General features: G+C 36.2%; 2 protein-coding genes, 1 long non-coding RNA gene and 1 pseudogene across 3 annotated transcripts; 1 reads left to right on the forward strand and 3 right to left on the reverse strand.

Moving 5' to 3' along the window:
* The window catches only part of LOC134368147 (gamma-aminobutyric acid receptor subunit alpha-2-like), a 5343-nt pseudogene extending 4002 nt beyond the window's left edge, over positions 1 to 1341 (reverse strand).
* Positions 1342 to 8929: 7588 nt separating this feature from the next.
* LOC134367271 (uncharacterized) lies at positions 8930 to 76972 on the reverse strand. Its single transcript, XR_010022394.1, has 3 exons — positions 76133 to 76972; positions 73677 to 73764; positions 8930 to 9768 (listed from the first exon to the last, which is right to left on the reverse strand). It is a non-coding gene; the product is annotated as an uncharacterized LOC134367271 (long non-coding RNA).
* A 2538-nt stretch (positions 76973 to 79510) lies between these two features.
* Positions 79511 to 81076, reverse strand: NAP1L3 (nucleosome assembly protein 1 like 3). Its single transcript, XM_063084316.1, has one exon. It carries the CDS (start codon positions 81074 to 81076, stop codon positions 79637 to 79639), a length of 1440 nt encoding a protein of 479 aa, XP_062940386.1. The 3' UTR covers positions 79511 to 79636.
* A 41096-nt stretch (positions 81077 to 122172) lies between these two features.
* On the forward strand, positions 122173 to 123082 carry FAM133A (family with sequence similarity 133 member A). Its single transcript, XM_063084691.1, has one exon. It carries the CDS (start codon positions 122175 to 122177, stop codon positions 122919 to 122921), a length of 747 nt encoding a protein of 248 aa, XP_062940761.1. The 5' UTR covers positions 122173 to 122174; the 3' UTR covers positions 122922 to 123082.
* The last annotated feature ends 21097 nt before the right edge of the window (positions 123083 to 144179 follow it).

The raw sequence follows: 144179 nt of genomic DNA on the forward strand, positions 1-144179 counted from the left end.
ATCTCGCAAAGACCAGGAGACAGAGATCGCTGCAATCAAGCAAGAGGATTTTTATTTCCAGCATGCTGGGGTCACTCCATCTTCAGGACAGAAATGGCCCCGAGCTCTTAATACGAGCACATTTTATACAGTTTGGTAGGCAGACTTTGGCAACAGCATGAGTTGTATGAAGCTTATTGGTCACTTGAGGTGACTTTTAAATTCATTGGTGGCTTTCAGCGGGGTGGTATAGAGATGAGGAACTGGGGAATTGCCCAATAGCCCACCCCTTGTGTGGTTAGGCCCTTCCTGGAACTGGGTGAACTTTGGGCGTTTTGGGAAAGTCACACCCACAGGGGCTTGTAAAACCTTGCGCAAGCTAATTACAGAAGCAGAAAAGCTAGTCAGTTAATATTCAAGGGTGGGGGAAGGGGGTTTAGGTCCACATTCCCCCCTTTTTCTTGTGGGTATTTCAATCATGAAATACTGATTCCTGTTGGTTTAATTCCTGATATTGTTGCCTTAACATCATAATTTGAACAGTACTAACACATTCTCTAACAAAAGCTAGCAAGCAATTTAAAATGCAGGGACCGAAAGTTAGAAGCAATATTAAAATAATTAGTGGTCCTAACAGGGTTGACACGAGGGTCATGAGCCAGGGGGAGGAATTGAACCATGACTCAAACCAGCCCTGAATTTTTTTTTTTTTTTTGGCTAGGCCTTCCCTGATTTTGGCCATGGAGTTTTTAATTACCCCTGAGTGATCAATGTAAAAATAACATTTTTCTTTTAGTGCAGCGCAGGGTCCCCCTTCCAGCGGGGTTCCAGAGATTGGGAGCGGTGTTGCCTTACATAGACTGTGTCCCCAACCTGGAACTGGTAAGAAACTTCGGGGGTCCCAGGTTCACAGGTGGCCGCCAGCTGTGTCCAGACTTCCTTCTGCACCACTTGCAGTCCTTTTAACCTGGCATATAAATCACTGTTACTGTGGCAAGTGGGTTCAAAGGCATCCCCCAGTAAAGTCAAGGGGGCAGGGGTACCATAGAGAATTTCAAAAGGGGTCAGGTTGAACCGGGAGGGGATGATCCTAGCTCTAAACAGGGTCAAGGGAACGAGCACCATCCAGTCCACACCAGTCTCCATGGTTAATTTAGTCAGGGTCTCTTTTAGAGTTCTGTTCATCCTTTCTACCTGTCCTGAACTCTGGGGTCTGTAGATACAATGTAATTTCCAATCAACCCCTAGGTATCTGGCCACTCCCTGGCTTACCTTGGCAATGAAGGTGGGCCCATTGTCGGACCCAATTACCTTGGGTACCCCGAAGCGTGGGAAGATTTCTTCCAGGATTTTCTTGACCATGATGGTGGCTGTTTCATGCTTTGTTGGGAATGCTTCTACACATCCAGAGAGGGTGTCTACAAAAACTAGGAGATACTTGTAACCATATTTACCTGGCTTGATCTCTGGAAATTCTACTTCTCAATATACTCCAGGTCTGTCTCCCCTAAGTCTCCTGCCAGGTCCCGCTGTATTTTTGCAGACATTTACTTTTTTGACAAGGTACACAGCTTTTAACTATCTGCTCTACTAATTGTTTTACCCTATGATATGATATTTTGTTCTTAGGGCAGTTTGGACCAATTTGTTTACTCCCAGATGAGTCCATTGGTGCATTTGTTTGATCATGGCGCATGCTTGTTCTTGTGGCAAGATAGGCTTGCCTGATGCTGCATGCCATCCCCCTTTTTCCTGATTATAATAGTTATTAGAGTCCCTTGAGATCACTGCTACGTCCTCAGCAGAGTATTTAAACTTGGGCTTTTCTAGCTCAGGGATGTTAACTAATAGAATAGACGTGGACCAGTGGGCTGCCACCTTTGCCTCAGAATTGGCCAAGTTGTTTCCCCCGGCGATGGGGGAATCCCCTTTCTGGTGGCCTGGGCAGTGTATTATACTCACTTTTAGCAGTCAGTGAAGGGCCTCTACCAGGGCTACAATCTCTGTCTTGTTTTTTATTTCTTTTCCTCCAGAGGTCAGCAGACCCCGTTGCTGATAGATAGCGCCATGCACATGGGCACTGGCAAAGGCATACCTGCTGTCCATATAGATGTTGATTCTTTTGCCCTCTCCTAGTTCAAGGGCTTTTGTGAGGGTGATGGGTTCTGCCTTTGGGGTAGACATTCCTGCAGGTAAGGCCTGTGCCCATATCAGGTTCTGGCCATCTACTATAGCGGCTCCTGCTTTTCATTCCCCTTCCTCCAGGAAACTGCTGCCGTCAGTGAACCAGGTGGTTTCGGCATCCGTCAGAGGCTGATCTGACAAGTCTTTCTGCCATCCATGTGCCTTAGCAAGCACTTGTTGGCAGTCATGGATAGGAGGGTCAAGGTCGGGGTCTGGGAGCAATGTGGCTGGATTTAAGCTCGCCGGGGGAGCAAAAGTAACCTGGTCTGAGTTCAGTAACAGAGTCTGACAGTGAGTCATGCGAGCATTTGTGAGCCAGCGGTCTGGGGGCTGGCGTACAATACTCTCTAAGGCATGAGGTGCCGAAATTACCAAACTCTGTCCCATAGTTAACTTGTCAGCATCTTTTACCAGAACAGCTACTGCCACTATGATCCTTAGACAAGCTGGCCACCCTGAGGCTACTGGGTCTAGTTTTTTTAGACAGATATGCTACAGGCCTTTTCCAGGGCCCCAGTTTTTGAGTTAGGACCCCCTTTGCAACCCACGTATTTTCTGCCACATACAGGTGGAAGGGCTTGGTTACATTGGGGAGCCCCAGAGCCAGTGCGGACATCAAGGCTGTCTTGATGTTGTTAAAATCCTGTTGTTCTTCCTTTCCCCACTTGAAGGGCTAACTGTTCTTAGTGAGGGGATATAACAGGGCTGCTGTCTCAGCAAAACCAGGTATCCATAGGTGGCAGAACCTGGCAGTACCTAAAAATTCCCTGACTTGTCTTGGGTTAGTAGGTGGCGGGATGTGAAACACTGTCTCTTTTCTAGCCTCAGATAACCATCTCTTCCCATTTTTAAGAAGGTACCCCAGGTAAGTGACCTGTCGCTTGCAGATATGAGCCTTTTTTGGCGGAGACTCGATAGCCCAGTTCTCTCAACTCTGTGAGGAGATGCTTTGTTCCTTCCAGACACAGTTCCTCATTGGCCGCTGCCAGGAGGAGGTCATCTCCATACTGCAACAGAGTTACCTGGGGGTTAGAGGTATGGAACATAGCCAAATCTTGGTGGAGGGCCTCATCAAAGATGGTGGGTGAGTTTTTGAATCCTTGAGGCAGGCGGGTCCACGTGAGTTGTCCTGCTAGGCCAGTCTCTGGGTCTTTCCACTCAAAAGCGAAGTACTCTTGACTTTTTACAGCCAGCGGTAGGCAGAAGAATGTGTCCTTGAGGTCTAGTACTGAGTACTAGGTCCTGTCTGGGGGTAGAGAGCTTAAAAGATTATAGGGGTTAGGAGCTGTGGAGTGGAGGTCGGCCACTCGCTTGTTTACCTCTCGGAGGTCCTGGACGGGTCGGTAATCATTAGTCCCAGGTTTTCAGACCAGTAGCAAGGGCGTGTTCCAGGCTGATTGGCACTTCCGTAGGATCTGCAGCTGGAGCAAACGGGCAATGTGGGGTCGGATACCTTTGTGTGCCTCTTGGGACATTGGGTATTGTTGGACAGCTATAGGACTGGCTTGAGCCTTCAGCTCTACATGGACAGAGGGTTAGTTCTTAGCCTTTCCTATCCCTGCAGTTTCTGCCCACACCTGGGGGTAGTTTTTTAACCACCAGTCCATCTGTCCAGTCTCCCGCCCTTGTTTTTCAAACAATTGGTATTCATCTTCCAGCCTGAGAGTTAATACCTGGAGAGGCTTTCCTTGTTGGTTTACAACCCGAGGTCCCTCAGGGTCAAAATGAATTTGAGCACCCATTTTGGTGAGGAGGTCTCTTCCCAGTAGTGCGTAGGGGCACTCAGGAATGACAATGAATGAGTGGGATACCCGGCCCACGCCTAGGTCCACTGTTCTTTGGGTAGTCCATGAGTACTGTCTGTTCCCTAGTTTCCCTAACTACAGTGGCCAGAATTTTATGAAGATTTCTTTTTATTTGTTGCTTTTCTCTTTTTATTTTTTTAGCCTCCTGCTCTTTCTGCTTTTTCTCTTCTTTTTTCTCTTCTGACTCTCTATTATGATAAACCTTTTCAGCCACCTGCACTAACTCCCTCAATGACTTATCTTGTAACCCTTCAAGCTTCTGCAGTTTCTTCCTGATGTCCCTACTAGACTGGTCAATAAAAGCAACTGTCACTGTAGCTTTGTGCTTTTCACTATTAGGGTCATATGGGATAAACTGACAGAATGCCTCCATGAGTTTCTCCAGAAATGCTGACGGAGACTCATTGGGCCCCTGGATTACCTCTCTTACCTTGGTTAAATTGGTGGGGCGTTTAGCTGCCCCTTGGAGACCTGCCATTAGAGCCTGGCGAAAGACCTTCAGGTGCTCCCTACCTTCTGCTGAGTTAAAATCCCAGTTAGGTCTGGTCAATGGGAATTCTGCATCTATGACATCAGGGAGGAGGGTAGGTCGCCCATCGTCTCCTGGAACATTCTTTCGAGCCTCCAGGAGGATCTGTTGTTTCTCCTCGGTGGTGAACAGGACCTGGAGGAGCTGCTGACAGTCATCCCAGGTGTGCTGATGAGTATAAAAGACAGACTCCAAGAGAGAAATTAGGCCTTGTGGCTCATTGAAGCACTTGTTATAAAGGGAACATAGACCATAAAGGGTTCTTGGGCACTGGGGCCTGGTGTAAGAGCAAAGGGGGGGATCAGGAGACATGAGCTACAAGGGGTCCGTGTTTGTGAGTCAGGTACAAGGTCTTGCCAAGGCCTCATCTGGTTTCTGTTTTCATCTTTGCTGTTATCTCAGGACCCTGCAAGATTTTGATTTGTGCCAGTGTACTTGGCTAGTGCCCAAGGTCAGCTTCCAGTCGTTTGGCCTTGATCATTTCTCAAAATTCTACAAGACTCAAAGAAAGAACTGTTAGCTTTGCAAAGAACTAATTAGCTTCTCAGCCTTGTTTTTTTACTTGGTAAGTGGGATAAGAAAGTCAGGGGATGGGAAGCAAGAGTAGAGAGGAAAAAAACCTGTCCTTTAAAAAATCCTCCCTGCCCCCATAGCCCAGGCTGCTTTAGGTCCCAAAATGGCTTCAGTCCTGCCCACTCCAACAATTCCCCATTGTCAATAGTTCTTTCCACTTTTATGGAATGAGCCGCCAACTCATCTGACTGCTTCAAGCGGTTTTCAGGGCACAGTAGGGGTTAATGTGCAATGGAACTATTTGACATGATGGAGGACATAGCTCTTGTTACCCAGCTGGAGTGGTGCAGAGGATCAAGGGAATTTGTTTATCTATTGTCTTAACAGTTGATTCACAACAGGTGGCTTACTCAGAGTTAGCAAGCTATACATTAATTGGTACATCAAGAATTTTAAGAACTTACATGAATCCTTTGTTTAGGAACAGGATGTCTCATCCAAGTCATGAGTCTCTTCCTTCAAGTTTATGAAACTTTAGAGAACTGCTTGTGTAGACAAGACATCATTTCCCCTTTTTCGATCAAAACATTCCTCATGGAAGCATTGAAGATCAATTTTCTGATTGAAAAGGTTTATTTTTCTTTGTATGGATGCCTCAGTGCTGGGAAGACTTATTCCCAGGCAGACATGTTATTTTATAATTAACCTTTTTAATTGTATACTGTTATATAAAGAGAGCAAATTTTTATTATATTTATTTAAATAACCATATTACCATGAAAATCAGAAGGATACTCACAAATAGTTTTCAAATTTTGGAGGAATCAAAGAGGAAAAAGGCAAATATTTTTATCTTTGTTTTTAAAGTACATTTTACCAAATTGCTGTAAGTTATAGATAGCTTAGAGAAAAAGTTTCCTTAAAACAAAACATTTAAGTAAAGAACAAATAATGCAAGTTACAAAACATTTTTATCAGTTACTTAACTTTGTATACTTAATTTTTGCTTTACTTGATCTTAATTAGTAGTTCTATAAACTCATCAGATTTCTTCCTAGAGTTTTGAAAACCTTTTATTTTGTCCATTCTCAAAGTTATTTGACACATGTGTTTAAGAGTACTTATTAGAGTCTTTTGCAATTTTACTAAGCATCTGGTCAATATTTTAAGAAAATCTTGTTCTAACATGGGAGAAATTTAGTTCTATATCAGTGTTTTCTTAATATTAAGTTTAATCTTTAGAAAAACTTAGCTAATTGACTTTTAATTATAGTCATTTTAATCATACACAAAATTCTTTCATAAATTCGCTGTTCACAAACCATTATTACCACTTACTCGGACCTTCGATGACATGCTTTAGATTTTTCATTTGTCCTATACTTCCCACTTCCTAAATAACCAGTCATTTTGCTCTAGGACAAAAGTTCACTACACAAGATGCTTTTACACAATGAAGTATCTTCTTTTCTTTTCAGCCTTCCTAACCACAACTACATCTCTATGTCCACAGCTTTCTTTATATCGCCTCTTTTCCTGCATACTGATTTCCTTTTTCACCAACAATACTAAATTAGCCTCATTTATCTAAAAATCCCATGATCAAAGATCATTCTGTTTTAGGCTGGGCTTATAACTTTAACTTTAAAACCTCTAGCAAAGACAAATGTAATCCTGTTTGACCAGTAAACCCAAGCAGATAATTCTGAAAACATTTCTCATAGCAGTGTGATTTTCAAAAAGCCTTTTAATGCCTTTATTTCTTTAGTTTTAGTTTAATGTTTACATTTAGCTAGAACTGGCTGAGTTGCATAAGAAAAACAGAATCTCCAAGTGGCCTTGATTCTTCTAACAGGTTTCTCTTTATCTTGGCTGAAATGTCATAGACAGTGAGTTTTTCTTATAACACTTGCAGAACTCTATGCACAGATAGACAAATTTTGTCCAGAGACTTAGCTAATTACAGTGTTCGGTTTTTCAAGCTTGCCAGGAGAAACTGAGAAAAAATAATTTCTTTCAGTCATCAGGTATTTAATGACCAAAAGGCACAAACTTAGTTACTCAAACACAAACAGACAAATTATTAGCCCTGGACTTCACATCAGTCCAGTATTTCAGAGTCAGATTTAAAGGGGTAGAGACAGTCTGCCCCATGTCGCCCCAGAAAGTCATCAGTCCCAACACATGCAACCAGACAAACAAAAACCAAAACACTGATGCGCCCCTGCCACAGGCACCACAACCTGATTATCAGAGAACTCGGGAGGGGTCTCCTTCCTAGAGATCTCCCATGGAGCTGAACCTGTTCATCTCCAACAGAGGATTCTGGAGCGTCCTCCAGGATTCCTGTGGCCATGATGTGCTGGTAAATCTACCCACTGCTATGACCACTACAGACCAGTGACTCCATCCCAGAGCCACCGAGAAGCTGACATCAGACCGATGACTCCATCCCAGAGCCACCAAGAAGCCGACACCAGACCGATGACTCTGTCCTAGAGCCACCGAAAAGCCAAAACCAGATTTCAGTAGACAACAAAGACACAAAGACAGGACAGACAGACAACTGCGGTACCTGCTCGGGCGATCCTCCGTTCTCTAGTCTCTGGTCCAAGAGAGAGAGAGCTGCTTCCTAGCCAATGCACCAAAATGTAAGACTGGCCCGAAAGTGCGAATCTTACTTGTTGGAAAGGCTCATCTCGCAAAGACCAGGAGACAGAGATCGCTGCAATCAAGCAAGAGGTTTTTTATTTCCAGCATGCTGGGGTCACTCCATCTTCAGGACAGAAACGGCCCCGAGCTCTTAACACGAGCACCTTTTATACAGTTTGGTAGGCAGACTTTGGCAACAACATGAGTTGTATGCAGCTTATTGGTCACCTGAGGTGACTTTTAAATTCATTGGTGGCTTTCAGCGGGGTGGTATAGAGATGAGGAACTGGGGAATTGCCCAATAGCCCACCCCTTGTGTGGTTGGGACCTTCCCAGAACTGGGTGAACTTTGGGCGTTTTGGGAAAGTCACACCCACATGGGCTTGTAAAACCTTGCACAAGCTAATTACAGAAGCAGAAAAGCTAGTCAGTTAATATTCAAGGGTGGGGAAAGGGGTTCAGGTCCACAGAAGAATGGCCATTCTTGTTATAAAGTGGCAAAGAATTTGGCTAAATTATTCTGTGTCCTAGGACATTATAGAAGGCAGAATTTAAAAGCAGTGAACTATGATATCTAGCTGTAGAAATCTCTAATCAAAATATTGAGGGGGTTGAGTGGCTTCCCTTAACTGCATATAGTAAATATGAGAAGATAGAAATGATTTAATAACATAATTTATAATTAAAGGAAAGCAGAATGTAAAGATGTAAAAAATTCACAGCCTGGCCATATAAAGAATAAAAAAGCATTTTTAGGAGAAAAAACCAAGGGATTGGCAACTGGCAATTTGATAAGAAGATTAGTATGGATAGAAGAAAGCCAGGTGCTATTTATCAGAACAATGAGAGAATGACCACAAAGGCATTTCAGAGATCTTTGATGCTGCCCCACCCATTACAGGCTCAGAATGCTAGGTCATTGAGGGCAGAAACATTTTGAGTGAGAGGTCCAGGGCACCTGGGGGACCTCAGGGATCACTGTAAATGGCCATTCCAAGTGTCTGCTCCCTGCATTCAAGTGCATTGCTCCTCTGCCACCCCAGCTATAGCTCAAGTGACCTCAGGTGTGGCTCTGGTTGCTGATTCAGAAGGTCCAAGCTATAAACCTTGGCAGCATCCACGTGGTGCACTGGGTGTACAAACTGTGGAGGCATAGCTGCCTTCACCTAGATTATAAATCATACCTCAGAGACCCACTGCAGGAGCTGAGTCACTGCAAAATGTCCTCACTAGGGTAATGCCTGGTTGGGCTATGGGAGTGGGGCCACCTCAGAAACCCCAGAATTGTAGATCCCACCAATATGCAACACTAGTCTGAGAGAGCTGCAGGCATAAGATTCAAACCTGTAAGAGCTGTTGTGTGGGCTGTACCCAGCAAAGCCAAAGGGGTGGGGCTGCCCAAGATATTAGGGGCCAAACCCTGACCTGGTATGTTCGAATGGTGGGACATGGAGTCAAAGAAGATTATTTTCCAGTCTTAGGATTTAGTGTTGTTTTCCCTCTTGGGATTGGACTCACTTAGGACATGTTACCCTTTTTGCCAATTTCTCTCTTTTGGCATAGGAATGTCTACCCTATGCCTATCCCACCATTGTATTTTGGAAGCACATAACTTGTTTTGATTTCACAGGCTCATAGCTAGAAGGTAATTTGCCTCAGGATGAATCATAACTTAAGTCTCATTCATGATGTTTAGATGAGGTGCCTTTTAGACTTCTGAGTTGATGTTGGAACAAGTTAAAACTTGTGGCACTGTCGAGATAGGATGGATGCATTTTGTATGTGAGAGGAACATGAGTTTTGAGGGGCCAGTGGTGGAATGCTATAATTTGAATATTTGTCCCCTACAAAATTCATGTTGAAATTTAATTGCCATTGTAACAGTATTAAGAGGTGGGACCTTTAAGAGGTGATTAGGCTATGAGGGCTCCATCCACATGGGTGGGATTAATACTGTCATAAAAAGACAAGTTTACCCCCTTTTGCCTCTTTGCTCTTCCATCTTCTACCTTGTGAGGATGCAGTGATCCTCCTCTTCAGAGAACACAGCAAGAAGGCCTTCATTAGATGCTGGCACTTTGATGTTGAACTTCTCATCCTCCAGAACTATGAGAAAATAAATTTCTGTTCTTTATAAATTACCCTTTCTCAAGTATTCTGTTATAGCAGCAAAAACAGACTTAAACACATACATTATCTTATTCATCCTCACAACAATCCTTTTAGGTAAGCAGTGAAGAATAATATATTTATTTTTGCCCACTGTCCAGATATATTTATCTACATTCTATGGATTATGCTCAACTAATCAATCTTAAGTAATCTTCCCAGGTTACATGGTTAGTAAGATACACAATTGGGACTATAACTCAGGTCTTCTGAATCTCAAACCGGTTCTCTTTCTGTTACTATGAAAACAACAACAGCCTTAAGATAATAAAACACTGATTATCCAGACCCAACTAATTGTAATCCTTAGTAATCACATTTTCATTTTATTCTATACTGTTTTTAAGAGGAAGAGCCATGTTGATAATTACCACATAAAGATATAAAACATAATAAAATAATTTACTGCAGATGCTGGGATCTAAATGTTATGTATTCACACCAAATCTCTTAAAACAGTCTGATATACAGGTATGGTCTTGTCTACAAATGATTTATGTTAAGAATTATGGCTAAAAAAAAAAGAAAGAATTATGGCCAAAGTCCTTGCAAAATGCTCACTCACTGAAGAAAAAAAAGAATCAATTACCTTCACTAGACTACCATTACTGAGGCAGAAAAGTGGATCAACACAACTAAAATATGTTTAAAATATTTTCAGTAGCAAGAAACAAAACAAAATTGTTACATTTTTAGTACTCATATAGGCAAAAACTCTGTTAACCAGAATGCACTTTTCCCAGCATTTAAGTGTATTGAAATTTTACAATAATACTTTTCATATAGTATCCTAAATCCATCAAAATCTTATTCACAAGGAATAGTAAATGACTGCTGATTTTTTAAAAAACACTACCTCCAAATACAGCCACATTCTGTGGTATGAGGGGTGAGGACTTCAATATATGAATTTGTGGAGGGACACAATTCAACCCATAACAGCTCTCAAATTTTACACAAAATAAAGGTAAGTAATAAGCTTCAAAATATATTTGAATACACTTGGTTTATTATGAACTGAGGTCTAAGGTATTTGCCTTTTAGTTGTAAATTAGCAGCACTAATTAAATATTTAAAACTTTCTATTTCAATTATTTCTGTACCTCCATCAATGCTAAACCTATTTTAACCTTTTAATTTGAAATAAATTTAGATTTATAAAAATGTTGCAAAAATAGTCTGCAGTGTTCCCATATACCGTTCACCCAGCTTCCTCCATTGTTAATATTTTACATAATAATAGTACAATTATCTAAACCATAAAATTAAAGTCCATTCAACACTATTAACTAAACAACACACTTTGTTCAGATTTCACAAGTTTTACCATTAATGCCCTTTCTCTGTTCAAGAATCTTAGTTGTTATGTCTCCTTGATCTCTTCTAACTTGGCACAGTTTCTAAGTCTTTCTTTAACTTTCATGACCTTGACTCTTTGGAAGAGTACTAACCAGTTATTTTGAAGAATGCTTCTCATTTTAGATTTGTCTGCTTTTTCACTATGATTCAATTTAGATTATGAATTTTGTGCAAGAATACAGCAGAAGTGAATCTGTGCCCTATTCAGGGCACCTTACCAGCAGGTATGTGATATCACTATGTCTCATCACTGGTGCTGTTAACTTTGATCTCTTGGTTAAGGGCTTACTACTTGTCAGGCATTGGAATGAGCACATTGAGTTGATTATCTTGTTTAATTCTCACACAACCCCATATATTACATACTATTATTATTATTTAAAGAAACTGAGTCTCCTAGGGGTTCAGTAACCTGCCCAAATACAGTTAGTGAATAGTAGAGGCAGAATTTGAATCTGGTCATTCTAGCTCTTGAGCCTCACTCTTAATCCCTATGCACACTGCTTCCTTACCCTAAAAAGTGAGTTTACCCTTCTTTAAAACTCTTATCACTCAATCCCCACTATTATTTCCTCTCAGTTCATCACTATATAGATCATTGGCAGTCAATCATGAGTTATGGTATCTGAAAATCGTACCTTCTCAATTCAGAGGGGCATAACATGTGAAAATCAGGATTTTAGGCTGTTTCACAATAGATTCTGAGGGAACCCAAACATTCATCTATGTACATTTGTGTACTCCAATCAAAGCATACTTCATTCATACACATATACATATATATATATATTTATATTTATATATTGTGTATGTGAAGATTATATGTGAATATTATATATGAAGATTATGTTAGTATTACATATAGTATATATTTATCTATACAGATACATATACACATATGCATATACATACGTATTTCTACTTAATTCCAAAGATAGATCTGAGAAAACATCAGCTACTATGACTCCAAAATTCATGCTCTTAACCACTGCTTGATGATTAGAAGGTTCACCTAACAGTCTCATAATGTTAAGGCCCCTAACCAGGGTCTATGCTTGAATAGATGGCTGACCTACCCCTCTTTGCAACCGAGTTGAGAAAAAGGTACTTGTGAACTGGAGTAGAGTTTTGGTTTTCTTTTTTTCCTTTTCTTTTTTTTTTTAAGTTATAAGTATCTTCCAAAACAAAGATAAAAGGGCAATCAAAACCCCAGAGTTTTAAACCATAGCAATGGATGCAATGTTTTTGGTTTAGACATTTCACCAAAACAGATGGTTTTAGTCATTCAAGAGAGTTATAGAAAGCAGTGTAAGTCAGAACTCACTGAACCCTTAATTTTAAGCAATGATTACTCATCAAGACTAGTTTCCTATGGCTGTTGTAATAAATTAACACAAACTTAGTGCCTTAAAACAGGACAAATATATTATCTTACAGTTCTGGAGGTCAAAAACCAGACCTGGGTTAAAGTCAAGCCTTTGACAGGGCTGCATTCCTTTCTGGACACTCAAAGGAAGAATGTTTCCACGCCTTTTCTGCTTCTAGAGGCCACCTGTACTCCTTGGCTCTTGGCCTCTTCCACCATCTCCAAAGCTAGTGATTGCATTTGGACCTCTACTTCCACCATCACATCTACTTCTCTGACTCTTCCCCCTGTCTCTTCCATCTTTTAAGATCCCTTATGATTGGATTTATGCCCTGCCCAGATAATCCAGATAATCTTCCCATCTCAAGATCTGTAACCTAAACACATCTGCAAAATCATTGTTGTGAAGTAATGTAACAAATTTACAATTTCTGGGGATTAGAATGTTGACATCTTTGGAGGACTATTCTGCCTTCCAATAAACAATTAACAACTATACAAAACAGTATAAGTTGAGAAAGGAGTGATTGGATTTAGTGAATCCTAAGAGGCTAGTGTTTTTTATGAAGCAAAACAAGATATGTATCAACTTTAGATTTCGTTTCTCTGAACAAAAGCTATGTTAAATTCCGGTAAATTTCTGGAGCCGACTCTAATTTAGTCTGAATTTTTAAAAAGGCCAAGACTCTATTACTAGCTATTTGACATTCTAAGTACATTAAACAACCATCCCAGTTAGAACACCTGAAAGTGATGGGTAATTTATTTATTTTTAATTTTTTTATTAACGAACATAAAGAAAGTAAGGAATATTCAAGCCAAATTCTAAAAACTTCACCACAATTATTAAATAATTACTGTTTGAAGCACCAATAAATATGAACACGACATGAAAAAAAAATTTTAAAAACACAGGTAATAAATTATGAGCAAGATAAGCAGAAAAAATAAAAGTCAAATCAAATCTGCAAAGGATTTAGAAACTGTGAATATAAAATAACCAGGTTAAACATGTTTAATTAAATAAGTGAAAAGGATGAAAAAACTAATAAAGGCCAAGAGACTAGAAAAAATATAGACAAGCATATTTGAAAAAGGATCAAATTTAACTTTGAAAATGAAAAAAAAAATCAGAGAAGGATTTCAAATAACTATAGACCACATAATTTGGTTTAACCTTTTTACTGAAATATACATATTAAATATGCTGGGAAATGATTTTTTAAAAATCCATTTAAAATGGTAGGTGCTAAAGAGATAACGTAGAGACTTCCAGTTCTAGACAAAATAATGTAGAACCACTTATCTTTGCTCATCCTCCTTAAGTACAACTAAAAACTGAACATATACAATAATCAGGAGGATACTGAAAGGTGGCAAAACAAAGAGACACTGGCTAGGGACCTCAGGAATTGAGGAATGACACAGCAGTGAGTTCCCTGGGTTTTCTTTTTATCTTCCATATATCCTCGCTGGGTACTTGAGAATCCTGCAACCTGGAACTCCACCAGGTTTAGACAAAAATAAGTCCCCCCAAAATCCAGCTTTCTCCAGCCAGACTGGGAAAGAGCACAGCAGGACAGAAACCTTTTTGACAATACCTGCCCTACCTCATACAGACACCATGCATGATCGCTCTGCCCCCTCAGGAGGTGGTAGCAGAGTGCCCAGGAAAGTGCTTTCCTCCTACAGTGCTTCACTATACCCCACAGTGAAGACAAAGCAGGGAGTCTAGACTCCTAGCCCCTCACCTGGTGGTAGTACATGACCCACAGTGGTACCTTCCATCTCTGCAACAGCAGTGACAGTGGAGAAGTGGCAAAAGGTAAGGGCAGATTTTTTTCTCCCCTGTCAGTAGTGCTAAGTAGTCTGGGGAGGTGCTTGACTCCCCTACTGGATAAAGTAAGAAGTTTGATATTATGAACTTCATCTGGTAACAATAATAGCAACGGGAGGCGCTTTCCTCTCCCATAGGAGTAACACCTGCAGAGGCAGAGTGGAGAGTCTGCTTTATAGCTATAAAGCAGCAGCAGGGAGCATGGAAAGGTACTTTCCTACCTCACTGGCAGCGTAAGTGAAGGCTGAATGGGGAGACTAGACTCCTGCTCCCCAACCAGCAGTAGCAGTGACCCAGAGCTCTACTTCTATGTGGGCATATTATAACAAGAGAACATATGCAGAGTCTGGATTTGCATCCATCACCCAGTGCTATCAAATGGTATCCACCTCCCTCTCAAACAGAGGGTAAAGGAAGAATATCAGAAAGAAGGGAGGTGGAAAAAAGGATTCTTTATATCTGCATTAAAAAGTTTCCGGAAGACCCCAGAATGACTCAGACCTAAAAGAGACTAGTATCAACAAACAGAAAGGTTTGAGAACTGAAAACCACCCTAGTTTGCCCTCCAAGTGGCACATAACAAAGCAAACCAAAATAGCACTGCAAGGTCTCTGGATACTAAATTGTCATTGGAAACACAGCCTAAAAAAGTAGGCCGGGACTTACTCACTAAAATAAGGTATATCCCTGGTAAAAGAGAAGATTTAAATAGAATCTGCAATTGCATACAGCATACAAAATGTCCAGGATACGATAGAAAATTACCCATTATACCAAAAAACAGGGAAAATCACAACCTGACAAAACAACAAGCAGAGGCCAATATGGGGATGATTCAAATGTTGGAATTATCTGACAAATATTTTAAAGCAGAAATTATATAAAAATGCTTCAGTGACAAATTATAAATACCCTTTGAATAAATGCAAAAATATAAAATCTTGGCAAAGAAATAAGAGATATAAAATAGAGCCAAATATAATTTGTAAAACTGAAAAATAAATGAACTGAAATAACAACTCACTGCATGAGTTCAGATGTAGACTGATAATGAAAGAGAAAAGAATCAGTGAGCTTGAAAAAAGAATAATAGAATTGATCCAATATGAACAACAGACAGAAGATAAACTGAAAAAAAAAAAAATGAACAGTCTTGGGATCCTGTGCAACAATAACACAAGATTCAACTTTCCTATCATCAGAGTCCCAGAACAAGAGCAGAAAGTGAAGTTAAAAGAGCCTTCAAAGAAATAATGGCTGAAAATCTCCCAAATTTGGTGGAATATATAAACCTACATATTCAAGAAGCTCAGTGAATCTCAACACTATAAACTTAAACTATTACAGCATGTTACAGACGTATTACAATAAACTCTCAAAGAGAGGCAGGGCACTGAGGCTTGCAGCAGGAAGCAGAGTTTATTGATGCTGGCAACAGCTCAGTGGACTCATATCACAAAGGCTGAGCCCTAAATGCAGTGGGGCTGCCTCTTTTATATTGTTATACTTCCAGTTTTTTTACATTGGGGTAAAGGGGTGGCCTTATATGGTTATAACTTCCGTTTTGGTGGGAAAAGTTCTGGGCTGTTTAGCTGTTACAGCAGGGTGGGACACAGCTGGGAGCAGGGTGGGGTGCAGTCAGGAGAACACTGAGGAGGACATGGGTGCCTCAAAACGGTTGCCAAGGCATGTCACAATTCAATTTCTAAAAATAAAAGACAAAGAAAAAATCTGGAAAGCAACTAAAGAAAAGCAAAATATTACTTATATATAAGTAATGATTTCAATGACAATGGATTCTCCATCTGAAACCAAGGAGGCCAGAAGGAAGAAGCACATATTTTTCAAATGCTCTAAGGAGAGAACAGTCAACCCAGAATTCGATATCCAATAAAAATATCCTTCAGGAATGGAGAAGGAAAAAAGACTTTCTCACATAAAGAACAACTAAGAGAATTTGTCTTCAGCAGACATACTTAGAAAGAATGGCTAAAGGAAGTTCTCCCTACCTCCACCCCCCAGAAAAAAAAAAAGAAATTATAACAGAAGGAGGCTTGAAACTTCAGAAGTAATATAGAACATCAGAATGGGCAAATACATGTATAATAGATTACCCTTCTCTGCATAAGTTTTTAAAAAAATGGTTGATGATTCATGCAAAAATAATAACACTACCTGATGTGGTACTTAATGTACATCTAGGAAATACTTAAGACAATTATATTTAACAAGCAGGGAGAGTGAAGGGACCTAAATGGAAGTAATATTTCTGTACTTCACTTGAAGTGGTACAGTCACTATGAGTAGACTATGCTAAGTTATATATGTATACTGTAATACCTAGAACAAACCAGGTTTGTCTTCAAACATATAAAGCAATATACTGAAAGGCAGTATAAATAAATCAAGATGAAATTTTTAAAACTGTTCAAATTATCCACAGGAAGGTAAGAAAAGAGAAACCAAAGAATGAGGAACAGAGAAAATAGACATATAACATAATAAAATAGTAAGGGGGGGCGACCTCAGAACTGGCAGAATGAGGATCTTGGTGAACTTGCTCTTCCTCTAAAACAATGTAAATACAGGAAAAACGACTAAAATAAACCCTTTCAGAACTTTAACAATTAACTAAAGCCACAGAACAACCTGTCAAATTGTCTATTTAGGAGAAACTGTTGAACCTCAGTAAGACAGCAGAGTCTGTAACATTTTTACTTGGGGTTATTCCCATCCACCTTCTCTCCTCAGTTCAGTGGTGCACTAGCCAAAATTGAATAGCATTTTAGACAATAGAAATTTCTAACTGCTTTTGAAGCTCTGTTAAAGCATAATCCACAGAGAACAGTCAATATTTTTTCTGAACTTGCAGCTCTCTCAAAAATCTCTGCTCTCACAGTGGGGTGGCCATTTGACTCACAGCTCAGCTTAGTGGGGAAAAACATACTATGCCTAATCCTGGGCATTACCAAAAAAGTAAAAATTAAAAACATAAAGTGCTGGCAACATCTCAGCTCCCTAAGACTGTGATTTTAGTTGGTGCAAATAAGTGCCTGAATGAGAATTCTAAAGTAAATCCTGCAGAACTAGATAACCAAAACAAAAGCTTTGAAATATTTATGGGGATTTAAAAGGCTGCATGTATGTACAACACTATATGTATGCCCAGAAAAGGACAAGGCAAAGTCAGACACCTCTGGTTGACCTTGTCACCATGTATAGCACAAAGTGAAAGCTAAAGCCTTTTTGTAAACTGCCTGAAGTGTGAAGAATGCCTTCTCACAAAGATCCCTTGGCAGAGGGTAGAAGTCATTTGGGAAAGATATTTAAGGAAAACTTCTGACCAATCATTGGCTGACCACTAATTTATAAAGACTCCGGTATGACCACTAGGAAGCCATGCTTAAAATCAAAACAAGAATTTTTTTTTTTAAGCTGGCAGAAATCCAAGAGGCAATACACTGCAGAGAATAGAGAATTAAAGAATTAGTCCTGAGAAGTGCTAAACAAATAAGCATGAACAAAAAACAATAGCACAACAACAACAGCAAAGCCAGCAACAACCACAAATCTTGGGTAGATATGAATATGATGCCAGAGACGATAAAATATATAATTAAAATGACATATGCTCAACTGTTATGAACTGTTATTTACGCCTCCTTTACCTTGTTTTCCATTGGCCATACTTTTGGGAAACAACAGATTCATTGTTAACTCATAACCTATATATTCAAAAATGTGTTGATAAATAATATTTAATGGGAGAAGATGTGCAAGTTTTGCCCTCAATTAAGCTGCAGCCAATTTCATTTTTTATTCTTATTTTTTTATTTTTTTATTTAATTTAATTTTATTTTGTCAATATACAATGTGGTTGATTATTGTGGCCAGTTACTGAAACTTCCCTCCCTCCTTCCTCTCCCTCCTCCCTCCTCCCTCCCAACAATATCCTTTCTGTTTGCTTGTCATATCAACTTCGAGGAATTGTAATTGTTCTGTCTTCCCCCCCCCCCAGGATGTTTGTGTACTTATTTATTCATTTTTAGGCCCCTCAAATAAGTGAGAACATGTGATATTTCTCTTTCTGTGCCTGACTTGTTTCACTTAATATAATTCTCTCTAGGTCCATCCATGTCATTTCAAATGGCAATATTTCATTCTTTTTTATAGCTGAGTAGTATTCTATAGTGTAGATATACCGCATTTTCCATATCCACTCATCTGATGATGGACATTTGGGCTGGTTCAAACTCTTAGCTATTGTAAAGAGTGCTGCAATGAACATCGGAGAACAGATATACCTTCAACTTGATGATTTCCATTCCTCTGGGTATATAATCCCAGCAGTGGGATAGCTGGGTCATATGGTAGATCTATCTGCAATTGTTTGAGGAGCCTCCATACCATGTTCCATAGAGGCTGCACCATTTTGCAGTCCCACCAACAATGTATGAGAGTTCCTTTATCTCCGCAACCTTGCCTGCACTTATCATTCACAGCCTTTTGAATATAAGCCATCCTAACTGGGGTGAGATGGTATCTCAGTGAGGTTTTGATTTGCATTTCATAAATCCTGAGTGACGTTGAGCATTTTTTCATATCTCTGTTGTCCATTCATATTTCTTCCTTTGAAAAATGCCTATTTAGCTCTTTTGCTCATTTTTTAATTGGGTAGCTTGTTTTTTTCTTGTAATGTTTCAGTTCCTTGTATGTTCTGGATATTAATCCTTGGTCAGATGTATATTTTGCAAATATTTTCTCCCACTCTGTTGGTTGTCTTTTAACTCTGTTAATTGTTTCTTTTGCTGTGCAGAAGCTTTTTAGTTTGATATAATCCCATTTATTTTTCCTTTGGTTGCCCATGCTTTTCGGGTCGTATTCATGAACTCTGTGTCCAGTCCTACATCCTGAAGTGTTTCTCCTGTTTTCTTTAAGAAGTTTTATTGTTTCAGGGTGTATATTTAATTCTTTAATCCATTCTGAGTTGATTTTAGTATATGGTGAGAGGTATGGGTCTAGTTTCATTCTCCTGCATATGGATATCTAGTTATCCCAGCACGATTTGCTGAGGAAGCAGTCTCTTCCCCAGTGTATAGGCTTGGTGCCTTTGTCAAAGATCAGATGGCTGTAGATGTGTGGTATGATTTCTGGATTCTCTATTCTATTCCATTGATCAGTGTGTCTGTTTTTATGCCAGTACCATGCTGTTTTGGTTATTATAGCTTTCTCGTATAGTTTAAAGTCAGGTAGTTTTATGCCTCCAGCTTTATTTTTTTTGCTCAGAATTGCTTTGGCTATGCATGGTCTTTTGTTACTCCATATAAATATCTGGACAGATTTTTCCATTTCTGAGAAAAATGTCATTGGAATTTTGATGGGGATTGCATTGAATTTGTAGATCACTTTGGGTAGTGTGGACATTTTCACAATATTGATTCTTCTAATCCAAGAGCGTGGGATATCTTTCCATCTTCTTGTATCCTCTCTAATTTCTCTCAGAGGTGGTTTGTAGTTCTCATTATAGAGATTTTTCACATCCTTGGTTAACTCAATTCCTAAGTATTTTATTTTTTTGGTGGCTATTGTAAATGGGCAAACTTTCTTGATTTCTCTTTCTGCATGTTCACTATGGGAGACTAGAAATGCTACTGACTTTTGTGTGTTCATTTTGTATCCTGCTACTTTGCTGAAATCATTTATCAACTCTAAGAGGTTTTTTTTTTTTTTTTTAGAGGCTTTGGACTGTTAGATATATAAGATCATGTCATCTGCAAAGAGGGCCAGTTTGACTTCATCTTTTCCAATCTAGATGCCCTTTATTTCCTTCTCTTCTCTGATTGCTCTGGATAGTACTTTAACCACTATGTTGAATAGGAGTGGTGAGAGTGGACATCCTTGTCTAGTTCCTGTTCTTTAAGGAAAAACTTTCAGCTTTTCCCCATTCAGGATGATATTGGCAGTGGGTTTATCATATATGGCTTTAATTATGTTGAGATACTTTCCATCTATACCTAACTTATAGAGGGTTTTTTTCATGAATGAATGTTGAATTTTATCAAATGCTTTTTTAGCATCTATAGAGATGATCATATGGTCCTCGTGTTTGATTTTATTAATATCGTGTATCACGTTTATTGATTTGCATATCTTGAACCAGCCTTGCACCCTGGGATGAATCCTACTAGATAGTGTTGTATAATTTTGCATATGGGTTTCTGTGTTCTGTTAGCTAGAATTTTGTTGAGGAATTTTGCATCTATATTCATGAACGATATTAGCCTGCAGTTTTCTTTTTTAGTTGTATCTTTACCTGGTTTTGGTATTAGGGTGATGTTTGCTTCATAAAATGAGTTTGGGAGAATTGCCTCTGTTTCAATCTTGTGGAATAGTTTGTCAAAAATTGGTGTCAATTCCTCTTTGAGTGTTTGGTAAAATTCTGCTGTGAGTCCATCTGGTCCTGGGTTTTTATTTGTTGGGGGCCTTCTGATAACAGCTTCAATCTCTTTTATTGTTATTGGTCTGATCAGATTTTCTACATCTTTTTGGCTCAGTTTTGGTAGCTTGTGTGTGTCCAGAAATTTATCCATTTAATCCAGAGTTTCAAATTTGTTGGCATATAGTTGTTTATAGTAGTCTCGAATGATTCCTTGTATTTCAGATGTATCAGTTGTAATATCACCTTTTTCATTTATAATTTTTGTTATTTGGGTTTTCTCTCTTCTTTTTTTAGTTAGCCAGGAAAATGGTTTGTCAATTTTATTTATCTTTTCAAAAAACCAACTTTTTGATTCATTGATCTTTTGTACTGTATTTTGCTTTTCAATTTCATTAAATTCTTCTCTGATCTTAATGGTATGTTTCTGCCTGCTAACTTTGGGTTTGGATTGTTCTTGTTTTTCTAGTTCTTTAAGGTGAAGTGTTAGGTTGTTCACTTGCCATCTTTCCATTCTTCTGAAGTAAGCATTTGATGTGATAAATTTCCCCCTTAGTACTGCTTTTGCAGTATCCTGCAGGTTTTGGTATTATGTATCATTGTTTTCATTAATTTCAATAAATTTTTTGATTTCCTGCTTGATTTCTTCTTGGACCCATATGTCATTAAGTAGAATGCTGTTTAATTTTCATGTGTTTGTTTAGTTTCCAGAATTTCATTTGTTATTGATTTCTAATTTTAGTCCATTGTGGTCTGAAAAAGTACATGGGATAATTCCAATTTTTTGAATTTGTTCAGACTTGATTTGTGACCTAACATGTGATCTATCCTGGAGAATGATCCATGTGCTGATGAGAAGAATGAATATTCTGAGGTTGTTGGATGGAATGTTCTGTAGATATCTGCCAAGTCCAATTGGTCTAGAATGTTGTTTATATCTTGTGTTTCTCTTCTGATACTTTGCCTAGATGATCTGTCCAATATTGACAGTGGGGAGTTCAGGTCCCCTGCTGTTATGGTATTAGTGTCTATTTCTTTCTTTAGGTCTAATAGAGTTTGCTTTATAAATCTAGCTGCTCCAACATTGGGTGCATATATATTTATGATTGTTATGTCTTCTTGATGGATGAATCCTTTTATCTTTATGTAGTGGCTCTCATTATGTCTTTTTATGGTTTTTATTTTAAAGTCTATGTTATCAGATATAATAATAGCTACTCCAGCTTGTTTTTCATTTCTGTTTGCATGGTAAATCTTTTTCCTTCCTTTCACTCTTAGTCTATGTGAGTCTTTATAGGTGAGGTGGGTCTCTTGAAGGCAGCATATAGTTGGGTCCTCCTTTTTAATCCAGTCACCCAGTCTGTGTCTTTTGATTGGGGAATTTAAGCCTTTTACATTAAGAGTTGTTATTGAAAAGTGTTGATTTACTCAAAGCATTTTACTGATTTTTGTTTGGATGTCTTTACTGTCTTGTTCCTTTCTTTCTGATTTACTGTTTGTTTTCTGTATTTGTTGGTTCCTTGGGTTGTAGATAACCTTTTTGATTGTTCGTTTTCTCTTCATTGTTGCCATTTTTATGTTACTAGTGGGTTTTGATTTTTCTTGGGTTTTTATAGAAGTGGTAGTTGTTTTTCAGGTACCAAACCCAGTACTTCCTTGAGAATTTCTTGTAAGGGTGGTCACGTGGTAGTTTTTATTTGTCTGTGAAATATACTATTTGCCCTTCATTGCAGAAGGATAGCCTTGCAGGGTAGAGTATTCTTGGCTGGCAATCTCTGTCTTTTAGTATTTTGAATATATCATCCCATTCCATTCTGGCTTTTAGGGTTTGTGATGTAATGTTTGATTTCAATCTGATTGAGGCTCCCTTATAGGTGATTTGATTCTTCTCTCTTGCAGCTTTTAAGATTCTGTCTTTGTCTTTGAGTTTTGCCAATTTGACTATAACATGTCTTGGAGAAGACCTTTTTGGGTTGAATACATTTGGGGATCTTTGAGCTTCCTGAATCTCAAGATATGTGTCTTTTTTTATACCTGGGAATTTTTCTGCCACTATTTTGTTGAATACATTTTCAATGCAATTTCCTTTTTCCTCCCCTTCTGGGATACCCACAACTCGGATATTTGAACACTTAAGGTTGTCAGATATCTCACTTAGATTTTCTTCAATGTTTTTAATTCTTTTTTCTTTTCTTTTTTTTTTTATCTGCCTGTGTTATTTCAAACAGCCCATCTTCAAGGTCAGAAGTTCTCTCTTCTGCTTCTGCAAGCCTGCTGGTTAAACTTTCTGTTGTGTTTTTTATTTCATTGGATGAATTCTTCAGCTCGGCAAGCTCTGCTACATTCTTTTTCAGGGCATTGATTTCCTTGTACATTTCTTCTTTCAGGTCCTGTATACTTTTCCTGGTTTCATCATGTTGTCCAGTTGAGTTTTCTTGTATCTCATTTAGTTTCCTTAGAATTATCACTCGAATTTCCTTATCAGACATTTCAAGGGCTTCTTGTTCTATAGGATCTAGAGCTTGAGAGTTATTACCCTTTGGTGGTGTACTTTCTTGATTTTTCATACTTCTGATATCTTTCCTTTCATGTTTTGTCATTGTGGCAGGGGATTTCACGGTCCACTTGTTTGACATTATTGTCTGGCTATGATTCTGCTGGGGCTGCCTATTTGGTATGGCTGCCTCAGTGTCTGCTCGGTTGGCCACTAGTGTATTTGGTGCATGGTTGCCTCGGATCTTGGGCCTCTCTGGGGTGGCACCTCTCTGGTCAACATGCACTCAGCCAGGCTGGGATGGAGTCAGGCAGTGGCAGTGAGGCCTACCTGCTTGGTCACGTGCTGGCACCACAGGGCATGTGGTCTCTGCGGATCTTCCGCTTCTCCAGCTGGATGCTTCCCTGATCCGCATGCACTCGGCCGGGCTGGGGATCCAATTTCGTTTTTTAAAGAACCAATTAAAAAGACATCAGCTTTGTATACCACTTTCCTCCTAAATAGAAAAATGTATTTTTGCTTCTGATTCACATTTTCTCTTGGCCTTTTTGTAGTTTGACTTTTGTAATTATGAAACATCTGTTCAGTGTTTTACTGAGGTAAAAGAAGATAGTGCTCTTTTTTAAAAAATGTGGTATGGACAAAAGAAGCCCAATTCCACATTTTTCCTCAGCTGTGCTAGCACCTGAAAGCTATTACTGAAAGACAGGATATCCCCTCTTAGAGTACAGATTCTAATTCCTGTTTAGAACACTTTAAAAAATTAGGTGTGTTTCTCAGAATCCAAAGTCATCATTACGTATTTAATATTTTTATAGCATATTTTTCCAGATCATGTTACATCTCTGATGGACCTACCAAAATAAAATGATTTGAGTAAAAAAGTTTAAATAAAGTAAAAACAATTTAGAGATAATCAAGCAATGATAATGAGAACTTAATCTTTTTAATCTTAAAGGTCTCAAAATGCCCCAGTAGACTCAATATGGTAAGCTCTATGACATCAGCTTCATGAGATTACTTTCAGTCATGGGGATGGGTAATAATATTATCCCTTTTTCTGATATGGGAAGACCAAGGCAGAGAAAAGCAAAATGAGCTTTATTATAGGTGGTAGTTTGAGAAACTCAGTTTGGGGTGTTCACATTTTGTTTTGCTCTTCTATTATAGATGACCTTCTTTGTGAGATGATTAAAATGTTCTAAAATTCATTCTGGTGATGGTTGCACATATCTGTGAATATACTTAAAACCACTGAGTTGTGCACTTTAAACAGTTAAATTATATGGTATGTGAATTATATCTCAAAAAAATTATGAAGAATAAACCAAAATTTAGGCTGGCTGGTTAGCTCAGCTGAGTTAGCACAGTGTTGTAACACCAGGGTCAAGGGTTCAGATATCCTTACTCGCCAACCAGCCCCCCAAAAAACAAATAAAGAAATATTAAACCAAAATTTAAAAATAGTAACTCTTGATTTGAAAACATTTATGCTAGTTTCCTTTTGCTGCTGTAACAAAATTATACCACAAACTTAGAGCCTTAATACATCACAAATTTATATAGTTCTAGATGTCAAAAGTCAGATTTGTATCTCCTTGAGCTGAAATCAAGGTACTGACAGGGTTCTGTTCCTTTTGAAGTCTCAAGGAGAGAATGTATCTCTTTGCCTATTCCAGTTTCCAGAAGCTGCCTGTATTCTTCTGTTCATGGCCCCTTCCTCCATCTTCAAAGCCAGCAACCCCATTACTCTGACCTCTGCTTTTGACATCACATCTCCTTTTCTGCCTCTTCTGTCTCTCTCTTTCATTTTTTAAGGCATCTTGTGAATAAATACATTATCTTCCTATCCAGATAATACAAAATAACCTCCCAGTTCAACATTCTTAATCTAATCACATATAAACTTACAAAGTCCCTTTTACCATGTAGGATAACATATTCACAGGTTCCAGAGATTAGTATGTGGACATTTTTTTTTTTTTTTGAGTGGCAGTCACTGTTCTGCCTACCACACCCTCTAAATATACCCCTAGTTTATTAAATGTACCAATCTGCCCTATGAAGATTTTAGATACAAGCCAATTAATTCTTAGAGGCCATCTTCAAAAGAAGGAAAGAAGATGGTTTGATTTGTTTGTTTTGGAGCACTCAACATTGAGCCATTCTTTTTGACAACAATTAAACAAAAGGCCCAGTTGTCCATCAAGGCCTGTCCTCATTTTGACAGTAAAACCATGTATTTTTTCCCCTATATTTTAAGAGAACATGCATCCATCTCACTCAAAAGTATTATCAAAATGTTATGATACCATCTGAAAGGAGGGAAACAAGATAGCAAAATAGATAAGTGCCCAGGCTCTATAGTCAGTCTACTTGGATTCAAATTCCAGCCCTACCATTCACTAGCCATGTGACCTCAGGTAAGTTACAAACACTCTAATTCTCAGTTTTCCCCATCAATAAAATGGGGATAGCAATAACCCCAAGCCCATAGGGTTGTTATAAGTATTAAATAGATACAAATCTAAATAAAGCAGTTAGAGAATATCCTGGTACACAGCAAGTACCTAGTAATAATTATCTAAAGTATTATTACTGTCATTATTACTATCTGTAAAGAGATCGTCCCTTAAGTATACACTATTTTTTTTTTCATTATTTATTTCTGGTTAGTAGGATTATATGGGTGATTTTATTTTCTGGTTTTTTTCTTTTATATATATTTCTTCCTAAATTGAGCAAGTATTCCTTATATAATTTCTAATCTAAAGGAAGAGAGAGATAAAGGACAGATCCTACCAACCCCGATTCTCACAGCAGGATTAAAGTGCAGGTTTTATAAGAGAAACAAATAACTAGGTGTCCATATTGATCTTATACAGTTCAGACCATAACCAGTTCCTTTGTCTAGTCAAATAAAAGTTGCAAAGTGTTAAGTGGTCCCTTAATTAGGTGAATGGTAAATAGTGAAATAACTCCAACCGGATACTATGATCTATTAATTTTATTTCCTGGGCGTCTCCTTAAGGCATCCACCTCTGTCCTTCAGCAATGCCATCATCATAATCCAGGTCACAGTCTTCTGTTACCTGAATTATTGAAAAACCTTCTTAATTGGCCCTTCTTTAAAAAAAATAGGCTGAATAGAAAAAGCAATCATTTATGGAGACATTATTATGTGCCAGGAGCTGTAGCAAGTGCTTTGTATTTAGCAGCTCCTATAACCTCCATCACAACCCTATGAGTTAGGTGCTATAACTATCTCCATTTGACTGAAGGGGAATATGAGGATTTGAAAAGAATTTAGTTATTTTCTCTATGTAATTTGTGGAGGAGAAATTGTCCTAGGCCAAAGCCCATGCTGTAAAACTCTGCTACAGCCTCATTCTCCCAACTCCCTCCCTGCCCTCACTCTACTGAGTAATATTTCTAAACCATCAATTTGGCCTTCTTAACTCTTTGCTTAGGTCTTTCAAGTAGTACATCATTGACCTCAGGGTAAAATCCAAAGCCCTTAACACAGCACACAAGACCTAATATCACCTGGCCCCTACCTACATTTCAAGTATCCTGTAATGCCTCTTCCCACATCACATACTCAGGGCTCCTCTTGCAGAATACTTTGGGTTCCCTGAATATGCCTATGCCTTCTTGAAATTCACCTTTGCTCATGTTATTCTTACTGCTGCTTGTAATTCACTCCTCTATTCTGCCCCCTGACAACTCTTCCTTCAAGTCTCAGGTCAAGTTTCAACTGCTTTCCTGGCTATCCAGGCAAAGGTATGCATTTCATTATCCATAATATTTTAGTCAATTCTCTATTCTAGCATGTTCTTTTGGTAGTAGGTTTTATTTGTTAGTCACCTGCATTAGACTAGGAGGACCTGCAGGGCAGAGATGGTTCCATTCACATTTGTATCTACAGTACATTGTATGATACCTGACATATAGTAGGACCTTAAATACGAGTGTTGAATTGAAAATTAACAATTTCTTTTTGTGTAGGCCTACTTAATTACTACTATTTTCAGTGCTCTCTTTCCTGAATATAGCCCCATCCTAATAACTCTTTAAAATATCCACTGTTATTTTCATCATAAAAATATGCACTCTCAAAAAGCATTATCATCTAAGAGTAACTGATACAGGTTACATGGACATCTACAGATACAACCAAGTTCAAAATCTATATAGAATTTTAATAATAACAAACTTTCTAGGAGTGCCACCCTTGTGATCCCTTTGTTTAGGTGTGTGTAAATGTGGTAGGCAGCCTCTATGATGGATCCCAATGTTCTCCACCTCCTGGTAATCTGTCCCTTGTTTCATCATCTCCCCTTGAGTGTGGCCTGTACCTAATGATTTGTTTCTAAGGACAGAGGCAACAGGATGTCATTTCTAGGATTAGGTTATATAAAATTAAAAATCTGTGACTTCCAGCTTAGGTTCTTTTGACCTTCCTGTCTCTGTCTCTTCCTGTCTCCCTGTCTCTCTCTCTCCCGTCTCTCTCTGAATCACGGAGCCATGTTGTGAGCAGCCCAATGGAACTGATATCTCAAGCCAACAGCCACGTAAGTAAACTTGGAAGTAGACAATCTCCCAGTAAAGCCTCGAGGTAACTGTAGCCCTAGCTGGCAGCATGATTGCAGCCTTGTGAGAGACCCTGTGCCAGAACCATTCAGCTAAGCTGCTCCCAAAGTCCTGACCTACAAAAGCTGTTACATAAAAATGTTTGTTGTTGTTTACAGCCACTAAGTTTAGGGGTAACTTGTTATGCAATGTTATAACTAATACAGCAAGTATGAAACCCAAGGACTTAACTCTTACAACCTGTGGGGAGGGGACTGGAGGGAAGGAGAAGAAATGGAGTGGACTGGGCATGAAGGAGAGTAGGAAGGGTAATTTAAAAGTGCCAGGTGGGTTCATTTGCCTTAGAAATCTTCTGAAAAATAATTTATTTTGTGAAAGTTTTAAAATTCTAACAGGTAGAGATTCATTCACTTGATCTCTTTTAAAATGAGAACTTCCTCTGGTGGAGCCATCAGCTACTTAACATCTTGGAAGAGAGTGATCTGATTAAATACTGACTGAAACGAGCTCCAAAATGTTATTCACTATGGAGGTGGGGAGTAGAGGGGTAGAGAGAATTTGGAAGCATAAAGAGATTTGGCTTGGATGAATGCCACCATTGAAAACTTTGGGCAACAAAAAGGGGACTATGTAAATAGGGGATAAAGAAAAAGAGTATTGAGCAATGGAAGAAACTCTCTTTTCACTGTACCCATGCACCAGAGGATGTTTTGATGTGCCTCATTTTCTGATTTCTCCAGAATAAGTTTTCCTTTGATTATGAGTAACATGAGGAAGGGAACTATTTTATGCATCCATGACGTTGTTTTATATGAGACAGTTTTTATAATAAGTTAAAGGAAAGTTAAGGGCTCTTGTCCCACATCCAAAACAATTCCTATTAGTGGCTAGGATTCCCTCCATGACAGTTATTTTCCCTGTGTTGGTGAAAATCCTAAACTCCATACAGCTTACAGTCTGAACCATAGGAGGAAAAAAGTCATATGGTACCAATTTTTGTCTCTCTTTAAAATTGTATATCCAACCTTATTTTTGACTATATATATATATATATATATATATTATGTATGCATGTATATCATCAAAGAATAAATACATATTGGTATGCAAATGAGCACCTTTATTTATGATTATTTTTACTAGTGGGGCACAATTTGCGCCACATCTCTATGAGTGGAAATACTAATTATGTTTGGATTCCCAGCCAGCAACAAAAACTGTGAAATTCTTTCTGTTAAAACTCCTTTAAAGAAACAACAAAATAACTTTAATTAGGAAGAATGCACTCGCCCAGTGAAAGGCTAAATATTTTGAAGCTGATCATGCAGTGTGTTGATGTGGGACTAACAGTTGTGTGATGGATATATTCCTATTGACCTTGTGATGTGACTGTCACTAAGCCCCCAAATGTGAATCTGCTCTTCCTTACTCCTTTTTCTATACAGATAGAAACTAATTTGTCAGCATGCCAGCTTTAACTGGCCGAGATGAAGCTAAGCTAATTTAATAGGAACTGTTCAATAGCTTTGACCAACCTGACACTGTCAGTTAAAGTGACTCTATGCCCCACTGTCTTTCATTATTCCCAATTCTTTCTTCAGAATGGTTGAACACCAAGTCATATAATATGCTTAGTAGTCAATAGGACCGACATTTTTCTCAAGGACATTCTTTAGGTGCCAGAAACTGTCAAGTGGAAAAACATGTACTGTGAAGGTGAGAGGACACTAATTAAATATACACAGCTCTAGCCAGAGAAGCATGAGGCACAGCTTGCTGAATGAAAACTCCATCGCCTGCTTGACTGAGGTCATAGCTGCTGACTTGCATAAGTTCTTAAGTTGCAGTTTCTCTTGGATATGATTTAACATTCCTGTATTTACGTTAGGCACCTCGAGCCATCCTCGAGGAATGCTGTATAGTTCCCTATGCAAATATTCTGGCTCAATTACGCATGCTTCATCATGAAGTAATTGAACTTCTCTACCTCTTTAGCCACATGTACTGTTTTTAAAGTATTAAATGTTATTCTGACCTGTGCTGGACATGTAACATGAGCAAGAATTAAACTTTGTTTGGGTGAGCTAGAGAGGGAAAAAAAAAACAAAAACGGGGGAGTTGCTGTATGGCAATAAAATGTAATGATACTCTGGAGTCAAGCAAACTTCTCTTGAAATGCTTAAGAATATTTTAACCATGGGCATACCTGTGCCTCAGTTTCCCTGACTTTAATGTGCTAATGGTAATAATTTTCTTTTTTTTTTTTTTTACTTTTTAGGATTATCATGAGGAGTACGAGAGAAAATACATGCAAAGTTTTTAGCACAATGCCTGGCACTTAATATGTGCTCCAAAAGCTATGGCTACTAGGTTTGAATTTCACAAACAGCACTTTAAAACAGGACATTGTAGATGGCCCTTTCTCTTTCTCAATTAAATCTACCTTTCTTCTCTGCCTTAAACACTCCACCTTTGGTGTAACTGACTGAAGAACTGTCAGTTTGGTCATCTTTAAGCATCACAAGGTCAGTGGCTTTTTTCAACCTAAAGTATTTCCTAAAATTCGACCATTTTAGAGGTATAGCAATCTGATTTTACAGAGTTGTACTGTGTTACAGGAGAACAGTTTACAGGTGAAAATAAGATATGTAACTCCTTCTATGCTAAACATTTTGATTATATTTATACTCTGACTCTCAATAATAAAACATCTTTATAATAAGCTCTGTATCTAAGAAACAATAAAAAATTATCAAACACAAAATACAGTCGTGTGATCTAGAGGCTAAACATAACCAAACCACTATTGTATAGATTGTTTTTGTCTGTTTCCAATTTAGGGTGAACAGGGTCAACGTTTGGTAAAATAAACCTAACACTTCCCATTTTTCCTCCCCAAACTCCCAGATGCACACTGGCTATTTTCTAGATTATTTGAATAGCATTTAATAAATCCAAACATAAATCCTTTTATTTGTTAGATTAGGATGTATTTTCATGTCATTCACAAATTTGATATCTGGGAAAGAAATTCTGGATGAAGATATATGTTATGAGAATGTGATGCCTTCATTGACAGAAGTAACACATTATTTCTCACAAAGTAGTATTCTGGTGTGATTTGGACAAGCAGTGTACATTTACTCACTTCCCTGATTTGATTAGTCTTTTCTTTTTTCCCAAAGTATCAATAGTTTTATTATTTAATGAGAATGTGGAGTTTTAGCTATATACTCTGAATTTTTAAACAACAAATGTTTAAATTTCAAGAAATAAGAGGAAATAATTTATAATAAACCACTCAGAGATAAAGACTGTTAACCTCTTGGTGACTTACTTTCCAGATTTTTTAAAAGATATATTTACATGTAAAAATACATTCACATATATCTTAAAATAAATTAATTTCATAAATATGTATATTTTAACCTTTTTTCAAATTAACAATAGGCTTTGGACATCTTTGCATGACAGTATGCATAGAACTACATAATCATTTGGAATATTTTCAGCCTTTACTTAAAAAAATATGCGGAATCTAAAAACAGTCAAACTCATGGAAGTAGAGAGTAGAATGGTGGTTACCAGGGACTGAGAGGAAGGGGAAAGCACAGGAAAAGCAGAGACATTGGTCATAAGGTACAAAATTTAAGTTGGACAGGAGAAACAAGTTCTGGTGATCTACCACACACCATAGTGACTACAGTAAATAAGAACGTATTATGCATTCCAAAATTGCTAATAGTCTAGATTTTAAATGTTCTCACCACAAAGAAATAATAAGTATGTGAGGTGATGGAGATGGATATGTTAATTAGCCTGATTTGATCCTTACACAATGAATACATGTATCAAAACATCACATCATATCCCATAAATATTTACAATTATTTGATAATTAAGAACAAAATAGAATATATATACATATATGAAAACATGTAAACAAAGGTATATTATCGGGACTATTATTTTAAAAAATTATTCTCAAAGCTTTCTAATGCAGCTTCTACTTTATGTATTTAGATACTTCCCATCTTCTTTACTTTTATATCCTAACAGTTTCCTTAGGGTTAAATTTTTAAAAATCAAAAATATATAGAAACTTACACTAATTCTAATATCAGTAAACAAAATTAAATGCCCATCTTTCATGTACTAAAAACAGCTAATTAGATCTTACTATGTACCAACTACCATGCCAAAAGGTTTTTCATGGATTAATTCACTTAATTCTCATAACATCATGTAAGGTAAGTTCTATGCTCTTTTAACAGATGAGGAATCAAAGACTTTTAACTTGCCAGCAGTTAGATGGTTAGGAAGTGGTGGAGACAAGATTCAAACCAAGATACTTTGAATTCAGAGCCCACATGCATAACCACTCTACCTTAGTGCAAAAGATATCTGCACAAACACAACACTGTAAATGACTGATATTATATGACCTGCAATATAAGACACTTAAGTGCTATTGTGAAGTCCACTACAATGACATTTCAAGGTAGATTTTGTAAAGTGTAAGAAAGAATAATACAATAATGAATTAGATGTCGGTTTTCTGAAAAAACAATACCAATCTCATTCCTATTTTACCCTCACAATAATGCACAGTTTTTGCTCATGTGTGAGTTTTCCAAGTCACAATTTTTTTGGTCTGTTTGTTTTTTCAAAAACTGCTAATATTTGCCAACTTCCCAAACTGTCACAATGATATCTTTTAGGTATATTGTTTCACAGTAGAAAGATGAAGAAATATGGAGAAAAGGGGCTTATATATTTGTTAATATTATAAATGAAAAGGCTCCCATATACACTATACATAGAAATTCAATTGACATTAATATATTTGTCTCCAAAAGATTGCAGTACATATGCTGTGGATTGAATGTCCCCCCAAAACTCATTGAAGGTTGACCCCACTGTAATGATGCTAAGAGGGCGGGAAATCTGATTATGTTACTTCAAAGGTGGGGCCTTTAAGAGATGATTACATTGTAAAGACTGTGCCCTTGTGAATAGATTGATCCATTTGTGGAATAATGAGTGTGGTTTAATGGCTTTTTAAGAAGGGCAAGTAAGAAGGTTAGCTCTCTCTTGCTCAGGCCATTCTCACTATGTGATACTTTGTGTTGCTGTAGAGAGACACCACCAAGATGAAGTCTCTTACCAGATATGTTCCCTGGACCTTGGATTTCCAAGCTTTGTAGGAGTAAACTGTAAGAAATAAACTTCATTTCTTTATAATTCACCCAGCGTATTAGTCCATTTCTGTTGCTTATAACCTGGAACTGTGTAATTTGTAAGAAGACAAAATTTATTGCTTACACTTTCAGAGGCTGGGAAGTCCAGAGACCAGGGAACACATCTGGTGAAGGTCTTCTCTGGTGGTGGCTTTTCAGCAATGCAGGGATCTCACATGGCAGAAAATGGTGGTGCAGAGAGAGAGTTAGTTCCTCATGCCCTCTCCTTTTAAAGCCCTCACAGCCATGCCCATAACCACCACTTAACCATCACCTTAATCACCTCTTCAAGGCCACAACTTTAAAGTATCATAATAGGATTTCTCACCCCTTAACAGTCACAGTGGGAATCCAGCCTCCAACACATTAAAGTCTGTGGGAGGAGGGGACACAATTCAATCCACTATGCACAGTCTCAGGTGTTCTGTAATAAGCAACAGAAGCAGACTAATACCACACATATAGTATTAATCATCCACTTTCAAATTAACCTACAGTTCTCTTTATTTTACTGTAGCTGAAGTAAAATGCCGTATTGTTTCTCACACTTGGTAGCTGAAGGATAGAGAGACAAGGGGAGGAGGAATTTCAATGAGATTTCAAGAAAATGTATACAAATCATGAGCTATAATATTTGTATTCAATCTTTTAACCCAAGTACAAACTGACCAATTTCTTTCTGGATGAAATCTGATAGCCTCTAGCTATTACTACAACTTAGAAGATGTCAGATGTAGCAAATATATTACTAAGATCCATGAACATCTAAAACAGAATTCAGATATAGAAACATTAATGAAAAAAGCTTCTAGCAAGATTTTCTTCAAAAAGATAGAAGGTATAATTCTATTACAAATGAGAAATGAAACCTGATCACAGTTAAAGATATTAAAAGGATATTGTAAAGAGTTGTCAAAAACATTACATCAGTAAACTTGAAAAGTTAGGTGAAATGAAAATTTTCCTGGAAATATACAAATTACCTAAACCGACTAAAGAAGAAATAAAAAGTGTGAAGATTTCAATAACAATAACAGAAATTTAAAAAGCCATCTAAAAACTTTTTTGCACATCAAACACCAGACCCAGAGTTTTACAAGCAAAACTTTCAAGAAATAGATCCTACCAATATTATTCAAACTCTTCCAAGGAATAGAAAAAGAGGAAAACTAAAACCTATTCTGTGAAGATGGTTTAATTATGACCATAATTTAAACATTCAAACAAAGATAGTAAGGTAAAGGATAATTATAGGTTATTTCCTAAATTAATATGACGCTATAATCCTAAATAAAAGGCTCACTAAATCCTAAAGAGTATGAAAAAGAAAACACACTATGACCAATCTATGTTTATCCCAGGAAGTTAAAGATGGCTTATATTAGAAAATATATACATGCCATTTACCACTTTAAAGGAAAAAAAGGTCTGATCATTTCAATATAGGAAAAGCATTTGGTAGAAATCGACACCCATTCAAAATTGAAAAACAAGAAAATGGACTCAATAAACTAGAAATAGAAGAGAACTTCCTTAAACTTACTAAGAATATCTATAAAAACTACATCATTCTGAATGAGAAAAATTAAAAGTACTTCCTTTCAAATCAAACTAAAGACATGTATGCTCATTATTACCACATAAATTCAACATTGCTCTGTAGGTCCTAACCAGTCAAATTTATAAAAATAATAATAATAATAAAGGCATGAGGATTTGGAAAGAAGAAAATAAAATGACCACTATTTGTAGATGACATAATTTTCTGTATGGATAAGCCAGAAGAATCTACAAACTACTAGAAATAACAGAAGGGTTTAGCAAATTGGTTGGATATATAACATCAATTTACAATTACAACCAATACCACTCATGAACATTCATAAATATACATGAAAAAATTCTCAACAAAATATGAGTAAATTGAATCAAGTGGTATATTTTTAAAAGGTCATGACTAAGTGTGATTTGTCCAAAGAACACTAATATTAAAAAATCAAATAATATAATTCTCAATGTCAACAGACTAAAAAGGGTAAAATATATGACCATCTCAATAGATACAAAAAGACCTTTGCCCAAATTCTATGCCCATTCATACTTTCTAAGAAATCAAAACAAAATAAACAAACGAAAAAACCTCTTTGCAAACTGGAAATATAAGGGACCCCCTTCAATTATGAGAGGCATCAATTAAAAACCTCACACAAACTTAACAGTTAATGGTGAAAAATTGAATGCTTTCTCCTTCAGATCAGAAACAAGGAGAGGATGTCTGCTCTCCACACTCCTATTCAATATTGTACTGAAGGTGATATCCAGTGCAGTAAGACAAGAAATAAAAAGTAAAGAAAATGCATGCAGACTGGAAAGGAAGAAATAAAAATGTATCTATTAACAAACATCTGATTGTTCATGTAAAAAGTTCCAAACAATGCACAGAAAAATCTACTAGAATAAATAGGTGAGCTTAGCAAGATCTTAGGATAAAAGGTCAATACTCACACATACAAAAACCAATTATATTTCTATACACTAATAGTGAACAAATGGGAATTGAAAGAAATAGTAGCTTGGAGCAGCACCAAAAAATATGAAATAGTTAGGTATAAATCTAACAAAATATATGCAAGCTCTGTATGTTGAAAACTGCAAAACACTAAGGAAAGAAATCAAAAAGACCTAAAATAAAGGAAAGATATACTGTGTTCATGGATCAAAACACTCAATATTGTTAAAATGTAAATTCTCCTAAAATTGGCCTATAATCCCAATACAATAAAAATCCCAGGAAAATTTTCCATAGAAATTGACAAGCTGACTCTAAAATTGATATTGAAAAGCAAATGAATTAGAATAGCCAAGGTAATTTTGAAATGGACAAAAGGTGAAAAACTCACGTTATCTAATTTCAAGACTTACTCTAAAACTACAGTAATCAAGATAATGTGGTATTGGCGAAAGGACAAACACGCAGATCAATGAAGCAGAATATAGATTCCAGAAGCATACCCACACATACATATCCAGTTGAATTTTGACCAAGGTGCAACAAATGGTGCTTGAACTAATGGAAGGCCATATCCCCCCAAAATGAACCTTGACTCATATATCCCACCACATACAAAATTTAATTCTAAATGGGTAACAAACCTAAATGTGAAACCAAAAGTATGAAACTCTTGGATGAAAAAGTAGGAGAAAAATCTTTGTAACTTTGAATTAGGTAAAACATTTCTTAGATATGACACCAAAAGCAAAGCCCATAAAAGAAAGAAATGGATACATTAAATGTTATCAAGATGCAAAATGTCTGCTTTGAAAGAGAATGAAAAGATAAAACATGGACTAGGAGAAGAAATTTGAAGAACCAATATCGGATAAATGACTGGTATACAGAATATATTAAGGACTTACAAAATTTAATAATTAGAAAACATAAATCCCAGTGACAAAATGGGCAAAAGATTTGAACAGACACGTTGCCAAAGAAAATAAACAAATATCAAATCAGCACATGAAAAAAAATATGTTCAACATCATTAGTCATTAAGGAAAAGCAAATTAAAACTTAATGAGATGCCAGTATACATTTACTAAAATCAAGTTTAGAAATACAATACCACGTGCTACCGAGGATGCAGAACAACTGTAACTGTCACAAGATAAATAAAGTTAAGATAAAGTTAAAATGGTGAAAATAGATTTTATTCAGCAATTACTGATAGTAGGGAAAAGAGCTGAGCTCCATTCCTCTTTGTGCAGAGGTGGCTTGGTGTTTTAAAGTAAGAATGAGGCAGTAGGGATGGAGAGAAAGCAGAACTAAAGTGAAAAATTCCAAAGGGTTGGTCAGTGTAAATGTGATTAGGCCAGCCATGTCTCTAGCTGGCAACTATGGAAGTAAGGATTCTATCCTGTCACAGAAACAGGGAGAGAGAGGCCCTATCCTTCCTTATTACATTTCATATACATTTATTTCTTTTTTTGAAAGATATTAGTTATTTAATTTGGTTCTTGGTAAGAAATTTAGAACACCAATTTGATACATATACATTTAAAGGGACAGGGGGAGAATTCACAATTGTAAGCCCTTTTTAGTAAACAATCTAAGAAAGGGAGGTCAAGGGCCTATCATCAGGTGTTGGCTGGAATAAACAATAAATTCTCCTGGCAGTGTTGAGCTTTCTTAGGCAGGCATTTTAATGGGGGCTCGGTAATCCTAGGGACACAACCTTATATTGCTAAAAGCCATGCTAGAGAGTTTGTCATCACTTAGTGAAGGGGTTTGAATGGAGTAATGTGCACAGAGTTCTGTAGTTCCCAACTCTCATACATTACTGATGGGAATGCAAGAGTACAGTTTCTTTGGAGAACAGTTTGACAGTTTCTTTTACAAAGTTAAACATACACTAAACCATACAACCCTGCAATCTCACTCCTACATATTTACCAAAGAGATATAAAATTTATTTTCAAAAAAATATCTGCATGTGAATATTTTAATGGCTTTATTTATAATTGTAAAAACCAGAAACAATTGGTAAATGGATGAACAAACTGTGTGGTACATCCAAACAATGGAATACTATGGGACCGTGCCCTTTTTCTAAGCAAAAACAACAGATGGCCTAAATGGATAAAAGGTGGCACCCAATGGAAGTTAAGGAGGAGGACTAAGCATAGAGAGGCAAGGCACGTGCACATTTGACCTTTTCAAGGATTGGCCTAAGCTTGTAAATCCCACCTGTTAAGCATATAAATATGATCTTTTGTGTTACAAAAAACGGAACTGCCTGACAGAACCCCTGCTGCGTGTGTATGTGTTTGTTCCCTATCTGGGAGAGCAGCGGTGTGCTTACCCATCTCTTGGAATCTCTTTTCGCCCCACATCCTGGTGGGGAGAAAAGGGCAATCCCTTTGGCCCCAACCCTCTAGGGAAAGGAAAAACCTGTTGGGGTCCTGTGCAGCCGCCGGAGATGCCTGACAGAATACTACTTGGCAAGTAAAAGGAATGCACTATGGATGTACATGGCAACACAGAGGGATCTCAAATGCATTTTGCTAAGTGAAAAAAGCCTGACCATTTATATCACATTTTCAGAAATGTAAAACTATAAGGAAACATATCAGTGGCTGCCAGAGGCTGGGGTTGGTAGTAGGGGATGACTATAAAGGGGCATGAGGGAATTTTGGAAAGTGATTGAACTCTCTCATATCTTGATTTTGGTAGTGTTTGCCAAAATTCATATACCTGTATAATTTTTTAAAAGGTGGATTTACTCATGTCAATTAGGCCTCAATTACCCTGACTGAAAAAGGGATGAATTTACAAATGCCAATTCTGCATTTTTATACATGCAGAAACAACTAGGAAACAGTTTTTTGTTTTTTTTTTAAGAAAGACAACACTTATAATAGCAAAATAAGCTATAAAGTACTTGCAAATAAATCTCACAAAAGATGTGCACGGCTCAATATGAAAAAAAGTATTGAAAAGCATTGAAATGTATTACAGAAGTCTTAAATAAATGGGGAAATATCACATGTTCATTAATTGGAAGACAACATTGTACATATGTCCATTCTCTCCAAATTGGATTGTAATGCAACTCCATTCAAAACCCTAGCAGGGTTTTTCTGTGAAACTTGACAAGCTACTTCTAAAATTTAAATAGAAATAGGGAGAGTAAAGACAGGGATAATACCATATCTGATAGCAGGTATAATTATGATGCTATAGTAATCAGGACTCTGTGGTATTGTCCTCAGAATCAACAAATTTTCCAATAGAGTATAGTAGAGACCTAGAAACAGACCCATGCATACTTGGAATGTTGATTTATGACAAACATGGTATTTAAAGATAAACCTAGGCCCATTAAATTTCTAAAGAGTTTATTTGAGCAGACAGCAATTCATGAATCAAGCAGTGAAAGACTGCAAGAAGTTGGGACTCCACCGAAAGGGCACAAGGGGAAAACTCGTATAAAGTATTCTAGAAAACCAAAGAAAATATTTGATTGGCTAAAGTAAAACAGTGGCCTAAAGTCTTTGGTTAAAGGTTAGTTGGCAGTTTGTGATTGGTTGAGCTTAAGTTTAATTGTTCTAGGACATAAATGTTTACACTGAGTTGGGTTTCAGTTTGTTTACATAAGAATCCAGGGCACTGGAGCCACCTCAGCTTAGTAGTCTCCCAATTAATTTTTTTTTCTAACATTGGCATAGAAGATTAGTGGGGAAGAAGGAACCATTTAATAAATGGACCTGGAGAAGACTTACCCACATGGAAAAAATGAAATTGTATTGTGGCCTCATCCATAGATGAATATAAATTCCAAATGTATTTTAGATTTATTTGTCAAAAGAAATTTTAAAACTTTTATCAGAAGATATGAGTAAATATATTTGACCTCTATGATCTTTTATACATTGTTGGTGGGAGTATAAATTAGCATACCTATGAAAAAAACTGGCATCACCTTGAAAGTTGAACATTCGCATACCAAACAACAGAGCAATTACACACACACACACACATTATTTAATAGACAACAATAGCATTTCATAACAAGTGATATTCCAGGAGGTCAATTTTAATTATTATTAATTTTTTAAATAAAATATTATTAAAACATCTCCCTTAAAAATGAAACAGTTAAAGCCTCCAAGTCAATATGGAGTGAGCACATGTGGCAGTTAATAGAGATCAGATAAGAATGCTCATGATACCCATGACTCAGACTCTCAATTAATTTACCACATAGCTGAACAATGCTTGCTTTGGTAGTGGTTTTGAATATTATTTTATTTTAAGTATTTTTCATTCTTAGCCACATTATTTTAAAGGTTTTGTAACCATAGTGGGCCATTAGTTAAACACAAGAAGCATAAGAATCAGGAGTGCTGACAGACAAAGAGAATAAGGAACATGATACCGATAATATTTATGCAAACTTGCTTAGGGATTATCTCCACCAGACCCATGCACTGCAATAATCCAACCAAAATTTTCATTCATCATATCTATTAAAATATACCTCTATTTCAAAAACAAGTGTTAAAAATAGAAAATGTAGTGATGATTATATCCTATTTTGCTTTTCATTTATTGGGAACAATAACAATTCATACTTGTAATTTATTATTTTGTAAAAAACTTCCTGCAAAGAATGTCAGCGTCAATTCTGAGTTTAAATTTGTGGGAACTTGGGCAGACTTAACATATTTGTGACTTAGCTTTCTCATTTTGAAAATTGAGATCATAATAGTATCTACTTCAGAGGTTGTTGTGAGGATTAATTGAGTTATTACATGTTTGGAACAATGCCTGGGAATATTACACAGTATATAAATGTTAGCTATTTTATTTTGATATATGAAAGGAAAGATAAAAAATTAAACAGTTAAATTTATACGACCAACATATATAAATTTTATATATCATTTGAAAAATCAGTTCACATACCATGTTTCTTCTCACATAAAAAAAGTAAATTATAGCATGTGCAGGGCTTGTTAAATGAAAGCAAATAAAATTTTTTTGTATGAATTTAATGTGATTAAAAATTGTTTTTAAGTGCATTTTATATAATTAATCATTAACTTATCTAAAATAAAACATTTTAAGTTAAAAGCACTTTTCTATATCATATAAATAACAAAATAATTTATTTAATCCCTAGGCAGATCCAAGAAATTAAATATTAATCATTCATCATTCAGCATGTATTGTGTGCCTCTTATGTCAGGCACCATTCTAGGCGCTGGAAACATGGCAGTGAAAAAACAGAACAAGTCCTTTTTGTGGAGCTTATATTCAAATGAGAATAAGGAATATGTGACAGTAAGAGTCAAGATGAAAAATAAGGCAGGCTAAGGGAATAAACTAGAGAATGACATATACGATGGTCAGGGAAATCCTCCACCTTGAGGTGACATCGAGCAGAGATCTGAATAAAGTGAGGGAATGCGCATGTTCATATCTGGGGTTACAATGTTACAGAGAAAGGGAAGAGCTAGCACAAAAGCTCAAAGGCAGGAGGAGCAGGGTTCATGTACTCAAGGAACAGAATGGTGGCTATAATGGTTTTAGACCATAAAGGTTTGGAAACTCTCTGTGAGTGTTACCTAACAACTGTGAATACTTATAATTAAAAAGAACAGGAGAGTGGAGACTTTAGTACTCAAAAAACAAGCACTACTTGTTAGATGTCCCTTCATAGAACGCCTCTTTCCACTACTAGCCTGTAACCTTTTTAAAAGCAAGAATCATATCTTACTAATTCTCTTCAGTACTTGTCAGATATCAAACACTTCATATACGTTTGATGAACTGAATCACGTGAAGCTCATATCTGCTGCTTCCTATGGCCTTTTAACTTCTAGAGAAAAGCTAATACTAAGTTCAAAGATCACTAACTTAAATTTTGAATATGGTCATCAATATTAGTACTTTAGTGTCACTGAAATTGATGAATATGATTTGGGCTCCATAAAATAAATACGGATTCCAAAATCCGGGGCTAAGATAAAAGGGCTTTTCTCTGCAATACACAACATAAATGTGACATTTGTACTATTGTGAGTATCCTGAAAGAAAATTATCCTTTGTCTGATTTGCACATAAGTTAAATTAAGATTAATCTGTAAATGTTTTACACATTTTAAAAAAATTGAAAATTGAGTCTCTAGATAGAAAGTTATCTTTGAACTCCATTGATGGAGAAGGCTGTTTAATTTGTGGAGCCAATGAAATTTACCTGAGATTTAGAACATGTTTTAGGAGTTTTTGAAGGGTCAAGATGGTAGAGTAGTTGGTTCCTGATGTTGCTCTCTCCCACAGAGCGACCAATTGCAGCTTTTGAGGAGCAGTGATGGAGAACCCGAGGTCTGTGCTGGAATGGACAGCAGCCACCCACCGTGTGACCCCAGTTCGGGTTGCTCACCATTTCCTAAAAAGACTTTGGAGCTTTGGAGCTTTTGGGCCCACACGCCCCGAGCCTGCCCGCCAGAGAAGGCAGGCATGGCCAGGGTGGGACTTCTGGCGCAGGCTGTCCGTCTCCATGAGCAACCTGAGAGGCATGGGCTTCCAAGACCCAAGCCTGACAAGCCAGTGAAGGCAAGAGGGGCAGGACTTCTGGTCCAGGCTAGTTTCTACCGTCCAGAAGCAGCAGACCCTTCAGGATCCAAGCCAGACATCATGGTGAAATGAGTGCTGTGATACCCCCATCCACAATGACAAAACACCAAAGGAAAGAAACCAGAAATATGAAAAATCAAGAAAGTACATTGCCACCAAAGGAAATTAATAACTTACAAGTGCTAGATCCTATAGAACAGGAAGTCTTTCAAATGACAGACAAGGAATTTAGAGTAACTATTCTAAGGAAACTAAATGAGAAACAAGAAAACTCAGTGAAACAACACAAAGAAATGAGAAAAAACATACAGGATCTGAAAGAAGAAATGTACAAGGAAATCAATGCCTTGAAAAAGAAGGTAGCTGAGCTTGTGGAGTTGAAGGATTCTTTCAATGATATTAAAAAATACAACAGAGTGTTTAACTAGTGGACTTGAACAAGTAGAAGAGAGAATTTCTGACCTCAAAGACAGGTTGTTTGAATTATCACAAGCAGACCAAAAAAAAAAAAAAAAAAAATAGAAAGAAAAAGAAAGAAAGAAAGAAAAAAAAAGAATTTTTAAAAATGAAGAAAATTTAAGAGAGACAACTGACAACTTTAAGTGCTCAAATATCTGAATCATGGGTATTCCAGAAGGGAAGGAAAAAGGAAATGGCATGGAAAACATACTCAATGGGATAATAGCAGAAAACTTCCCAGTTATAGGGAAAGTCACAGATCCCCAGATTCAGGAAGCCCAAAGATCACCAAACACATTCAACCCAAAAAGGTCCTCTCCAAGACATATGACAATCAAATTGAGAAAAATCAAAGACAAAGAGAGAATCTTAAAAGCTGCAAGAAAGAAGCAGCAAGTCACTTATAAGGGAGCCCCAATCAGAATAACATCAGAAAATCTAAAAGCCAGAAAAGAATGGGAGGATATAGTCAAAACACTAAAGGACAAAAATTGCTAGCCAAGAATACTTTACCCAGCAAGGCTATCCTTCAGAAATGAAGGACAAATAGTATATTTCTCAGACAAACAAATATTGCGGGAGTTCACTACCACACGACCAGCCCTACAAGAAAGTCTCAAGGAAGTACTGGGTTTGATACCACAAAAACAATCATCACTACCATGAATACACAATTGCTACCAGCAAAACAATAATGCTAACAAAAGAGAGACAAAATATTTTATCTATCACTCCAAGAAACCAACAAATACAGAAGACAAACAGAAAATTGGAAAGAAAGGAACAACAGATACTTAAGACATCTAAACAAATATCAGTATAATGCTCGCAGTAAATCAACATCTTTCAATAATAATTCTGAATGTAAAGGGACTAAATTGCCCATTCAAAAGACACAGACTGACTGACTGAATTAAAAAGATGGACCCAACACTACGTTGTCTTCAAGAGACTCACTTGACCTGTAAAGAGACACATAGACTAAGAGTGAAAGGATGGAAAAAGATATATCATGCAAGTAGAAATGACAAATGAGCTGGAATAGCTATTCTTATACCAGATAACATAGACTTTAGAGCAAAAACCATTAAAAGAGATAAAGATGGCCAATATATAATGATAAAAGGATCTATCCATCAAAAAGACATAACAATCATAAATATATACACACCTAACATCAGAGCAGCCAGATTTACAAAGCAAACACTATTAGATCTTAAGAAAGAAATAGACACTAACACCCTAATAGTTTGGGACCTGAACACCCCACTCTCATCATTGGACAGATCATCTAGGCAAAAAATTAACAGAGAAACAAAAGATATAAACAATATTTTAGACCAATTGGATTTGGCAGATATCTACAGAACATTCCACCCAACATCCTCAGAATATTCATTCTTCTCATCCACATATGGAACACTCTCCAGGATAGACCACACATTAGTTCACAAAGCAAGTCTTAACCAATTCAAAAAAACTGGAATTATTCCATGTATTTTTTTCTGATCACAATGGATTAAAATTAGAAATCAATAATAAACGAAACTCGGAAAACTATACAAACTCATGGAAATTAAACAACATTCTACTTAATGACATGTGGGTCCAAGAAGAAATTAAACAGGAAATCAAAAATTTATTGAAACTAATGAAAATAATGACACATAATACCAAAACCTGTGGGATACTGCAAAAGCAGTTTTAAGGGGGAAATTTATTGCATTAAATGCTTACTTCAGAAGAATGGAAAGATGGCAAATAACCTAACACTTCACCTTAAAGATCTAGAAAAACAAGAACAATCCAAACCTAAAGTTAGTAGATGGAAAGAAATAATTAAGATCAGAGCAGAACTAAATGAAATAGAAACATGAAAAACAATACAAAAGATCAATGAAACAAATGTTGGTTCTTTGAAAAGATTAATAAAATTGACAAACCTTTAGCAAGACTAAGAAAAGAAGAGAGAAAACCCAAATAGCAAAAATTAGAAATAAAAAAAGGTGAAATTACAACTGACACCTCAGAAATACAAGGAATCATTACAGACTAGTATAAACATCTATATGGCAACAAATTTGAAAATCTGGAGGAAATGGATAAATTTCTGGATTCATACAAGCTACCAAAATTGAAGCAAGAAGATATAGATAATCTGAACAGACCAATAACAATAAAATAGATTGAAGCTGTTATCAGAAGGCTCCCAACAAAGAAAAGCCCAGGACAGGACAGGTTCACTGCAGAATTCTACCAAATCTTCAAAGAGGAACTGATACCAATTCTCTACAAACTGTTCCAAAAGACTGAAACAGACACCATTCTCCCAAACTCATTCTATGAGGCAAATATCACCCTGATTCCAAAACCAAAGACACATCAAAAACAGAAAACTACAGGCCAATATCCTTGATGAATATAGATGCAAAAATCCTCAATAAAATACTACCTAACAGAACACAGCAACAAATACAGAAAATTATAAACCATGATCAAGTGAGATTCATCCCAGGGATGCAAGGTTGGTTCAACATATGCAAATCAATAAATGTGATGCACCACATCAATAAAAGCAAAGACAAAAACCATATGATCATCTCTACAGACACTGAAAAAGCATTTGACAAAATTCAACATTTGTTCATGATAAAGACTATCAACAAGTTAGATATAGATGGAAAGCATCCAAACACAATTAAAACTATATAGGATAAGCCCACTGCCAATACCATCCTGAAAAGGAGCTAGACAAGTATGCCCACTCTCACCACTCCTGTTCTACATAGTGTTGGAAGTACTAGCCAGAGCAATCAGAAAACAGAAGTAAATAAAGGGCATCTAGACTGGAAATGATGAAGTCAAATTGTCCATGTTTGCAGATGAAATGATACTATATATTGAACAGCCTAAAGCTTCTATAAAAAAAAACTCCTAGAGTTGATAAACGATTTCAGTAAAGTTGCAGGGTACAAAATCAACACACAAAAATCAGTAGCATTTCTATACTCCACCAATGAACATGCAGAAAAAGAAATCAAGAAAGCTTGCCCATTTACAGTAGCCGCTAAAAAAAAATAAAATATTTAGGAATAAAGCTGACCAAGAATGTGAAAAATCTCTATGAAAAGAACTGCAACCTACTGTTGAGAGAAATTAAAGAGGACACAAGAATATGGAAAGATATTCCATACTCTTGGATTGGAAGAATTAACATTGTGAAAATGTCAATATTGCCCAAAGTGATCTACAAATTCAATGCAATCCCAATCAAAATTCGAATGACATTTTTCTCTGAGATGGAAAAAGCTATCCACACATTTATATGGAACAACAAAAGACCCCACATAGCCAAAGCAATCCTGAGCAAAAAAAATAAAGCTGGTGGCATAACACTACCTGACTTTAAACTATATTACAAAGCTATAATAACCAAAACAGCATTGTACTGGCATAAAAACACACACATGGATCAATGGAACAGAATAGAGAACCCAGAAATTAACCCACACACCTACAGCCATCTGATCTTTGGCAAAGGCAGCAAGTCTACATACTGGGGAAGAGACTGCCTTTTCAACAAACGGTGCTGGGAAAACTGGATAATCATATGTAGGAGAATGAAATTAGACCCATATCTGTCACCATAAACCAAAATCAACTCAAAGTGGATTAAAAATTAAATATACATCCTGAAACAATTAAACTCCTTAATGAAAACATAGGGGAAAAACTCCAGGAAGTAGGAGTGGGTACAGAATTCATGAATAGGACCCAAAAAGCACAGGCAACTAAAGGTAAAATAAGCAAATGGGATTATATCAAACTAAAAAGCCTCTGCACAGCAAAAGAAACAATCAACAGAGTAAAAAAAAACCCAAACAAACAAACAAAAAAAACCAACAGAGTGGGAGAAAATGTTTGCTAAATATACATCTGACAAAGGATTAATATCCAGAAATATACAAGGAACTCAAACAACTTTACAACAAAAAAAATAAATAACCAAATTAAAAAATGGGCAAAGACATTTTTCAAAGGAAGATATACGAATGGCCAACAGACACATGAAAAAGTGCTTAATATCACTCAACATCTGGGAAATGCAAATCAAAACCACACTGAGATACCATCTCACTCCAAAAGACTGAGAATGATAAGTGCTAGAGAGGTTGTGAAGAAAAAGGAACTCTCATCCGCTTTTGGTGGGGCTCCAAAATGGTGCAGCCTTTATGGAAAATGATATGGAGGTTCCTCAAATACTTACAGATAGATCTACCATATGACCCAGTAATCGCACTGCTGAGAACATACCCAGAGGAATGGAAATCATCAAGTCGAAGGTATACCTGTACTCCAATGTTTATTGCAGCTCTATATACAATAGACAAGAGCTGTAACCAGCCCTAATGTCCATCATCCTATGAGTGGAAAAGGAAACTGTGGTATATCTACACAATGGAATACTACGCCGCTATAAAAAAGAATGAAATACTACCATTCACAACAACATGGATGGACTTACAGAAAATTATATTAAGTGAAACAAGTCAGGCACAGAAAGAGAAATACCACATGTTCTCACTTATTTATGGGAGCTAAAAATTAATAAATAAATAAACACACAAGCAAATAAAGGGTGAGGGGAAGAAGATAGAATAACCACAAAAATTCCTTGAACTATTTAAGCCAAGTGCAGAGATACAATGTGGGGGGGGGGGGAGAAGGGAGGGAGAGGAACAGGTAAAGGGGCATGAAAATCAAGTACAATGTATTTTGAGAAGTAAAATAAAAGTAAATTAAATAATCAAAAAAAAAGAACATGTTTTAGGATCTCTGAAGTTAAAAATATTTAAGTTTACATTCTGGATATGTCAAATTCATGTGAGTTTGGTTAGCAATAATTAATTCTCTTGAATCAGGTCAACTCTGAATAAAATAATATACTCAAGTCTCCACAAATACAAAGCTCCAGACAATTGTTGGAAAGAGACAGCAATGAGATTTTTAAACTGTTCTGTATAATACATTAACAGAATTGGAGGTGGATAAGGGAGAGCAGAAGAGTGAGGAAAAGTAAAGGAATTAAAAAGACAAAGCGAAGACCAGACAATATGATAGAAGGTTGGTGCCTGAACTGACAGAACTGACCAAATGACTTTTTAAAAATATAAAAAGATAATACTCAATTTTAAATTATCTGCTATTTAATGCAGTGTAACACTTCTCATTGATAGTACTGAATCTTTTACAAAAGTCCACAACAGAGTTATTTCATGTGTTATCTGAAGGTGGGATGATGACATACCAATATGTCCTACATCCAAGACGATGCCATATGAAATTAAAGGAAGACAATGAATGGAGAAGTTGAAAGTCGGAATCAGAGCTGACTGGGAGAAATATGTCTCCAGGAATTTACAGAAATCTTGGCAAGAGCTCTTAGACTTTCCACAAGATGAGCAAAGGATATTTGAGCTGATCTTATCCAGGTTTAATAAGCAGGGTGATCCTAGCTGACATCTTCCTGACAAATACAGGCATATCCTAGATATATTGCAGGTTTAGTTCCAGACCACCACAATAAAGTGAATATTGCAATAAAGTGAGTTATGCGCATTTTTTGGTTTCCTGTGCATATAAAATTGTGTTTACACTATACTGTAGTCTAATAAGTGTGTAATAACATTATGTCTAAAAAAAAGTATGTACCTTAATTAAAAACCTTTGTTGCTAAAAAAATGCAAATATTGAGCCTTCAGCAAGTCTTAATCTTTTTTGCTAGTGGAGAATCTTGCCTCGATTTTTCTTTTTTTTTTTTTTTTGCAGCTGGCCATGACCTTGGTATTATAACACTGTGCTCTAACCAACTGAGCTAACCAGCCAGCCCAAATACATTTTTTCTTTTTGGGGGGTGTGGCTGGCCAGTGTTATCAGCCCTGCGATCTAACCAAGTGAGCTAATCGGCCAGCCCTTGCCTCAATGTTGACTGATCAGGGTGGTGGTCACTGAAGGTAGGGGTAGCTGTGGCAATTTCTTAAAATAAAACAACAATGAAGTTAGCTACCTCAGTTGACTCTTCTTTCCAAGAAGGATTTCTCTGTAGCATGTGGTGCTATTTGATAGTGTTTTACCTACAGTAGAACTTCTTTCAAAATCAGAGCTAATACTCTTCAACCCTGCCATTGATTTATCAACTAAGTCTATGTAATATCTTAAATCTTTTGTTGTCATGTCAACGATGTTCACAGCATCTTCACCAGAAGTCGATTCCATCTTAAAGACACCACTTTCTTTTCTCATCCATAAAAAGCAACCCCTCATCTGTTCGAGTTTGATCATGAGATTGCAGCAATTCAGTCACATCTTCAGATTGCACTTTTAATTCTAGTTCTCTTGCTATTTTCACCACATCTGCAGTTAATTCCTCCACTGAAGTCTTTCACTCCTGAAAGTCATCCATGAGGGCTGGAATCAACTTCTTTCAAACTCCTGTTAATGTTGATATTTTGACCTCCTCCCATAAATCATGAATGTTCTTAATGGCATCTAGAATGGTGAATGCTTTCTAGAAGATTTTCAATTTACTTTGCCCAGATTCATCAGCAGAATCACTATAGCCTTATGAAATATATTTCTTAAATAATAAAACTTGAAAGTCAAAATTATTCCTTGATGCAGGGGCTGCAGAATGGATGTTGTGTTAACAGGCATGAAAACAACATTAATCTCCTTGTACAACTCCATCAGAACTCTTGGGTGGGTGGCTAGGTATATTGTCAATGAGCAGTAATATTTGAAAGGAATCTTTTTCTGAGCAGTACATCTATTGAGTGGCCTTAAAATATTCAGTCAACCATGCTGTAAACAGATGCGCTATCATCCAGGCTTCATTGTTCCATTTACAGAGCACAGGCAGAGTAGATTTTGCATAATTCTTAAGGACCCAAGGATTTCTGGAATGGCAAATGAGCACTGGCTTCACTTAAAGTTACCAGCTGCATTAGCCCCTAACAAGAGAGTTGGCCTGTCCTTTGAAGCTCTGAAGCCAGATGTTGACTTTTTCTCTCTACCTATGAAAGTCCTAGATGGTATCTTCTTCTTATACAAGGCTGTTTCATTTACATTATTGCTTAGTGTAGCCACCTTCATGAATGATCTTTGGTAGATCTTCTGAATAACTTGTTGCAGCTTCTACACCAGCGCTTGCTGCTTCACCTTGCACTTTTGTGTTATGGAGACAGTTTCTTTCCTTAACCTCATGAACCAACCACTGCTAGCTTCATATTTTTCTTCTGCAGCTTCCTCAGCTTTCTCAGTCTTCATGGAAATGAAGATGGTTAGGGCTTTGCTGTGGATTAGACTTTGGCTTAGGGAAATGTTGTGGCTGATTTAATCTACCCAGACCACTAAAATCTTCTCCATATCAGCAATCAGGCTGTTTGGCTTTCTTATCATTCATGTGTTCACTGGACTAACACTTTTAACTCCCTTCAAGAACTTTTACTTCGCTTTCACAACTCGACTAACTGGTACAAGAGGCCTAGCTTTCAGCCTGTCTCAGCTTTTGACATGCTTTTCACACTAAGCTTAATCATTTCTAGCTTTTGACTTAAAGAGAGACGTGCAACTCTTCCTTTCACTTGAACGCTTAGAGACTATTGTTAAGGTTATTAATTCGCCTAATTTCAATATTGTGTCTCAATGAATAGGGAGGCCTGGGGAAACGAAGAGAGACAAAGAAACAAGCAATGAGAACACAGACAATGTTTATTAAGTTCACTGTCTTATATGGGTGTGGTTCACAGCACCACAAAACAACTACAATAATAATAACAAAGATCACTGATCACAGATCAAGATAACAAATACAATAATAGTGAAAAAGTCTGAAGTATTGAAAGAATTACCAAAATGTGACACAGAGACATGAAGTGAGCACATGCTGTTAGGAAAAGTAGCTCCAAAAGACTTATTCAAGGCAGGGGTGTCAGAGACCTTCAATTTGTAAAAAATGCAGTATCTGTGAAGCACAAGAGAGCAAAGTGCAATAAAACAAATTATGCCTGTATCCAAACAAGCAGTTTTAAGTACAACAAATATTTATTGCATTCAAGTCCCTGTGCTGGAGCCTTATGCTGAGGGAACATAAAAGGCCATGTTTGTATATACTGTTCTTTAGTATTGCACTGGGTTATGATGGGACTTGGCAGGGATGGCACTGAGAGGCTGATTGGGGCCATAAGAAAGAAACGTGTCTTGTTCAAAATCTGAGAGGCAAAATCTAGGGAAGCTAGTCTAAAAACCCAACCTTATTTTAATAGAAATTATCCAAGTATAAACATGTCAGTCACCCAGCACTTGAATCCTACTAGTTATCACTCACTTTCAAATCCAAGTTACAGCAAACCTTACAAACTTCCCTTATATCTGCCTAATACTCTAGCCTCTCTACTTAGGACAAGGTATGATTGTATATTATTTTTAAAAGGAACTACAGTAAACTCTTAATTATCTGGGGTACTACAGAAATTGTATGTTGTGGTTTATCAAATAATCTAAGGAAATGGAATTAATAGATTTAGTGGCATTTACCAGATTCGGTTGGATATATTCATGTAAGGCTCACAACATGAGTTCATCTCTTTTATTGACTCAAATCCGTTAAAGTGTCAGAAAATGTTTTTGTAAAAAAGAATAAATCCCTGAAAGCACTTGACAAAAATAAAAATAGCATCAATCTGGTTAAATCATCTAAAATGATGCCAAGAGGCCACCTCAGCTCAAGCTATAGGCACATTTTAACTAGAATGCTCTGAAACAAGTTTGGCCTAAAGCTGCCTCCATGCATGTTTTGAGTTTGACCTAAAAGCTTCTCCATACATAGCAAAATGTAACCTAACTTGATGTATAAACAGACAGTAACCTAATAGAAGAGTATACCCTTGTAACCAAGCAACTGAGTCTCAGCCAATCTTAGCAACTGGACCTCCAGGCAATCAGAAACTGAATGCTGCCAAAACATGACCATATAAGGCAAATGCCAACTGCAACCAATCACGTTGTTTCTGTATGTCAGTTCCTTTACTCTGGCTTTAAATATGACCTGCCCATGTGGTGAGGTGAAGCATTCTGAACCATTTTGGTCTGGACAATTCTAGAATCATTTACTGAGTTCTCAAATAAGTTTTGTTTTATATCTCAACCAGATGTTTAATTTACTTTGGTTGACACATTGCAAAAACCAGAAAAAAGACATTAAGGTATTAAATGTAGAACTTTCTAGAAAACTAAGAGCACATAGTACCTTATTTATTGAAAAACAGAAGATCAACGGCCCAAAATATGATAAGGAAAAGGTATTTTGAAGGCAAGAAAAACTCCAAACACAATTAGAAGACACAGAAAGTACAGGAGGGTACCGCAGGAAAATTAAAAATTAATTAATTAATAATGGCATGCATAGAGAAGGTTTAAAGGGTAATAAAAATATATACAATTTTATGCCAACTAATTTGAAAGTTTAGATTAAATCAATTGTTTTCTACAGAAATTTCAGAAGTCATTTGAGAAGAGGTAGGCAATTAGAATACAGTAATAAATATAGCAGAAGTGGTCAAAGTATGCTCAATGTACATATCAAAATTACACCAGGACTAGACACCTTTATTCCAGAACACAGAAAAAGATGAGAAGCAACCCAACTTATTTTATGGGGATACCAAAATCATAATGGCAAAATTCAGGGGAACACAGAAAGAAGAGAAGGGAGAAAGATGCAAGTAAAGAAAACCGTAGTTCAATCATTTTTAGAAACATAAATGACAAAAATTTTAAATACATTATGAAAAATACATTATGACTAAATAACTTTATCATATGAACATGAGTGGTTCAACATTAAGAAAATGAATTCAAAGGTTAAAGGAGAAAACTCACACAAACATCTTGTTAAACTGAAGTAAGTTTTGCCTAAAGCTGCCTCCATACATATTTTAACTTTGTCCTAAAGATTTCTCTGTACATAGTCATATGTAACCCAACTTGATGCATAAACAGATTGTAGCTTAACCTGGGAGTATATTCTTGTAACAAGTAGCCAAGTCTCAGCCAATCATAGCAACTGAATCTCCAGCCAATCAGAGACTGAAAGTTGCCAAAACATGACCATATAAGGCAAATGCCCACTGGAGCCAATCAGGTTATTGTATGTCATTTCCTTACCTATGGCTATAAATATAACCTACACATGTGGTGGGATGGAACATTTGGAACCGTTTTTGGTTCAGACTGCTGCCTGATTCTAGAATCACAACTAAAACCAATTAAGATCTACAAAACCAGATTTGCTGTAATTTTGTTTTTTAACAATCTTAATAGGTGCCAAGACATTTAACAAAATTCAGTACTAATTCCTGATTTTAAAAGAACCACATGAAAGAAAAACAAGCAACCCACAAAATATAAGCAAGTAAAAAATAAAGGTACTTCCTAAATCTAATTGATGACATTTAAAAGAAAACTACTACTCATCATATATTAAAAGCATTTCCTGTTACATCATGAGCAACTTTAAAACAAAAAACCAAATAATCCAATTAAAAAATCGGAAAAGGAGCTGAATAGACAGTTCTCAAAGGAAGACATACAAATGACCGACAGGTATATGAAAAAATGCTCAACATCACTAATCATCAGGGAAATGCAAATCAAAAGCACTTTGAGATATCACCTCATCCCAATCAGACTGGTTATTTTTAAAAAGACAGAGAATAACAAAAGCTGACGAGGATGTGAAGAAAGAGGAACCCTCCTGCACTATTGGTGGGCCTGTAAATTAGTGCAGCCATTATGGAGAATAGTATGGAGCTTCCTTAAACAACTACAGATAGAATTTCCATATGATCCAGCAATCCCACTCCTGAGGATATATCCAAAGGATTAGAAAACATCAGGTTGAGGAGGTACTTGCACTCCCATGTTTATTGCAGCTCTATTTACAATAGCTAGGTGTTGGAACCAACCTAAAGGTCCATCAATGGATGACTGAATAAGGAAATTGTGGTATATATACACAATGGAATACTACTCAGCCATAAAAAAAAGAATGAAATTCTACCATTTGCAACAACATGGATGAGCCTGGAGAAAATTATCCTACGTGAAACAACCCAGGTACAGAAAGAGAAATACTGCATGTTCTCATTTATAACTGGGAAGTGAATCCATAAATAAACAAATGAACAATAAAGAGAGACAGAGAGAAAGAAAGAAACAAACAACAATTACAGTAATACATTGAACTTTTAAAAAACTAGAGGTGGAAAAGGGGAGGGGAGGGGCGGGGGAGAAGGAGGGGAACTAATGAGGAATTGGTCAATGGACACAAAGAATCATTGTGTATTGTAATGATGAATAAGCTAGCTATAGTGATCTAATCACCACACGTTGAACACAAGTATTGAAAATCAACATCTTACCCCGCATGTATGTGTAATAAAAATTTTTTTAAATTAAAAAATAAAATAAACAAAAATTGAAGAAAAAAAAGAACAACACAATGTTTCCCATGTCCAATATATTAGACACTGTAGAGGAGGTCATGGTTAATGCAATCAAACAGAACAAAGAGGTTATTAAGAATGAATATTGGAAAGGAAGACACAAAACTGATTATTTGCTGACATTATGATAATCTCAGTGGAAAAACCATTAAAATCAGTTGAAAAGCTGAAGAGCAATTGGAACTATATAAAATATTTCATAAAGTATAAGAAGTCAATAGCTTTCCTATTGCCAACAATAATCAATTTTACGACATCATGAAAAGAGATCCCATTTTCCATAGCAACACATCTACATACAACCAGTAAAATGAATCTTAAAAATAAGCGTGCAATTAAAAATACATAAATAAATGTGTGAGACATACAAGAAGAAAATAATATAATTTTTCTAACAAATGAAAATAACTCCAAAAAACAAAACAAAACAAAAAAAAAAAGAAGAAGAAGAGATAAAGCACATTCCTTGATGGGAAGATTTAGTACTATAAAGAAGCCAAATCTCCCAAATTATTCTACAAATTAAATGCCATTGCAACCAAATATCAATATCAAAACATATTAAGAGACTTTACAGATCTATTCTAAAATTTATCTGGGAAAGATGGTGAATCAAATATATACAAAAAAATTTTGAAGAACAACAGCCCACTTTGCCCTTCTTAGTGTGTTAAATAGTGCCCCCCAAAAGATACATTCTAACCCCCAGAATATATAAATGTTACCTTATGTAGAAAAAAATAATCTTTTCAGATGTAATTAAATTAAGGATCTCAAGATAAGAAGATTATTCAGGATTATCTAGGTGGGCCCTAAATCCAATGACAAGTGTCCTTATAAGAGTGAGGCAGAGGGAGATTACACAAACAAAAGAGGAGAAGGCCATGTGAAAACGGAGACAGAGACTGGAGTGATGTAGCCACAAGCCAAGGGCCACCAGAAGCTGAAAGATTTGAGGAACGAAATCTCCTCTAGAGCCTCTAATAGGACTGCAGCCCTTCTGACACACTGATTGTGGACTTCTGGCCTCCAGAACCGTGAGAGAATAAATTTCTGTTTTGAAGTCACCCAGTTTGTGGTGAAATGTTACAGAAGTCACAGGAAACTAACATACTCTTCCAAAGACCAAAACATACAATAAAGGTATTAGTAAGTAAAATAGTATATATTTTATAAGTAAAATAAAATAGAAAATTTACTTTTATATAAGTAAAATAAAATAGAAAAATAGTTCAATAGAAAATGGATTCATTTTTATATAGGGATTTGGCGTCTGAAAAAAGGGATTATTCATACAAGTAGTAAAATTATAATATATTCAATAAACTACATTGGGGCAGTTGGATAACAATTTTCTAAAAAATCAATCCCAAATTGAAATCAAGCACAAAAATAATTTCCTGGTGGAATTAAAGGTTTAAATGGGTAAAACAAAAAGTATTAGGAGAAAATGCAGAATTTATTTATAATCTTGACATAGGAAAGGGCTTCTTATGCAAGACACAAAACTCAGAAGCTCTAAAGGAGAATGAACAATTTTGTGGCATTTGACACGGTGATCCCAAAAATTATGTGTAAGAGCAAAGGACCAGGAAGACAGTCAACACTTATTCTAAACCACTTTGAAGCACAGTTTGGCATTACCTAGTAAACTGAATATGTGCACACCTTATAATTCAGAATTTCCTCTCCTAGGCATACCTTAAAAACTCTTATACATGTACATAAAAAGAGATATAGAAAAATGTCTATAGATGTACTCACATAATAAATATATGAGACAATCTAAATGTCCAACAGTGAAATACATAAATTGTGGCATATTCAAAAAACTGAGTAAAATAGTGAAAATAAACTACTACTACATGAATTAATATGGATGAATAGCAAAAATATAATATTAGACACCAAAAAAGCAAGCCACAAAGAAATAAATAGATGTGATGTTTAACCTTATGTGTCAACTTGGCTGGGCCACAGAGTGACCAAATATATAGCCAAACATCATTCAGGTGTTTCTAAAAGGGTGTCTTTGGATGAGATTAACATTTAAACTGGAAGACTGAGTGAAGAAGATTGCCCTTCATAATGCAGATGGGCCTCACTCAATAGTTGAAGGCCTGAATAGAACAAAAAGACTGGCTTCCCCAAGCAAGAGAGAATTCTCCAGCAGACTGCATACAGACTTCATCTGCCACATTGGCTCTTTCTGTTTCTATAGCAGATGGCCTTCAGACTTGAACTATAATATCAGTTCTTCTGGGGCTCCAGCCTACTGACTTTTAGACTGAAACTTCAGCATTGTCTCTCCTGGGTCTCCAGCTGCCAACCCAACCTGCAGATTTTGGACTTGCCAGCCTCTATAGTCACATGAGTCAATTCCCTATAATAAATATCTTTCTATATAAATCCGCATCCTATTGGTTCTGTTTCTCTGACGGGCCCTGACTAATGTAATAGGATATGATTCCATTTATACAAAGCCCCCAAATAGGAAAAACAAATAACATGCTATTTTAGGATATATACACAAGTGGTAAAACTATTAAGAAAAGCAAGGGGATAATTAATACACAATTAAGGGCTGTGGTTACCTTCTGGGGGGAATCAGGGAGATATATTGAGACATAGGTCTGCAGGGGCCTTCTGGGGTACTAGTAATGTCCCATTTCTGAACCCAGTTTTCAAGTACCAAGATTTTCTTTTTATTATTATTCTTTAGCCTGAACAGCTATATTTTATACACACTCAGAAACACACATACACATACCCACACACATACACACTTTAAAAAAGCAAATATAAAGAAGCATTAAAAGAAAATGTAGGAAAAGTTTTTTTATAATCCCAGGAAAACTCTGAAATGAAGAAAATTTTGTGAAACTAGACAATAGATCCCAAAAACTATAAAAAGAAAATAATAAAATTTCGACTATATAAAAGTGATGGATTCTTTATGATATGATAAAAGACAGTAAACAAGGTTAAAAGAAAAGTGACTTCCCCCATTTTACCACGCATAGGGCTCTCATATAGTAACGGTGGATATCCCAACTGAAAGAGCTGCAAGACTCAGACTCTATCTAAGGAGGAGTTCTGGGGGAACCCCAAAGATAGTGGGGAAGACCAAAACAAGAACAGTAGAGGAATTTGAAGCCTTTGGCACCTACAGTTACAACAAATGTGAAATACAGCCCAACTCCTAGCCATATTAACATAAGACCTCACACTAAAGGCCGGCTTACCTCAGTTTCTATTACATGATACATCATATCCGGCTTTCACCAAAAAGCATGAGGCATGCTGAAATGCAAGGAGAAAGACAGTCTCAAGAGACAAACCAAGCATCAGACCAGACTCAGATATGACACAGATTCTGAATTTAAAAGACAGGGAATTTAAAATAACTATGATTAAGGGCCGACCCCGTGGCGCACTCGGGAGAGTGCGGCGCTGGGAGCGCAGCGACGCTCCCGCCGCGGGTTCGGATCCTATATAGGAATGGCTGGTGCACTCACTGGCTGAGTACCAATCACGAAAAAGACAAAAAAAAAATAAAATAAAATAAAAATAAAATAAAATAAAATAACTATGATTAATATCTTAACTCTAACGGAAAAGTGTAGACAACATTCAGAAACAGGCGATATAAGCAGAGAAATAGAGACCTAAGAAGGAATCAAAAGGAAAGGCTAGAAATCAAAAACACTGTTAACAGAAATAAAGAATGTCTTTAATAGGCTTATTAGCAGACTAGACATGACCAAAGAAAAAAATCATGAGCTTGAAGACTTGTCAACAGAAACTTCTCAAACTGATATGAAAAAAGAAAAAAAGTAATTAAAAAAAAATGAACAGAACATCCAGGAACTGTGGGAAAACTGTAAAAAAGTTTAACATATGCATAATTGGAATACAAGAAAAAGCAGAGAGAACAGACCAGAAGATATTTGAAGTGATAACGGCTGAACACTTTTACAAAATTAATGACAGATACCAAATCACACATTAGAAGTTCAGAGAACACACCAGCAATACAATGCCAATAAATCTACACCTGCACGTATTATATTCAAACTGAAGAAAAGCAAACACAAAGAGAAAGCCTTGAAAGAAGCTGGGAGGAGGAATCTTAACTACAGAGGAGCAGATAATAATTACAGTGGACTTCTTGCCTGACATCATGTAAGCAAAAAGAGAGTAGAGTGAAATATGTAAAGTGATAGTCTGGGCAAAATCATTTTCAACAAATATATTACAATTAAACCAAAGCTTAATATCCTCAAAAATGAAGTAAGTGTCTACAAATTGATGAGAAAACACAACCGATCAGGGAAAAATAAATGAGCAAACCACATGGACGAGCCTTCTAAGAAGATACACCGTTGGCCACTAAAGTTAAGAAAATATAGTTAATATTACTAGCAATCAAGGGAAATGCAAAACTACAACAATCAGCACATTTTTGTTTTCTTTCCATTTGATTGGCAAAAGTGTAATAGTATCTACAGGTTGACAGATTGTGCAGAAATGGGTATTTTTATATACTACCAGTTGGAGTATGATTTTGGAGGGCAATTTGGCAGTGTCTCTTAAAGTTAAAAGTGAGCATACTCTTAAGCCAAGTAATTTCACTCTTAAGTATTTACCTTATAAAAAAAGTTTGCATTTGTGCCCAAAAAGGCATTTACAAGGAGGCTCATTACAGTATTCTTTGTAAGAAAACATAAGCGAGTGAACAGCAGAAACAGCAAAACCTAAGTGCCTTTCAAAAAGGGAATGATTTAATGAATTGTGGCACATTGATATTACTAACCAACGTGAAGTAATAAGAAAAGACTGTGTTGACATGGAAAAAATTGTTTATGGAAAACCAAGTTGCAGAACACTATGTACAAGATGTCCCATTTGTGGGGGAGATACACAGATATTATTATGTGTGTATATATGTATGTGTGTGTAAGCGTATGTAGATAGATAGATGTACATATTTTATTTGCACATATATGTGTATGTAGTTATATAGGGAACCTTTTGGAAGGACACACACCAAACTTAACAATGGCGACCTCTTAGAAGAAAGCAAGCATTTGAGAAACAGGGACAAGTTAAGTTGGGCAGGTTGTGGGGAAAGATTCTCACATTTTACTCTATAAACTTTTGAATTGTTTGAATATTTTACAGTGAGGATAAGTTAATATAGTACTTGTCTTACAAAAGTTTTAATTAAAATATTAAAAAGGTTATGTCTTTTTTAGGAGATGGAATGGAATCAAAGTGCGGCAAATGTCGCAGGGCTTTAATAGTGTAAAATGACTGTCAATGAACACATTCTAGATGTGATTTAAAATTAAATCAGAATAATCAATCATGCCGTCTCCTATAAGAAATGAAAGCGACAAGATTACATTTTTAAAAGTGGGCTCCACTTTCCTGCCATGATTCTCTAATTTGGCAATCATCTCCTTTTTAGCCAACATTGACATTAATGACCAGACCAATATGCTTGTCAATGAAACCAATTAATCTTAGCTCACACAACATGACTGCCCTTAACAGATTCTTCCTGCATCTGTAACTAAGATGCAGTGCTTTCTTTGTCTCTAACCAACCAACTCTCCAATAAGAAACTGTCTTTATTAACTTCTTGTCTCAGCACCCAAAGTTCAATTTAATAATAGATAGATGAAGTCACATAAGATTAATTCGTATTACCTCAAACATTCATGCGAACCATAAATTCACAGCAAACCTTACTTAAGCAATCCTCAAAAGTAAAAATGTTGGGCCGAGCCTGTGGCGCACTCGGTAGAGTGCTGCGCTCGGAGCGCGGCGACGCTCCCGCTGCGGGTTCGGATCCCACATAGGAATGGCCAGTGCACTCACTGGCTGAGTGCTGGTCACGAAAAAGACAAAAAAGTAAAAATGTTTCTCTTCTAAATTTTTCTGTTCCTACTCTCTGCCAGGACCTGAGTGAGTTGCTGCTGGAGATACAACGATGAGTTAGATGCGGTCCCTAAATATTCTACTGTGTGAAGTGTGCAAGGCTTTTTAAAATACGTTTTTCTTTATTATAAAACTAAAACATGATCATTACCTAAATTTTGAAAACTTGTAAAAAATATAAAAACTAAAATAACATTACACAATATTGCACGATCAGTACATAGTCTTCTGTAACATTCTGATGTATTTTTTTTTCCTGGGCTTCTTTATACAGTTTGGATCATATTAATGATACAATTCTGCATGCAGCTGTTTTGTTGTTTAGCATTATACTATGGGAAATTCTCTCGCTATTACAAATGTTTAACAATCATAACTTTTAATAACTGCATGGTAGTTCATTATAAGTATGACAAGCAGCCAGCAATTGGAGAAGGCTTTCTGGGGAAAGCAATATTTCTGCTGAATCCTAATGGAATATGCTCACGGAACTGGCACAACTGGTGGGATTCCAGAAAAGGAAAAAGAATCTGAAAAGTATTCCATATCTACTAGAAATAAGAGAAACATGGCACTTCCTGAGAAATGAAAAGTAGTTCAGAACTACTGGAGTACAGAGTTCAGGTGAAAGTGATAGAAAATAATGCCAGAGAGATGGACAGGGGCCAGATCATGAAAGGGAAAAATAACCCTTACCATGCTAAGCACTAGGCACAATTTTGCATGTGTTTGAAAGGCTTTATACTCTAAGCTAAAAGTTTGAAATTTACCATTAAATCAATCAGGAATGGAGTGGCCAATGAGAGATTTTAAACTGGGAAGTTACATGATCAATTTGGTAATTTAGAAAAATTGCTCCAAGAATTATTTTTATGAAGATATTTTAAAATATGATATAATGTTAAATAAAATAAGCAGGGCAGTATTGGAACAAGTTGGAGGCTGTTATTCCCCAGACTTGGGTGGGATGCTGGGAGAACTATTTGTTTATACAAAAAACATTAAAACCATGCAAGAGGGACTGCTATGTGTACAGCCTTTGGGCAAAAGTCTATTTGTGAGTTGCTGGATATCAAAGAGGAAGCAGGGAAGGGAAAGCAGTGGAGGGCACTTAGAAGGAAGAGGTCGAAAGAGGAATTTCAAAGGATGTGCAGTGAATTGGACTTTGTAACACTTTTGAGGCACCCCTAGAAAAAATTCCTACAAATATCTACATTTAGAATTGTACTAAGGTTCATTTGCCTATAAACCTGTGATAGAACTTCAAGACCAGCCAGCTTTATGCAGATTAAATTAATATGTGCACATTATGATTAAAAACTAAACAACAACCTACAGAGTGGGAGAAAATTTTGCTAACTATGCATACAAGGGATTAATATCCAGAATATACATAGAACTCAAGCAATTCTACAGTAAAAAAACAAATAACCCAATTAAAAAATGGTCAAAGGAGCTGAATAGACATTTTTCTAAGGAAGACATACAAATGGCCAACAGGTACATGAAAAAATGCTCAATATCACTAGTCATTAGGGAAATGCAAATTAAAACTACATTGAGATACCACCTCAACCCAGTTAGACTGACTATAATCAAAAAGATAGTGAATAACAAATGCTACAAGGGTGTGGAGAGAAGGAAACACTCCTACACTGTCGGTGGGACTGTAAATTAGTACAACCACTATGGAAAACAGTATGGAGGTTTCTAAAACAACTACAGATAGATCTTCAATATGATCCAGCAATTCCACTCCTGGGTATATACCCAGAAGAATGGAAATCATCATGTTGAAGGGATACCTGCACTCCCATGTTCATCACAGCTCTATTTACAATAGCCAAGACATGGAACCAAACTAAATGTCTATTGATGGATGATTGGATAAGGAAACTGTGGTATATATACACCATGGAATACTACTCTGCCATAAAAAAAAAGAATGAAATACTCCCATTTGAAACAACATGGATGAGCACGGAGAAACTATGTGGACTGAAATAAGCAAAGCACAGAAGGATAAATACCATATGATCTCACTCATATGTGGGAGCTAAAAGAGAAAGTAGGAAGTAAAGAAAGACCAGAGTAGTACGTTGGTCTTGCAGAGGGAGAGAACATTCCTTGGGCTACAATGTGGAGTCAGGGAGGGAAGGGGGAGGGGAGGATAATTTGGTGGGGGACACAGGGTACAAAAGTAATTTCTCATAATGGTATGAATCTGGCCCTCACTTTATGCCATGAGGGGTAACAATCAGCTTTGTATCTCATGAATATTCATAATAAAATAAGTAAAAAAATAAAAAGTTAAAAAATTTTAAAAAACTAAAATCATGTAGTAATAAAGAATTTTTAACAGTAAAACACCAAAAAGTAACGGTGGTTATCTTTGGCATATAGGAGTGTTTGCGTTTTCTCTTTTCTACTTTTCTGTATTTTTCAATTTTTTAAAATGAACAAATATTTCTGTAACACTCAAAAACATATCTTCTCTTTGAAGAAGGATCTAGACTTGAGAATCATTAGCATTTAAGTTATAGATTAAGCTGAGTGTGTAGATGAGATAGTCCATTAGAATAAATTAGATGAAAAATGGCTTAATAGTAACCTTGAAGAACATTAATGTCTAGGAACCCAGGAGGAAAGAAAGCACAGCACAAAAAATTCTGATAATAAGCAGTGAGAGAGGTAGAAGTAGGGATGATTCCTTTCATCTAAACCAGAAGACAAGACATTCAAGAAGGGAAGGATTAAGAATGTCAATTTCCATAGACCAGAAGTCAACTAAAATAAGTACAGGAAATTATCTATGGAATTTTGTATTTCTGGGGTCATTGGCAACATTTCCAAGAGCAGCTTTAGTAGACTAATCGTGGAAGAGGCCAGGCTGTCATGGACTGAAGAGTTAATAGGAAGTAAGGTTAAAATAGAAAATGGTTCCTTTTTTAGAAAATGTGGTGTGTTTTCACTAGAAAGAAGTTGTCACTTAGCAGCTATTTAGCTTACCTCCATGGAAAACAACAGGTATAAATTTCCTCCTTTCTCCTTTAAATTTACAATTAATTTTTAGAATAAAAATATAGTTTTGCTCAGCATGGAAATTATTATGAGGATTACAAGGACAGATTGAATAAAACACAAAAGGGCCTCACACAGGGCCTGATACATAGGAGAAACTGAATTAATGTTGGTTTTCAGAAAGAACTGCATCAAAATAACAATGGTTGTGTTGAAGAAATTATAGTAAGATATTTTTCTTTTCTGTCGTGTCCAATTTTTCTAAAATATAATTTGTTACTTTTATATTTTGATGTTTCTATTTCTCAGAAATGTTAACAAAAAATCTTCACTGGATGTGAAAGCTCAGTTTACTAATGTGAAATCAAGAACTGTGAAATAAAAGCACAGTTTAACTCATTAAGTATTGGAAACTGATAACCTATATAGTCAAAGCACAAATACTTAATATAACAGATTTTAGCATTGAAATATATACAAAAATAAATCTAGTAACATGTCTGATACATAAAAAGTGATTCATAAAGAAATGAACAAGTGAATAAATCTGTGAGTAAATGAAAGTGACAGTGGGAAGTTGAATGAATGACATAATTCTTGAATTTGCATAAAAGCATTACCCAGGAGTCTGTTGGTCTAGTTCTAGTCCTGCCATACAATAAATCATTCAATCTCTCTGCCCCTTTAATATCTCATTTATGAAATGGGGATAATAATAAATACACACTCCTCAGCATGATTTTGAAGATAAACTAATTATTTAAAAAGCACTTTACTCCATGCCTGTGGTAGACTCAAACCCTGGGCATTGACTGGAGAGGAAGAGTGAACAACCAATTCAAGACCCTCTGGAAAGAGCTGGAAGGAAAACCCTTATTCCCAAGGCCTCATGGGATCATGGAAAGGAGGAACTTTCCACTCCTTTTCCCGTAGAGAGAAACATATGGAAAATACACTCTACCCCTTCACTCACTCCTCCCCATGAAGATGTGGAGTGATTTCCTGATTGGTGAGTTGAAGAGAAGAAGCTGAGCATGCTTGGCTCTGTGCTTTCTTGGATCTGATTTTCTGTGGAGGTGCTCTCTGGCATTCAATTTGTCCAGTTGTGACAGTGGCTGGGCCTGAAATTTATCTTCCTCAGCAGTAAAATATTTCAAGGTTCACTATGGCTGCGTATAGAAACCATGTCCTGTCCTCCAGCATTTATCATGCATAGACATTTTCCTTATGATTTAAAAAGAAACTTGGCCCCCACTGTGACTGTTAAGAGGGTGGGAAATCCTATTACAGTAATTGAAAGGTGGAGTCTGGAAGAGGTGATTGGATTATAGGACCATGCCATAGCAAATGGATTAAAAATGGTGGCCACGGGCATGATTCTGAGGGCTTTAGAAAAGGAGTGAATGAGGAGGTTACTCTGCGCTCTCTGCTTCAACCATCTTGCAATGTGAGGCAGGATGAAATATATCATGTTTGCCTGTGCAGACTTTCCAAGCCACATCAAAGCATTCTGCACTGTTCTTCTATAATATATTCTGAGAGTCTTTTTATTCAGTACAGAGCCCAGCACAGAATCCTAAGTGATTAATAGGATTCTCAAGTTCTATCTTTGCTCATGTGTGTTCCCATGTACACCTCATGCACACCCGAATTATTGCATCTATCAGATTTTACTATTTGTTTGCTTGTCTTCCTGCCCCACTGAAAGGTTTTCTTAGAGCAAAGGCAGAATCTTTCTCCACTTTCCATCCCCAAAGCCCAGCCCCATCCATGATATTGGAGAAGTGCTCTACAGATGTTTTCTGTATAGACAATAAGTGACTGAAACTCCCTCCTAGGAAATGCACTTATATTATGTGCTAAAAAGCTGAGATTTAACCATAAAGTGCATTTTATATCTCATATTATAATACTGAATTGGAATTTTACATTAGGTTTTGATTAAAATGACAACAACAAACAGTATAGAAACAGTAATAACAACAACAAACAGCATACAATGAAAAGTATCTACCCATAATAAACCCTGCTTCCTCACTCAACTAATTACTGTTAACAGCTTCTTGTGTATCTTTCCAGGCACTTTTGTATTGCTAGTTTACTTTTCATACATATATTGCTACTTAACTTTTCATACATATATGATTTTTTTCCTGCCTCTCCAATTAGATGCTGAGCTCATTAAGTGCAGGGATTGCAGCATATATTTCATCCATATTCCACATAGCATCTAACTCTGTGTTGGACACCTAGTAAGTACACAATAAAAATAATTGCAGCCATGATGGATCTATTGACTTTGTTAAAAAAAAAAAAAAAAAGACAAATTGCAAGCCTTGGAGAATAATATAAACCAGGGCAACATTTAAGGCCAATTAAAATCTTTAATGAAGTGGTTGAGTAATCCTGGGGTCACAGCACTAAATTAAGATAAATTTTTAAAATTTGAGTAGACAGTCACTCATTCATTTAACAAATTTGTGCAGAGTCAGAACCTGACCATATTCTATGGGATATACAGTAGTACTTTGAATAATAACCTTTGAAGTAAACGTTATTACCTCCATTCTATAGTTGAAAAGACTGAGAATTAGAGAGATTAAGTATTTGCCCATGGTTATGCAATTAGTAGGTGGCCAAACTGGAATTCAAATTTAGACAGTCAGACGCTAAAGTCTATGTGCCTTGAAGGAAGGGAATGGACTTAAGAGTTAGTATAAAGGAAATATTAAAACAGGTTTAGCAATTGGTTGACTTGGGATGTATGTGAAAGAGAAGCAGTCAAAATGATCGTGATGTTTCAAGCCTAAATTTCTCAGGAAATAATTTGAGAAAATTTCCCGATCAGTATTCAAAAACATACATCAATACTGTAAGTCCTTCTCATGCAAATATGAAAACAAAAGTGCTACTTTTATGATTAGTGATTACTTAAATTTAAATTTATGAAACATAATAATCACTGACCAAATAATATTACTTTATTTTCCTTATATCATTCTACTACTCATACAAATATACTAGAATATTTTTATACCAATGATAGTAGATGACTATAATATTCTTGGCTAAAATTCATCTCACTAACAGATTTATAAGAAGGAGATTAACAAATGATGATTCCTTCCACTCAGAGGTTAAAATCTTGCCAGGCTCACACAATCATGACAGGACCAAGTGTACGTCAGTCAAGTATTCTTTCCTGTGAATTCCAAGCATTCAAATCCATGTTAATCGGTGAAGTAGAAATAAAACAGCAGAAAACTGCAGCGGGAGTATAGAGAAGAATTGTCTTATACCAATATACTTTCTGGATCAGAGTAGATACTCTTCAGTTCCTCTTCATATTTAGGCATCCTTTATGTTTTATTAGAGGTTATCCAGTGGTTCTTCTAAAAACTGAATATATAGATCCAAAGTCCAACAAAATTAAAAGAAACGTTACTACAGAGAAATTATAAGAATGCTTTGACTTCCATAGAGACTGCAAGTATGGAACACTGTGCCAGAATGCCTATGTAAGTTCTTATAAAAGCACTTGGTTACCTCTGTCCTATGAAAGAAGCCAGAAGCATCTCACTCAATTGGATAATAATTACTTTCTGGAACACTCTTCCCCTCCATAGTAGGTATCTCTTTGAATATTTCCCTCTAAATATCAAATAGTTTTCCCTTTACTGAATGCCTGTCACTTGCAGAGTTGGTTAAAAGGAAAAAAAGACAAAAAACAGCCAAAGTGCTATTTGATGAGACTTGTTTCTCTGAGATGCTTTTATCTGGAAATTTTCAACTTGAACACAAATCTCTATGCAGATTTGCACTGTAGAGACTTTGAGAAAGATCTTAAGTGCCAACTTTTAGGAAAAGATTCATTTTCTCCCAGTACATACCATAAAATGAAACACTTCTGTGACACAGAATATACTCATCATGAATGCATTAGAGGATTTAGAGAAGATATGTTGTTGTTATTATTATACTATATCTACTCAGCAACACATACCAGATAAAGGATAGTAGTAAAATATTCAGTTGTCTTGAATTGTCATGACCTAGCTCAAGCCTGAGGATGACAAGGGTCCACAGATAAAAATCACAGTGCCACCTTACACCCAGTTGTCTTGGTAGGTCACAGAACATAAGACCTAATGACCACATTCTTTAGTCAAAGTTGATAGTACACAGCAGAAAATATATTTCGACAGATAACATATCTCTAGTGAAATATTTCATGAAAATATTATGCTCAACAGGTATGTTATTCGCCTGCAGAAGACTTCTTATCACAAGATTTCTATATTTTCATGTAAGTGGTCAAACTCGTGTGTGGGGGCTGTCAAATTGATTTTTTTTCAAATAACAATTGGAAATATATTTGAACCTCAAAGTCTAGAAATATGTGTGTTACTAATTCCTAATAAATACTCTAGTGATTTATTAATATGTAAATTCCCTGCCTTCTAACAAGTGTCCTACAATAGACTGTTAAATGATAAGAATATTTTCCCTCTATCTATATATTCAAAATTTAACTATGAAAGTAAATAAAGAGGATAAAGAATACAGTCACAGGGGCATGACCCATAACTCTATATATCCCCTAGTTTTAAAAGTGATTGCCTTACTCAAGATGATATAATAACTGGAGAAGCAGTATTTGAATCCCAGGTATGGTCACTCCAAAGCCCATGGGCATCCTAGTACACCAAGTTGTCTTACAGAGGTTAGGAAAAACATACATTTTAATGGGGCAGGGATTAAACATAGAATTTCAATTCTTAGACAAAATTAATTCAGGCACAAATAGCACATCAATCTCCCAGACTTTTGGTCTTTAAAAATAAAGTAATTTTCTAGGCTTGGTTTATTCAGAGCATGGGTCAATTACCACTCAGTATTGCCAAGATAGAACTTGACAGGTTCACTTGGGAACAGAACAACTTGGGATTCTAATTATCATTTGAATTGTTCCATTTCCTGGGATGGATGTGATCTCTACATTTGAATACCCCAAGCCTGTCACATTTGAAAAATGAAAAATTGAAAATAATCAAAATCAAATGAACCAAAGTCACAAAAACTAATTATTCAAAAATGATAAACATTCTTGAATGTGTAGAGTTCAATAACATTTTGCTAAGAATATACGTGTCTAAGAATAGCAATAAATTTTAAAGCTTATCCATGCATGAATTTTGATTTTTATAAAAACATGAGCTATGATCTACTTGAACAGCTGGAATAGAACATCATTAATAATTTTCTCTTTGCTTAGAAACTCCTAAAGGACAGAGACTGTTTCATGATAGTTGCCTACTTTGAAAAATTGCATTTGCAAGTCCCTCATATTTGACCAAAATTTTTGCGTACAATATCTTAGGTATGCACTTCACAATAATTAAGTTTATAGCTTCTTCTATCATCATAAACTCTTTCTGGTGTTTACCTAGATCCATCTCAGGTTTTAAGAGATTAACTTCATTTATTGAAAACTCATGCTAAGTCTTGCTAATCTGTGTGTGTATTCACCATAGACAGAGGGAAACAAAATGAGCTAGATTTTCCAGATAATCACTTCATATACAGGACTAAGAAAATATATCTTAGAGACCAGGCAACAAGCTGGAAAGAACAGGGATAGAATTTCATTGATCTCCTTAGTCTATTGAATAAATAATACTAATATTAGTACTAATAATAGTTAAAGTTTGTTGATCATTTACTATGTGGCAGAGAACCTGTGATAAGTGTTTTACACATTATCTCAGTTATTCCACACAACTTTGTGAGGCAGGTGCCATTATTATTCCCATTTACTGATGAGAAATCTGGCTTTGGAGAAATTAAACTAAGTTACTTCACATATCTTAACCTTGACTTTAGGTCTGTCTGACTCCTAAACCAGTTTTCTCACATATATGTGTAGCAGAGGCATAATCAGAGAATAACATATGGCAATAAAAAAAAAAAAAACTTGTTTATTTATGCTTTCTTCAGTGAGAAAAATTGCCAACTAAATCAAAGAGTTGTTTTCCAAGAAGGATGCTAGAGAATGGGCCAAATTTTGTTAAAGAAATTAGAATTTCCTGAAAAATACAAAATAACCAGTGAGTGGAAGGCTACTCCTTATGTAGTGGTAGAGAAACTGGGGCTTTAACGCACGCACACACACACACACACACACACACACACACACACACACACCCACACACACACGCACATTAAAGCCTTCCTTATAAGGATGGGAGATATTGGGCCTCTAAGAGTCACTGAGGGTAGATTCTCTCAGAAGGGTAGTTTTAGGCTGCAGGTTCTATAAGGATTATGAAAGAGAAAAAGAGTTTTTCCAAGGTGGAGTAGGAGTGGGAGTTTTTCCAAGTTGGAGTAGGGGTTGGAGGAGGAGTTAGTGTGATGAGAAAGTAGGATACTTGTTGTATTAGTCAGGGTTCTCTAGAGAAACAGAACCCATAGAAGATACATAAGAAAGGGAGAAGGAGAGATTTATTATAAGGAGTTGGCTCATCTGATTATGGAGGCTTGCAAGTCCCAAGATCTTCAGTCAGCAAGCTGGAGACCTAGAAGAGCTAAAGGTATAGTTCCAGTCTGCAGGTTGGCAAGCTTGAGACCCAGGAAGAACCAATGATTGAGTTCGAGTCTGAAGGAAGAAAAAAATCAATGTCCCAGCTCAAAGGCAGTCAAGTAGGAAGAGTTCTCTCTTACTTGAGGGAGGGAGGGTCAGCCTTTTTGTTTTATTCAGGCCTTCAAGTGATTGGATGAGGCTCACCCACATAAGGGAAGGCAATTTGCTTTACTTAGCTTACCAATCCAAATGTTAATTTCATCCAAAATCACTCTCAAAGGCAAATCCAGAATAATGTTTGACCAAATACCTGGGCATCTCATGGCTCAGTCAAGTTGACACATAAAATTAATGACTATACTCATTATACTGGTTATACGTCATTAAATTGATGATTGTTAGAACTAATCCTCTTAAGACAACACTCCTGGGGCAGGCAGGAAATGTCTGTGTGGGAAATTTGAAACAGCTGACTAACAGATACATATTCTTACACAAGACTGATAAAATCAACAAAGATTACAGAATAATAAAAGATAGGTAGAAAAACAAAAGATAGACTAAACTAGGAAACCTACACAAAAAGAAGAAAAACCAATTTCAAGAAAAAAGAAAGACTATCAAATACTAAGTTAAACATACTGTCATGTCAAAGGTCACTATTTATCATTATTTTGCAATTCAATAATGAAAAGAGAGTAACAATAAAGCAGCAAATTTTCCATTACTATATTTAAGAAGTGCTCTGTTCCTAGAATTATACCTTTACACTTGCTTTACATCTAAAATTTTAATAAATTGGACAGGTCAATCTGTATCTGTGTTATACAAGTTCACAAAGAAGAATCAGCATTATATAGACGGCAATTTAATGTCAGTGTCCTTTAGTAGAAAAACTAGTTTTAAAATCTTATGAGCTTCACCCAAAGAGAGAAAAGTCTACAGACAACAAAAACAGCAATAAGGAAATAAATAACTTATTTAAAAAATAGAATTGCAATCTGAAAATGAAATTAAGAAAACAATTCAATTTACTACAATAGCATCAAAAAGAATAAAATACTTATGAAAAAACTTAACCAAGGAAGCACAATACATGTATGATGAAACTACAAAACACTGCTTAAAGAAATTAAAGAAATTCTAGATAAATGGAAAGACATCCCACATTTATGGACTGGAAGACTTAATATTGTTACTATGGCAACACTCCTCAAATTCATCTACAGATTCAAAGCAATCCCTATCAAAATCCCAGCTGCCTTTTTTTTTTTTGGCAAAAATTTGACAAACTGATCCTATAATTCATAGAGAAATTCAAAGGAACCAAAATAGCCAAAAGTTGGAGCACTCACATTTTCTGATTTGAAAACAAAGCTACAATAATCAAGACTATGTGGTACTAGCATAGGGAAAGACATACAAATCAATGGAAGAAAATAGAGAATCCAGAAATAAACCCTCAAATTTACACTCAATTGATCTCTGGCAAGGTTGCCAAGACAATTCAATAGAGAAAAATTAGACTTTTCAACAAACTGGATACCCACATGTAAAAGAATCCCTACCTCACACAATACACAAAATTAAACCTACACGAACCATAGCCCTAAATGTAAAATCTGTGACTCTAAAACTCTTAAAAGAAAACATAAGTGTAAATCATCGTGACCTTGGATTAAGCAATCATTTCTTAGCTATGACACCAAATCACAAGCAACAAAAGAAAAAAAATAGTTAACTGTAGTTAGTCAAAACTAAAAACTTTTGTTCCTCAAGGGACACCATCAAGAAAGTGAAAAGACAGCCAATAGAATGGTAGAAAATTTTTGCAACGTATATCAAATAAAGGGACTTGTATCCAGAATATGTGAAGAACTCTTACAACTTACCAGTAAAAAGATAAATAACCCAAATAAAAAGTGGACAAAGAATCTGAATAGACATTTCTTTAAAGAAGATTAAAAAAAATTATCAATAAGCAGGTGAAAAGATACGTAATCTTATTAGTGATGGGGGAAATGTAAATCAAAACCACAATGAGATATCACTTCACATCACTAGGATGACTATAATAAAAAAGACAGAAAATAACAAGTGTTAGGAAGGTCATCAAGAAATTGGAACTCTCAGTGGAAATGTAAAATGATGCAGTGCTTTGGAAAACAGTCTGGCAGTTCCTCAAAAGGTTAAACATAGAGTTATCATATGACCCAGCAATTCTACTCCTAGGTTTATTTATACCCAAGAGAAATGAAAACATATGTCCACATGAATTATTCATAAGAGCCAAAAAGCGAAAACAACCCAGATGTCATCAACTGGTGAATGGATAAACAAAATATGGTATATCAATGCAATGGAATATTACGGGGCCATTTAATAGAGCAAAGTATTAATACATGCCACAATGCAAATGAACCTGGGAAACATGCTAAATTAAAGAAGCCAATCACAAAAGGTCATATTTCATATTATTCCATTTATATGAAATGTCAAGAATAGGATATCTGTAGAAATAGGAAGTAGATTAGTGTTTGCCTAAGACTGAGGGGTAAGTGTGAGAGACTGGGGGGAAATGGGGAGTGACAGCTAATGGGTACAGGTTTTCTTTATGGGGTAATAAAAATGTTGATTTTGGTGATGGTTACACAACTCTGTGAATATGCTAAAAACTATTATACTGTATACCTTAAAGGTAAATTGTAATGTTTGTGAATTATATCTCGATAAAGCTGTCGCTCTTATTTTCAAAATAATAAAAAAGAAAAATAATTGAAAGATCACTTTTGTGGGTAAGAGGAGGAAGAGAAGTTCTTGATTTTTCCTCTATGATCATGTGAAGGGGAGTGAGGGACAGTAGAGAGGAGAAGTGCTGGTTTGTTTTACTTCAGTATTATTTAAAATAGAAAGTCAAACTTGTCTCAGGGATGTAACAACTGTCGAAAACATCCAATTACTGACAAAAGAACTTGAAATCTTAATGTAAAGAATTTTAAAAAGGTATGTTCAACATCAAAATTTATTCTATTTTGATTTCTATGCTTGGAATGTTTGAATTTTTCAAGCATTGTCTTCCAGTGAGGGCGCTGCCGCTAATTTATATTGTATCTTATAAAGACATAGCAATTTCTGTTGGATAATCATTTCCTCAGCTGGGATTTTAGAACCAGATTAATTTGATTTATAAACTTATCTTACCCAATTTAGAAATAAAAATCCTCCCTGTCTAAAACTTCTAATTCATCTCTCCAGATTACAGTACACTTACTTATGCCAAAAGAAAAAAAAATGGTATAGAAAAGCAGTAGCCAAGCCAAAGTTGACTTAACCATCTGTCCAGGAAGTCAAAAGCAAGACAGCATGTGAAAAGAGAAGAGAGAAAAGAATGAAAGTAGACAAAGCTAGAGAGAAAGTAGAACACTAGAGAAAGTGAGAGAAACAAACTAAAATAAACAGACTCGGAGAAACAGAGAGGCAGCTGAAAAGATGGTTTAGGCCCAGCAATTTAAAATCCTTTTGTGGATTAACAGAAGGAAATTCACATACTCCACATATATCTGAATAATCCAGACTGAGAAATGTGTTACTGCAATAGTTATATATGGAACATAGTGGCTAGATCACCACAGAAACCTTCTAACTGGAGGCATGTCACTGAGCATGGTGGCCTGTAACTCATGGTGACATTGTAACTCATAAAGCTTGCAATGCTAAGGGTTGAAGAAGGAGAGAACACCATAAACTGAGGGGAGAAACGGCCTCCAAAAGAAGACATGACAATTTGGAGAGAGAATGATATAAGACAAACCTGAATTGAAGCTTCTGTGATGCACAAGCTCTTTTCCTCCCACCTCTTTACACAGCTCACTTCAGCGAACGGCTGTCCCCATTCAAAGCTGAAAAGAAAAGACATAATGACTAAGCACAGATAATTTAAAAGAAGCAAAATAGCATTAGCCAAAGGCAGACAAGGGGGGAAAACTGAGAAACAGACTTTTCAGAAGTATTCAGAAACTATTTAACAAACTTTAAAACTTTACTGAAGGAGGGCTGACCAATTAGTTCAGTTGGTTACAGCGGGGTGCTGATAACACCAAGGTCAAGGATTTAGATCCCCATGCTGGCGAGCTACCAATAAATAAATAAAACTCTACTGAAGGATATAAAAAAACTTGATTAAATGGAAAGACACACCTTTTCCGTTTGATAAGAAGACTGAATAATATGAAGTTGTTGATTCTCTGTAAACTGATCTATAAATTCAAACAAACCCAATTAAAATAGCAATAGGTTTTGATGGGCAGAGGAAGGATTTGACAAAAAGTGATACTGCAATTCATTTTGGGAAAAAAAAATAGGTGAAAAATCCAAGAAAATCATAAAAAACTAGTTTTATGAGGAACTATTCTTACCAGATATAAAAATGTGTACGAGAAATTTATGTTTTAAATGATTTATACTAGCACAAGACTAATACCTCTGAACAGAAGAGCCCAGGAATAGGCCCCAAAATATAAGGGAATGAATTGGATAATACACTCAGTATTCAATAAACATCATTGAAACAACTAAAAAACATAAATAGCTACCCTGATCTTTACATTAAAATTATTCCAGAAAGATTAAAGCTTTAAATGAAACTATAAGAGTACTAGAAGAAACATGAGCAATTTAAAAATAATGATCTTCGTGTGGAAAGACCTTTCTAACCCAAATACCCAAACTCCATAATTTAAAAAAAAAAAAGAGAGAGAGAAATGTGACTATGTTAAAATTAAAACTCTTCTGCAGGGGGAAAAAACTGAACAAAACAAAAAGGAAAAAATGTCTGCAACATATGAAACATTTTTTTCTTAATTCAAAGACTGTTCTTACAATTAGTAATCAAATAGAAAAAGATGGCTATAGCCTAAATGCCCATCATAAGGACCTGATGAAAACTATATGGTATATCCATTTAATGTATGTTAAAAGGAATGAAAATTTACATGCACTGATATAGAATGGTCTCCAAAATATAATAAATGAAAAATGAAAGGTACAGAATAGCAGTTATGCTAATACACATATAGATACAGATATTTATTTTTCATATAAAGTATGATTATCTTTGAGCATAGAATTATTTAAAATTATTTTTAGACTTTTCAGTATATCTTCCAAACTTTCTACAGTGAACACATTTTACAATCAGAAAATGTAAGAAAATAATGTGATAACTTTCAGTGAAGCATAGTGCAAAGAAAATATATTTGATCATCTTGGTTTATATAACTGAGGAGTAAAAGATGAGAAAAACACTTGCAAACACTAACTTTTACTAACACCACTATGAGAAATAACTTCATTATGATTATTTTTCTTTATAAATCCCTCTGTCATGCAAAGTTCAAAATCAAGAGAATTTATATTAATGTGTTCCTGAAAATTCTTAATTCTATGTTACTTTATCCAAGTGGTAAAATTTTGCAATGTACTATCACATAATAAATAAGTCACATTTTAGAGCAAAATAATGACATATCTGGTGCTAGTTGACTTAACCCCTTCCTGCTTGTAAGCCGGAGGCAAAACAAACTGAATTGGTTCTTCGAGTATATTTTTTTCCCAAGTAAATGCTAGCTCCAGTGAAGAGTCCTGATCATTTTCAGTCACTCTCTAATAGCTGTATGACATAAAGACATCATAAGAACTAAACTACATAGTAATGAATATAAACGCTTTAGAGAACTTGCTGCTGTTCTACATCTCTTGAAGAAATGTATACTTCCAAATGCTATGTTTTAATACATTAACATTCCATTTTTTTGACATTTTAAAACTATACTCTACAAAAACACAAAACATGCAATTTTAAGTAATGCATAATAGTGCTGAAGTTATTATACTGAAGGTTACACGCTCTGCTTCACCAAATCATGTTGTTTTCTGAACTCAGAAGTTCAAAGTATTTTCCAGATCTTTTAAAACTCAGCTTTCTCATCTCAAATACTGTAGTTGGGGTCACGATCTCAGTGGGCGTTTCAGTTTGCTCTCATACTGGGTTTGCACAGACTCTCATGTTTTGGGTAATTCTCATCTTTGAATTAGAAAGGTATGTTAAGTTCCAGCAATTACGAAGTTATAAAAAAATGACTATTTTCCCCCATGGGTTTCACTTTCAAGCACTGTAACATTTCAAGAGAAATAAAGAACTAAAAGAAATAAATGGCTTTGGGAACTTGTTCGGTTTGGGTTAGAGTGTTCCATTTAAAATGCGATTACCTTGGCTTTTGGAGAGGTGTTCTTCATTTCCCTCTGATCTACCTGACATCCTTTGCAAACCTCAATTTTCGAACATTTAAAGAGAAAGGGGTTAAGAAACTTCATTTTAACATTAGCTCCTATCTTCTTTACCACCTTAGTCTTGAAATATTCGTTTTGTTCAAATGACATATAAATGCACAACTTTATGAAGTCAGCATATACTCAGTACTTCAAAGTTGTTTTTTGGGGGGGTGTTTTTTGTTCTTTGGGTTTTTTCTAAATCCTTTTTCTCCTTTTCACTCTTTGCCCCTCTTTTTCTCAACTTTACCAGTCGTCTCAGAATCTGGATCCTCATCACTTTCACGACGTTCAGTTTGTAATCTGTAGGCACAAACCCACGTTGTCCGCATACATGAGCCGCTGGGCTCAAACACCTCATCATTGAGCATTTATGCTTTTTAAAACACAATTCCTGATGAAATTCGGTTTCTATTTAACATCGTCCCTGAAGCTTTTAGAGGACAAATACACCGGTATCGAAAGACGGTGCGCGCAACCTCCAGGACCCTCGCACTCTCGGCGGCAGAGTGAGGTACTTGCATCATTTGACGGTGTTTTCAGTTTCTTCACTCAGCTCAAGTTTCTTGCATTATCTCTTCTTCAGCATCTGCTGCTGCTGCTTACGAGTCCCTTGTTACCTGAGTCTGCCATATTAAACGAAAAGAGCAAACGTTTAGAGTGACTACTAGTCGCCCAACTCAGGACAGGAATGAACTCATTAATTAGGAGGTGGCGGCGACTGCAGAGAAAGAGGAGGCGGCGGCGACCTCTTCGGTTGGGTGGGGAGCAGCCGCGAAAAGGGCAGCCGGCCTTAGTTTTGAGTCACAGAGAAAGGAAAAGCTCATCAGAAGGAATACGCAGAAAACCCTGTTAAGCACTTCTCACGCCCCCCACCCCTTGCCAATTAGCTTCGGTCCTAGCCGGCGTCTCCTTCTGACATCATTCATTGGCTGAGCGGTGTGATGGACAAACATCCAGTCCAATGAATGTGCCAGCACAACGGGTTTCCCGCCTCTACTCACCATTCTCAACCTGAGAGAGGGTTGAAGCATCCAGCAGAGACAGCCTGCATTTCCGGAATCCTAACTTTACTAATGCACAAAGCCTTAGCACCTGTCTCCCTCCCCCGTTCCTAGGCTTAAACTTAAAAGTTAAAAATAGTCGTAGCAGTAAGCTCTTTCCAATTAGCTTCTCTTACACCCGCCCAACTTGAAGTCAACTGGTTTTAGACAAGAATTTATGATAAAACCTTATCAAGAGACGGGCTGGGAGAAAATACACCAATGTAAAAACAGGGCATATCTTAGTGTAGTGTGCCTCTGAGTGACTACTTTTTGTGTTTCTGCTTCTATTTTTCAACTATTCTATAATGGCATGCTTTCCTTTAATATGGAAACTGCAGACAGGGAAGGTGCTAAATACTTTGGTAAGAGTTTTAAGATGCAATAAGGGTATTGGATTCCATGTAGAAGTTTTAAGTGTTCTGCTATTTGTGATGTTTGGCAAGCACAGTATATATTCAATTTGGAGACCTACACAGCCATAAGCCATGTACATCATATCTATTATAGTCTGTTTTGGCTCTGGCATATAAGTAAATCTGCCATATCCATTCTTGATGGATGCAGAAATTTCGGAATTAAAACAGAGGCACTCTCAAAAGTGTAGTGGTATGGCTAAAAGCAATAGTTTGCTTCTTGATGTTGCATAAATCACAGACAACCTAAATATCCAAACACACATGACTGGTTAAATATAGTAAGGTCATGGGTTGTAATAGTTTTACATTTTATATACTTGGGGGGGGGCTATTGTCAAGCAAGATACTAAACTATATATGGTGAGATTTGGGAAGACTATTAGGTAATTTTATGCCTAAGACTCAGAAATTCTCAAAACCTGTATTCATTCTACTACAGTTCCTTCCTGTAAGGTATTAACGGAAAATATATGTGGGCCAGGAAATGGCAAATGTGAAATAAGATAGCACTTTATTATTTGCTGTGCTTGTGCCTTTATGCCAAGTGCAAAGCTCTCTGGTAAACTGAGTTTAAGGGGCCTCTTCTTTACACTAATCTCAGCCCAAACTCTGAGGATCTAATTACCCTGAGACCAGCTGCATGGTGCAGGAGACGTGAGATCATGAAGTCACCTGTAAGAAAAAATGAGCCATGGTAGTGTGACCTCCTCCCAAGCCAAGGTGGAGGGTGAACAGGGGCATGTAAAAACAGCTTATATAGATGGCCTTTCAGGGTGAGGGCATTCCTGCCCTTCTCCCCCACCCCTATCCAGTCCCCCTCTCCCAACCCCTCCCCCTCTCATTCCTTCCATTTCTCACCCTTCTCCCCACCCTCTTCTCCTCCCTCCTCTACTTTGACTTTCCTTCTTTTCCCCTCTTCTCCCTCCCTTGTCCTCTTCCTCCTCCCCTGTCCCATTCCTCTCGAATAACTTACATGTGTAGAAGAGCTAAGATCTGGGAAATATATCAGAATGTTAATAATAGTTATCTTTTTTTGAATTTTCTTTTTTCCCAATATTCTCTACTTTTTTCTAAAACACATTTTTTATAATTAGAAGAAAATGCAAGATTTTTATAGCATGACACACTTTATTTGACATTTATTTATTTTAGGTTGCAGTAAAAGAACATAAAAAAAGTATCAAATGATGTAAAGTGATCACTTTCAGTGAAAGGCAAAGTAGAACATATTACAAAGAAAATGTGGTATCTTCAGTTTACAATTACACACTATAAGGAAACTTTTCTTAAAATACTATGTCATATTAACACCAAAGTGGTAAACAATATTATGACTAAATTTATAGACCACTATGTCACATAAACAAGCTCACAGTTGTATCAAATGTGATCTTGACAGACATTCTTAAATGTATGCTAATCTTTTTTTCAAGCAGTCAAGTTTCAGAATGCACAGTTTTCGTTAGTATAAGTACTGTATTTCTACAGCAAAGTAATCAAGTAATAAAGGCACAGCTAGTGCAAGCAGATTTAAACCCTTAGTCTTCTGGGCTGGAAAAAGAAAAAGAAAAAAAAAAAAAAAAAAAAAACCCACCAAAAAACACTTGCACTGGTACTTCAGGAATTTTGTTTTTTCCAAGCAAATATTTGTCTCAGTTAACAATTCTGACAGTTTTCACAGCTACAATCTAATAGGAACATGACAAAAGGACTTCACAAAAATCAACTCTGTAGCACCAAACTAACATGCTTTAGATAATGGACAGCAGTTTACATATTTTGAAGAATGTTACACTACAACAGGCTAGATAGAATAAACTGATACTCAGACACTTTAAGACAATTTTTTTTAAACAAAGTACCAAAAGAATATGAAAACACAAGACTGTAAGGAATGTTCAGGTTATATGGCAGGTTTTCTTTTTTTTCTTTTTTCAAGGCTATATGAACCTGCTTCACTTCTGCTTGAATTTTTAAGATTCTTAAAAATCTTTCAGACAGCTTCTTTTGTATGTACAGTATTTCCTGTTCCCATAATCTCTGTCATCCTGATAGTAGGTATTGTTGACTTCTCCTGTATAGTAATAGATTGACTTCAGGATGACATTATCATGTAAAATTTGACCAATTTCATAGTCCTCATCAAGGATAGCATCTTCTCGTGGCTCCAGCTTTCCAATCTTAGGAATCTCAGGAGGGCTAAAGAAATTGAAGAATGATGCATTAGGAACTACTCTTGGCTGGATTTCAATTTCTCCAGTAGCAGTTGTGCGGCTCTGGGTGGTTGTCACAGTAACATCCTTTCCCCTTCTCCAATCTATCTTGCAGCCTTTGCAATCTTCAATTTCCCATCCCCAAGAGAAGAAGGGATCGTTGTGATCTGGTTTGGACTTTATTATGTATGTCTTCATCAGCACCTCATTTCTGAAGTATGGATTGGGTAGAAAATGAAATTCAAAGGTGTAACTTATAGGCTGGCCAGGTTTTGAGAACTTCAGGCTGACATCGGACAAGAACTTCAGAATGGGCTCATCATACTTCTGAATCATAGGCCCGAGCTTGTCAACATTCTTTAAAACAATCATCCAATAGTTAGGAATGCCTTTAGGATCTTCTCTTTTAGGCTTTCCCTTCCGAGCTCTTTTAAGATTAACTCTTTCTTTAAGACTTTCCTCAGGAACTCTTTTATGAGCCTCTCTTATTGCAGCCCTTGCCTTAGCCTCTGTTGCTTTAGGCTGTTCTTTACCTTCTGCCTTTCCCTGGGGGACTTCTTTGGGATCTTCTTTTACCTCAGGCGTTACCTCCATCCAATCAATAGAATCAGCATTTTCCCTAGCATTTTCTTGAGGAACCTCCTTTTCTTCAGACTTTACCTCCGGTTTTTCTTTGGGGGCTCTTTCTTCCTCACTCTCTAAGGGAGGCACTTCACTGGGGATGTCATCCTGAACCTTCTCATCATTGCTGAACTCCTCATCCTCTGAATTCCATTCACATTCTTCTTCTGTAGGCTCATATTCTGCATTGATGATTTGAAATCGCTTATCACATAGAGGTTTATTGAGTTCAGCATATTTTCGTTCAAGATCATGAATTGCCTTTAAGAACAGGGCATCTACCTTGTCACATTCATCTTGAATATTTCTGAGCGCCTGCACGCGATTTCTCACTGCCTGAGGCAGCCTATCCACGAAATTTGTACACGACGGAGCCCGCCGCGCCCTTCTGGAAGGCTCAGGCCCCCTCCTCTTTCTATATATGCAGCTGCAACTACTGCTGCTGCCGCTGCTGCTGCAACTAGTGCTGCTGCTAGAGCTACTGCTGTCAGATTCTTCCCCGGAATCACTAGCCGAACTAGCCATCTCCTCTTCAGCCACCCCCTGGGCGGCAGGTTCCAAAACCATTTTAAAATTTGCTTCTGCCATGTGGCAAGCCCGCAAAGCTCTTAAGGTGGTGCCTCCCGCAGAGACCGCGCGCCCGGAGATGGGCAGAAAATGACTCACGGATGCTTGAGTGGCGGCGGCCGAGGTCCAGGCTGCGGAGGTGTCAGTAGCAGCTCAGGGCGGGGCGATGGCAGTGTCAGTAGAGGCCTGACCGAGAGCAGCTGCGATAAGGCCTCTCTCTGCTGCAGCGGCGAAGGACCGAGGCGTGCCGCAGCCGAATGGCGAAGTACGAGACCCCAGTATCTCCTCTCGGTTTAGACCGCGAGCCCCCCTCCCCTTGCAGTCAGACCTCCAGTTAATTTCGTTCCCAGTGTGCCTTTAGTTCGCTCCTCATTTGCTGGACGAACTTGATTGATAAACCCTGCGCCCAATGAATGGCCAAAAGCCACGGGCTCCCCCTGGCTCCGCCCACCTTCCCAGACGCTCCTTGGTGACTGAAGCACGCACCCGTGGAAGGCGATTTTTTTCCCCTCAAAATTTTATCTTTATAGTTTTATAATTCAAAAAAAGCGTATACATGAGGTAAAAATACCAGGCCTAGTTCCTAACAAGGGAAGAAGAGGAAGTGTCTTCCTTCTCCCATTCGCCCATCCTGAATTCACGTTTGGTTTTTCACGGGCCTCTTGACAAAAACCTGTTTTTTAAAAAATTGGATGAAAATGCTCTAAATGGCGTCATTGGGTAGTGTGACTGGATGATTCGGGGGAAAAAAATTTTTTTTCTCTGAATATTCTATGAGCATGTATTTTTTACACTGGGAAGAAAAGGGGAGTCGTTTATTGGCAGAGGGGGGAGGGGCTAGAGAGCAGGCATATTGCATTCCACGTAGCAGATTTAATAAGTGCTGTCTGTGATGTTTGGCAAGCCTGGTTTATATCCATCTACAAGGTTTGCGAACCCATGTTGCCGTGAGTCAGTTACAGCATTTTTATTATGTTTCTCTTTTTAAGCTGGCATATAATATTACCCCAACCTTGCTGCTAACTTGCCACGTAGCCCTTCTCACTTCTTGTAACAACAACCTTTTAGATAAAACAAAGGGGTATTAAAATGTTAGGTAGAATTATTAAAAAGCAGACTGTTTTATATGTTTTATACTTTTGTGCAGCAGGTTTCTATTTCACGAACAGCAGGATGGGAGGGGGGATGTGTGCTAATGAAAGTGCATCCTCTGTCAGTGTATACGATGTCATCTGCCACCAATTTCCTTCTAATTTGTAAAATTCTAGTCATACTAACGTATGATTTACAAGTCCAGTAATATGTGAATAAACTTTTGCAAAATGAAGTTTAAAAACAGGTATTTGCTATTTTTATTTACAGGATCCTTTTCTGCTACAGAACACCTCCCTTGGTACAACCCAAAAGACCAGTGTTTACTTTTCATTGAAAGGTAAGGAACATATTTAGCCCATTTTTATGAATGGCTATAATTACCCATATGTATTTGAATAAAAATTCACAGTATATAGTCTTTTAGAGATTTAATTGGAGGGTATCCTGATATTTCTATGGAAGCAGAAACATCCACAGAAGTGATTTGGCATACTAATGTAGAATATAACTTATTTAACCACATTTACTACCTAAACCTGGTCATAGAATACAAGTAGTAAATTAAAATATAAAGTATGGTAAATTGTTTATTTCAAATGAGGAAAGATATTAAAGTTAGATTTACCTTTATGCTACTTTTTAATTATAGGATTTTTGCTTTGTCATTTAGTCACATATTTTTAAAAGTTAGGAAGCACTTTTCTATTTTGTAAATGAATTTACTTTTATTGTTTATCTCTGATTGCCAAAGTATATGAATGTTGTAAAGATAAAACTCCAGTATAGAAAATTCCATTGATAGTAAAAACACACTATCTTAACAATCAAATAATAATCATTGCTAGCATTTTGATGCATTTCCTTCCAGAAATTTCCTTGTGCCTATATACACCTGCCTATTTATGTATACTGTTTTATCTATGTGACATCATATTTTTGTAATCTGCTCATTTAATTTATCAATTAATTACGACTATTTTTATGGCAAATAATCAACATCTTATTTTTAAATAGATACTAATTTCATGGAAATAATTGCCATAATTTATTTAACCAAATTCCTGTTGCAGGACAGCCATTTCCACACCATCTCTTCCCTTACATACACACTTTTTTCTTGTTATAAAAACATTGGCCCTGCATACCTAGAGTATGTATCTCTATGCACTTGTGAAAATTAGTCATAGGATAAATTCCCAAAATGGGGGTGCTAGGCTAAATTGTATGCTCATTTTATTATTTCATACATATTGCCAAACTCTCTCCAGAAAGGTTATCACAATTTACAGTTCCACCAACAGTGCATAAGAGTTCATTTATTCAGTCATTCAACTAATATATTTTTGTGCCAGTCACGTGTGATAGAGGATGGCAATATAATGATGAATAAAACACTGGGTTTCATAATTTTGGTCAAAACATATACTATAGAAAGAATGATTTAAGTCCCTGGGGTTATACTATAAATATTGTTCTGCAACTTACTATTTTCATTTAAAATAATGAACATATATTTTACAATGAATGCTGTTATATTTTTATAGTAACTTTCATGGTTTCATGTACATGTTAAACTTTGTACCATCAGGAATTAGAATTTTGGAGTCAACAAAGAGTTAGGGATCCAGATTTTTTTTTTTTAAGTTATTTTATTAGCTAGCTAATTCTACTACCATTTATTTGATAATCTTTCTGTCCCATACTTATTTGAAGTGCCACCTTTATCATATTAACTAAATTGCTCAGGTATGTTTCTAAATTCTCTTTTCTGATCCACTGGCCAGACTTTTTCTGCAAACAACTAATGAGGCAGTTTTAAAATAACTTTATATTTTGAGAAAATTATATACGTTCATTGAGAAAAGTCTGACAGTACATTGAAATACAAAGAAGAAACTAAAAGTAACTCAAAATATACTGAGAGGTAATCACTATTCTTATTTTTAATGAACATCTCCAAATTAATTTTTAAGTATTATGTATTTGTATTTCCTAGATTGGTGGTAAGATTGAATGTCTTTTCATATGTTTATTGTTCATTTGAGAATTCTTTCTTTCTTTCTTTCTTTCTTTCTTTCTTTATTTATTTATTTTTTATGAGCATAATGTTTTTATTCAAAGATAAAGTAAAAGTCCATTTCTAGAGGTTTCTTTCTCATATATTCTTCATTTAATAGTAAGCAAAGCCCTGTAAGGGGAGGCTTCGCCTTGTCCTCCGACTCTGATCCATCTTCATCTTGACTAATCTGGAAATAACGAAGTTCGTACGTCTCCTTGTCAGATGCGACAACACGAAGCCAATCACGAAGATTGTTCTTCTTAAGGTATTTCTTGGTAAGGTATTTTAAATACCTTTTAGAGAACTGTTTTTCAGAAACAACTGTGATTTTATTCTTGAAGCGTTCAATGTGAACAACATTCCCAAGATTTCCAGTTTTTCCATTGACTTTAACCTTCTCCCGTAGAAACTGTTCCTATTTTAAAACAAAAAATGCAAAACTAGGGAAGAAAACCCTAGATATTCACTAGGGAAGGTACCAAAATTCCCAGAATCAAAAATTCCATCTTCTACTGGATGAGTAAGGTCCAAATTAAATTTCCAGGTTGACTTCTTAGGCTTCTTGTCTTTCTGATCGCCGCAAAATACTTCCACCAAGACCTTCGTCACCCACCGGCGCCATCTTGAAGGCCGGCGGTGTGATCTGAGAGAACTGTTTATTTATGTCCTTTGCTTGCGTTCCACTGAATTAAGAAAGAAATTAATTGGTGGTGAAATCCTAAAGGTAAAATCATTTTGGCCTTGATTTAAGGCATCTGTGACTCTTTTAGAAAATACCTCTTTCGAATTTATGATATTGGGCAAATGTGACTCGATTAAAGCTTTCATTATAAAATTATGTACTTGAAGGGTTTCTGGATGCTTTGCAAGGATTAGTACTTAATTACTCACACTGATACTGGAAAAGTTTGGAATGGAACATGGCAAAGAAAAAGAAAACAGTTTCTAAAAGCCTCATACAAAAATAGTATGTTAATTAACTTGTGATTTTCAGTTTGCAAGTATTTTTTCCCTAACTATAGACTATAAAAATAGTTGAAAGTAGGTAACTTTTTCCAATCACAATACTCTACTTTTGATGTGTATACACTGCCTTAGGTATCTCGTAACATACTTCTTTTTTTTTTTTTTTTTTAACCTTTTTTTGTCTCTTAGTTTATTTAATTTTATGTAGTAGGTCTCTGAAAGAAAATAAGGTTTTTCTTCATATAATCAATTTAATTTTGCATTATACCAAATATTTTCTACTGTGAATATATTTGTATTAGTTCTAACATGTATACTTATTTTTTCAACAGATTATATATAAATTACTTGCATAGTGATGTGTTCTCTGTTCCATTATTTTATGATATTTTGGGGGGGGGTAAATGTTCATGCTTCTACATGAGATGGTGCTTAAGAAAGAATCTGTTAGTATACTCAGGCTGAACATAGCTCTTTGCCATCTGTTTACACCTTTTCTGATATGAACATATACACAATCCCTTATACCACCCACCTTGCAACACAAACACACGTACAAAGTATACAATGACAGGTGTAGCAGCATTATCTTTTATTACAGATATTTAAGAAGCCAAGCATTCAAAGTTCATTTATTTTTTAACTTTGTTTCTTCTTTGTTTTTGTTGTTTTGTTTATCTAGACAGGTTTTATCTGAATACACAAGTTAATTCTTTTTAAAAAACAATTTCATTGAAGTATAGTAGACACGGTAACTGCACATGAAGTACAGAAGTTTATAAGTTTTGATAAATGTATATACCTGTGAAAGCATCACCACAGTCAAGATAATGGAAATTTTTATCACCCCTGAAGGTTTTCTCATGCTCCTTTGAATCCCTTTCCTTGTCCCTAGGCAATTTCTGATCTATTTTCTGTTCCTGTAGATTAATTTTCATTTTCTGGAATTTTTTTATAAATGGAATCATGCAATATTCCCTTGTTTTCACCTGACTTCTTTCTCTAGCATAATTATTTTGAGATTCATCCATGTTTTGTGTATCAAGGGTTTTTTTTTTTTTTTTTTTTTTTTTTTTGCTATTTGTTTCTGAGTAGTAATCTATTACTTGGAAATTTTACAACTTGTTGATGGTTGTTTGTGGTGTTTTGAGTTTCAGGGTACTGCTAAATAAAGCTACTTATATACAAATGACCATTTGTATACAAGTCTTTGTATGGACATATGTTTTCATTTCTTTTAGAAAAATACCTGAGAGTGGAATGACTAGATCACATGGTAGGTGTATGTTTAACTTTTTAAGAAATTACCTATTTCCCAACGTGGTTGTTTTGCATTTCTACCAACAGTGCCAACACTTGGTATGGTCGAATCTTTTTAAATTTAGCCATTCTAATAGGTATGTAGCGGTATCTCATTGTGGTTTTAATTGGCATTTCCCTAATGACTAATGATGAGCATCTCTTCATGTGCTGATTTGCCATCTACATGTCTTCTTTAGTGAAGTGTCTATTTATATTTTGCCCATTTTTAATTTTATTTTATTATTTTTTCCTTTGTTATAATTTTAATCATTATATAACATTGAACCCAATTCAGTTCCTGCTTCTAGGAACTATTGTTGGGTCAAAATGTGAGCCATATCACTGGAGTGCCCAAATTGAGGTATCAGGTCAATAAGAACACACCTAATCCATACTAACTAAAGATCTACACTGTACTAAGGGCTGTCATGTCAATCCTAAAGAAACTTGCAGTCTAAAACAAATAAACAGAAGTACAAAAATAACTTATTTAGCCCATTTTTTAGAAGTTGGATTGTTAATTGTTTTACTTTTAAGTGTTGACAGTTCTTTATATACTCTGAATACTAGTCCTTTATCAGATATAACCTCTGCAAATATTTCTCCCCCTCTGGATTTTGTTTGCATTCTCTCAACTTTGTCTCTCACTGTTTTCAAAGAACAGAAGTTTATAATCTCGATGAATTCCAATTTATCTTTTTTTCTCCTTTATGGACTATGCTTAGTGTTATCTCTGAGAAATCTTTGCCTAACCTAGGTCACAAAGATTTTCCGTGTTTTTTCTAGAAGTTGTATACTTTTAGGTTTCATATTTAGGTCTGATACATTTTTGTATATGGCGGAAGGTATGGACTGAAACTCATTTTTTGTATATGGATATCCAATTGTTCCAGCAACATTTGTCTAAAAGACTGTCCTTTCTCCACTGAATTCCCTTTGCACATTCATCAAAATTTAGTCATCTATATATGTGTTGGTCTATGTTGGACTCTCTATTCTGTTCCATTGTGTACTAATTTTAATCACCTAATTGGTAGCTATCCATTTTGTTAGATATATTTGGGAGAGAATGAAAACCAAATTGTGGAATAGCAGAATTTCATTACAACGGAGACAGTTACAGCAGCTAGATCTTCATCCTCTGCCTTTTACTTCTGCACCCAAATATCTAAAAGAGAGAGGCAGGTAACTGCAGTAAAAACCTAGAAAAAACGTCAAAACAAGAAACATAAATGTTCTATTTTGTAGAGTTGCCGGTATGTAGTTATCTACAGTCCAGCCACTGGAATGGTAGTTAGCATTATTCAGAACTGCAAATAATGCGTTTGATTTTCTCACATCTGATAAGACAGATCTGTTTGCTAAACTAGAAATAGGAAGCATTTTCAAGCTGTTAATAAATTATAGTTTTAAAAGAATAGTAATAAAACATTGGTTGTTGTTATTTCACACTATGGTTTCAAAGTAAAAAATATTTCATTTTATACTCATTCCTATACTAAGGATCCACTCATATGTACAGAATATGGTTTGTAGCTATTGCTTTTGATTTTTTAAAGGAAATATTTGAGAATTATATTTCTGGCATTATAGCCTTAACTCCATGGAGTTTAAAATGACAGTTACAATTAATGCAGTGGCAGATAAGAAAAATCAATTACTAATTTGTATATTTGATATAACGTTAGTTTTTGACATTTATTAATTGACAAGTAAAAATTATATATATTTATGGTATATAACATGATGTTTTGATATATGTATACATTGTGGAATGGCTAAATCAAATTTTTTAACATATGCTTACCTCACATACTTATTTTTTTGTGGTAAGAACACTTAAAATCTATTCTCTCAGCAATTTTCAAGTATATGATATATTGTTATTAACCATAATCACCATGATGTACAACAGACCTCTTGAACTTATTTCTCCTGTCTAACTGAAAACTTGTGTTCTTTGACCAACATCTCCCATTCCCCTGCCCTCTCCGTTCCCCCCCCCAACCCCTGCCACTCTTGCTTCAGCCTTTGGTAAACACCATTTTACTCTCTGTTTCTATGAGTTCAACTTTTTTACATTCCACAAATAAGTGAGATCATATAGTATTTGTCTTTCTGTGCCTTACTATTACACTTAGCATAAAGTCCTCCAGAGTCATTCACGTTGTCACAAATAACAGGATTCCATTCTTTTTAAAGGCTGAATAGCATTCTATTTTGTATATATATCACATTTTCCTTATCCATTTATCCATTGATGGATGCTTATGTTGATTCCATATCTTGACTATTGTAAATAATGCTGCATTGAACATGCGAGAGCAGATATCTGTTTGACATACTGATTTCCTATCCTTTGAATATATACCCAGTAGTGAGATTGCTGGATCATACGGTAGTTCTATTTTTAATTTTTTGAAGAACCTTCATACTTTTTTCCATAATGGCTGTACTAATTTACATGTCCACCAGCAGTGTACAAGGGTTCCCTTTTCTCCACATCCTCGCCAAAAGTTGTTATCTTTTGTCTTTTTGATATTAGCCATTCTAACAGGTGCGAAGTGATATCACATTGTGGTTTTATTTAGCATTTTTCCTTACGATTAGTGATGTGGAGGACTTTTTCCATCCATATATATACCTGTCTTGATGTGAAAAACGTCTATTCAGGTCTTTTTCCACATTTAAAATACTATTGAGTTGAGTTCCTTATATATTTTGGATATTAACCCCTTATCAGATTTATGGTTTGCAAATTTATTCTCCCATTCCATAGGTTGCCTCTTCACTCTATTGGTTGTTTACTTTGCTGTGCAGGAGTTTTGTAATTTGTTATAATCCTATTTGTCTACTTTGCTTTTGTTGCTAATGCTTGTTTTCAACTTAAAAATAGTATACATGGGTCAAAAGTATAAAACCACATCACAGAGGAACACTTTTTACAAGGGTACGCAAGAATCTTTTGCTTTTAGTACTCATCTGAAGAATTCCTACACTAAAATTCAAATAAAGCAAACATTTTTATTACAAGTTTTGAAGCATTTTATTTAATTCTACTAAAAAGGGAGAACAAGTTTAAAGTTTTTGAATAGTGAGCAATGTTCATGTATATAATACTGTGATAGCTATTTCCAAATTTTGCAATTTATTTGGACAAAGTAGAAGCCCAAATTGACCCTTACTGCCAGTTTTCTTGCAGAATACCTAAATATATATAATTAATTTCATTAGATGCCTAATGTGAGGAAAAATTAATCTTGTGGTACTGCAAGTGTTCCTGATGGTGGGAACAAATACATGTCCCACAATTCTTCAGAGGTGATGGTCATTTTTGTACCAAATGACATATACACACTTCACAAAACCCTTTCTTAGAGTTGAAAAGAAGAGAATCCCCAAAATAGTCGAGTATCAATATTTGATTTCCTTAGTGAGACATTATAATATAATTAATTTTAGCACAGGTTCTTGAGTCAGAATTGCTGGGCTTGAATCTTGGTTTTTCCTCTCATTAGCTCTATTAGATATTGGGCAGTTTATTTCACTTTTACTGCCTCTGTTTCTCCTTTCTAAAATGGAGCTAATAATGGCACAAAACATATATATTCAATATTATTTGTTGTTTTTCATATTGTTTACCAAGATTGTTTGTAAAGAAACCTTTCTTGTTATATAGTCTCAAACTACTCATAGCATGTCCTTCTGCCTATGCTGTGACTTGTTTTAGAAGCAGCTAGGAATCTACAAATAGGTGTCTTCCAACTCTAGTTTGCACAATGGTGGAAATTTCATAACTGTTGGCAACTCCTTGTTATTAATAATAACATTAGGTGCTGATCGTTCTAAGGTCAAATAGCCGCTCATCCTGCTTGGCATTATCTGCCTAAAGAATGTGTCCTGTTACTTCAAAGAAAAAAAAATACATTTTTAAGTAAAATGTCTGAACAGGTATTGTTTTAATATTTTATACCACACACAGCCCCCTTTCTTCATCAAGAACCTTTAAACCTCCTGACAGCCCTAGATTATGCAATCTTTATTACTTAAACCTCAAACTCATTGTACCACATATTTATTTTTGATCCCATTTATTTTTATTCATTTATGAAGCTGCAAAGTGTAACACTTCTATACAATTAACTTATTATATATTAAAATATAATAACCCCAAATTTGTTAAGTAATGATTCCTGTTCTTGATGTCAATAGCCTTTTTTTTTTTTTTTTCTTTTTACTTTTTATGTATGGGTTAAGTTGCATTGTGTACTATGTGTACATTGTGTACATTGTGTACATTGTGTACATTGTGTACTAAGTCACAATGCATAGGGTACTATGCATTGTGACTTAATTTTAAATACTCACCTTATACTTTAGATTTTCTTTTTTCTTTTCCATCACTCAGCGTAATGACCTCAAACTTAACAGCTGTGTGAAAATCTTGTCTTTGTTGGAGGTGGAAGGGATTCAGAGATCATCTAGTCTAATCTCCTTATACACACTGGAGAAAGTAAGACTTTCACTATTCATGGACATGCTGAGTGTTTCCAGGTATTCGTCACTACAAATAATTCTGCACTTACCATACTTTTATATGTATTATTATGTATTAAAAAAGATTTTCATAAATGGTACAGATTTTGGTTTAGGGTCAGATTAAGGAATAAATGAAGATTTTTCAGATCCTCTAATAAGAGATTATTATCCTAATCATTATGTAATAAGTGTTCATAGCTGTCACTGAATAACAACTAAATTTCTTTATCTCTTTCTTTGTAGCACTGAACCAAGTGCTTTGCTTTTACTATTTTATTTTAATGAACCCATTGAGAGGTTCGTTATCGTCCTCATACCATCTTATATAATATTCTCATCATATCATCCTTAGAATCCTTATTGAGGATACCAAGTGAATATCATGCTCACATAGTTTATATTCAGTAGAGCCCAGATGTGAAACCAGATGGCTGACTCCAGATGCTGAGTTCTTAACCACTCTGCTGTATTATCTTTAATGAACAAAAGTGAATGAGCTCCTGGACAGAAGAGCTGGAACTGAAGTTTAGTGACCGTCATGGCCATTCTTCCATTCCTCTGATAATAGTTATATTCTCATAGTATTAAGGGGCACCAGTCCTCAAGTTGCTGTGGCCTACACAAGAGTCTTATCTTGAACTGACAAGGTACGCTAGAACAAACTAATTTAATGAAAAACATGAGTTTCATTAATTCTGATGTGCCTAATGGCTTTATTTGGTTAGCATCCAAACATTGGGAGGTCAGAGCTTAAAGTGAATGCCAGTGTATCCAATTCACAATTGAATGAAAAATATCCTAGGAATTTTTTCATTGAAGTATCCTTCGCAGCAAAGGAACCTGTGCTTTGAGGGACTTGAAAGTATGACCTTAAGCTACCCATTGAAAATATGAAACTCCCTTGAAATCTATACATTTTAGCTATAAATTTCTTTCTACTATTTGAATTGTATTCCATAATTTATTGATATTAGTTTTTATATAGGATAAGATTCTATGTCCCTGAGTAAAATTGACACCCAGGAAGATGCACTATGATGATCCCTATTCCTGTGAGTTTCAGGTGACAGCACAGGCTCTGGGGTGAGACTGCCTGGATTTATCTGCTGCTTATTATCTGTATGACCTTGAACAAGTCACACATCTCTGACCTTCAGTATCCTCATTTACAAAAGGAAGATAACGATAGGAACTGTCCCATAGGATTGTTATAGAAGAATTAAGGTGATTATGTATATTACTTATCAAATGCATAAAGGTTCAATAAATGTTATCTATTATTATTACTATACCTTTCATGGGACCACATAGGGATTCGTATCCCAGTTAAATAAGCATGGTCCCAGGTTAGGGCTAATGAATTTAATCAACTTGAGTCGTGTTTTACATGTGTACTGTTCCTTTCAATTTAGGGAATAAGTTGAATTGGCCTTGTGATCCAAAGTCACATATTGTTATGATAACGACTAATGTCCTTGGTTTAGTGATATTCTGTACTCTGGCAGGCCTTTCTTTTAAATTACTAGCTTAGAATGCTTCAGGAAATCTAGTATTAATACTTTCAAGGTAAAGATAGCTAACACTTCACTGTTCTCTAACTCAGCAATGAGAGAGAAAGAGAGGCAACTGTATCATGACTGACTACAAGCATGTAAATGAACAAGATATCTATTGAACTAATTGTTGCTTTTTGCTTTTACTTATCATCAAAATATCTGCTTAATACAAAGAGAGAAACAAGAAATACAGCCATAAGTTCTCTAGATATATTTCTTTGTTTTAGTGACTCTCTTAAAACAGATGTAAACAAAATAAGAGTATTGAGCAGTTTTGTCTGTCTTCTCTTATAACCAGTGTTTGTCTATCTAAAAAAGCATTCAAGTTTTCTCTCTTTAGAGGTAACTGGATACCCCATTAATACTATTTTATGATTCCACATTATGAGAACATGTCTAACCTTTTCATAAGAGAGGTTAAATATGACATAAAGAGAGAATTACGTAAATGGTTAGACGAATTGACCAATATGCTTGGAGTAGTCATCAAGCTGTTCCCTAGCTTCTCATATATGCTATACATAGTTCTTTGAAAAATCTTTCTGAAAACACTCATCTGCTCTAATCCCAAACTTCTAGTGATACTTCACTTTCTGGAATTAGACCTGTGTATATGCACAAGTCGTGTCTTTTACCAGCTGGTGACCTTGGGCAAGTTTCTCAACTCCCTATACCTCAGTTTCCTCATCTTTAAAATGGGTATAATAATAGTACCCACTTCACAGAGCAATAGTGAGCTTTAAATAACATAATATGTGAAAAACTCTTAGAACATGGTGACTGCTCAATCAGTCCTAACTAAAATTATCTTCTTCAGGAAAGTTTATCCAATGGAATGTAGTTCTTTAACTCTTCCTTTCGTTCAGGAATTATTTACTTGGGCTGCGTTACATTTTTTGTATGTTTTATGATAAATGCTATAACAGAGCCACATAGATCATTTCTTATATGTACACACACACGTTCTTCTCCTAAGCATATTTTAGATTTCCCTAGGACAGGTACCAAGATATTTTCTTATGAAAAATCCTCTCTCCTCACACAAGGTATTGCTCTGCACAAGAACATGCTTAGTACTAATATACTAACTTCTTAAGAAATGAACTAGCTTCCTAACAGCAGGAGAGTCTTAACTTGCTCAAATAAAAGCCATTTTTAGCCTTTGATTACATCCTAATTTTATTTACCAATTGTTCACCAAATATACCAAATTTACTGATATATAACTGCCACGCAACAAATCATATTAGTTTACTAAATTTTCAGGTTTCAAAGAATTAATGTTTTAGCAACCAACATCCAAACAGGAACACCTCACTTACTTTATTAATAGCTAGGAGACCACACAGAGTCTTCAGAAGAAAAATTCTGGACTCTAATGAGGATTAAAATTTAATATTAAATTAAAATGTCTGTTTACTTAACTCTTCTATTTTATTAATATTTTCTTTCTAGAGAAAAAGATTTCTATAGAATAATTATCTGAAAATTACTATACATGTAATAGGCATTTAAAGGAAAATATATATCAAAATACCAAGGCTTCTCTTCTTATTAAATAGTACTCTGAGGCTGGCTGGTTAGCTCACTTGTTTAGAGCATGGTACTGATAAAACCAAGGTCAAGGATTCGGATCCCCATACCAACCAGTGGCCAGCCATCAAAAAATAAAAATAAAAATTGTACTCTGGATATCTCATAAAAATGGCAACTCTAAGGACCAGATTAAATTTTTTTTGTTATCAGAACTTTGTTACTTGAATTAAGCATCATCAACATGCCACACTGAATTTTCCTTTTACATGGGTTATTACAAACAACTTCTACAATTTCTTTATTGTTTAAAACATACTTTTACTTGAGAAGTGAATTTTCTTTTTACACAAAAAACAGTTATTGAAGCATTTAGGTTTTTGGGAAAATGCCAGAAACCAGATCTTGAGAACACATCTGCCTTGGTAATTTAGAACAAAAGAGCTGGTTCTCAATATGTACAAAAGATGTCCATAATAGAGTATCACATGAAAAAGGCAAGTTGCAAAACAATATCTTCAGTGTTATCTATATAAAAGTATAGATGTATATATCATGTGTGCATGTGTGCTTGTTTTCATGTACATGGAAAAACATTGACAATATACATACCAAACTAATATAGTTAGATGGGAGGAAAAGCTTTAACTTTTTATTTTCTATTCTGAAGCATTTATTGAATTTCTAAACAATGAGCATGTGTTATTTTTGTAATTAGAAAACAAAAAATTAGATAACAATTCATAAAATTGTTTGAACAAAATTTGGCTTGTTATTTGGTGGAAGTTTATACAGAGTGCTGAAGTAGTGTCCCAATTGCCACTTTTGCAAAGTAGGAACCATCTTTAACTTGAGTGACACTCATACAGGGTGGTCTCAGGGGTCATCATGCATTGGTACCATGCAAATTGCACCATTTGTCAGCGAGTTCGTGCTTTAATCTGATTGGTATTTAAAGCCTTTATACATAGTAGTTCTTTCCCAAACATGACTACCCTCCTTCTCTCCACTATATTCACAGTCTAAGTACTATAAATTTCTTTAATTGTTTCCTTTCTTCTTATTTCAAAACTCATATCCCTTTTCCTATTGACTTGTACAGCTACTTGTAGTGGAGAAAATGACTCTTGCTTCTAGAGACTTTTGTTTCCTGGAAAATTAAGATCATGAAAGTTTATTTTTACCCCTTGTTGGAAAAACTTGAGCCAATCCCTATAACTGTTTATCTCGATTTTGTGATATTCTTTTTTCCCTATGGTTTTGTGATTTGCACTTTTTCTGCAAATGATGTGTACCTAATTTAGCTGCAAATGATGTATGCATGCTTATTAGTTTATAATATGCTTACTAAGAGATTCTGTTTAATTCAGAAAGACTTATGCTTACTGGACCAAAATTTGGTAGATTATTCTACTAACTGTTCCCTTCTGTCCTCTCTTGCATCCCAACTGTCATTTCACTGTTCAGACTCCTGTTATTCTTCATCTGTATTATTTACCTCATCTTTTTCATTTATCTCCCTACCTCAAGCTCTCTCGCTTCCCCTCCAGCCCGTGTACCTCTGTGAAATTAACCTTTCTAAGATACCATTTTCATATGTCATACCCTTCTTGAAAATCTGTAGTGACTTCTCATTGAAAGGCTGCTTGGTGGAGGGAAAAGAACAACAGTTTTGAGGATTTAAACTAGAGTTTAAATCTAGTCCATGCCACATAGCCTCTGGTAAGTAATTTTATAGAACTTAGATTTTAGAATCAATCATACTGACATTTGCCACTTGCTAGCTGTGTGGCCTTGGGAATATACTTAATATCACTAATCCACAGTCTCCTTATCAGTGAAATATGGAAAATGATAGATAGATAACTATGCCAAGTAGGACTTCTTAGTTGCAAACAACAGAAATAGACTCTGGCTAACTTATGCAAAATTTAATTTCTTGGAAAAATATCAGGGTCTCACAATCTGTGGGAGGCTAGTGAGTCAGGCCTGGAAACAGGAAGAAACTGAAGTAGCTCAGGAGACCAAGGAAACTGTTTAATCATGATGTCAAGGCTAAGATAAACTGGAATTTCAGTCATTTGCAGTGTAATTCCTTGCCACTTAGTTACAGAAGGGTAAGGTATAAGGTAGACTATAACCAGAGGGTTGTAGTCTAACTGGAACAGCCCAATTCTCAAAAGAAAATAAGAGTGCTATGACATAGAGGAAATGGATGCCCAATATCCAGCACACAATATATAACCACCATACATGTGAACCAGCAATCACATAGGTGCTCAGTAAATAGCTCTTTTAACAAGGCTAGACTCCTTTATCAGGCAAAAGTTTTGAGAGAAAGTTAAGCATGGACCCTGAATTCTCATGCTTCTTGATATCTTTTTTGAATTGTAGTCTTGTATTGTCTAACCATTCATGTGCTTTTCTTCTCCCAGCTAGATTATAAACTCCTTGAGAGGAGAGATCATGTATCATTTACTTCTTTGTTTTCTTAATGGCATTTAAGTGTTGTGCACACAGTGGATGCTCATAAGCTTATGATAAATGAACTCAAGAATGTGAATCATTCATTTAAATCAATGCTAATTTAATGCTCACCCACTGTACACCCTGCAATTTAGTGGTTTCTTTGAGGGTGCAGAAAAAAGCAAACTTGAAAGTTGCCTTAGGAGTAGCTCACAATATAATTTAGGAGGGATAGAAAAAAGCATGAAGTATCCTAAGAGCAATTATATAAATAAGTTAAAAATACCATGTGACAATTTTATATATCCATGCTAAGAGTGTAAGAACATGTGAAAAGCAGGACTTAACTAGATGCATGTGAGATACAAGCAGATTTCCTTGACTGGGATAAGGGGTTTAAGTTGGAAAATAATAAAAGATGGTATTGGAGAACATAAGGGTTATGGAAGACTTTAGAAGGGAAAGTTACAAATTTAGATTTATTAAAATAGGGAACATCAATAGTTTTTTTAAAATTTTTAAAATTTTGGTAATACCAATAGTTTGATTAAATAAAATAAAGTACATCTACATAAAGGAACACTAATCTGATATCAACAGTGATAAATATTTATTGACTTAGAACGATGATCATAATATAGTACTCAGTCACACAAGCAGACTACAAAATATTATGTACATGAACTTATTTTTAAAATAAAGGGTATAAATATGTATTAAATTTTTAGAAGTGTAATCAACAAGGTGTTAACTATGCTATGCATGTAGCAGGGTACTCCATGGTTGCATTTTGTTTATCTGTATTAAAAAAAATTTTTAATACAGATATTTTTGGCTGAAAGAAAAAAAAATGTATATGTATATCCAAAGGCACTCTAGGTTTTAAGGACAGTAGTGATGTGAAAAATAGTACTTGAGGTAGATTGTTTAGCATCTGTATCTAAAACCAGCAAGACCTGCCTGATTAGATAATAGAAAAGGCACAGTTAACAGATGCTTTGGAGAAAAATTAGTTTGACTAGGTTTCTAATTTAATCTTGCATTGAGAGACTGATAACAACACTGAGGTATTGAGAAATATAGGAAAGATAGATGCTAATAGTTATGGGAAAATTGAGAAGGAAAGCTTATTGAGGCAAGAGATGGAGAAGTTAACTTTTACAAGGAGTAGTATGAGAGGTAACTGAATATATGAGATTAGAACTGGAAAAAGGCATAGTAGCTGGGAGATAAAGGCTTTATGTAAGGAGTGTTAGTATAAAGAGAGAAATTATGTAAATGGGTGCATACTATGGGTCTAAAGAAAGCCAAGTAGGGACCTTAAAGGAAGTCCACCAAATTTTTCCATTTACTATATCCATATATATTTTTTAAACAGCTTTATTGCAATATAACTCACATACCATAAAATTCACTCATTCATTTTAAGTGTATGTAATTCAGTGCTCTTAGTAAATTCATAGAGTTATGCAACCATCACGATGATTTAGTTTTTGAATTTTTCTGTGTCCTCCAAAAGTTCTCTGGGGCCAGTTAGCAGTTAATCCTTGCTCCCACATCCAGGCTTAAGCAAACATTCTGTTTCCTGTCATTTTAAACTAGCCTTTTCTGTACATTTCATATAAATGGAATCATACAATATGTGGCCCATTATGCCTGGCTTCTTTTACTGAGCATAATGTTGAGCTCCATCCATTGTTGTAGCATGGATCAATAATAGTTTGTTCCTTTTAACTGATGGATAGTATTCCACTATATGGATATATCACATTTTATTCACCCACCTACTAGGTGGTGAACATATGGATTGTTTCCAGTTTGGGGCTATTATTAGTAGTACTTCTATGAATATTTACCTACATGTCTTTGTGTGGGCATATGTTTTCATTTCTCATGGTTATATTCCTAGGCGTAAAATTGCTGCATTGTATGGTAAATTTGTGTTAAATTTGTGTTTAATTTGTTAAGAAACTGCCAAAATATTTTCCAAAGTGGCTGTACCATGTTACATTCCAACCAGCAGTGCAGAAGTGGCCCACATTCTCCACATCCTCATCAACTGTTGGTATCATTTGTGTTTTTCATTATAGCCATTCTGGTGGAAGTTTAGTAGCTTCTTGATTTGCATTTCCCTAATGACTAATGATGCTGGACATCTTTTCATGTCCTTTTAAGCCATTCATGTATCTTCTTTAGTGAAATGTCTATTCAAATCATTTGCCCATTTTTTAAAATTATTTTTTGTTGTCTTATTATTGAATTGTAAGGGTTTTTGTTTTTTTTTTTCCAAATATTCCGGATAAAAGCCCTTAATCAGATCTATGATTTGTGTATATTTTCTCCTAGTCTGTGGCTTGTGTTTTAAATTTTAATGGTGACTTTTAAGGAGCATAAATTGATTAATCTGGGCCGAGCCCGTGGCGCACTTGGTAGAGTGCTGCGCTGGCAGCGCGGCGACGCTCCCGCCGCGGGTTCGGATCCTATATAGGACTGACCGGTGCACTCACTGGCTGAGTGCCGGTCACGAAAAAATGACAAAAAAAAAAGAAAAAAAAAATTGATTAATCTAATTTATCATTTTTTATTCTATGGATCATGCTTTCAATATTGTTTCTAAGAACTCTTTGCCCAACCTGAGGTCATAAAAATTTTCTCCTGTATTTTTTTCTAGAAGTTTGTAATTTTAGCACTTACATTTAGGTCTTCGATCTATTTTTAGTTAACTTTTTGTATATGGTGTGAAGTAAGCGTCTAATTTCTTTTTTTTTTTTTTTCTTTTTCTTTTCTTTTTTAACATGGGTATCCAATTATTCCAGCACCATTTGTTTAAAAGACAATCCTTTTCCCCACTGAATTGCCTTGGTACTTTTGTGGAAAATCAATTGATCATAAATATAAGGATTTATTTCTAAACTCAATTCTGTTCCACATATCTATATGCCTCTCATTGTACCAATACCACATTGTCTTGATTAACTGTGGCGTTATAGTAAGTTTTGAAATCAGAAAGTCGGAGTCCTCCAATTTTGTTCTACTTTTTCAGAATTGTTTCATCTATTTTGGGTCCCTTATATTTCCATATGAATTTTAGGATCTGCTTGTCAAATTCTTCAAAGAAGTCAGCTAGGATTTTGAAAGGGATTTGCATTTAATCTATCAATCAGTTTGAGGACAATTGGAATTTTGACAATATTGAGTCTTCCAACACATGAGCGTGAAATGCCTCTCCATTTATTTGGGTACTCTTTAATTTCTCTCAGCAATGTTTTGTGGTTTTCAGTGGACAAGTCCTGTCAGAACCTCTGAGCCAAATGAGCTTGGAATAGGGAGTATGGGAGCAGCTCTAAGCTACAGATACCCACTGTTTTTACCCTGAGATCAGTGATGTTTCAAGTGTAAATGCTTCTCAGATGAATGTGTATTCTTGGTCAATTTCCAGAATGCTGAAATTGTTGCTTTTGTTAATTTCGTGCAGGTTTGTAGTGCTTTCTGGAGGGAGGATTTCCTGATCTCCTCTCCTAGTCATTTGAAGTTCTATCACTAGTGTATTTTTATGAGAATTTGTGTTCCAAGCACTTCTACTTGCAAAGCACGGTGGCACAGTATCTATTAAGTGATGCCAGTTCAGTCAAAAAAACCCGTTGAACTACCGCTTGTTTTATAAAGATAAAACAATCGTGTTATTGAATTTTTTTTTCTGCATTAAATTGATTGTATATCTAGAGTTGTGATGAAATAGTTACTGAGACTGGCTATATAATTTAATTCAAATTAACAAACAGATATATTGAATACTTCTTATGTGTTTAATACCATGGGAAATAATAGATGAATAAATCATTAATGCTGCCCTAAAGATCCTGTAGACTAGGTAATAGTTATGTGCTGTCATTGAGCTCTATACATTTTATTTATGGCACTATCACAGTTTTAGTTATGTAATTATTTGTGGACTGTTGATTTACTATGAGCATCCATAAAATCTATGAGGTTAGGGACCATCATTGTACTGTTCAATTCTGAATCACCAGCATTTCCTAGCACAGTGCTGGGAACGTAATAAGCACTCAATAAATATTGGTTGGATGAATAAGTGAACAATATGCCAGGGAAATGTAGGGTAGAAATAAATTATTTTCTACTACAGGGGTCTGGAAAATTAGAAGTTAAAGGAAAGGTATTCTAGACAAAGGAAACAATATGCTTGTTCAAATTCAAAGAGTTAGAAAAGATCCTAGAATATTTGAGGAATAGTAAGATATTTTTTGTAGCTATAGCATAGGGGTAAAAGTGATAGGTTGAGGAAGAAAAAAGAATAAGGGGAAGAAAGTAAAAGGGGAGATGAGGTTGGAGAAACAAGTTGAGACTAGGTTCTTTCTGCCAAACTAATTAATTTGAATTTTATTAAATAAGCATTAGGGAGTTACCAAAACAGGGTTTGTGTTTTTCTAAAAAGTAGTTAACTGGAGTTGGCAATGTAGAAGATGGACTGGACAGAAAAAAGAGTAAAGAATAATATATATGCAAGCTGAGCATACCCAGTGCACAGCATTTGCATAGAGATCTGTATTATATATAGGACCCTCCTAAAAACTAACCTCTGTGTGTGTGTGTGTGTGTGCATGTGTATGTGTGTAATGTCACTCAGATATGTATTCTTTAATTTCAAAATTTGCTTTGGAACCTTTGTTAATTAGAGTCATATAGTCTTCCCTTAATGTCCTCACAACATCAAGGTAATTCGTAATATTAACAATTCTAACAATATGAAATTACATCAGTATGACACATTTACATTGTTGAAGTGTGTTCACCTATATGCCATACTTGATTTTCACCAAAAAAAAAAACACATAAAATAGACACAAATTTTCTCATTTTATCAATGTGAAGACTGGATTAATAGAGGCTAAAGGATTAGCCTGTGTTATACAAGTAGTATATGTGAGATACAGCATTAGAACCCTTTTTTTTAAGTCCAAAGCTCTTCTCAATACAGCATACATCCATGCATTTTTTAAATTTTTATTTTTATTGTAACATAGTTGATTGTACATATCTGTGGGGTACAGAGTTGAATATCAATACCTATGTGCAATATGTGATGCTCAAATCAGGATAATTAGTATATTCAACAATATACAATGCTATCATTTTTTGTAGCCCTTTGCCAATTCCCAATTCCTCCCTCCACCACCACCCCCCCACTTTCCCAGCTCTGATAAACTCAGTTTTCCTTTTGAAAGTTCAGCATATTATTGTGATTGTTATATCTTTCTTCCTTTCTTTTTTAATTTATATGTTTATTTTTTAGCTCCCACTTATGAATGAGGACATGTGGTATTTTTCTTTCTGTGCCTGGCTTATTTCATTTAACATGATTTTCTGTAAGTTCATCCATGTTGCTGCAAATGAGAGAATTTCATTCTTTTCTATGGCAGAGTAATATTCCATTTGAAAAAATTCAACGTCCATGCATTTTAATACTAATTTTACTCTTGTTGCTTTTTATACCTAATGCTTTGTATAAAAATCTCATGACAAATTTTATAACTTTTAAGTAACCACAAGGTTAGCATTTGCTTCCTTCAAGTTGCTCTTTTGAAGTATTTCCACGATCCAAAAAGCCTGAACAAAGACTAAACAAAGAATTACCAAGATGAATGGATTATAAATGTATTCTTCATTAAAATCCAAATGTTGATTATTATCTAGTGTAATAAAAACACCCATATTTTAGAACTTTTTAAAAACCTAGGGGTTATTTTTTAAAAGGGAAAGAATGAATGACCACAGAGAAGAATAACATTGGGTTGACAGAACAGGGATCATCTTATGTTAGATTAAGGAAAGATAAAAAAAAAAAAAAACTGGGGTAGAAATGCAAAAAGATGAAAATGCCAATATGACTGAACATCTTTTGGGAAAATTATATGACATGTTTGTTGTTTATAATAATTTTATTTGGAGTGTCTTAACACAGCAAAACATTTTGAAAATATTATCCAATTACTATAAAATAGCACCTACAATGCAAAATTTCTGCCGTGACACTTTTATCATTAGAATATAAATATACATATTATATTTAAGATTCTTTAAAATTTATTGCTTATGTGTTTAAGATTCCAAGTGTCTTGTGAAATCAATACAAAGCGGTAAGAAATTCGAGGTGAAATTAGGAAAATTTAAAATCTCCAGTGAAATAAACTGCCTGCAAAATTAACCTAAGAGACTGCTTATACGTAGATAATTTGATTCAGAAACACCATTTCGGTTGAATCTCAGGGGGACATGAATTAACTATGTTTATAAATTGAAAGGTAAAATCTAATTATTTAACAGGATGCTGAATTATCAGAAAGCAAATTGCTACATTAGGGAAAATCAGAGAGCTGATTTTAGGTTTCCAGCACTGCCTTGGAAAGAGAGTGCCCTGATTAGCAGATTGGAGTACACCATTGAGATGGTGGAGATAAGTACATAGATCAAATTAAACCTTGAGGCAGTAATCATTAAGAACACCTACTGATCTAATGATTCCAAGCTCATCAAGAAAATCTCTGATTATAACATGGTTTTGTATGTGTATTCTCTAATACAGGCAGAATATGCTAGTTATCAAACTGAATGTTTCTTTGTTTACGATATTTCCCATTATAAGCTAATAGATGGGCATTATGATCTATACTTTGATACCTTGTGACTTTAGCTGGTGTGAATTAGCCTTGTTAACCCTGGTACTACTAGCACACTGACAGAAGGGTAGTGTCTATATATAGAAGGAAGCAAATACATCAAACCCTTGAAAACACGGGTTTGAACTGTGTGAGTCCACTTAATACAAGGAATTTTTTTCTATCAATATATTGGAAAACTTTTGGTTAGGAATGTTATGACTGCATGACATACATAACCAAAAAGATAAGTAGCCTACCTAACAGTAGGCTATTAGTGGTTAAGTAGTTAAGTACTAAACTACTACATAAGTAACAATGTGGCACCCACGTCCCTCCCCCTTGGGGCTCGGGTGTGTACTGCTGCACAGCCACAACCCAGGGAAGTCAAAAGTTATAACAGATAATTTTATCTGAACTCATCCATGTTGCTGCAAATGGCAGAATGTCAAATGGTGCTGATTGATGAGGTTAAGATGAAGAACAGTAATTGATTATTAGATTTAATGACATAGAGGTGATTAGTAACCTGGATGAGAAAAGTTCTCATGGAGTGGTTAAGGTGAAAACCCCATTGGTGTGGGTTCAAGAGAGACTGGGTGGAAGGGAGTTGAAAACTGTATAAACAGCTCTTTTCAGGACTTTTGTTAAAAAGAGAAGCAGAGAAATGGAACAATAGATGATAGAGGAAATAGTGTTAAGAGGAGCAGTTTCTGTTCGTCTCTTTTCTTTTCTTTTTTTTTTTGGCGTGGAACTTTTTAAATAATATTTATTATAAGCATATTATTGTTACAAATCGTGATTTTTCTTTATGACCTTTACCCAACCTATCTTTCTCCAAACCATCCCTCCCCACCTCACCCTTATTTCTAGTATTCTGAAAGTTCAAAGAATTGTTTAGGTATTTTCTTTCTTTATTTATTTTTCTCCTTCCTTCCTTCCTTCCTTCCTTCCTTCCTTCCTTCTTTCCTTCCTTTTTCTTTCTTTCTTTCTTTCTTTCTTCTTTGCATCCACTTATAAGTGAGAACATGTAGTATTTCTCTTTCCTTGTCTGGCTTATTTCATTTAACATAATTTTCTCCAGACTCATCCATGTTGCTGCAAATGGCAGAATTTCATTCTTTTTTATGGCTGAGTAGTATTCCATTGTGTATATATACCACATTTTCCTTGTCCACTCGTCCATTAATAGACATTTAGTTTGTTCTATATTCTGGCTATTGTAAATAGAGCTGCAATTAACATGGGAGTGCAAGTATCCCTTCAACATGATGTTTTCCATTCCTTTGGATATATGCCCAGTAGTGGGATTGCTGGATCATATGGTAGTTCCATCTGTAATTGTTTGAGGAACCTCCCTACTGTTTTCCATAATGGTTGTACTAATTTATAGTCCTGCCAACAGTGTAGAAGAGTTCCCCTTTTCTCACATCCTCACCAGCATTTGTTGTTCTTCTTTTTAATAATGTCCTTTCTAACTGGGGTGAGATGATATCTCAGTGTGGTTTTGGTTTGCATTCCTTTGATGACTAGAGATGTTAAACATTTTTTCATATACCAGTAGGACATTTGTATGCCTTCCTTTGAAAAGTGTCTATTCGTTTCCTTTGCCCATTTTTTAATTGGATTATTTGTTTTTTTCACTGTATAGTTGTTTGAGTTCTTTATATATTCTGGATATTGATCCTTGTCAGATGTATAGTTTGCAAATATTTTCTCCCATTCCATAGGTTGTTTTTCTGCCCTGTTGTTTTATTTGCTGTGCAGAAGGTTTTTAATTTGATATAGTCCCATCTGTTTATTTTTTCTTTTGTTGCTTGTGCTTTTGGGGTCTTATTCATAAAGTCTTTGCCCAGTCCCACTTCCTGGAGTATTTCCCCTATGTTTTCCTTAAGTAATTTTATGGTTTTAGGTCTTATATTTATGTCTTTAACCCATTTAGAGTTGATTTTGGTATATGGTGAGAGGTGCAGGTCCAGTTGTTTTTTTAATTAGAGAAATAATTGCATGTTTGTATACTGATATTTTAAGGGAGCTTCAGTGGTGATAATAGTAGACATGGATCTTTTCCTTATAGAACCCATAATCTAGTGGGGGGAAATGGTATTTAACAAATGATTACAGAAATAACTAGATAATTACAATTGTGATGAGTATGAAAAGAAAAAGTACAAGGTCCTATCAGAATATAATTATCAGACCTAACTTTTTCAAGGATATCAAGGAAGACTTCTCTAAATTAATGATATTCAGGTTGCACTCAGAGAGGGAATAGTAACACTCAACGACCCTGGGCAGAGGGAGTATGGCATATCAGGAATATAGAGAGAAACAAGGGCATTGAATTTGAAATTCAGAGAGGGGGAAGGATGAGTGTGGCAGAACTTAAGGTGGAATAGGTGGGCAGTGACCAGATTATTTAGATGGCAGCCCATAGACTCAGTTAAGGTCTTTGGTTTTTATGCCAAGAACAATGGGGATCCGTGACTTTATGTGTTGGGCACAACAGAAGTGAACCAGCCAAAATTGAAAGTTAAGAGATGGAACAGATAGAAAGCAGAATGGAAAGGTGAATTGTATGACCACTGTTTATACTGCTTCAGACATGACTTTAGATCAAATATATTTGTAGCTTCATAGTCAATTATTTTCCAATATACAAAATTTATTCGGTTTACAGCAATTTTGAGAGATTTGTATCAAACTGATCAAATCATACAGTAAACAGGTCCAGTTTGCTTAGATGGCCAAGAACAACAGATTATGTCACTCACTTCTTAATATCCTCCAATGACTCTTTTTTCTCTCTCTTAAAAATTAATATATTTTACAACTTTTTATTATAAAATTTTTAAGTATTTAGAAAACATGAAATACTATTACAGTAAACATCTAGAGTCAAGAGCTTTTACCATTTTTCATATTTTATTTTTTTGCTTTGCTGCACAATTTGAAAGTAAGTCTCAGACCTCATGATGCTTCATATGCAAATATTTCACCATGCCTTGCCTAAAAATAAGGGCATTCTTATAATCTCAATACTATCATGTTTAAGCTACTTAAAACTGATCCTCTGATATCATCGAATACCCAATCAATATTAGATACCTTAGATACCCCCACCCCAATTTTTTAAAAAGCTTTAGGGGGGGTATAATTTTCATGCCATGAAAATTATTCATTTTAAGTGTGCAGTTCAATGATTTACTGCAAATTTACAAAAGTTGGTGGCCATCACCGTAATCTAATTATAGAACATTTCATTATTCTAAAAAGAAACCTCATATACATGTTTTTTACTGAACCATAAAATCAGGGTCACTCATGGCATTTAATTATGTCTCTTTAAATCTTTTTTTCCTAAAAAATCTTCATTCATATTCCATGAAATTGATTTTTGGAAGAGAACAGCGGTTTGTTTTACAGAATCTCCCACATTCTGGATTTGTCTGCTTGTTTCCTCATGTCGTTTAACCTTTTCCTCTATCCACCTCCCCTACCTCTCACCCCCAGTATTTTCTATTATCGTCCTGGTTAGACTCATTCTGATATATTTGGAATAAATGCCAAACTTGCTAATCATCTTGCTCCTCTGAAATGTAAGCTATAAAGCTGTGGACCTTACGTGTCTTAACAGGAGTGTCTGCCTCATAGTAGGATCTCAATAAACATTAGTTGAGTGAATGAATGAACCTACATTCAGATGATATATTTTTGCCATACAAATTCAATCTCAGTTTAAGATATTTGTCCATTATTAGTTATATTATGGTTGAAATAAAGTTATAGGAACATGATTTATTTTCTAAGCCAGTAATTCAGACTGATGAGAAGCAAGTTGTCTTCCATGTTAACATGTCATAAACATTTTAAGTGTTTCTCTCATTTTTTAAAATATCAAATTTGTATTTCATGCTAAAACATTTTGGAACTAGTTACACCAAATAAATTACAAGTTTTTGAGAGTTGCTTATCAGAAGGCTTAAGGAATTGCATAAATAATCTGTATACTCATATTCAGAGCTGTTGAGGGATTTGAGGCTCGGATTAACTTCTTCCATAAAGGAAAACAAAGTTATCTGGAGTTACTGAATTTGGGGTAAATCGAGAAAATGCACTGGGATCTTTAGATTCCTGATTCAGGTAATTATATGGGCAGATTAATTCAGTGTTAGTCAGTGAATGAAGAAGATTTAGAGGAGTCTAGGTGAAAACAGCTGACTTCTTAGTGTGGAATTATCTTATATTCCTGATTACTACATGACAACTGCTGCTGGCAGTGATATAGTAGATAGGTAAAAATAACTGATTAGCTAGGTCTGTATGACACGGTGTTAAATATCATTAGTAAATTCTGTGATTCAGAATATCTGTCAAGGCATGAATGCAGTATGGTAGTCTGGGCAATGCCAGAACCTTTACCCTTTAGATCTTCAGGTATCTGCAATCCAGTGAGGGAAAAGGAAATTACAAATGATAATCAGCAAATATAAATGGCAGAAACATATACCACCTTGTGACGGAACACAGATAGGTAGCAAGTAATCTGAAATATAAAAGGAAGAAACTCTTAGTAGAGTTTATTGGTTATCCAGGTTGATTTGGGTACTTTCCATTTCCTTTTTGCTGATTATAGATAACACTGTTCCCTAAGCATCCCCATACTTAGAGGTGTGAAGAGAGAAGGGGAAACTTGAATCAGGCATTTAAAAAATAAACAGGTTGGGTAAGGAAAAAAGTTGAAGATAATAACTAAAATGGTGTTATTGAGTTTTCTGTACATTTCATTTTCCCAAGTTATCATCATTATTGTAAAAGTTAGTGATATCCAGCCACATGGCAATACAGAAAAATACATTGACTGCTTTAGGCTGGACTCCAATCTCCAACTCCACCCACAACAGATATTTATGCTTCGTATATCTGAAAATGTTAAATTGATTTGACAAGTTAGCAGAATAATTGCTTTAAGTTTTCCCAATTAGAGAAACTGATCTTATCAACCAATTTAAATTTTATTAACATTAGATTTTCTTCTGTCTTTACAGAGGAGCATTTGGCCTATGACCTTCTGAACATGAGGTATAGATGTACAGGTGAAAATAACCACTGCATTTTCATTATAGTCCTCATCTAGAATTCACAGCCACTTTTCCTGTTATAAAGTTTTTTAATAGTGCAGACTTTTGCTGGGGTCTAATCTTGGTTTCAGCATCCACAATCTATGAGACCTTGGACAAATTACTTAGCCTTTCTGAGACTGAGTTTCTCCATTTTTCAAATAGAGAAAATAATAGTACTTACTTCATGGAGCTGTTGTTGACAGTTAAATGAGGTAATCCATTCAGACCCCTTGGAGTGGAACCTGTTCATGGTGAGTGCTGAATAGTTATAATCATTATCATATGATTAATGATAATAGTCTTAGATATATTAACTATTTATATTTATATAGACTTTTATAGTTTTCAAGCTGTGCCCAAAGAGTATTTCATTTGAACTTGGGGTCAGGGGATGGGGTTGTAAAAGAGAATGACCATATATCAACTCCATTTACAGGTGTGAGAATTGAGAGAAAGATTCTATAATTTGCCTAAGAGCGAGTAAATGGGGGAGCTGGGCCTTCAACTCTAATGATAATCAACTCTAATGATGATTTGCTGCCTGGTGAATCTTCCTAAGCTGCTTTCTCTCTCTTCAACCAGCCAACTCTTCCTTAGTGCTCTTCCTAGAATTGGGAACTATTTCTTTTTTCCCCCTGTGGATGCATACTGAGTAATCTCTGCACATGATTTTTCAAATAAGACTAGTCATGGAAATGTAGTCCGCTTTGATTCCAGAGTAATGAGGTACATACTGATTATCCCTTATCCAAAATGCCCGGGACCAGAAGTGTTTCAGATTTTGTTTTTGTTTTTGGTTTGGGGTTTTTTTTTTTTAGATTTTGGAATATTTGCATTAAGCTTATCAATTCATCATCCTTAATAAGGAAGTCCAAAATCCAAAGTGTTTCAATAAGCATTTCCTTTACATCATGTTGGCATTCAAAAACTTTTGTATTTTGGAGCACTTCAGATTTCAGATTTTTGGATTAGGGATGCTCAACCTGTAATGGTAATACAAATTTGCACAGTTTGTGATGTTTCTGAGCATTCTCTACTATTATTTTCAGTAGCCATTTGTAATTTAGTTATTGTAACAAATAATTCTGTATGCTCTGGCCTTTAAATTTTAAGGAAATACACATATTTCAGTCATTTCTTATGTGAGAAGACATGTGACTCATGTAAGTGTACCCAGTTTCAGTAAATAACTGGTGATTTTAGCTATTTCATAGCTAGTGTATTCACATATACATGTCAAATTCTCTGTTTTCAAAAATACATTAAAAAAAATTCAGGTGGGAGTAGTGAGTTGCAGAAGGCAGTGATGCACTGATACATGTAAAACCAAGCAAGGCTATTTAAAGCCATGCGCATGTGTTTTGACCAGTGTTCCCTAGTAAAGAGCTCCTTGGCATTTTGCTTCCTATGAGTAGGACCCTTATCTTTTATAAGTTGTTAGAAGAGATGACAAGTGTATCTTGGCACAACTAGATCCTAGGTAAAAGTTGGCAGATTTTAGACTATAAATCAGTTTAGATGCACAATGCATTGTCTCAAGAGGCATCTCATGGTCCTGTACTATAAAATATATCACTTTAGTTTAACAGTAAAATGTAAATAAAATTATAAAGAATAAATGGAAAGTGCAGTTTGATCTCACTTTGGAAGTTTGGTTAATATTGCATTTGCCTACTGGTCAGATGAGAATGAAATTGACTTTAGATCTTCACTGCCGGACAACACAGACATAAGCTTTGTGATTTGAGGAATCTTGACAAGGATTTCTGTAAAATTTATGTTATGAGACATTTGTTAAATAGAAACTGGGACAATGGGCAGAGATATGGGGCAAACCTTATTTCTTTTGGTTGTATTTTTATGGGATTACTCGTGTCACACAGATGGAAAGAAACTAGTATTCAGTTAACTTTATTTCATGAAAGATGACCCTTAGAAAGAGGGACTGGAATTTTGAGGGCTCTAGGACATTTTGGTTACATCACGTATAGCCAAATGTACTGACAAAATAACTATCTTCTTGGCAAATGCTTAGTTGAATATGGTGCTTATGTATCTAATAGTTTTCCAGAGGATTTCCTAAAACATTGACATTGGCACTGTAGATACTTGTTATTTTATTCACAGCTTCTTGGCTAGGGCAAAGTGCTAAAGGGACAAAGCTTGTGAATTTAATTCTTCTGAGGGCCTTTTTTTTTTTTTTTAAAGACTATACTCTTAGCCTTTCAAACAATTTCAGAAATGTATGCAGGAGATATCCATTCCTATTACTTGAAAAATACCCATACCACAGACTCGGTTGATGATGAATCAGTCATACCAGTCATGTCACCTAGATGTCATGTTATAGTCAATACAGTGTTCTGTATACCGTCTCTAAATAATTCATATCTATAGTCCTGGTGCCAAGTACTTAGTTCAAACCTAATATGTTATTGAATGAACTAAAAGCATTTCATATGTGAGGGTACTTCACAAAGTTCTTGGAAAAATATGATTGAAAAAAGTACTAATCTTTCTATGAACTTTTTGAAGTATGCTCATATTTTCTAGCTCTGTCTGCTGAGATGGCCTAGAAGCAACAATACCCCATTAGCAATGAGCATACCTAGCACCCAGGTCTTGTTTTCTAATAACATTCTATATCAAAAGGAACCAGGGCTCTATAGAAATGATTCTAGGGTTAATGCAGGGAATATACAAAATGATTTCAGAGTGTCTTGTAAGAGCCAGAAAGTAAAGAAGTGCTTAAGAAACAAAATGATGGAGGTATGTTAAAGGGACACAGGAGCCAACTAAAAGAGATTCCACTGGCCAAAGCTGAAATAATTTGAGCAACAAAATAAAGTAGTATTGGAATAATACCCAAAGTATAAAATTGATACTCATGAACCTATACTGATATGAATAAATGATTGACTAAATAAATTAATGGGAATGAATGAATAGACAAACTTCCTGTACAGATTAATTCCAAATAATTTATGTAGATCCCCCCCAATCATAGTAACTCCACATTCCTTAAGTGTGGGCTGCACATAGTGACTTCCTGCCCAAAAATACAATATGAAAAGAGGGGTTCAGTAATCTTACATGGAAAAAACTAACAAATACTACCTCAGTCAGGCAATCAGGGTTAACAACATTAGTGATGTTTAGTAGTAAGTACCCTTGATAAGATATGATCTTTCTCCCAAGAACTTATAATCTAAGTAAGTCTAACTATGAAAAAACATCAGACAAACCCAAATTGAAGAGCATTCTACAAAATAAACACTTGATCATTGCTCCTCAAAATAGTCAAGTTTATCAAAATCAAATTCTGAGAAACTGCCAGTCTAGAGGAGCCCAGGAGACATGATGACTAAATGTAATATGGTATCCTGGATGCATTCCTGGGACAGAAAAAGGACATTAGCTAAAAACTAAGGATCATTGAAGAAAGAATGGATTTTAGTTAATAATAAGGTGTTAGGATTGTTTCCTTTGTTGTGGCAGATGTTCCATATCGATATACGATGTTAACCATAGGGGAAACTGGGTGCAGGGGATACAGAAATCCTCTGGACTATACTTGAAACTTTTCTGTAAGTCTAAAACTATTTTTATTATTGGTTATGAATATTCATGAGATACAAGGCTGACTGTCACCCCTCATGCCCAAGATGTGAAGGCCAGATCCATACTGGCAGTACGCCCATTACCAGAAATTGTGATTGTACCCTGTGTCCCACAGCCAATTCTCGCCAACCTCCCTGCCCATCCCACTTTCCCCCAGTCCAATTTGTATCCCTAGGTATGCTCTCTTCCTCTGAAAATTGAACACACTACTATGGTCTTTATTTCCTTCCTTCTTTCTCTCTTAACTCCCACTTATGATGAGTACATACGGTATTTATCCCTCTATGCTTTGCTTATTTCACTCAGCATGTTTCTCCAAGGTCATTCATGTTGTTGCAAATAGGAGAATTTCATTCTTTTTTATGGCACAGTGGTATTCCCTGGGGAACATATACCACATTTTTCTTATCAAATCATACATTGATGGACATTTAGATTGGTTCCATATCTTGACTATTGTAAACAGAGCTGCAATGAACATATGAGTGCAAGTATTCCTTCCACATGATGATTTTCATTTCTCTAGATATACACCCAGAAATGGGATTGCTGGATTGTATGGAAGATCTATCTGTAGTTGTTTGAGAAGCCTCCATACTGTTTTCCATAGTGGTTGTACTAATTTACAGTCCCACCAAAAGAGTAGGAGTGTTCCCTTCTCTCCACACCTGTGTCAGCATTTATTACTTTCCGTCTTTTTGATTATAGCCAGTCTAACTGGGGTGAGGTGGTATCTCAATGTAGTATTAATTTGCATTTCCCTGATGACTAGTGATGTTGAGCATTTTTTCATGTACCTATTGGCCATTTTTATGCCTTCCTTTGAAAAATGTCTATTCAGCTCCTTTGCCCATTTTATAATTGGGGTATTTCTTTTTTTACTGTTTAATTGCTTGAGTTCCTTGTATATTATGGATATTAATTCCTTGACAGATGCATAGTTAGCAAAAATTTTCTCACACTCTGTAGGTTGTCTTTTAACTCTGTTGATTGTTTTCCTTTGCTGTGCAGAGGCTTTTCAGTTTGATATAGTCCCATTTGTTTATTTTTTCTTTTATTGCTTGCACTTTCAGGCTCATGTTCATAAAGTTTGTGCCCAGATGTAGTTCCTGAAGTGTTTCACCTATATTTTCCCTTACTAATTTTATAGTTTCAGGTCTTATACTTAAGTCTTTAATCCATTTTGAGTTGATTTTGGTATCTGGTGAGAGGTGCATGTCCAGTTTCATTCTTCTGCATATGGATACACAATTTCCCCAGCACAACTTATTGAGGAGGCATTCTTTTCCCAAATGTAGGTTTTTGTTGCCTTTTTCCAATATTAGATGGCTGTAAGCCTGAGGGGTGATTTCTGGTTTCTCTATTCTGTTCCACTGGCCTGAGTGTATTTTTATGCCAGTACCACGCTGTTTTGGTTACTATACCTTTGTAATATAATTTGAAGTCAGGTAGTGTTATGTATCCAGCTTTATTTATTTATTTATTTATTTTTAATTTTTTTGCTCAGGATTGCTTTGGCTATTTGGGGTCTTTTGTTGTTCCATGTGAATGTTAAGATTGTTTTTTCCATTTCTATGAAGAATGTCATTGGCATTTTGATGGGGATTGCATTGAATCTGTAGATCACTTTGGGTAGTATAGACATTTTCACAATGTTAATTCTTCCAATCCAAGAATGTGGAATATCTTTCCATCTTTTTATGTTTTACTTAATTTCTTTCAGTAGCAGTTTGTAGTTCTCATTGTAGACATCTTTCAACTCCTTGGTTTAATTGATCCCTGCTTTTTTTTTTTTCATGACTATTGTAAAAGGTCTTACTTTCTTGATTTCTTTTTCTGTTAGTTCATTATTGGAGAATATAAATGAAACTGATTTAGGGTCATTTATTTTGTATCTTGCAACATTACTGAAATTATTAACCAGCTCTAGGAGTTTTTTGATAGAGTCTTTAGGTTTTTCTATATATGGTATCATGTCATCTGCAAATAGAGAAAGTTTGAATTCATCTTTTCAAGTCTGGATGCTCTTTATTTCTTTCTCTTGCCTTATTGCTCTTGCTAGTACCTCCAGTACTACGTTAAACAGAAGTTGTGAGAGTGTGCATTCTTGTTCCTGTTCTTAAGGGGAAAGCCCTCAGTTTTTCCCCATTCAGAATGATATTGGTGGTGGGCTTGTCATAGATGGTTTTAATTGTGTTGGGATACTTTCCTTGTGTACCTAATTTATTGATAGTCTTTATCACGAAGGGACGGTAATATTTTTCAAATGCTTTTTCAGAATCTATTGAGATAATCATATGGTTTTGTCCTTGAGTTTGTTGATGTGATATATCACATTTATTGACTTTCGTATGTTGAACCATCCTTGCATCCCTGGAATGAGTCGTACTTGATCATGGTGTATAACTTTTTATTGTGTTATTGTATTCTGATTGCTAATATTTTGTTGAGGATTTTTTCATCTATGTTCATCAAGGATGTTTGCCTCTAATTTTCTTTTTCTGTTGTATCTTTATCTGGTTTTGGTATCAGAGTTATGTTGGCCTCATAGAATGAGTTGGGGAGATTGGCTTCTGTTTCAATTCTTTGGAATAGTGTGAGTAGAATTCGTATTAATTCTTCTTTAAACATTGATAGAATTCAGCTGTAAAGCCATCCGGACCTAGACTTTTCTTTGTTGGAAGATTGCTGATTACCACTTCAATCTCATTGCTTGTTATTGGTCTGTTCAGGTTTTCTATCTCTTCTTGGTTCAGTCTGAGTAGTTTGTATGTGTTCAGAAACTTATTCATATCTTCCAGGTTTTCATATTTGTTGTCACACAGTTGTTTAAAGTAGTCTCTAATGATTCTTTGTATTTCTGTGGTATCAGTTGTAATGTCTTCCTTTTCATTTCTGATTTTTGTTATTTGGGTCTTCTCTCCTTTTTTTTTTCTTTTTCTTCTTTTTTTTTTATTTTTGGTAACCTAGCTAACAGTTTGTCCATTTTATTTATCTTCTCCGTAAACCAACTTTTTGTTCTGTTGATCTTTTCTACTGTTTTTTGGGTCTCTATTTCATTTAGTTCTGCTCTGATCTTAATAATTTATTTCCATCTTCTACCTTTAGGATTGGTTTATTGTTATTTTTCTAGCTTTGAGGTGTAGCATTAGGTTGGTTATTTGAAGTCTTTCCATTCTTTTGATATAAGCATTTATTGCAATAAATTTCCCTCTTAACACTGCTTTTGTAGTATCCCACAGGTTTTGGTATGATGTGTCTTTATTTTCATTAGTTTCAAGAAATGTTCTGATTTCCTATTTAATTTCTTCTTGGACCCATAGGTTATCCAAGAGCCTACTGTTTAGTTTCCATGTATTTGTATAGTTTCCAGAGTTTTTCTTGTTATTAATTTCCAGTTTAGTCCATTGTGGCCTGAAAAGTTTCTCAGAATTATTTCAATTTTTATAGATTTGCTGTAACTAGATTTGTGACCTAATGTGTGGTCTATCCTGGAGAATGTTCCATGTGCTGATGAGAAGAAAGTATATTCTTTAGTTGTCAGGTGAACTGTTCTGTATATATCTGCCAGGTCCAGTTCGTCTAAGGTGTATTTTAAATCCTGTGTCTTTGTTGATTTGTTGCCTAGAAGATCTGTCCCATACTGAGAGAGGGGTGTTCAGGTCACCCACTATTAATATATTAGGACCTATGTCTTTCTTTAGGTCTCCATGTTTGCTTTATATATCTGGGTGATCCTGTATTGGGTGCATATATATTTGTGATTGCTATGTCTTCTAGCTGGATAGATCCTTTTGCCATTATATATTGGCCTTCTTTGTCTTTTCTTATGTTTTTTGGTTTAAAGTCTATTTTGTCCAATATAAGAATAGCTACACCTGCTCGTTTTTGGTTTCCATTCACATGGTATATCTTTTTCCATCCCTTCACTTGTGGTCTGTGTGTGTCTCTATGGGTGAGATAGATCTCTTGATGACAGCATCTACTTGTGTCTAGCTTTTTAATCTAATTAGGTAGTCTGGTTCTTTTGAATGAGAAATTTAATCCATTCACATTTGGGGTAGTTGTTGACAGATATTATTTAATTCCTGTCATTTAATTGCTTTTTTAAAAAATGATTTAAATATCTTTTGATCTTTACTTCTCCTTTTATTTCTCTTCTTAAAAGTTAGTTGGAAATTTAAGGTGGCATGATTTATCTTCTTTCTCTTTCTTGCTGTCATTTTTGTTTAACAGTGGGTTTTGCTCTTTCTTGTGTACTTGTGATAGTGGTCATCATTATTCTTATTGCAGATGAAGGACTCCCTTGAGAATTTCTTGCAGGGCTGGTCGTGTGTTTGTGAACTCCCAGAATTTATTTGTCTGGGAAATACACTATTTCTACCTTGTTTCTGAAGGAGAGCCTTGCTGGGTAAAGCATTATTGGGCAGCATTTTTTTTTTCTTTTTGTATTTTGAATATATCATTCCACTTTCTTCTGGCCTGTAGTGTCTCAGTTGAGAAGTCTGCTGTTAGTCTGATGGGGTTCCCTTATAGGTGACTTGATGCTTTTCTCTTGCTGCTTTTAAAATTCTCTTCTTGTTTTTGAGCTTTGCAAGTTTAACTATAGTGGGTCTTGGGGAGGATCTTTTTGAATTGAATCTGTCTGGGGACCTTTGAGCTTCATGGATCTGAAAGTCTGCATCTCTCCCTTCACTTGGGAAGTTTTCTGCTATTATTTCTTTGAATAAGTTTTCAATACCTTTTCCTTTTTCCTCCCCTTCTGGAGTATCCACAGTTTGGATGTTAGAGCACTTGAGGTTGTCTGCTATCACTCTTTGATTTTCATCATTATTTTTAATTCTTTTTTCATTTTATTTTATCTGCCTAGTTATTTCGAAAAGACTATCTTCAAGAACTGAAATTCTTTGTTCTGCTTGCTTTAGCCCATTTCTCAAGCTCTCTATTGTGTTTTATATTTCATTGAGTGAATCTTTCATTTCTAGGAGTTCTGCTACACTCTTTTTTAAGGTATTAATCTTTTCATAAATTTCCTGCTTCATATTCTGGATATTTTTTCTTGTTTCATTGTATTCTCTGGGTCTTCTTTTATCTCTTCAAGTTTTTTTAAGATCATTGCTTGAAATTCCTTTTCAGACATTTCAAGGATTCCCTGTTTTGTGGATTCTGAAATTTGAGCATTACTGTCTTCCTTCTGTGATGTCATATCTTCTTGTTTGTTTGTAGTTCTAGCATTTTTTCATTGATGTTTCATCATCTGGTATAGGATTTTCTTCTTCTATTACTCTGGGGTTTGCTATGAGTATAAAGATTTCTTCTTCTATTGCAGGCTTTACTGGTGACTCTCCTTATATCAGTGTAGTTGAGTGAGCAGCAGGTTGCCTGTAGAGTGGCCCTGGCTGTTACTGTGGTCGTGAATTGTCCTTGCTGTGACAGTAGGTGTTGTAGTGGCTATGTTATGCCACCTTGGATCCTGTTCCAGAATCCGTGGCTGTAGACTGAACCCCCAGTGCCACGTGGGTTGGCTCACCTTGGCACCTGCTGCAATTGAAACTGGAAGATGCCTAAGTAGCATGGCAATGGAGATGAAAAGATCTACCAGGGCTACAGATCCTTCAGCTAAGTAAGCAATCACCTCTCAAAATCATAGGCAGGGAGGTGGCTGCAAATGTGTCCTCTGCTCTGGTCCTTGCCACCACCACTGCCACCACTGCTACCTGTAGACACGCACTAAAACTATTTTAAATACAATTTTTTAAAAGACATTTTGCTTCGTTACCATAAAAGCTAAGCAGTAATGATGATTTGTTTTCCTGAATAAAAAATCCAAAATATATCACTATATTAAGATTAGTAAGGAGAGGAAGTACTCATTTCTTTAAAACAAACACTTGGCTAAAATTTATACTTTGGAACTTTTGTCTCCTCACAGCCACTTTTTCTGTTTTGTCACTTGCATCTGCAATATTGTGTTGCTGCTGTGAGCTTTCTAGTATTATCCTTAAGATGATAGAGCCTGATCCTTTGTCATTTGACAATTCTGTAGAGGAAAGAAAGAGGAAATGGTATTTTAAATTCTACATGTTTTCTCTAGAAAGATGAATGGTTCATGACAAAACTATGCTGGAGGGAATTCACATGAGGAGAATGGTTTCAACACAGTGCAGTTTGCTAGCACATTGATCCCAGTCAAGATATGAGTGATAATTCCTCTATCAGAACAGTTGTGTTAACTAGGATATGTTCATGCTTGAGTTTTTCTTTTTTAGTCTTGTCTTTTATTTTTAATTGAACATATTTGAGAGGTGCAATGCATTATTTCAATATATGCATATACTCTACAAAGATTCACTTAGAGTGGATAGCATATCCATCACCTAAACATATATCTTTTCTGAGTTTTATTTAGTAGAAAGGATATATTACACACTCTTGCCTAATACTAAGATTTCCGGGAAATTTCAAAATATTATTAAATTTCTCCATGGACCTTTTTTATCTGTTATTTGCCCTGTGAAGTCAACTGTGCTGCAGTTGTTCTCTATGTTATCATCCAATGTGAAATGACAAAACATAGTACAGCAATTTAAGGTATTTATGAGTATACATATATGTCCATGTATCGTTTTATAATTTAATAGACTCATTGGTATCTTAAATCCTTCAAGTAGCTTTCTAAGAGACATTTATTTCAGTAGCATGGTACTTAAACTTATATGAGCAAGTGTGAACAAAAAACATTAAGATTTTTTTTAGTAGGAGCCTCATCCAACTGTCCAGACATTTGCAGAAGAGTTGGGTGCTTCAGATAAAGTCTTGGAGAGATTGCCAACAATTGTGAAAAACAATTTCAACTCACATGCATGTGTCTGTGAGAATTCATCCACAATTATACACCACACTGAAAATTCAATGAAATGACTTTTAAAATAGAGAATGTTTCTAACTAGTTTTGATGGTATTTGCAATAGCAACTACACTGTGAAACATTAAAATATGCTTTAATTAACTTAAATTTACATTGACTTTTACCTGAGCATGTTAAATGACAAATGGTATGAATATAATCCCTTTCAAGAAGGAGAAATTGAGATCATGACTAGTTTACAACAGTATAAAAATATGAATATTTTGTATTATATTTGGCTTTTCCTTTTCACCTTAAGGCTTTAGCATCTAATTCCCTTTGTTTAGAACATTCCATCAACTTTGGCTCTTTTATTACTCCCATCCTGTTTAACCCTTAATTTGGCTAACTGTGGTTTACCATCAGTTCTCAGATTATATGTCAGCATCAGACTTGACCTTCCCTTCTGAATTAGGTCCCTTATTATACCTTTCATGGCATCCTGTCTTTTCCTTAATCTTTTCAATCACAATTATAATTATATACTCCTTTGTCTGATATTTGTGGAATGGACTATTACCTTTACTAGATTGTAATTTCCATGGCATATGGCACAATAGATGATCAAAAAGGAATTGTAAGAATCAGTGAACTCAGATTATCATCTTGGCTGTCACAATTTATATCTAATCTTTACATAATTTTAGCATACTTTGTGCACATAAGTAGAGATACAGAGGATCAAGTTTCTCTTTGTCCTATAATAGAAGCAGAGAAGGTAAACCACAATACTGTTAAAACAAAGTGTGTGAGCAACAGACTTTTGTTTTCAGTATTACTTTTCTTTTTTCTCAGTGTGCTTTATCTTCTGAGAAAGGAGCACAGATTCTGTAGTTCCAAAGGCTTCTCACAGCACCCTCACCCATTCCCCTTTGCTGTTACTCCAAATTTTAGTTATTGGTCTCAAAACTCCTATGCCGCCTTCATCTTAGCAAATGAGCTTGGCACCTGCCATTGAGTGAAATTGAAGGATATTATCTGAGAAATACTTCAGCTTTCTCCCTTTCACCTCCCACCACCCTCAAAAAAACAAAAACAAACAAACAAACAAAAAACTGCATCCATACCCTTTCTCTATTCTTTGCCTTTACTCTTGGAAGAAGAAGTGTCTTCTACCTGTGAGTTTAGTTTGATTCCCTTCTGCTTCCTCTACGGTTTTGCCACATTAGTTATTCCCTCTCTTACCTATCTTTTTGGAACTTTTTCTCTTTGTACTTTATCCTTCTAGATGCCCTATGAATGTGTTCAGTTTCTTCCATGCTAAAAACAAACAACAACAAAAGTTTCCTTTAACTCAGCATCCCTCATTATAGTTACCTTCTTATCTCTTTACCTTTCTTCTCAACATAGTCTGTGTAATCCAGGTCTACATTTTCTCACCTCCGATAATCAGGCTGCCTCCTATCTATGCAACTTCACCTCCTACCCCTGCCCTCTTACTCTGTAGGTCCATCAACACTAAATATGCAGAGCTCTTTCAAATCCATGTGTTTTTTCACCTATTGTTTCCTCTGCCTGGAATATCCTTCATTTCCTCATGTCCTGGCTGACTTGTTCATCACTCAAAATCCTGTACAGACATCACCAATTCCAGGAGGCCCCCACTGAATGTTTCTCTCTCCCAGAGTTACTAATTTATCCATCCATTCAGTTGTTTGTTTATTACTGAGCAAATATTTAATGAGTACTTAGTATGGGTCAAATGCTATGTTACTTACTGGGAACACCATGGTGAATAAGACAGGCCAAACATAGCCTTTACACTTCTTGCCTTACATTTAGCAGTGGACACATGCATGCATGCACACATACAACAAAACGAAATAATTACCAATTTAATAAGTACTATTATTAAAAGAAACAAGGAACTGGGATACAGAAAATGAAGATGGGGTAAACAGAGAGGCAACCTAATTTAGTATAAGGTTGAGCCATATTAAATTGTTGGTATTTGAGTTGTTTTTGTCCCATAAAATTGGCAGTTTTATATAGTTCAACCTTTTAGTTGCCTTTCTGAGGAAATGACATTTAAGCTGAGACCTGAAGGATGAGGTAGAATTGGCTATGTTGGCTAAGGTTGGAGATTAGCATGTTCCAGTAATCAAGAGGAGACTGGAGGAGATGGAATTGAGAAAAGGGGTGAGTGACTCTAGATGAAAGTGAGAGACGGAAGTATGGCAGATTATATAGGACCTTTATAGGAGATAAGATTTGATTCTCATTAAAATGGAAAGCTGCTGGAGTGTTTTGAGATCCCTCTGATAATAGTGGGGGACTGGAATAGAAGGGAGTAAGGGTGGAAATAGGGCTATTAATTGAGAGGTTGGTGTCAGGAGGCAATATAGTGTTGTGTTATGTGTACAGGGTTTAGAATCAGGCTGCCTTGGTTTAAATCCTGGTTCTGCCATTTATTAGCCCTGGTACTTTATGGAAGTTATGCTCAAATTCTGTAAGCCTCAGTTTCGCCATCTGAAATAGGTACAGTAATAGAATCAACTTCATAGGTTTAGTCTAGGGATTGAATGAGCAAATCTATTGCAGAGCAATAGGCAGACCCTAACATACAATAAACACTTAGTAGATACTAGAAATTAATCGTCCAAGTGAGAGATAATAGCAGCCTGGGCAAAGTTGATTGGCAATATGTTTGGAGAAAAGTGAATGGATATGAGGCCAATTGTGGAGGTTTAAATAGCAGGATTTAGTAATAGATTTGACGTGAGAGTTGAGAGAAGGATTTTTCAGGTATGACTCCCAGGTTTCTGTCAAAAGGAGTAGAGTGGATCGTGCTGCACTTTCCCAAGTTAGAGAAGGTTTGCCTGGTACAGATTTTAGCTATATAAATTTCTCTACATATACCATATAAAACAGGAATGAAAGAAAGAACAAAAAGGTAACTATCATACAATAAAAAATGAAATAGTTAATAAATATTTTAGATACCTGTCAGAACCTTGCATGAGATATGAAAACACTTTAAGTTTGTTATGTTTATATCACAGTGTCTCTATAATATGCAAACATCTTAAATGTGTATATTGCTTATTCTCAAGGTACAAGATTTTGGAAATTTCTGCGTACTATGTGATAGTCAGTAAACAATTAAGTTTATGTGTTTATTTTGTTATATATTGAAAGTGTTTCATAGTTATTCCATCTGCTTATCTCACAGAGTGAAGCCTGCTTCATATACCAGCATATTAAAAACTTAAGGAGAGTGTCTGTCCTTATTCTCCGTGGCGTCTGAGAGTCTGCTCTGGTAACCATCAGACACCATGGGCAAGCGAGATAATCGGGTGGCCTATATGAATCCTATAGCAATGGCCAGATGGAGGGGCCCAACTCAATCTGCAGGCCCAACAATCCAAGATTATCTGAATCGACCAAGGCCCACCTGGGAAGAAGTGAAGAAACAATTAGAAAATAAGAAGAAAGGCTCTAAGGCATTAGCTGAATTTGAAGAAAAAATGAATGAGAATTGGAAGAAAGAACTCGAAAAAAGCAGAGAGAAATTATTAAGTGGAAATGAAAGCTCATCCAAAAAAAGAGAAAGAAAGAAAAAGAAAAAGAAGAAATCTTGTCGGTCTTCATCTTCTTCATCAAGCTCTGATTCTTCAAGCAGTTCTTCAGATTCTGAGGATGAGGAAAAGAAACAAGGGAAAAAGAGAAAGAAGAAGAAGAACCGTTCATACAAAATGTCAGAAAGCTCTACATATGAATCAGAATCAGAAAGCAAGGAATCTGTGAAAAAGAAAAAGAAGTCAAAGGATGAAATAGAGAAAGGAAAGGATACTAGGAGCCTCAGCAAGAAAAGAAAGAAGACTTATTCCGAGGATAAACCTTTGTCATCTGAGTCCTCATCAGAATCAGATTATGAAGAGGAGGTACAAGCAAAAAAGAAGAGAAGGCATGAAGAGCGAGAAAAAGCAATGGACAAGGCAAAGAAGAAGAAGAAGAAACAACACAAGAAACATAGTAAGAAGAAGAAAAAGAAGTCTGGTTCAAATCACAAGTCAGAATAACACCAAGAAAAAGCAAGATTTCCATATTTTTTAAAAAAAAGCAGTCTAAAGGAAACTTCAACTGTGAAAGTTAGGGCATATTTACCAAAATGCGTGAGTTTCCCTGTGTTAGTAGAATTATTCCTGGACTTTGAGTTGCCAGTCAAATGCCAATGTGCCAGAAAGGGCCATGTTTGTTGCCTGCAGCTTAAAGATAGGGTTTTTTTGCTTGTTTGTTTGTTTGTCTTTCCTTACAGTGGTTAAATCTTCTGGGAGCTAAAACTCTCTTCTAATACCAACGGTTAAAACGTTTATAATTAAAGTAAAATGTTTTAGATAATAAATAATTTTGACCAAAAAAAAAAAAAAAGTATCTAAGGTTAAATTTGGGCACATCTTTAAAATATAATTAGAAATATCCAGATTACCATGGTAGACATTTTTGAAGTAAGAACTTAACACTGATGTCTCAAAATCCTTACTTTAGTAGATAAGTTTAGTTTATTTTACTTTTTTCCTTAATAAACTTTTGTTTACATGGGGAAAGGGCTTGCAGGGGGGAAAGTGTTTGCTAATCGCTTTGGCTTGCTGAATAGTGTGCCTTTGATCCTTACACGTTCTATTTTTTGCCAGGGCAGCAGCCATTCTTCTCTTACTTAGTGAAATTCTGGGATATTGTATGCTGCTTCAAGTGAACAAGCAATTTTTAGCATAAGTAAGCCCCCAAATCTGTGAAATTTACCTCCACTTCAGCACTATTCACTATATAGTGCTGAATAATATTTAGCATTACAATATTACATGTTGAATTAATGATACCCTTTGAAGGGAAATCATTTTAAACAGACCCTGATATTTTTTGATTAATAAAGATTCTAAATTTTTTTGCACGATTTATACTATTAAGTTTTAAGTATATACAGTGTTATACTATATAACCAGTGATCCTTTTTTAATATGATTTATGCTTAGTATACAAGTTTCAAGTTTGTAGTTTCTTAATCTTACTATGTTAATTTCATTTCTGTGTTTAATTGCACACTTGCCAGAATATTTAGCATGCAAAAAGAAGGTTTTTTAAAAAATATTTAATGCCTTCATATTGAAGCTGGTTTACGTACGCAAGTTGAGTGCCAGACCTCTAGTATGCTGTGTGTCTTGTTACATAAAACTACTGCCAAAATCTTAGTGAGTATGCTGTTCAAAAATTTGTTGTCTGAAGCATTGATATTGAATTAAAATAGGAGTTACATTTAGGTGATAATGACATCATTGATCTTCCTGTGTCCATATTTTACTAAGATTTGGTGCCTTGTGTCTGTTGCTGATTCACGTTTACCACTAATGTTAAAATAAGTTAAAAATTATTTTCACTTTACATTTTTAAACATCAGAGTAACATCAATTATAAATTTATATCTAAAAAAAACCTGTTACTGAAGATGTGTAATTGTAATGTCATAGGTACAGAGTATTTTGGCACGATGAGAGGCTCAATAGCTATTGTTATAGCTATACAATAGCACTTGTATTGCAAGTAAAACTATAAAGATAGAAAACATCTAGTAGATAAATAACATGTCGGCTTCCCAAATTTTTACAATGGAAACACCTGTAATGGAATCTCTCACTAATTAGAACATTATAGTAATACCATGTTAGATCACCTCAGAGCTTCATAACTAGCTGTTTCCTAAAAATACATCTATATGTATATGCTGATAAAAACTATTACATTTAAGGAATATTTTGTATTCATAGAGTTTTTCAAAATTGTTCGTTAATATGTTTTTTAAAAAGCTTATATTATTTGTAGAATATGGCAAAGATGTTTATAGCTCATCCTATATCTATGTGTTCCCATTCACTTCCCAGCCCCTTGTAGTTAGGTGATGCTATTTGACTACTCCTAGCAGAGGGATTGTAAGCAGAAGTGATGTGTCATTTTCATACTGGAGCTATAAAAAGTCCTGCATGACCCTCCAGGTCAGTCTACCTGCCAGGGTGACCTGCAAACAATGTATTCCAAATGGCATACCTATAAGATGGATGCAACCTGGGTCTCTAAGTCACTGTTTGGAAGGAACCTGCCCTGGAGAGCTGATAGACTTCCAGTGGACTTTTTGAAGGTAAAAAATAAACTGTTATGTGTTAAGCCACTGAGATTTGGTGTCTTTTTATTACTGCATCACCTAACGTAATCTGATGAGTAACACAGAACTCTAGAACTTCTGTTTCATTATCTACATAAAATAACTCACTGATCTTCTATCACATTTTTCTGTAGTATGAAGATTGACCCAGAAGTGATAATTTATGCCATAGTAGAAAAAGATGTTAATTTTATTTGCATTTTTTTTGTAATAACTGGAGAAGAGGGTGGTCTAGCATAATATTGCATACTTATCAGCAATGCTGACTGTCTAGGAAATAAAACTACATTATGCCTCTGATTATAGCCAAAACAATGTGCCAGTAAAGAGTTTGGGAAGGAAATTTTGAAAACACTCATGGGGACTTGATAAAGAAAAGGAATGTAATTTTTCAGATATAAGTATAGAAGTTATGGTAAAGAAAAGTGCCATAGAAATATGTACAGGACAATAGATTAAATAGATGCAAGTGGCCATTTAATATGTAGCCTCCAGATTGAAAACAAAAATAGTTTTTTCCATATGTGGAAAGCACTAAAGTTGTTCTTAGTGATTTGCTTTATGCAATTAGTAATAGAATAGCTTTAGCCATAACATTCAACTCGCTTTGACTATGGGAAGGGAAGCAGTAAGAAAGTCAATAAGAAAGAAGATGGGATATGGGAAAAGTCAATGCAATCTCAATTAGAAGTTTAATTGTGAGCACAAAAGAATTTTAAAGCTCTCAGGCTAAAGAAGAAGGTTTAGATTGGAGATGAGAAATGAATAAAATTCAGGGTTCTTGTTTTATATCTTGTGGCAACTCCCTTGATAATTATATATTTATTTGGGGGAGAAAGTTGTACATTTGACATTGTGACATTTCTGCAATCATTTTTGGTTTGGCCATAGTTTTTATGTTAGTCCTTTTCTGTTGCTCATAACAGAGTACTTGAAACTGGATAGTTTATAAAGAAATGAAATTTATTTCTTACAGGTTTGGAGGCTTGGAAGTCCGTGGTCCAGGGGATGCATCTGGTGAAGGCCTTGTGGGTGGGAACTCTCTACAGGGTCGCTTGACGACCAGGGTATCACATGGCAAGAATGACACGAGCAAGAGATCTCTAACGTGCTCACTAGCTCTCCTTTTAAAGCCACAAGTGCCACTCCCATTACAAGCCACCAGACCGTTAACTCATTATTCCATGTGGGGATTAATCCATTCACCAGGGCATAATCATCACAATCCAATCACCTCTTAAAGGCTCTACTTTTCAACACTGCCATGGTCTGATTTCCCACCCTCTTAACTCTGCTACAGTGGGGATCAAGCTTCAATGAGTTTAGGAGGAATTATCAATCCACAGCAATTTTACAAAAAGAAATATTTAATCTGAGATGTAGGTTTGTAGGTACTGCATGCCTCATGAAAATTGTAGACAAACATTCAAAAATACCTTTGTACTTTAGAGTTGAAATGACTTTCCCATTCCTTCCAGAGCTGTACACAACGTTCTGTCATCAAATGGCTCTAGCACTTTTTCTTGACTCTTTCATGGCACTTACCTTAATTTGTCTTATATTACATATTTTATACAGTTACGAACTCCAATTGTTAAGAGCCCTGGTGTCGGGCCTTAAAAACTAACGCCACCTTAAGTGACATTACAAGCGGTGCCATTATGGGCCCACAAGGGCGTATTAACATGGCAGCCTAAGACGGCACCGGGAGGAAGTAGGGTGGGAGTGTCTGCGGGAACCTTGCCTTAGCCCTTATTGGCCAAATACGAGCTTCCACGCTCGTGAACACTGCGTGATTGCAATAGCTAGACATTGAGACAGGATGTATGCTCTTGACCTTTAAGCTGATAGGATTATGTTAAAACCTCCCCTCCCCATCTGCCTATAAAAGCAAGTGCTTGTGTGATAATAAACGGATGGAATTGCTCGACAGAATCCCCGCCGCGTCTGAGTGTCCTTTAACAGGCTGGTTGGGGCCAGCGGCTGTGCTCACCTCTCTTCACAGCTCTCTTCCCCCGCCTCCTCTCAACGGAATCTGGGCCATTTTCTCTCCCACCAAAAGGACGGAGGCTAGGGCTGTTCGGGTCGGGCCGGCAGCAGACCTGACAGAGTGGTGCCCTGTGTGAGGTGTTTTTTAAAACTCGTGGGTGAAAGGCGAGCGAGTGAGGCCCTCGGCTGCTCAGTCCTGAAAGAAGGTCGGCGAAGGGTGATCAACCAACGGAGTGGCCCCCACAACCGCTGTAGTCGCCGTGAAGTAATCCGCCTGCGTGTCAGTGTGAGTACCATAACAGGGGGAAGTCCCTGCACTTCTCTGCCCTGTTGCTCCCTTTGTCCTTTCCTCATGGGGCAACATGGGAGGCATGTGTGGAAAGAGTGACGAGACAGCCTGCAAGGCTCTAAAGTATATGTTAAAAAGCAGAGGCCTAGAAATATCTGACTCCACGGCCACCAATGCCTGGCGTCATGTGGTGCAGGTAGCCCCTTGGACACCTTCGTCCAGCTTGTTCTCGTACAAGACTTGGGACCAGGTTCAGACCCTGGCCAGAAAGAACAAGATTAGTCATGGGCTAGACACCCCTTAGGGTTCTACCCAACCATCTCTGCCCTAAAGCTTTGCTTCCGTCCCGAGCATCAGGAAGGGGCAGAAAGGGATTGGGCGCAGTTTGATGAGGAGAGAAAAAAGGAAACAAAGCTGCCAATGCAAGGCCCTGAGCCATTGAGTGATACCTATGCCCCATCCTGTACCCTCCTATCCCAGCATACTCACCCTGCCAAAGTTTAGCTGAAGGAGAGAAAGTGGCACCTGAAGAAGTGGAGGAGGCTAGCCCACCTTTAAAAACATCCCCAGCAGAGCCGCAGGCTTTTCCTGTTATGGCTCGCTGGGAACCCCCAGCTGTCCGCAGCCCGTGGGAGGAAGCGGCCCCTCAGGCCTATCCGGTCAACGTTGTAAAAGAACTAAAAAAAGCTGTTGCTGAGGCCAGGACTTTATCCTCAGCTTTGCAGGCTCAGACACAAAACTTAACCGAAGGCTTCAAGGCGTTTACCTCCCTGATCCCCTCAGGAAACAATATTTCCCCACCCTTCAAGGGACAATGTTTTGGTTGTGGAAGACAAGGTCATTTTAAAAGCCAATGTCCCAAGGCTAAAGGCAAAAAAACCCCTACCACACCTTGTCCCCGATGTAAAAAAGGATTACATTGGAAAAAGGACTGTAGGTCCAAATATGACAAAGCCCCCGGTGGAAATAGGCCGGCCGCTTGGTACCCTTGGGAAGCTCATGACCTTAAAGAGCTGAAAAAGGCTGTCGCAGAGGATGGGCCCAAGTCCCCATGGGCAGAAACCATCCTCCAGGGCTTAGCCCACCAACCCTGCACAACCCAAGATTGGAAAATGCTCTGTAAGGCTGTCCTCCTCCCAAACTTGTTTATCAAGTTCTGCACCTTCTTTAAAGAAGAGTGCCATGTGCAGGCAGAGATAAATCAAGCAGTAGCATTGCCCAATGCCACCAACCCCGGACTCACCTTCCCACGGGTCCTTGGCAAAGGTTCCTGCGTAGGTGCCAACAAACCCTTTTGCAGCACTATGGCAAATCTCACCACCCCCAAAACCCAAAATAAGCGGACCCAAAACAAGCGGGCTGCAGGGACAGCTGCAGTGGCCATCAGCTCCCTCTTGGGAGTTATTGGAGCAGGTACCGGGACCGCCGGAATAGCCTTGGCACATCAAAATGTAGCTTCCCTTAGGGAGGCAGTGGACATAGATTTTGGCTGCTTGGAGGTGTCTGTATCACATTTTAAAAAATTGCTAACATCACTTTTTGAAGTTGTTTTACAGAATCAACACAGACTAGACCCGTTGTTCTTATAGCAAGGAGGATTATGCGCTGCCCTCAAAGAAGAGTGCTGCTTCTATGCTGACCACTCTGGAGTGGTCAAAGATTTCCTAGCTAAGCTTAGAGAAGGGCTAGAAAAGTGCAAAAAAAGAACGTGAAGCCCATAGTAATTAGTTCTAAAGCTGGCCTTCAAGTTCCCTGTGGCTCACCACCCTGCTGTCCTCCCTGGCAGGGCCCCTAGCCATTTTCCTTGTCTTAATCATCTTGGGGCCTTACGCCATTTGCCAGGTTGTGTCCCATATAAGGCGCAACACCACTTCTCTCGTAATGCTCACCCAGGTGTTAGAGGAGGTGGCCCACAATGAAAGCCCTGACAGCCCTTGGGTCAATATGACCCTTCAAAAAATCAATGCCAATCTGTAAGGCTTCGCCCCGCCCCTGCTTGGCTGGATAGTCAATGACAGGTAAGATTTCCAGAGGAAAACAACCTAAGACAGGCACAGCCACCAGAGGGAATGGAGGCAAGGCTGGGAAGGTTAGCTGCCTCCAGCTGACTTATTAAAACAAAAAGGCGGAGATGTCGGGCCTTAAAAACTAACGCCACCTTAAGTGACATTACTAGGGGTGCCATTATGGGCCCACAAGGGTGTATTAACATGGCAGCCTAAGGCGGCGCTGGGAGGAAGTAGGGTGGGAGTGTCTGCGGGAACCTTGCCTTAGCCCTTATTGGCCAAATACGAGCTTCCACGCTCGTGAACACTGCGTGATTGCAATAGCTAGGCATTGAGACAGGATGCATGCTCTTGACCTTTAAGCTGATAGGATTAGGTTAAAACCTCCCCTCCCCATCTGCCTATAAAAGCAAGTGCTTGTTTGATAATAAACGGATGGAATTGCTGGACAGAATCCCCGCCGCGTCTGAGTGTCCTTTAAAGGGCTGGTTGGGGCCAGCGGCTGTGCTCACCTCTCTTCACAGCTCTCTTCCCCCGTCTCCTCCCAACAGGGACCGGAGGGAAAGAGGAATCCGGGTAATTCGCTCACCCACCAAGGGAGAGACTGACGAGGCTAGGGCTGTTCCGGTTGGCCGGCGGTGGACCCCACACCTTGGCACTCAGCCATTTCTTGAGATGTTACCCAAAGCAAGTTATTTCACCTCTAAGTGACTCAACTTCCTTATATACAAAATAATACATTGAACTTTCAATAGAAAAGAACAACTGTGGTTACTAGAGGTGGGAAAGGGTGAGGGGGGTTGACGAGAAACTAGTTAAGGTTCACAAAGATTGATTGTGTTTTATAAATATGATTATACTAATTATCCTGATTTGATCACCACATATCATATGCATGTATTGATATTTGATTCTGTACCCCACAAATATACATATAATCAAAAAAAAAATCAGAAAAAAACAATACTATCTATCTCTGAATAATTGTTATGAAAATGCAACAAAATAACATTTAAAGCATTTAACACAGATCCTGGCACATAGTAAATGTTCAATAAATGTTATTCTTTTTACTCCTATTGTTTCCATCATCATCATTATCTTTATTATTATTATCATCATCATTATTGTTATTATATCATCACCCCCCTCAGTTCATTTTAATTTCTTTTAAAGGTAGAGGCTGTTTCATTTATCTCTTGCAACGGTGGTACACAGTGTTTTGCATATGATGGATGCCCCCTAATTTTTATTAAATTGAATTAGTTGGTCAGGCCCTGTGAGAGAGGGGACTCTGAATAATGCAGTATAATAGATGGTATTGTGTAAGTTCCCTGCCTTACTTTTTACAACAGCTTAAGATATAATTCATATACCATAAGATTCACCTCTTTATATTATACAATTCATTGAATTTTAGTATATTCACAAATATATGAAAGTATAACCATAGTCAATGTTAGAACATTTTAATCACTTCAAACAGAAACTACATATCCTTTATCCTTCCTGTCCCCAATCCTAGCCCCCTAACCTCTCCAGCCCTAAGCAACCACTGATATACTTTCTGTCTATAGATTTCTCTGTTCTGTGCATATATAAATGGAATCATACAATATGTGATTTTTAGTTACTGGCTTCTTTCACTGAGCATAATATTTTTAAGGTTCATGCAATTTGAGCAGCATGTATCAAGAACATTTATACCAAGAGAAAGTGAAAATCTAGTGCAGCCTACAGAATTTCTGCTAGAACCATGAGAAACACCATCTTCCATACTTAAATATGCTCAGCACTATTAATCTGATTTGCACTGCTTTGAAAATCCTGATTATACACAAAGCTATTCAGGGATTATATTTTCTGGTTGTAAAAAATTTCCAAATAAGGATTCATAGGAGAGAAATTGAATCAATTTTTATGATGGAAGCTCATAACATTAACACAGCATGAGTGTGATTTATGTTCAGAAACTTGGCAAGTATAGAACTGTTTAAGGAGAGCATGGATATGTTAATTTTCCCTCTAGTAAGCTCCCACTTTGAGTGGTTTGATTGAGAACTTTATATAGTGTTTTGAAATGTCTTTTCCCAGAAGCTGTTTATGAAATAAAATGATTATCATTATTAATAAGGTTATCGTTAGGAATGATCTTATTGCTAGTTATTATTAACACCTTATTGTCCATGTGGGGGAGGTAAATATTTTAATTTTTCCTTGAAATCGAGCTGAGAAGGCTTGTAGAATTACTTTAAATACTGTAAAATGATCACCCATTCTGCCATCTTACTGAGAACCCAAAAAGCTATAGCTCTGTGGAAATTTACAGTGAAACATTAATAGAAACCAACTTATCAATCACTAAAATAACCATTTGTATTTCTTAAAATGGTTGAATGAAGTCATCAAATATTTGCATGGAATATATCTTTCAAAATATGACCTTATAAAAGCCATACAAGGAGAAAATCTTTAAGCAGTTTGATAGTTTCTGCATTTATTTTGTACATCCTGCTGTGTGACAAGTCTGCAGACCATGAGGTTTAGTGCTCACAGAATTCAGACCACTTCCCTTGGTAGTTTCACACTCTGTGGAATTGCATCAAAGAGTTTTACACAATAATGCTGACAACTTGGGAAAGCTTTTATTTTCTGACTTAGGAGCCTGACCACATAGTATTTTCACAAGAAACCTGTTTCACAGAAACAATTCTAAACATTATCTCCAAATCTTTTAGTTTATACTTAAAATGAAAGGTTTTGCATCTGTTGCACATCCCCTTTTCTTTGACAGCATTGTATCAACCTAAGACATTCAAATACACTGCGACCAAAAGAACTACCACCCTACCCTATTCTCTGAAGGAGTACTGCAGGCAGTCAAGTCTTATACCAAAAAAAAAAAAAGGATGTTTGTATTATCTCCTCTCCAATTTCATGGCAGGGTTGTTGCTAATGTTTATTTTTAAAATTTATTTTATTTTATTTTTTAATTGGCAAATAAAAATTGTATATTTAAACAAGCATTAACATACTTCTTTGAACTCCCTTTTCAGATGGGTCTTACTAACCCGTTTCTACACAGTCAATTGCAGCTGTCTGTTGATAGACATGAGACACTCCCAACTCAGAACCTAGGCCAGACCTTAGCTGCCAATCATTTATACCTATGCACAATGATTATATAGTTGACATTAAATACTATGAAACAGGCTTGGTATCCATTACTTGTTTTTGATTAGTCCATATTGCATCTTTTTGCTGTAAACTCAGTGTGCAAACTTAGGTGCAAAAACTTAGGGCCAAATTTAGAGGCAGTGTATACTGTGGAGATTAAGTGTGCAGGCCTTAAAGACAAACTGCCTCACAGCAACTCTACAATTAAACGAAACGATCCATGGAGAACATTTAGGCTTTAAAACACTGGGACTTTTCAACCACTCCACCTGTTCTGTTTCAAAGGCAACTGATATCCCTCGCATCCCAATGTTGCACTCCACCCTCAATTCTTAATAATCTCTAGTCTTACATGTCTGTGTATCTAAAGCAATCTATCACCAAAGTACAAATAGCAAAATTCCATGTATTTTTTAAGATTTCATTTCCTCCTGTCTTCTCTTCATGATACAGATTGTCTTTTCTTTTTTTTTAACTTTTATTTTTTAAAAGATGACTGGTAAGGGGATCTTAACCCTCGACTTGGTATTGTCAGCACCATGCTCTCCCAAGTGAGCTAACCAGCCATCCCTATATAGGGACCCGAACCTGTGGCCTTGGTGTTATCAGTACCACACTCTCCCAAGTGAGCCACAGGCTGGCCTTCAGACTGTCTTCTTTTAAAAGATACTTGTAATCCTCTCATTTTTCTTTAGTGCCCCAAAACAAAATAGCTTAATTACTTATCTATATTGCATATCATTTTCAACTCATCCACCCACATTCCAATTTTTATTCAATTAGTTTACCTGAATTTACTTTTAAAATGTGCCCATTTACCCCCTACCTCAACCTTCACAGGATATAATACACAAGAACATATCTTCTTTTATTGTAACCTCTTTACTGAAATATTTTACCAGTACAACAAACTTAATAGAAATTAAAGAACCATAGTTAAAACCCCATTACATTTATCACAAATGAGCAGGAAGAGAACCAGTAAATAAAAATCATAACCTAGTATAACTCAAAACAGTATCAATAATATTCCAGTACATAAAAACAAGGTAAAAATAGAAAAATCAATATCAACCAAAAAATTTGAAACTTTTAAACAGACATGTTATGGCCATTAGCAATCACTGCTCCTGCCTAATTGCCATGTATTTCAGGACCTAACCACAAATCCCATATGAATGATTCCTTTTGCCCAATTGTCCTTTGTAATATTGCATAGATCTTTAACAATCAAATTCTTAAAGCCAACTGCAATCAGTTAACAGGACAAGATTTGATTATGCCCAATATACAAATATATCCATATATGCACAGGTACGGAATAACCCTTTAGAATACTGCCTGTAGATATCTGGCTCATACCCACCCAGCCTCAGAGAGTAGGCTGCACCAAGATCACTGCCCAGGGGATTATATCAGAGATATAATAATTTAACAGATGGTGTAGTGGATTGAATTATGCCTCTTCAAAACTCACTGAAGCTTGAATTGTGAATTATGTATTAGAAACTTGGCCCCCATTGTGACTGTTAGGGGGGTGGAAAATCCTGTTATGGTGAGTGAAGGGTGGAGCCTTGAAGAGGTCATTGGATTGTAGGACCATGCTGTAGTGAATGGATTAAAAATGGTGGTCAGGAGTGTGGTTCTGAGGGCTTTAAAAGAAGAGAGAAGAGAGTCTGTCTCTCTCTCTCTGCCCTCTCTGCTTCCACCATCTTGCAATGTGAGACCTCCGGGTCATTGTCGTGACCACCTGATGAACTTTCGACTTTCCACCCTCAGAAACTGTAAGCAATAGATTTCATTTTCTTTATAAATCACTCAGTTTCGGGTATATATGTTATAAGCAACAGACATGGACTAATACAGATGGAAACTGAAATTAGGATAATTTAAAAAGGGTTTATTTATAAAAGGGCTATTTACGAAAGTGTTGGCAGAGTGTTGGAGAACCACAGGGGATAGTGTAGTAAGTAACCTGGGGCTAGTAACAATGAGCTGTTACTACTTCTAGGCCCAACGGGGCTAGAACTATGAAGGTGAGAGTTATGTACAAAAGACCACCTTGAGCTGAGCATGATCACAGTCAGCCTGAGCTAAAATTTAGGCACATAAATACCCTGAGCTCACTTCCCTCCTTTCTTCTGATCTCCTGTCCTGGTTACCCATTAGCTGAGCCCAGTTGGAAATCATAAGTCGTGGGATCTCAACAATGTAGTCCAAAATTGTTCAGCCTTCTGGGGCACAGAGCAGGTTGAAGAAGGGTGGAAAGTGGATCTGGAGGGGCAAATAAAAAATATACCCAGCACTGCCCATCCCCTTTGAACCTCAACATCCATTCTTGTCCTTTGACTTAGTGAGAATTTTATGTCTCCAACCAAGAGGTTGCATAAAGTCACACAAGTTACCCTATCATCTCAGGGTGATGTCAGGTTTGTAATACTGCACCTAAAATATCAGCCACTAACATTATTCATTAAAATAGTGGTGGAGTGTAGGGAGAGAAGAGGAAAGGAACATAAAACATAGTGCTACATTTTTGTCCTCTCTAACTATTCATGAGGCTGAATTGGTAACTATAGCCACCTTTTCCCTCCATTCCATGCTCCCCTTACCCTCTGCCAGCACCTGGATGGATGGGTTTTTTAGTTGGTTGGGTACAACAAATTTTCATTCCTCATGGATCTGAGTCCTTGTGGTCCTGCTTTATTGGGTTGTTGCAGTTTTCAGTTAATAAGGACAATTAGGCAAGGGAGTAACAAGAGACACCCCAGTGAAGCACCTGGATTCCAAACATAATCTTCTTTGCCACATTGTGTAGAAACAACCTAATATCCGCCTAAAATTGGAATCAATTACTTATTCCAATACTTCAACTCCCTTCCTTGCCTATTGATTTAGTGGCATGAGGAGCTCAAAAAAGGCCATGTGGTAGTCTTAGCCTCCCAGCCATCAGACTCATGACCTTGTTTTCTAGTGAAAGTATTTCTCCCTTGTACGCTAAAATTTCCAAACCCGCCAAGACCAAGATTGTTGGAATGCAAGCAAAAATTTTTCAAGTAAATTATGAGCTGTAGTAGTAGGAAGGGCCACTTCCACCCACTTTTTAGTTCCTGGCTATGGAAGAAATTGCACCATCTATTGGCCACTGGTTTAAGCACATATCACATCTTTTAGGACATATCCTAAACTTGCAGGTTGTTTTCTCCTATTTGGCTTAAAAAATGAATCTTCAGTAGGCCACATAAGGCACATAAGACCAGTGAATTCTGTGGATACATCACTATAAAATGTATCCCCTAGATAGAGATGGTATTGTGTGGGATACCACGACAATGGATAAGGGCATTCTATAAGTCCATGAACAATGATTCTGACACAATCCCTCCAAGACAAAGAAGGAAAATCCATATTCAGAGTATATGTCTATGCCACCAAGGACAAAGTATTGCCTCCTTTATAAGGGGAAGGGTCCAATGTAATCAGTCTGCCAACTTGATAGCCTGCTAAGCCTATTGCAACATTGGCCTCTGCTGTTAACACGTTAGGCACTCAGAAGTGGTAGCAGCCATATCAGCTCTGACAGTGGAAAGAACATGTCTTTGAGCCCATTCATAGCTTCTGTCTCTGCCACCATGTACAAAAGTACTTCAAAACATTTTCGAGGGAAAAAAATAGAATTAAAAGATAATACAAATCTTTTCCTGAACTTTTTGAAGTACCTTCATATACTTTGTACATTAGCCCACTGAATAAGCATCAAGGTGACTGGGAAAAGAGGTTGACTAACCAATCAGAACAGGTCATTTTGTCCACCTGATTATTGAGAGCCTCCCTTGATATGGATGCCCTCTGGTCAGCATTTGCATGTTTTAAGTGTCTTCACACACTGCCCAAGAGATCCATCCAAATACCTCCCCCCATGACTTCCTTGTCCCTGATTTCCCATTCTGATCTTCCCAAACTTCTAACCAACCTGTTAACCTTTGCTCATGAATTAATGTAGATCCATACATCCAGCCATCTTTTCTTCCACTGATATGCAAAATCAGATTAACTGCCAAATATTCTGCCCACCGGGAAGATTTCCTATAACAAGTGATTTTTCGCAGCCATTCCTTCTTGGTGGTATTGGCATGCCATACAGATCCATCTGTAAATCAGACCCACACTTTCTCCTCCTCATTAACTACTCATAAGGTAATAGGCGTGGTTGAGGGAGAGGTGGCAAAGCAGTATAACTCAGTACCATGAGAGTCTGAGATATCTGTTCATAATTTTTTTAAACAGACTATTTTTAGAACTGTTTTAGGTTCACAGCAAGACTGAGCATGACATACAGAGAGTTCTCATATACCCCCTTTTCCCACACAGGCATAGCCTATCCCACTATAAATATCCCACACCAGAATGGTACATTTGTTATAATCGATGATCTTTCATTGACAAATCATTATCACCCAGAGTCCATAATTTATGTTAGGGTTCACTCTTGGTGTAGCACTTTCTATGGATTTTGACAAATGTATAATGATATGTACCTGCCATTATAGTGTCATTCAGAGTGGTTTTACTGTCCTAAAAATCCTTTGTGTTCCACCTATTCATTTACCCCTCCCTCCCTATCCCCTAACCCCTAGCAACCACTGTATTTTTTACTGTCACCCTAATCTTGCCTTTTCCAGAATGTCATGTAGTTGGAATTATCAATATGTAGCCTTTTCACATTGGCTTCTATCACTTTGTAAAATGCATTTAAGTTTCCTTCATGTCTTTTCATGGTTTGATAGCTCATTTCTTTTGATCCTTGAATAATATTCCATTGTCTGCATGTACCACAGTTTACCTATTCACCTAGTAAAGGACATATTGGTTGCTTCCAAATTTTGGCAATTATGAATAAAGCTTCTATAAACACCTGTGTGCAAGGTTTTTATAAGTTTTCTACTCAATGAAATATCAAGAAGTGTGGTTGCTGACTCATCTGCTCATAATTTTTATGTTGTCTTCTGGATCTATTTAGGCCAGATCATACCACTTCCATTTTGTAATGAAATGCTGCTGAACACCTCCAAATTCATTGTTGTTTGAATCATATAGCACCAGTTCATGATGAACAATAGTCTCTTCTAGGACCCATTCATAAACCAGGAGCTGCTGTTCAGATGGAGAATAGAGTAGGGTAAGACCTTTCTCCTAAACCCAATGGTTTTGTGATATTATCCTCCTCTTGGGGTTTGCCAGAGACTGCATACAGCATCTCTCTCTGTCACAGAAACTCTGCATACCTTCAGTGGTGGGAGGTGAAAGGTGAAGCAACTTGTCTCTCATTTTGGTAAGAGCTTTCCATTATATCCTAGACCACTGGATTCAGAAACTTCACTAATGTGGCAGGTCTTGAACTTCAGCATAGTTCATGTCTCAGTCTCTGGCATTCATGTCTTACTAAGGCATTTATGGCAATGCTACTCAGATTATGGTCCATGGACTCGTGCCAGTTTCTAAACTGTCATTGGTCTGCAACAAGATAAACATAAAAATTGAAATGTTTAAAATTTTATATAGCAATTTGACACACTTTCAACACCCAAGCACAAAAACATTTTTCTAGTACTTTGTGTTTGCCTTACAAGAATGTTAATATTTGATGAAATGAAAAACAAATTACTTAAAAATTTTTTTTAATTGGAAAATAAAAAAAAAAAGATCCTCTGCTAGTGAAATTTGATAAGGACCAATCTCGGGTCCTTCTTACTTCCTATTCAGCAGGTCTAATTAACACGATATCATCAATCCAATGGGCCAAAGTGCTCTTCTGTGGGATATTATTTGAAGTCTCTCTGAACTATATTTAGATGCAGAGCAGGAATTCATGGTCCTGAGGTGATACAGTAAATAATAAATCATTGTCAATGCCATATAAATATAAATTGTTTCTTAGAGTCTTTACTGATTAGAAGGTTAAAGGAAAGCATTTTACAGGTCAGTAGCTGCTGGCCTGTAGAGAGCTGTGTTGATTTGCTCCAGTAAGGATACCACATTTGAAACCATGGTTGTAATTGGCATCACCTCCTGCCTTGGATTGAGTGTCCCCCCAAAAACTCAACCCACTGTGACAGAATTAAGAGGGTGGGAAATCCTATTAAGGTCAGTGAAAGGCGAGGTCTTGAAGAGGTGATTAGATTGTAGGATCATGCCATAGTGAATGGATTAAAAATGGTGGTCATGGACATGGTTTGGAGGGCTTTAAAAGGAAAGTGCATTAGAACTTTGCTCTCTCTGCTCCACCATTTGCATAATGTGATACTATGTCATCACTGTCACCGCCACCAAGGATCTCACCAGATGTGTTCCCTGGACTATGGACTTCCCAGCCTCAGAAATAGTAAGCACTAAATTTTGGTTTTTTTATAGAATACCCAGTTCCATGTATTTTGTTACAAGCAACAGAAATGGACCAATATACCTCCTGATTATTTGCAATAATCTACTGTCATTTTCCATGATCCATCTGGCTTTTGCACAAGCAAAACAAGTGTGAAAAAGAAGAATGTTATAGAAATAATTTACTCAGTATTTCTGTAGTGTTTGATTATAGAACTACTTTGAAAATTCCTCCAGGACTTTTGTTTTGCTATCTTGGAAGGATCTCCCACTTCACTTTTTCTACCATAATAGCCCTCACTCCATGGGATACGGATATCCTGCCAATTACTTAACATACCTATTTCCACTGTATACTCTGCAACCAGGGAAATACCCACAGGATGATCTACATTTCAAAGGAACGTGTTGTGAAATGGATGTTGGCCAAGACTTCACCTCTCACTTGATTTCACTAAGCTCCTACTTTGACCAGGGGACTTGAATGACATTTTCAAGTCTCTGGCTATCTACCCAAGTTCCAGGGAAGTAGCTATTGGATAGTTACTTGAGTTAATGTCGGCAGGTTTCACTGGAGAAGTATTAAAGGAGGGTTTATGGTGCAAGCTTGTGGCCACATTGCAGGATCCCTCCTCAAAGGTTCACAGTTTGCCCCTCATTTGAAGGGCTTTGATGTGATAAACTTAGGGGAACTGGAGAAGAGGTCATAGATCCCCACTATGGTAACTAAATTTAGGCTTCTAACTTGACTTGGAATGTTTCTACCTTTATTATCAACTAGCATCTTAGTAGGCTCCAAATCTATTTAACTTCCAAGAACTCTGTGACCAACTGGCTGTTGTCAAAATTTGCTTTAGATCAAAACACTGTGATTATCATTACATCCCCTGTTTTTCTGAGAAGTTGCATACACCTAGGCTTTGATAGTTAAATGCTGCTACTAGACCTCTACCACAATAGGATCCCATTATTTCCGTTGACATTAGGAAACCTAGATTCACAACATCTCCTACTGTTCTACTGAACTCTTATGGAGTTCAGCCATTACAGTGCTGAGAAGATTACATATAAGGGATTCGTTCCAACATTCCCATTTCCCTGGGCTGTTGGCCTCTTTCCTCTAGTGCAGTGGTTCTCAAACATCAGTATGTATCACAATCACCTGTAGGGTTTATTAAAATACACATTACTGGGCCGACCCCGTGACTCACTCGGGAGAGTGCGGCACCGGGAGCACAGTGGCGCTCCCGCTGTGGGTTCAGATCCTATATAGGGATGGCCGGTGCGCTCACTGGCTGAGCGCGGTGCGGAGAACACCAAGCCAAGGGTTGCAATCCCCTTACCGGTCACGAAAAATGACAAAAAAAAAAAAAAAAATACACATTACTAGGGCAGGATGGTTAGTTCAGTTGGTTATAGCATGGTGCTGATAACACCAAGGTCCAGTGTTCGATCCCTGTACCAGACAGATACCCCCCCCAAAAATACACATCACTGGGTCCTACACCCAGAGTGTCTGATTAAGTAGTTCTGGGGTGGTTCCCAAGAATTTGCAATTATAACAAGTTCCCAGGTTAGCCTGCTGATGCTGGTCTAGAGACTACTTTTTGAGAAGCATGTCTCCAGTGTATTCCAGGAAAATACTAGCATTTTTACCTCATTAACTGTAGTTTGTTGTTGAATCCAAAATTCAATTAGCCAGTCTAGCAGACTGTTACTGCTACTCCTAGGTTCTTGAGCCAGAATATCAAATGCTGAATCCTAAATGAATATACACCCATGTCAATGAATTCAGTCCATTAAGTCTTAAATTTCATTTGCCTTGGTGTGACATCCTTATAATCCACTCACATGCATGCCCTGCACACTCTCTTATGGGTCTGGACACAATGAAAGATGGTGACTCACAAAGAGGAATAATTCCAGTTTGTAAAGCAACCAGTCCTGCTGCTACTACTGAAAGTATTTTATGCAGAGACTGCCTCTGCTGGCAAGAGAAATTAAGGGACACCCGAAACCTGAAATGACCGGAATGGGAGAATGCCAGGAGAATAAATACTCTGGGTTCACTGTTCTCCCTCTCTCCTATCTCTTTCCAGGGCTCTCTTTTGGCTAAACCCAAGTGGAATCCAGAAAGCATGGGAATCTACTGATATAACCAATAACAGTTAGACTCCCAGGGTAGAAGTCAAAATGGGAGTGGGAGGGAGTGGAGCTGGTGGGGCAAATAGATGTTGAACATAGAGACACATCTGTTGGTGATCAGCCTATTCCTGTGGAAACTTGAGCCCTAATTGGATTTCTCTCCAGTCTGCTCTCAAATTTTATTCATCTTGCTGCCTTTGACCCAAATCACACTTGAGACATCACCAGCTCACGACTTGACTGATGCTATAAAGTATTCAACCTACTAATTACCTTTTGTATTTCTCTTGGTGAGGTAGTCATTAGGGCTATTCAATAGATTTCTGTGGTTGTCCTTCTAAGCATATGGTAAGATTGTACTTGTGTACCTCCTTCAAGTCCAATGTCACCATGTCTTCATATCAGCACAGATGCTCCCTGTATCCTATGTGTATTCAAAAAGTTTCCAATAACAAAAATTAAAAATAATCTCAACTTTTAAATATAGAAAAAATTATTTGCATGTCTACTTTGAATTCTCATTTTAATTGTCAAAAAGGCTTTATATAAATTAGGATTTAGAAAGAGCTAAGAAAATTGACGGTGACAATAGAAAATGGTGAGAATTTGAGCCTCTCAAGTTTGTCAAAAGGAAACCAGAGAAATTGGAAGCATTAAAAAATACTTTGGAGCTGAGAGGTTGAAACCGGGGAATTTAAAACTCTGAGTTGGAGCTGGGCTGTTAGCTCAGTTGGTTAGAGTGTGGTGTTATAATACCAAGGCCAAAGATTTAGATCTCCGTACTGGCCTACTTCCTAAACAAATAAAACTCTAAGTTGAAATAATAACTGCAACATTAACAGGAGAAAGGGAAAATAAATTGTAGTATGGGCATGCAGTCAAATAGGATAAACAATTCTATGTTTTGCTTATGGATAAATACATTCCTGATACAATTAGAAAGTTATAAATGGAAATAATAACCACTAAATTCAGGATATTGGTTACTTCTGGGTGTTAGGAGGGAAAGTTGATTGGGGAGTATGAAGGTACTTGCAATGTTTTATTTCTTAAACTGGGTAATGGGTACAGAGATATGTGTGTTTTATCATTCTCCCTACCTACCTATACATTTAACATATTAGATAATAATAAAAGGAAGCTGCAATAATGAAAACTCCTTTCATTGTTTCATTTAATCAAACAGTTGTAAGTCTTTATGAACTATTGAACAAAATTTCTGATATTTTGCTAATATCAGAAATGATCATTTTGATAATTAGCAGAGTAACTACTTGCACTATTGATGCTCGCATAAAGCTGTTTAAGAAATCAAAATCCAGTCCTATTGGACTTTTGTTCTAAATTATGGCTGTAGCTGTCTTTTCCTTTTGTGCAAGACATACCATACTATCAACCACCAACCCATATTTATAGATATTTATAAAACATTCTCATAAAATTAACTATGGCATTGCTGGATCATGGTTTATTGTGACAAAATCCATGTCAGAGATTTAAAAAAGTTAAAATAGTCACACCAAGTATGTTTTTGTGAATTCTTTATACATCGTTAACCTGACCTTACCTCAAGCGTTTAATTTAAGGAAATGTTTTCCAAATGTGATGCTCAGAGTATATGTATCAGAATCATGAGGGGTGCCTGTTAAAAATAGATTTCTGTGCCACATGCTAGACTTACTGGATCAAACTTTCTAGACTTGTCATTTTTAACAAAGTTTTAGGTCAAAACTTGAAAACTGACTTCTAAGTGAGAAGTGATTTGTGAAATAAAATATAAATTAGTGGCAATGTTTGTTACATCTTGGAGTTTTTACATGAGAATTTGTGAAGTAAAATCTTAAGAAATTAAACAACTGGAGAGAACACTCATTCAGCACACATTTATAGAACGCCCACTATGTGTCAGCCACTGCTAGGAACTAGGAATAGAGTGGTTATTAAGACATAGACCTAATAGACATGCAAATTGATCTTTGTAATAAATTGTGATTAGTGAATTTATAGCGATAGGCACAGGAGAGGGACACCTCACCCAAACCGAGGATGTCAACACTGCCTTTCTGGAGGTGTGATACCTGAGCTGAGTCTTAAAGGACAGGTAAAAGCTGACTCGGTGAAGGGAGAGATGTGTGGGGTACATGTGTGGGGTACATGCATTCCAAGCAAAGGGAATGGATGGCACATGTTGGGGCACACTTGACTTGAAGAAGAGTGAAGCTAAAAGCCTTGTAAGTTCTGGACAATTACCGCTTTTACTCTCTAACTTCTCCTTTGAAGTTGTCACTTTTTTCCCTTCTCCTTAGACTCAATTTTTTTATCTAATATCTTGGATGCTCCCCATCTCCAGGGAGGGACTTGGCACTTCACTCACAGTTTTCCCATTCACTTATTCTTCTGTCATTCTGAGAAAATTTGTTCTCAGCAAATTCAAAATCATGGTAACTCATCTAACAATCTAGCTTCACAGTTCTGATATCTATCTTATACTCCACCAAAGATTCCCACCTCTACTCATGTAAGTCCCCCTACTTTCTACAGAGTATTTTGTTATTCATCTGTTACTCAGTTTATGTATTTGTTATTTGAACAAATAAATGTGTATATTCTTAAAAATTTTTTTAAAGATTCCCACTGATACTTTTGTTAAGTCCCACTCATGTGCACACCCTAGGCCTTGTAAACATCTGGAAGAATGAAAGTACTGAATTCTTGAATTCTGAAACTACTCTTTCTTATCACATGCTTATATCTCTTCACTTCTTCTACTCTTTCATTTCTCACTGTTCGATCTTCTGTACTGGCTGTGATCCCTCCCAATTCTCCCAGTCTGTCAGGCCCCTCCAGGGTTCACTATCTTCCCATTGGAGCCTAGATATCTTGTCACCTACATCATTAAGCAGGAAGCTCCTCCATTTCCACTTTTATTCACATTTAAATTTATCTGTCCTCAAAGAGTCTTGCCTTTATCCCTTCTCATTCTTTACTTTCTATCTGAGAAATCATATGTATGCACATGACACAGTTTTACCCTGGAGGAGCTCAGAATCTCATTTTAATAAACATATGTATAAACAGACTGATAAGACATAGCAAGCTAAATTGCTTCAGCTAGAACTAGAGGCTCATGTTCCTTAGC

The sequence above is a fragment of the Cynocephalus volans genome, chromosome X (genome assembly GCF_027409185.1).
Source record: "Cynocephalus volans isolate mCynVol1 chromosome X, mCynVol1.pri, whole genome shotgun sequence".
NCBI lineage: Eukaryota > Metazoa > Chordata > Mammalia > Dermoptera > Cynocephalidae > Cynocephalus > Cynocephalus volans.

Bases quoted from the DNA above. Each gene is read 5' to 3' on its own strand.
- NAP1L3 (XM_063084316.1), bottom strand. From the start codon at position 81,076: ATGGCAGAAGCAAATTTTAAAATGGTTTTGGAACCTGCCGCCCAGGGG.
- FAM133A (XM_063084691.1), top strand. From the start codon at position 122,175: ATGGGCAAGCGAGATAATCGGGTGGCCTATATGAATCCTATAGCAATG.